This window comes from Candoia aspera, chromosome 1, assembly GCF_035149785.1.
Source record: "Candoia aspera isolate rCanAsp1 chromosome 1, rCanAsp1.hap2, whole genome shotgun sequence".
Taxonomy (NCBI): domain Eukaryota; kingdom Metazoa; phylum Chordata; class Lepidosauria; order Squamata; family Boidae; genus Candoia; species Candoia aspera.
Window position 1 is genome coordinate 35620759 of NC_086153.1, and position 144179 is coordinate 35764937.

Sequence of the window (144179 nt, forward strand, 5' to 3'; positions counted from 1 at the left end):
AGATATCCAAGACATTGCCCAAGTCTCCTAGGATTATGTTCATGAGCACTCTAGACTTGACTGAATATAAGCATCTTTACTCACAAAATGTTCAGCAAATATGCCCCAGTGTGCTGCAGGAGTCTTTCCTTCTGTCCTTCATTAACAGGGAATGGGTCATCTTAAACAGAACACCATTTTGTCAATGAAATAAGCAGACAAGTAATAGCACTTTGCCACTCTGAACCTGGGTTGACACCTGTACTCAATCATATTCACTCCTTGTCTTACACCACGGCCACTTTAGGCATCACTTCTGCTACTTCATCTCCCTGCATTCTTAGGTAAATTCAGAGGTCTCATAAGATCAGCACACAGTGAAAGATCACTTGGTGCCCTTGTCATCTCTGAAAGAGTATGGAGGACTTTCTGCCAAACTGCTTGGAAAATCCCTGTCTGTTGAAAACCAACCAGACCCATTAGGCATCTCAGGCAGACCCTCCTAATTGGCCCCATCACTTAGAGAAGTCACAGGTCACAATGAGCCACATGTTGACCAGAAAGTAATCTGGGTGGAAAGTAACTGATGACAGTGTCTTCCACTTTCAGATCAAATGTAATCTGCTGCAAGGTAAAGATTAGATCCAAAGTGCAACTGCCTGTATGTGGAGGGTCTGATACTGTATGGACAGGCCCAAGGTTGTCAAAGAGTCCATAAATTTGTGAGCCCTCCTGGTCCACACCCAGCACATGGAAGATGCCCGGCACCAGTAGCTGGAAAGCATTAACCACCAGCCTGAAGATGAAATCCCTAATCCAAAAAAAAACAAAAACAAAAAAACAAACCCTAGTAAAGTCCCCAGAAAGAACTAAAGACTTTGCCTGCCCTGGATGGCTGTCCCATGTGGGTGCCATCCTTAAAAAAACAGACAATTCACAGCCTTCTCAGCAAAGCTTAAAACATATAGATGCTCAACTTTTCAGATATATTAATCAAAAACTATTTAGAGATTTAAAAGAGAACAAACACCTTGAATTTGGTTCAGAAATGAAGAGGCAACAAGTGAAGATCTTTTGTACTGGATTATGAACTCACCTGGCTGTCGCAGTTAAAACTCTGTCACCTGATTTTGCATGGCCTTATCTTCAGCAGCCTCCAGGCAGATGGTTTCACATTTCTAGCAACCCATAATATAGTCTATATGGCTTCAACTTAATGGACATTTTTTCTGTACCCAGGAGACATACTTTCTATTTTTATAGGGCTTGAACAATGATTTAACATGGCTCAGAATAACTAATTATGTACTATATTAGTCATATATTTTAGATTTGTTGGCTGCTATCCACATTTTACCATTTATATCTATTTTTATCTTCTTTTCAACTTGCATTTGTATTATCTTTTTCCTTTATTTTTAAAAAAGATAATATTAAACAATAAAAATAAACACAGAATCAGCAGTACTTTGTGAAATGTAAGGATCAAAAATTATTTTTATTAGATTTATATCCTGCCTTTCCTCCAAGAGCTTAAGGTGATGTACCTAGAGAATAAGTTGGGCTGAGTGTGTGTGACAAGTCACCCAGGGACTTTCCATGGCTGAGGGTGGACTTAAACCTGAGTCTTCTCAGTCCTCCCCCAATACCTTACCCACCACGCTACAGCAGGTGACCATTTTGTCTCAAAAGGCCTTCAGTGGCCTTTACTTTTGAAGAGCAAAATCTATACCATTTCACCCCTTAGCATCCCCCATCCCAATCTTTAAAAAGTTATAAAGTTGCCTTTCCTACTCCAGAAGGTTTCATAGGCAGCTTGTGGTCCATGAACTTCTGACTCGTGGCTTCATGAGATCTGTGGCCCAGCCACTGTGGCAACTAATTCAGGGCCAAAACGAGGTATGGCTTACAATGATATATAAATAAGTGATTTATCCCATTGTAATAATCCAGTTGGGAGATTAACTAAACTCTGATCACTGTGACAGTACCACCCTGTTCAGTAATGCCCCCAGAAACCAATTGAAGCAGATAAAAGATCATTCACACCAATAAGGCTATGTCTGTTTCTAGCTACAAAACTAGACATAAAAGTGCATCCCAGCTGAAAATCTACTTTTTCTAGGACATACGAACCTGTGCAAGTAAGAAGATTGTCTCACTGCATAAATATGCATAAGAAAGGATTAAGCAAATACGTGCTACAACATGAGAAGGGCTAACAATATTACTGCTTTGTGACTGATTTTAAAATAATTTAAATTATGGGGTTGTTTTATGATAGTTCTAGCTAGCCTGTTTTTTATCATTCTAGATGAGTTCAGAAAGGCAAACAATAATCGTAGAAATCAACAAAGTAGCATTAGACAGGGCCCCAACAAGACCTTTTGAGGTGTATACTAAAATATTTCCACTTTTACATGTGATTTCATGAATTCTTCTGTTCCCTTGCAGCTCTTTTGTAGCATTAAAAGCTGTACTAAAATGTCTGATTTCAGTTCCAAACCAAAGCTTCCCATGCTCAGTTCCTATGTCAAAATGAACAGGAAATGAAATTAAACAGTTACCTGGCAATAAGTAAAAGAGCTCCCAAATTCCAGATGCAGATAATGTATGGCTTAATGTAGGGTAAAAGATATTTGATATATAAGGATAGGTAAAAATAGAGAAAGGGCCAATTTAGAAGTTGCTGCAATGTGTGGTTTTGCCCTTTAAAACCACAGTGCAGATGTGATTCATTGTACAAAAAACCTGCAATTTCCTTTCCAAATGTAAATCAGTGTACTGTGTATCTAAAATTGCATACAGCTTTCTCTCCATACACGAGCTTTTCATTTATCTTTCTCTACCAGATGTTTTCTTTTTACCCAGCCCCCTTTAACAGCTGGCTTGCTATCTTAAAGGCTGAGCATGAGATAAAAAAGGATTTCAGGAATCAGCAACATAATATGAAAATAGCCAAGGTCAAATCGGCCAGTAATTTTAAAATAAATATTCTCTTAGTTTGTATTTCAATCTAAATAAAACTTGTGAATTTTCTAGACAATTTGGGGTGATATAAGAGTAATTCCTCCTTTACAAGCATCAGCTTAACAGTTTTTGAAAAGAAGCAATCTTTTCTCAAATGCATAAAATTCTACTGTGTTTCCATTAGCCAAGACATTTAATCATATTTGTTCCAGACACTGTAATACAGATATATTCTTAAAAAAACATAAAACATGAGATATAAATTTATCCAAGACGGAGTTTCTCAAAATTACATCTACTGTGAAATTGCAGACTACAACCACCCCTCAAAAAAAAACTGCTAAAGGGAATATTTAACTTAGCAGTGTATTTATTCTACATTCATAATGCACATTGACATAGTTAATACAGTGGAGTAACCTCTGATGGTAGAACAGCTATCTTTTATAGTCAGTAGAATTAATATAGTTGTGAACATTTTTGTGAATTCCTGGTGAAGTACTCCCATGCTGAGGTCTGAGGGAACACTTTTTTTACCCCCCCCCAAAAAAAAAGCAAATGGAAATATCAGTATATTTAGATGGCAATTTCAAAAGTCCATAGAACAATCAACCAAGGATTAATTCAGCCTCTAATAGGGCCAGATAAGATGTTTAGAAATAGGGTACTCTGCTGGAATATGAAAACGAGTATCCCTATGAAAGAATTAGTGTGAACCTCAAGATTCAAGCCACTATTCTCAAGAGGACATGAATAGGATAGGGAAAATAAGACAAACCGCAATGTAAAAATGTAGGTAGAGATGCAAACAGATAGCCAAATCTCTGCACTGTACCTCCTAGTATGTAGGCTTATTTATGGGTACATCAAATTCTATACCAGTCCTTCTGTACACAGCTTTACTAATTCAATAACTTACTATAACTTATCTTGTATACCAGCTTTTACGTTATAACCTTTTAAGTGTTTTTCTTCTTTGCATCTTATTCCAGCTAGTGAAGGTGATTTCTTAGTCATCACTTTTCGGTGAAAAATAAGTAACATCAACAAAAATAAGTGAAAAGACCATCACAATTTTACATTAAATCCTTCTTTGGCCCTCTTTCTGTACTTCATTTCAAAAGACAACTATTGTACATTTTCAGTTGTTCATTACAGTTAATAGGAATTTGTATTAGTTCCATTGGACTGAATGTTTCAGGGTAAGCATTTTGAGGCTACCTCTCTTAGGCAATCCTCTAAACTCATGAAGACGACATGTTACGATAATTGTACAGCTGGACAATGCCGAAAAAGTCTTGACGTGCCTGCTTTTGTTGGTTATTTCTTATAGACAAGAATGGATGAGCAGAGACAGATGACCATTCTATAGACAAGAATGGATGGAAAATGAAACTACTGCATTGATGCCCAATCTGTTCATCTAATATACACCTAAACATACGCAATTGAAGAAGTTTGGAGATGGAAATTAAAAGTAATCCAAAGGGTATGATAAAAAGTTATGGTTAAGTCCTATGCATGCTATCCATACAATATTCATTCTCCAGCCTGTGTTCCTGACCACACCAAGTTCAGTTTGGATTTTGCTGGCTAACAAAGCCAGTATGGTCTCAATTCTACGCACAACACCAAAGCATAAATTGCATTACAGCCACATCCAGGCAATAGGTGATTTGCCAACCGAAATCCAGTTCTAGCAACGGTGTTTCCTCCGCAGCAGCATAATCCTAAAAACAGCTAGCCAACCAATACTATCGGCTCTTGTTCTTCTTGGAATTTCCCTAAATCAGGGAGAAAACACAAATGATAATAAAAAATGACAGAATGCTGCCATATACCTGCATGGACTCTTTGTACATCCAGATGGCAGCAGCTATGCATGGTTTCTTTTAAAGTTTTAAAACAATTTATTATACATTTTAAAAATATATATATTCTAACTCTATCAAGAGACCAGCATTAGGGAAAAAATCCACCATTTCTAAAAGCCACAGGTGTTTAGTCTTAGTTACAAGCCAGATTTTGGAACTGGGGAATGTAGCAAGGAAGAACCAGATTCCATATGTGGCCAAAATTGCTGAGAAGGCAACTGATACGTCAGCTACAGCGATTTATATTGCCAATATGCTAGTGTATCCTCCAGCTGGTCAAATGCTGATTTCTTTTTTAAAAATCTAATTTTAAGAAATGGTTTCAATGTTGTGTCAAAAATTGTTTTACAAATAATAAACAAATAATATCCTAAAAGGTGGATTTTTTCTCTAATGAACCCAGCAACCAACAAGCATTTGCTCACAGGACATTCCTATAACAGGGCTTCTTGGAAGAAAAGGAACCCTTTCATTAGCGGGAAATAAAATAATGGTTTGGGAGCTGAATTAATTAATTTCTTCAAGAATTTCACAGTATTGATTTCTAGCAAATCAGTGCTTGTTGGTTGCTGGGTTCATTTGTGCATTTTGCAAAAAAGGCATTGCTCTGTTCTGGCACAAGACTGCAGATTCATTACTATTTAAGAATACCTCTCCCCAATTAGGTCTACCTGTGCAAGCAGGAGAGGCATGCTCCAGGTCCCATCTAGTAGGGAATATCATCTGGCAGGGCCCAGGAAGAGAGCCTCAGAGATTAGATTAGATTAGATTAGATTGGCCCAACCCTGCTGGCCTTTTGTAAAGACATGGTTTTGTCACTTGGCTTGGGGATCCAGATGTGTATCACGAGCAGAAGGAATAACCTTGCGAACCGCAGGAAAAGCCACCACCAAGACAATGGCCAGATAAAAGAAATCTGAGTCTGGGGCAGAAATATAATTTCAGAAAGTGTCTCAGACAGTTCTCATGAAGATAAAGGGAGGGAGGAGGGAAGTGTATTCAGACTTGCAAGATTCTGTTACTGTAACCTTAATAAAAGTATTATTAGCATTCATAACTTTAGTTTCCTAGTCTGGTCTACCTTGAAGGGCTGACAATATGTGGCAGAGCCTGTGCAATGGTTCTGTTGATTTGTTGATGATGGTTGTTTTGTTTTTTACTTTGGCTGCTGATTATGTATATGTTGTTTTTATAGTTATGAGTTTTATGATGTTTTTAACAATAGCCACCCAGAATCATGAATATGAGATGGGTGGCGATATAAATTGAATACATACATACATACTGTACATACATACATACTTGTTTTGAGCTCTTGAAAATGACAGCCTGTGCATAAATGAAACCCATACCAGGCCCTCCTTACTCGCTTCCTGCCCCTGCAGTTTCTAGCTTTTTCATGGGGATATTATTGCTGCCCTCTGAATAGCACTCTCTCAGGAAATATCGCTGCTTACTTGTGCAATGTTTGGTAGATATTTCATATTTACTTATATACCATGGAGCAACTGCTGGTTATAGAGTAAACTGTTCCTTCCTAACATGGCCATTTACTACATAGAGAAGACAACAGGCCACCTGAGGAGGTGCTACTTCTTAAAAGATGTAGCTTCTATACCAAAACTGTACTTTGACAGGCAGAGGAAGATGAACTTGAACTTATTTTTACATCATAAAACCAATACTGAATCAAACCATGCAACACTGCTTCTTCCACCATCATCATATATCATACTTAGTTTGAGTTCATATGGATCTTGATGAAAGACCCAAACTGGTATATGCTATGAAATTGTCAGGAAGCAATCTGTGATGAAGAGCTTTAAATAAAAGTAGTTAGTAATCAGTCATTTTAAAATAGTACGGCAAAATTTTATTCATACCTAAGGGGTAAAATACAATAAACTTTTCCACTAACAGAACTGCATGCACATTTTCTCATTCATGTCTCATCATATGAACTCACAATATTGCACGCCAGATCAGACAATTGATTCATTCCAGCCCTGCAAAACCTGCATCAATTTTTAACAGTTCAAGGTTTTAGATAGAGAACTTCATTATCAGAATTCCTTCTAAATGGAGAGGTCAAGGAATGAGCCTAAAATCTATCTGCCTCCATGCTATGACTCACGATCGCAAAGCTCAATAAAGCCTCTTTGTCCACTCATTCAAAATAGCCCCCTGTCTCTATTTCTCCTATTTCAGTGCTTTGTACTTGCTACTAAGTATAAGTCGATTTCTTCACTTATGCTTCTCAAAGCACGTATCTTTAAGCTTTTCTTCATCTCATCTTGATTTAGTGGCTTGTTTTGTGCCATCCATTTTGTTACCCTTTATTCGAAAAACTGATCACATCTAGACACCTAATACAGAATACATGCCTTCTGAAAGAAACTTTAATATATTTTCTATCTGCTAGGCAGGACTGTGGACAGAATTAAACATTAACTGCAGACAATCCTTACTGCCAAGTCAAAACTCTCATGATTATTTTGCTTAATTCACAGACCAAGAGTCTATACTGTACTCGGCTGAGACATTTCCACAGATTATTGTTAAACATCCAGCAATGCCCAGAACAATAGCAACACTCCAATAGATTGGAGAAACCAACTGCCACCCATGGCATTGAGATTACTTACCTTGCTAGCCAGTTTTAATGTATCTATCTCTTCCCGTTGTTTGGTTAAGGTTTCATTCATACTGCAAAGGTGGTCACTCATCATGCTTAACTGATCTTCATAGCTTCTCTTGGTTGTTGTCAATTCATCCTGAAAGGCCAGAGAAGGAGAGCCTTCAGGTTCTGTCCAGCATTACAAAGCAAAGACATATTGCTGCAATCAGTGTCCCATAAAACAGGACAGAAGTGCAGAGAACAAGAACAGCTTCAGGTTCCAAGGCTTATTGTGACTTTGCATTTCCTTTAAGAAATTGATCCATTCCTGTTTTAAAAAATTACTCTTGGGACTTTTTTGGTATTAAGTGCAAATGTCATTGAAGACCTATCACTTTACAACTGGAACTCAAAGAAACAATTTTACCTCAAAAAACACAGAACACAATAGGCTTGGAAAAGAGACTCTTAACATCATCAAGCCAGTGAGGTTTACATTGCAACCCCCAAGTGATGAGAAATTCAGTGTGACCAAGCAGATGAAAACTAGCCAAGAAAACTGGATGGTCCATTGGAGTTGGGCAGCTATAATAAATTCAAATAATCATCATTATAAAACTTCCCCCAATTGGGCAATTCTAATTAAATTAACATAATTAAACATAATTAAAACTGCAGAACAAATTCAAAGAAATGGATTACACTTCAAAACCCACCACCCCTCAAAGTTTAAAGACCCTTGCCTGTAACTTGCTGATGTTAAGTCTTGTTAGTTGCATTTTTTCCAGTGATGATTCTTTAGCTTTCTCTGCTAGAGTGAGTCGTTTTGCAAGTGCTCGGCACTAGGGAAAAAAAAGTTATTTTCCAACAACTGTCACTACAGCATATACATATGCTCCAGAAATGATGACTGCTTGATCTCCTGATAATGCCCAATGCCTGTTTCAAACATTATTATACTTCCCCTGCTTGTTCCCTCTAAAATTGCACTCCCTTATTTGGAAGGCAGTTAGGATCTGTGATCTTTTCCTCTGACTTCACCGCTCAAGAAACTGATACTGTTATTGTTCTTTCGTGTGTGTGTGTGTGTGTGTGTGTGTGTGTGTGTGTGTGTGTGACTCTTCAACACAACTGGTCTAAGAATTCATAGCTATGGTATTTCCCATTTCTTCATCTTTTTCTTTCTTTGAGGTTACTGCCTGAAGCCCCTCTCCATGTCTCTATTCTCATTCTGTATCAGATGCTGGTCCCCTCTCATTTGTCATGTTGGATATAGATGCCTTTGAGGATTTCCTCTTATTCTTTAATTATGTTAATGTTCATGCTGATAGTCCATCCGATCCTATCGTCTCCTGTCACTTTTCCTTAACCTTCCTCAGTCTCTAGCTTTGGACACCGCCCAATACTCCTCTGCCCCCAGCCAGGTGCACCACTTTAAACTCTCTTTTGTCTCTTCATATTTTATTATTCAATAAGGAAAGTTTTGATCTATATCTTAATCTTGTTTTTAGCAAAACCTGTGGAATTCTTTCTGTCATAAATTTGCTCAATATCTCCTTGTGTTATACATCCTTTTCCTTCTGTAACGTCCAGCCTATCACACAACCAATTTTCTTCAAAATAGCCTTTTTTCTGTTTGCACCTGCAGTCTGTCCTCATTATCAATGAACTGCTTTTTCTCAATGAACTTTTTTGGGTCAGTCTTCACTCATTTCCTCAAACAGCTGAACACCTCTGCAACAGAACAAGGAGTTGTGCAACTTCATGATAAATTCATTCTCTGCTCTTTTCCTGCACCATCAATCTGAGTACACAATGCCAATTCATCCCACTCTACCCAAAAAATGACAACTGTCTTTGATACCTGCTTCCCACTCTGCTGAAGAATTTGCCTTTATCTTTAAAGCCAAAAGTGAATCCATCTGCTCCAACCTTCCTCTTCACTCCGTCTTTTCTTTCTCCAGCTCCTTTATACTGTTTTGCTTTCTCTCTTTAGATATGAACTGCCACTATTATCTTCATCAAACCACTTCAAATACCTATTTGATCTCGTTACTTTCTATCACCTATACCTTCAGTATCATCCTCTACCCCCATCAGCCCTTTCTGTTCAGCATTCAGGCACAGCACTCTTTCACCTATTCTCAAAAAAACTGTATCACATCACTTCTTCCTTTACAAACAGTCTTCCTTTATAAACATTCAGCCTTTTCTCACTGCCCCTTGTATTTTATTTATTTATTTATTTAAAAGATTTGTATGGCCACCCATCTTAGAACACAGCTCTGGACGGCTCACCACAACATTAAACATACAAAACCATAAAAACCTTAGGACAAAAACTAAAAACCCGGTTCCTCAGTCATCCTCCTAGGATGCCCTTCAGGAAAAAGTTTTACCCAGGCTTGGATTATCTCTCACCTTGACTACTGCTATTTTCTCTCTGATCCTGTACTGTTTTACGTTCATCTCATTCACATGCATATAGCACTTCAGTGATAATTATTCACCTATCTCATAACTCTGACAATGCAACTCCCCTCCTTTAACCTTATCACTGGTTTCCTAACTATTTCCAAATCTGTACAAGCTTCCTGTCTTCACCTTGCAAGTGCTCCATAGTCTTCCCACTCAACTCTTTATAGCCCAATACGTTCCTTCATATCATCCTACTGCTCCATTTTTCAAGCATCCAAAACACCTCCCTTTACTTTCCCTTGTTGCTCCTTAGAGTTGGAATTTCCTTCCCCAAATGCCGATGTAGCCACCTCCCTTCTTTCCTTTATGTCCTGAAAATCCAACCCTGCTAGGTGATCTTTTATTTGTCCTCCTTGTCCTAATATTTCATTACAGCTAAACCAAACTACAGCACATGTAACTGAAATAATCATATCTTATTCTCCAGCTTACCAGAAATAAATAGGAGGGAATTAGCCAATGAAAAGGCCTCTATAATAAAAGAGAACCTTTATTGTAACACTAATTAAAGTCTGATTTTCAGAGTAAGCCACTTATTGCTCACTCACCTCTGCATGGAAATGTACGGACTTGCTATCAGCTAGCTGCAACTGAGATGTAAGCTCTATTATTCTTGCCATATAGTGGTTCTTTATCAAGTCTTCCCTGGTATCAGCTTCTGGAACCTTCAAAGCAAGTATGTGAAAAAAATGTAAATGTTTATCAAAGTATGAAGAACATCAAAATCAAGCATGGCTTCCACTGCATTGGATGCCTGGGAAAGCCATAATTCAAACAAAGAATCTGCAGAGTTGAAAAGGGGCAACCAAAATTACCAAGAGATGGCAACATCTCATTTATGAGGGAAGATTTTCTAAGCTAAAAAAAGGGCAGAGTTGAGTAAGAAGAGCTCTCATTGAGATTTATAAAATGATATACAGTACAGTATGAAGAAAGTAGAACTTGGAATAGGCCGACTGAGGAAAGAAAAACAAAGCATATCTTTATATTGCACATAGTTAAACTATGGAATGCACTTCCTCGTATCTTTAAACTTAGATAACAGCAGCAGCTACCAGAAATGATGGCAGAAATAGTTTTAGTAAAACTAGAGCGCAAACACAACTGTTGTTCAACTACATGGAACTGTTTTCATAATCATAATGGCACAAGTAACTTGCATTATTTGATATATTCAATATCATAGAATCATAGGGTTGGAAGGGACCTTGGAGGTCTTCTAGTCCAACCCCCTGCCCAAGGCAGGAGTCCTCATACCATCTCAGACAAATGGTTGTCCCAACTTTTCTTGAAAACCTCCAGCAACTGAGCACTCACAACTCTGGGAGGCAAGCTGTTCCACTGCTTAGTTCTCACTATCAGGAAACTCATCCTTGTTTCCAGGTTGGATCTCCCTCTGACCAGCTTCCACCCATTGCTTCTTGTCCTACCCTCAGGTGCTTTGGAGAATAAATCAACGCCCTCTTCCCTGTGGCAGCCCTTCAAGTATTAGAAAACTTCTATCATGTCTCCCCTCAGTCTTCTTTTTGTAAAGCTAAACGTACCTAGTTCCTTTAGCTGTTCTTCATAGGATGTAGCCTTCAGACCCCTTATCATCTTTACTGCTCTTCTCTGCACTCTTTCTATGGCCTCAGCAACTTTTTTGTATTGTGGTGACCAAAACTGGACACAGTATTCCAAACATAGCCTCACCACTGCAGTATAGAGCGGTACTATCACTTCCCATGATCTTGATACTGTCCCTCTCTTGATGCAGCCCAGGACTGCATTGGCTTTTTTGGCAGCTGCAGCACACTGCTGACTCATACTTAAGTGGTGGTCTACCAGGACTCCTAGATCCCATTCACAGGCACTACTGTTGAGCCAGGTACTGCCTATCTTCTACCTGTGTATCTGGTTTTTCCTGCCTAAGTGCAGGATCTTACAATATAATACGACATAATATCAAAGCTGTACCTCTTCATTTCCAGTGGTGACTGTTAGCATTCCAACCTTTAAAAGAAATCAGGACAAGATTAATTCAAAGTAGTAATTTATGCTTTCATTCTAAATTCATGTACTCTATCATTTTAGTAAAATCTTAACTAGAATGTATTCCAAATGTTAAAAACATAACTATGCTTAATTTTCATCGGTCTCAAAGGCATTGGACATATGCTCAGTTCCTCCTACTGGAATCAACAAGACTCAAAGAGGCTTTGAACATTAAAACCTGAGGTGCATTGAATTGTGTTTTCCTCAATATTGTATGTCAAAAACATATTAAATCTGAATTGCAAATGGGTTATCACCTAATAAATCCTAAAAAAAGAATTAAACTCTGAAGCACTAATCGACATAATGCATCAGGTTACCAAGTATATGATATATACAATTAAATTATCTCCCATGATTTAGAACAGGAATATTAAGTTGTGATCCTTCATAAAATTTGCTTGAGATAAAGAAGGACTGGCAGAAAAGAAATCTGAACTGCTGATAAAAGCAACATATTTATATCAGAAAAATACTGGCACATGTTGTCATGCCACCCACTGTGCTCTTTACATTAGTTATTGTCCCTTGGTGCTCTTCCTCCTCTTCTGGTCTTCAGCATTCTTCTTCAGATTGTGCACCCAAACTCTCTTCAGGAGTACAAATATGCCCAATCCAACTCAGGTTTACCAGCCCCACACTACTCTTTATTGAAAACAACCATCTTCAACAACCATTGCTCTCTACTCCATTTTGGTTGCCAAACACTTTCCAGTACCATTCCAGTTCTCCCCCTAGAGTTTTGTTTGATCCTTTTTAAGATGTCTTTCTCAATCCCAGCACAATCCAGTATCTTCTATCTCCTATGAGAGAAGTTTTCCTATGGAAATTTAAAGCTTCTTGTTACTAGCAAAGCTAGCACATACTGCCCCCAAAACATTTAGGTTAGAGCATGGAAGTCTGGGTATGTGACAAGCCCCATGACAAGGGGAAATATTGACTAAAATGAGTGTAAGTGTGGACATCAGCAGTGACAGCAGTGGCAAAGGGGAGGAAAGGAAAGTTCTGGAAAGATCAGGAGGTGGTTAAGCCAATGGGATAAGCTGTGTTGAAAACCTGTTCCTTACTGTTGACACTACTGCAGTAAGGAAATCGTGCACAGGCCAGGACACAGGCAGCAGCAGTTGCTGAAGGGAGAGAAGATGCTGAGAAGATCAGGGAGCAGATAGATCAGCACACAGTCCATAGGGAGGGGATTGTGAGATAGAGCAGTGCACACCAACCTTGCCCTACTTGCCCCCTAAAATCACTTGTGTCTGCCGAACTGTAGGTATTCCAGATTAGTTTGGCAAAACTTCCAGTTCATGATGATTTGTTCCAGGTTGAAGGCAAAACATTTTCTGCTTTGTGTGCTCATAAATGATAAGCTAACCACATCCAGATATTTGTCCATGCTGCATGCTTTGTATCTGTCCTTCCCTTTAGCATGGAAATTTTACTTTAACCTAAATTTTCCTCATAAAGCAAAATTAGAAATTTCTGGCTTAATGCTTAACAAACCAGAGTCACAGGCTGAGTCAGATTGTTAACTAATGCTAGATCTAGGTACAATGGCTCAAACTTGATAGAATATTATGGCTTATCAAAGGTAAACGTCTCTGTACCGAAGGCACTGTGGTATAGGAAAGAAGCAGGAGGGTGAGGTGAGAAGAAATAAATGGCTTCATAAACCATAGTCAACAAGACTGTGGACAAATATTCTAATACAAAAATTTTGCTTTAGACTTATAGTACGTTAAGTCTAGCTATCCATCTTAGTATGGAATACATCTTTGTTCTAGCAATATGCCCACTCTAAATTCTCAATCTTATTGGCTGTTTTCACAGTAATTCACAGTAACCAATAAGTTAACTATGGTTTGTCCTGATTTTCCCACCTCTCTGGGTTTGTACAACACACTAAACTAACTGCATGGGCTGGGTTTATAGGATATGTCAGGATAAAATGTGGTTGGCTACTTAAACCACAACTTAAGCATTTGACAGGGGGAGAAATTCCTAAAGTTACAAATATAGTTTAAATATTATATTCAAGCCACTTGAAAAATTTACTTAGAAATCATGTTTACTAGAATATTTGTAAATATTTTAGGATATAATAGCTTAATAATACATATTATTAGATTAGATCGAAAACAATTTATAATTTCAAATTGCCTGAAGAACTGTGCCCATAAACACATGCTCCCTAGAGAAGCCACTTTAAAAAGTTAACTACAGTGAAAACTAATCTAGTATCTATATTTGTTAGATAAAAACTGTGGTTAAATTTAACTGTGGTTTAATGAAATGACCTGTTTTAATAGAACTGCATTTCAGATTAGCATTATATCCTAAACCTCAACTGAAATTAAGCTGTGATTAACTAACTCTGAAATGAAAACTTCCAATCATCTCAATGCCATAGAGATGTGAGAGAAGGCTGCAGGCTAGTCCGGAGGAAGATTAAGCAAATGCTTCTCATGCTAGAGCACAGGTCCTTGTGGCATCCAAATGCAACTACTGTGCTTTCCTAGAAGTGCTAATTATAGAAATGCATTGTTTCATGACAAGCATCCATGAGAAAAAAACACAGTGGTTTGGTAACTTTTCACATCTACATACTTACCAAACTTGTACTTTGAACTGGCTCTCTCAAAGCTTTCTCTGTGCCATCATCCTTCTCTTGTTCCACTGCATTTAGCACAAAGGAATTTTCCATGGTTGCTTCAATCAGCTGGCTGCCAACAGAATTTTTGGCCTTTTCAGATACTTTTTTATTCTCTTTCTCCAGCCTAATTTTGGCTAGCTGGGCCTCCAGCATCCAATGCTCTTTTTCCTGCTCTAATTTTGCAATTTTTTCCAAACTCTGCTGGACCTGGGGAATAAGGAAAGTTATCACCATGAAGCAAACTGATGCATATTAAAGCTGCAGTGGACTGGTTTAAAAGACAATGCAAGAGGAGGCTGGAGCAACAGAAGACACCAACATATCGCTTCAATATGCCGTCATGTGGTCTGCACGTGTCCAAGCTAAGTTTGCTCTGAGAAGTATCTAGCAATCATAACATCAAGAATGAAGAGCAAGGCTTTGATTCTAGTACTGTATGTCTGCTCTTTAAAGGGAAGGGAATAGAACACATTTGAGAAAAATCACAGGCAGTCACTGTCAAGGCAGCTACTTTTTTTATAAAACTATAATGTTTCCTTAATTTTAAAATGTAAGCATATGATGATAACAAGATGCACAGCTGTCCACACAAGCCAGAGATTCAACTGCAGAATGAAGAAACAGATGCTTGAGACAGCAGATCAGATAACATTTTATAGACCACAACAAAAAAGACTGTATTTGTTTTAAAAACCTGTCAAAAGTATAGTTAATTAAGATACAAGTACATTACTGTGATTTTTTCCCCCAACTATAACAAGTTTGGTTAAATGGATTGTTCGCTCTACATAATGTTCTGCAGCTAGGAAGAAGAGAATATGAAGTTATTCTCCAAAAGCCCCAACAGGAAGTACATATATTCCTACTTGTTTACTAACTACTTTTTAATTGAGCCTTCTGATTACTGCAACTTGAGTTAGAGAGACTGGAAAACTAGAGCAGGATCTCATAATCAATGTTAGTTCTTTTATCTGCTGTCTGCCAGTGAACTGAGTGTTACCTTGAAGCCAAATTTAAGAGTTGGGCAATACGTTATGTGATTGGTAACCAATAGTCCTAACATGCCCATTCATACTACAGGCTGATTTCACTTACCCAAATACCCCAAAGAAAGTATAAAATGAACCAAATACAAACTGTAATAAAATCTGTACATTTCCATAAAAGTATTCCATTGGCTGAGCTCTGGGCAGAGGAGGATGATCAGTCTATATTCGCACTTAATTTTCCATCTTTTTCTCCTCTCTCTCTCTCATGTTTTACACAGATACAGTAATGTACGACAGCAGATAAGCAAAGAATTGATCTAAGTATTATGAAATAAGACTACTGGCTTTTGGAGAGAAAACTACTTTTGGGAAGGTAAGTTTGTCAAGCAACCTGCTTGCTCTAGTTCCATGTCTTGCATTTGGACTGAACTTATACTCTAGGAAAGCTTTAAAACCAAGTATCATTCTCCCTTAATTGCGGATGCCCACATTTAGATATGTATTAGCACATATGATAAATGAAGATGTCTCCCAGGTGCAACTCCCAAATACATGCTGCATTTTGAAGAGGCTGAATCGTGCGTACCTGCTGTGCGAGGCCTTCTCTGCTCTCTGTGGAACTCAAAAGAACCCTGCGATTGGCCAAAGCCTCTTCGTAAGGCACTGAATCAGGACAGGGCTGGAGCCAAAAGATACATGCTTTTAGTGAGCCCGGCTAGGCAGGAGTATCTTACGTTTTCCACTGCCCTCCCCCTTGCTAGCAAAAAGCCTTGCCAGATGCTTCTCAGTCCTTTAAGGCAGAGGTCTGTGCCATTATTCTTAGCATCCTAGAGTGCGACTTGGCAAAAATGGCAAAGGAAGGCCTTGCGTGTCCTCTTTATAAGCCCCACCTCAACACAGTAAATTAAAACATGGGTGGCATTCTGTCTGAGAAGCTTTCAGCTGAAAAATGTGGTTTGAAACTGCAGAGGTATAAAGACAGCAAAGACTGCAGGAAATCCTGGGAATGGAGGAGAGATTATGGCTGTATGGGAAAAAATGCAATAAATAACACCTGGCCAGAGTAACAAAAGTCACAGATGAAAAGGGAAATCTATTTTTTTTCCAGCTCCTTGCTACTGACAAACACAAATTAGAGAGTTTTGCCAGTTTTCTCCATCCAGCTAAAAGCAAAATACAGAAACAATGCTCTTTTAATTAGCATTTAACTGATTCATAGCAAGTCAGCTGTTATGTCCCTTATAGCACTTTATGAGCCAAAAAATGCATGAGAATTCAAGTAGAACCTACCCATTTTATCTACTCCATAAATGTAGCTAATTCAACAGATTGAGATAGATGATTAAAGATTTGAATTCTTCCTAATACTTATACTTTTTGCATGTGTGAAATTTTCTTCCCATCAATCTCTACTGTGATATGTTATTTCTGTTTCCCTTTTCCCTTTTATCATGACCTTTACATTGTAAATCATGGGGTGGGCTGGTCTTATTATTATTTTAAATGATCCTATTTAAGCAGCTCTGAGAATATTTTTGGCTGAAAAGAACAAGACAGAAATACTATGAACAAAGACATAATTAAAAAAACTTTTTAAAGAAATAAAAAATGGAAGGTCTGTTTCAGTATCCAACATCTGAAACATTATATTCTAATAACAAACATGAATTTGCCAATTACACATTTAAGCATAATCCTGAAGTTACACTTCTTGTATAGGTGCTCATCTGTCACCATTGGGAGATCAATTGTCTTTTCAGTTTTTTGCACACCCTGCTGTGCATTTGTAAAAGGTTGGGGGATACTCCAGAACTTGAGAACATGCAAGCAGGGATTATATGTGGAAGGAAGGTGAACAAGTTCACACTGTGCAGGAGAAATCTGTTCAAGTAACGAATACAAACAAACACAGCCATTATTCTGGCTATCTGCAAACAGGAGGAAGCTTCTGAGATTTCCTCATTATTCTGCAGCCATTTATACCAACTCCACTTAATTTTAAGGAGGGCTCCATAGATCTAGGCAGAAATTAGTAGACAACAGAAATTTGTGGTTAGCGCCAACTCTGCATACTACCTAAAGGGGGAGGGAAAGAGATTCTGCCATGGTATTACACTGAGCTTCAAAAAAAAATTAGGACCTCTGGGGCTTACTGTGCCTATTAACTGGGAAGAGTGACATGTCCCTGTAGCAACAAGCCATAAAAATGTCCAGAATATAGCACAACACCTTGTTGCTTTCTGCACCTCCCTGAGGTTTGGCACAAGGTTCAGAGAAATCTTGTCAGAGTAAAAGACAAAAATATTGTTAAGATTGCTGGCTATAGCAGTTAAAAATGGACATAAATGTTTGGTATAAGAAGAGAAGTTCATAGCCTTACTGCTAACATAGACAGATCCATTACTGAGAAGCCTCTCCTCCTCCTGCTGAAAATTAAATGTGCAAGGCTTCTGCCAAGTGCCTCATTAAGGCTCCACAGTTCTAGTTAATCTAAATCCGTAAATAATTCCAGTCTTAAATCCCTCAGCCCAAATGGACGTCCCAAACACATTTTTCCCCAAACAGCCATAATCTCTATTGTTAGGTTTACTACTACTTGGAATTCCTTTCAGCCTCCCCCATAGTCTTTCACAGGCTAACAGCAGGAAGCCCATTACAGCTCTCGGGCTCATCCGTCAATTTTCAGCCTCTGCAACCTCTGCAGCAGCTTCAGACTGAGCTAATATACAACAAAATGGTTCCATCTCTAACAAAGAACCTCTTCATGAGAGGAAAATATTCCAGTCTCACATGAAAGGACTTTTTGAGCCTACCCGAGGAATCCAAGTTGCTGTTAGTATAACTCTTGTATCTGAACAAGCACAAACCTTCTTCAAAAGCTTTATGTAGGCAGCTGCTTTCTTCTTATACTGAAGCATGCACTCGGCTGCGCGGGGGTTGATAAATGCCATTCCTCCCTTAGGCCCATAACTCAGTGATAGAATGAAACTATCTAAATTGTTGCTGAAGAACGAAGCAATCTAGACATACAAAAACAGAGACATGATATACTGGTCTGCTTTTGATACAAAATTCAGCCACAGTTTAGCATAGGAGAAATAAATGACCATATGATAGGTTGCCTATTCAAAAATCTCCTTGAACATAAGAGCATACTGACACAAAAGGCAGGACTGGGCTGTCACCTTCCACCATTTTTGTTTTCTAAATTCCATAGGGCCTTGAATTTTCTGGGAAATAAATATGATGTTAGGGGTTGACATTTCGCAACATCAGCATCCCATTTAATTAAAAGAATTAAAATAGTAATAATAAAACTTGGGGCTGAATGGCACCAAAGAAGATGTCTGAAGACTCACTAGTGTTCACAAGCACCACATTGCCTATCTCCAGTTTAGCATTACCAGAACGAGTTGCAGTGAGCGTCAAAATTTCACACTTCCCTTATTGGTAACACAATGATTTGGAGTTCTAATTTAGCCAAGTTTTGGTTTGTGGGAACTTCAAATTATATCTTATGTTTGTTTGGTTAGTATGCTTAATGATCAAAAATGGAAGCAGATTCTGCTGATTTTCTCGTAACTCTGCAAGGGAGGGAGGACAGACTTCACAAAAGTAAATGCCCCATGCTAATTAACACTAAATTATATATTAGCACTATGACCAAATAAAGCCACTAGGACTAAAAAAAAATGCAAACAATATGCTAGAGGTCGGGAAGGTTTCATCAAGTCTTCTACAGACTCTCTTAGGGATTTACAACCGTGTGCAATTACCAAACACAACTGGAGGATCAGATTTCCTTTGGGAGGTTTAAACAGTAAAATTCATTATGAAATTTAAAGATTAAATTCAACTTCTAACTTTTATATGCAGTTATTTGGTAACTGCTTAGAAAACAAAAGGAATTTGTGCAATATTTATTCAGATTCAAGTTCTTCATTCAGCATAGCTTTCTAGCCATTTTCTTACACACAAACACACACCCCACTGCAAAAGGAAAATATCCTATTTTCTTGGATCAGGATTCCATGCTTCTCTCTCCCTCTTTTTCCTCACCTTAGTTTCTTACAACTAGAAAATCACCGATCTCCACTTTCCCTCCCAATTTTTCAGCCACATGTGACATAGCACGCAAGTAAAGTAAATGTGCAGAAACCCCAGTCTAGATGTATTGAACTTATATTCTACCTGGCTCTCTTTGAAAGGATTTACCATATGAATAGTATTTTTAAAAAAATAACTCCAAGATGACTGATAAGCCACTTTTCAAAAACTTTTAGGTGAGGGGGGAGTGCCTTCGAGTCAGTGTTGGACAAGTCCCTGAAGTTTTCTTGCAATATTTCAGAAGTGATTTGCCATTGCCTTCATCCTCGGGTTGAGAGAGAGTGCCTGGCCCAAGGTCACCCAGCTGTTTTTGTGCCTAAGGTGGGACTAGAACTCGTGGTCTCCCAGTTTCTAGACTGATGCTTTAACCACTACACCAAACTGGCTTTCCAGATAGGCCACTGCTTGGTTTAAAAAGAGACTTTACCTTGCCTGTTCCATTAGTTAATGCCACCAGAGAGGATAAGATACAGTCATTGGTGGTGATGAGCTTCTGAGTGGCTATGGGGAGCTCATGTTCCAAGGTAGCTTTTTGACTAAAATGCTTGGAAATATCTAAAATCAAAAGGAATTAACATGTATCAGTTATGCACATAAGTCACAGCACCTTTACCTATCAGATATATATCTCACCTCAAGACAGTTCACACGGAATTTGTCTTCATTGTATTCCCACAAAAATCCGCTCACCACTCATGGTTGAAGGTGAACTGGAAATCTTCATCTTCTTAATCTTAACTGTTACACCACATCAGCTCTCTTTTCCTTTGAACTTCTCATTCCAATCCAGTTTGAAAATCTATTTCTCCTTGCTATTTTTAACTTCTACATTTTTTTCTCCAGAAAAGTATTTCTCCTGGAAGATACATCTTATTTCCTCCTCACCATTATGGAGACCAACAGCACACATATACGGCTGCTCAGTAATCAATTCTGTTTTTTTAAACAGGATTTATTGCCAGACAAAATTTGCAATGGATTATAACCTAATTGCTTCCCTCCACATTCACATTTCCTCAAATCAGAGTGAGCTACACAGCAAGTTCAGCTAGCCTCACCTTTCATAACCTCATGAAATCCATTAAGAGCTGAAGCAATGCATGTGAACACAGAGCTGAAGTTCGTTCGAAGCAGACGATCCGCTTTTGTGCCTAGATCGTATAAACAGCAGCCAATTGAAACTCAGTGACAGATGCAGTATTAAAGAAAAAAACATGAAATGGGAAGAGAAACACAGAATAGTACTGGGTAAACAAATCAAACATCATCTTTGAAATAATCCACAGACCTAATTTGGTTAAACAGTGTGATCAATGAGCCCAGAAAGCAGCCACATCCAGTTACAGGTTTTTCTGCTTTTTTATTACATTTGTACCAATTCAGATTTCTTCTATCAAACAGAGTTATGATGGTATGGAAAAACAGTCTGAAATATACTCCACGGCATTATATTATAATATATTCCAATTAAATACATTTTTTATTTTCTAATAATTTGTCCAGCTCGTAATAAAATCACTACCATTCAGATTAACAGTTTAATCGAAGTTAAAAACACCCATATGAGTGAGAACCCAAATTACCAAAGTTTTAGATCAATCCTACTTTAAACAATTCAAATAATTTCATGGGATTAATTTCAATTAATTTCCTTCATTTATTCATGAGTTAGTACAATGAAAGATACAAATGTTTTATAGGCCAGCTTCTTTGGGGCAATTAGGAGTGGCAATGACATGTAAACAATTCAGTATCTGCCTTCTTCCTTGAAGAAGCCACATTTCATACATCACACTGAATCCTGAATGGTTCTTGCCCAAAGCCCACACTTACTGGGTAAGGCTAGAAGACTAATGTACGTATGCAGCTTCTCAAAGATCGCTGTCAGCTTCTTCATATCATTTTGCAGCTCCACATTACTGGCTCTTAATGCAGCTGTGCAAAGAGAAGATTCACACTCTTCTTCCAAACTAGGAACATATGAATTTGTGTTTTTGAGAGTGAGTATTATGGTGGTGTTTCAATACTTTTTTAAAAAAAGTATGAGAAAAATAAGAACATAAGAAGAGCCTGCTGGATCAGGCCGTAAAACCAAACTAGTCCTTCATTCTGCCTGACACAGTGACAACTGCATAGATTTGGGTAGCTCAAAGCCTGGAAGAGTAACAAGCCCCTTCCACTGTCACTTTCCAACATAAGCAAGCTCCTCAAGATTCAGGAGACAGTAAACAATCATCAAAAATTAGTAGTCATTGAGAGCTCAGTCCTCCATGAACCTTTTCAGCCTTCATTGAAAACTACCCAAATTGACTGCCATTACCACAACAGCAAGCAGCAACTTCCACAATTTAATTATGTGTGATGTGAAAAAGTATTCCACGCTATCAGTTCTGAATCTCCCTATACTTCGTTTCAATGAATGTCCTAAAAATGCCACCTTATCTAAGCCATGAATGATTTTATATATTTCTATCTGGTCTTCCATTTCCCTTCTTCATTCTAACTAAAGAGCCTGAGTTGCTACAGTCTTTCTTTGTAGCGGAGCTGCTCCATCCTCTAATCATTTTGGTGCCTCATTTGTACAGTTTTTAAGCTCTGTAATATCCTTTTCAAGGTGAGGTGGCAGCAGCTGTACACAATACAACAAGGACAGTTTCACCACAGATTGTAAAAGGAAAGTAATGGAAGCAGAACCGCTAAAAGAAATTGTTTCTTAATAATTCCAAGCATGGAATTTGCTTTTTTTAAAATAGCAACTGCCCAATGGATGGACATCAAGGTGTCCCTCATGATCACCTGATTAATGGGATCTGAACTGGCAGTGACTAATATACAGGTGAAGTTTCGAATTGTTTTTTGCCAACTGCATTAACCATTTTGAAGCTCCTCCACCCAGTTTGAAGAGATCTTTTTGGAGTTCTTCATATAATTCCAGATCACTAAAAAGTACTGATTCTAACACCAATCTCTGAGACACCCTACTAGACACATCCTTGCCACTGCAGGAATTGCCCATTCATTCCTCCTCTGTTTTCTGCTTTTTAATCACTTGTCAATCTATGAAAGAACTTACCCTCTTATCCCATGGCAGTTGTGTTGGCTCAGAAACCTTTAGTGACTTTGTCAAAGGCTTTTTGAGAGGCCAAGTTCACACATTCTATTCGGCTACCCTTGCCTAATTACATATTGATGCCCTCATATAAGCTCCTCACAGTCTTTCTGGAAAACAGTGCACAGAATGTTTGCTAAAGTTTCTTTGGGTACTAACAAACATTCATTAAAACTAATAGTCATCTGGTATTACTAAACCCAACTGGGTGCCTCTCTCCTATTACTTCTGCCCGTCCCATCAGATCCGGCAAGAGAGACATGCTACAGATCCCGTCAGTCAGGGAATTACACTTGGCAGGCCCGATGAGGTGAGCCTTCCCTGCCATGGCTCCCGCCTTATGGAACATTCTCCCCCAACCTCTGAAGTGAGGTCATCTCCATCCCTACTTATTTTCCAGAAATCCCTCAAGACCTGGCTATGTAATCTGGCCTGGGGATCTCAGGGGATCAGTGAAATCTTTAGGCGGCTCCCTTGCTGATCTAATCCCTTGTGTGTTTTATGCTTTTTTAAACTTTTTGACTGCATTTGACATGTTTATTGTTTTTATATTTTTTGCTGTTCACCACCCAGACTCGCTCCTTGTGAGATGGGCGGCCACATAAATTTGATAAATAAACAAACAAACAAATAAAATGCATGATGGAATTACAACTCATTAATGACCCAAATCACTGATGTCAATATATCTGAAATGCACCAGTCCAAAGAAAGCTAGAATGCATTAAGGTTTGATGGCTCCCAACTGCTCACTACTGCAGCCTTCACCAACCTGACAGTCTACAGATGGAACTATGACTTCCAATAGTGCATCTGGAGAAAAGAAGTTTTGCTACTGTATTTCTTTAAAAAATCCAATTTGCTATTATAAATCAGCTTTGATGGGGCATGTTCTGACACATTAGGATTTGGTGGGTGTGAGAAGGGAATCATTCAGGCATCACATTTCCTGCTTAATCTTCCCTATAACAATTCACATCACTGTATATAGGGGAAGAGCAGAACCAAGTCTGCTTGTCTTCCTCTTGCCCTTCTCATCCTGAAATGGTGGAAGAAAGATCTGAAAGGGAGCTTGCTTTCTATGTATCTGCTTTATCTGCCTAGATCTAAATTGCTTGGGAAAAAACACCGGTAGTACCTTTTCAACTGATAAGGAAGAATCTTCCTGAGAAAGCAGACATAAGATGTTAAGTAGTCAGAAAAAGTTTTTAATTCCATCGTTGTTTCCTTTGAAGAAAAAAAGAAAAGAAACAAAGTTTCAGATATTTAGTACCAAGATACTTTAGATATCAAGGGGGCAGGATTTACCCCTCTCAGCCTGGTTTGATACAGAATGTTTTGAGGCCAAGAGTAAACTGATCAGGGAGTTTAAGTTATATAAAGAGAACCCAGCTGAGCATTCCATCCAAGATCTTATGCTCCTGAAAAAACAGTACAAACATCTTTTACAAAACAAGAAAAGAGAATTCACTAGGGCTTCCTGGCAGCAACTGATAACAGCACCTCAAGCCAGAAATTCCACTCTATTCTGGCACCTGATAGCTCTCCATCCAACTGACAGGCCCCTTTTACTTCCTCACCTTATATCTGCATCTGTGTAAGAGGACCACTTTAGAGCATTATATTCACAAGAACAGGCTCCTAAATTTGACTTAGATCTTAATGCTAACCTGCTCCCCAACTGGGCTTCAGTCACAAGTGCTGAAATAAAGATGTTCATAAATTAGCTAAAGCCTGGTAAAGCTCCAGGCGATGACTTTATTATGCCCAAAATACTATGCAATAATTTGGAATGGTGGATGCCTGTTCTTGCTTCCCTGTTTACTTACATCGATCGCACTGCACAAATTCCAGAGGACTGGGGCCTAGCCATTATCATGTCCATCTACAAAAAGGGTTCCCGAGACATGGCTGCTAATTACAGGCCTATTAGCCTGTTAAGTGTAATGAGTAAGCTCTATGCCAGACACTTATACAACAAATTAGTTGATTGATTTAGAGCATATATTGGCAGACGAGCAAGTGGGCTTCAGGTCCGGACATTCTATCCATGGACATGCCCTTATACTTCAACATCTGGCCAAAAAATATACATCTGAAACAGGCTCAACACTATATACCACATTCATTGATTTTAGGTCTGCATTTGATCTAGTCCACAGAGCAAGGCTTTGGACTAAGCTCTTGCACACCACCACTGATAGATGGTTACTGTTGCTTATGCATAATCTCTATAAGAACTCTAGAACTGAAGTTGGATGCAGTATGCAAGGCCATTACACTAATGAGATTCCAACTCATAGAGGAGTGAGGCAGGGATGTATTTTAGCTCCTCTGCTGTTTAATCTATATATAAATCCACTTGTGGCCAAAATAAATCAGTTAGAACATCACTCTCCAAAACTAGCAAATAGACATATTGCAACTTTGATGTATGCAGACAACATACTACTTCTGTCACAAATGTTAATCAGACTTAAACGAGCCCTGAATGCTCTGGCCAGTTACTGCTCTGAGGAAGCGCTTGAAATTAACTATAGCAAAACTAAGATTGTGATCTTTGCAAAGAGACCTAAACTGCATGCCTGGAGGATAAATGGCCAGAATGTTGAACAAGTAAAATCCTTTAAATACTTGCACATGGTTTTCCATAGCTACACTAAACACACATCAAAACTATGCCATACAAAATGCTCAAAAAACAGTGGCCACAATTCAATCCTTTCATTTTACCAGAGGAGCACAGCATCTTTCAGCAGCACTGAAGTGATATTCAGCTCAGGCTCAGGTGCAACTACTCTGGTGCCCAGCTAGGACCTTACCCTTCCTTTACTCCTCTGAAAAGGGTTCAATCCAAATTCCTAAGGGCTATATTCCAGGTAGCCCCCTGCATTCCAAACGTAGTATTGAGGAGGGAGGCAAGGCTGTCTAAAGTCGAATCAGGTGCATGGACTTGTATTACAGCACATTGGCTGAAATTACTGTTCTTTCCCACAGGTCTGAGTTCTTTCCTTATTGAACACAATTACAAATCAGTATGGTCCAGGACTATTTCACAAAAACTGCAACATCTTGGCTTCTCCAGGGAGGTGTTCCTAATAACAGGATATGAGCATGCACTCAATGCATTTAAACAACATATCAAAGATCTGGAAGTCCAACAGGACATGTCTGCTCTACCCAAAAATGTTTTCCTGAGCAGTCAAGCCCATTTTTATAAACTGGCGAGATATTTACATTATATAACTGTCTCCAAATTCTGAAGGGCATTAACTCTAGCATGTTGCAGTGCTCTTCCCACAGCAGTTTCAGAGGGCCGAGACAAAAAGTTCCATATGAGCTGAGATTGGGCCCCTGTGGACAAGGGGCTATTGAAACTACAGCTCATGTCCTGCTATACTGTACATTCTATAAGGATTCACAGACCCATTTTATAACTCCCTATTTGATAAAATACCTGGGAAATTCTGATCTTTTTTATGTACATTTGTTGCTATCTGATCAGTATGATTCAGTTTCTTTGAACATGGCTAAATTTTATTATACTGTCTGTAAAATGAGGCAGACTTTGATTGCTCACTGATGATCGCGCCATTAATATTATCATTTTTTGTTTTGTTTTATTTTAATGCATTTTTATCCATATTTGTATGAATTCATACTTTATTCGTAATTCTGGTCTGTGACTGCAATAAAATAATGATATTGATATTGATACTTTAAACAGGGGGTGTGACAATAGGATAACAATATTACCAGCACTGTGATGGTATCCTCTGTGATGCTCTCAAACAAATGCAGCATTCCTTCCTCCAGTGGGCGAATGTAGGATGCATTTTCATGAAGGTACTGTGAAAACTGAATGCAGAGACCTATCAGTGGTTTTAGCTGGCACTATTGCAACATCATAGTTATATTTACCTTCAAGGGTCATAATCCTTCCCTGAGAGAAATTTTGCATTTTATTTTATATTGCCACTTGGAATAGGGAGAAAGGAGGAGAAAACAAACTTTTAAAGATATGAATATGAACCGCTTATCTGCTCAGCAGAAGCAATTTAAAAAATAAAGCTATGTTAATACAAAGGAGATGTTTTAGAAAAGATCTATGCTAAACATAAAATAATTACAATCCTTGAAATACTTCAGAGACCAATTGTTGCCAAATGTTTTAATGGTTCACATATTCGCCTGAGTGATTAAGTTGGTCAAACTATTGAAGTACAGTGTTTAGTTCCTCATCAATTACACAGCTTCAATGATTCCTAACTACAAATAGCAAACTCCTTCTACACACCTCCTCCTGATTCAGAAAAAAAAAATGCTTTGCAGTTTGATCACTGTTTCATCAACTCCAACATTCTGTTTCTAGCAGAAGCCACCTTAATAGCCCAAGGGAGTCCAGGAGGCATTTCTCTTTCCCTCTTTATAAACTTTTATCAGGCTCCCTCTTCAATAACATTTTTCTAAGCTAGGCAAGCTCCACACGTTTCAGTGTCCCCTTGTTAGGAAAGTGTCCCATCATCTTGAATATTAATAAATTCTCTTTTCTGGACCTCTACTCACTTTCTGAGTAGTCACACCCCTAAGTGAGCATCTTCTAGCATTCCATCAACAACAGCATCCTCAGTTATCACCCCCAAATTGACTTTTGTAGGGCAAATACTTCCCACAATTATATTTATTTTTAACCCACAGTGATGCCAACACAGCAGTCCAAGGACATTTTACAATTAAATTTAAAACAGAACAAGACAATAAGGGAGGACACCTATATAAAACTAGGAGGAAAAACTCAGGAAATAAAATGCAAAGGTAAGAATCCTAGATTACTTAAGATGATTCTGCCCCCAAAATAATATTATTGCAGGTTCTCAAGGAAGCCACTTTGAGGAGAAAATCTCAAAAGCCAGGGGGAGGGGGTGTTATCACCACCAAAAAAAAAAAGTCTCTCTTCAATTGCCATACTCAAAAGAGTGGGGAGGCACTCAGGGAAAAGGCTCCAATTATGATTTCAGTGAATAGATAGCTTGATATATATATATAACAACTTACAGTTCAGACTCACTGAACAAGAAGCTACCTTACATTAAGTCAGGTTACTGATCCATTCAGCCAAGCACAGTATATAGCAGCTGGCAACAGCTTTCTGAGATCTTAAGCAGTGATTTTCCCACCATGTGCTGCTTTTCATTTGAAGATGCAATGTACTGAACCTGGAATCTCCAAACTAGAAATAAAGTTACCCTGACAAGAGAATAGAACAGTGTATCTCACCCAGTTCTGCACACGCAAGTTTTCACAAATGCAAAAGTGATTTTAACAGCTCTCCTGTACTTGTCAAGCTATAGAAAGGTAACAAGCAGCATGTTATTACCAGTTCATTATACACAATGATATAAAGTTCCCCCAATAATCTTACCTTCTGATTTAATGGTGAAATGGTATCTGTGGCAGAATCAATGGGGAAAATCTGGATTCTCTGCTCAGTGTAGGTGTGGAAATTAAGGAGGGCTGTCACTAAATCCTGGACAAAGGCCAGAGCTTGTCCAGCAAGACCACGAAGTTTCAGCTGCAAAAGTATAAAGAACCAAGATGCTACCTTACAAGAGCCTTTTGCCAATACTGCTCCCAAATGAAGAAACAGAAATGCCCAGATGATATGAAAAGACCAGATATACAAAAGCTTAGTAGCAAATTTTAGCAATATTCAAATTAGACACGGAGTTAAATATAAAGGTATCGTCCCTTCTGAAGGTACTTTCCATGTTAGAGTGGATTGTGTTCCATAAGGTTTCACTGCAAGGGAAGGGAGTTGCTCCCAAATGAGGTGGAGCTGCAGCTGAGACAAGAGCTCTGCAGTTGATTTGGGACTGCTATCCTACAATGCTACACCCAAAACAATGCGAATTTCAATGTCCAGAAGAGATACTGGAAAGAATTTTAGCGAGATACAGGGTGTATGTCCAATGAAATACAGCACCCAGCTAACCCTGACTGAGCTTGAAAAGATAAGTAGTGTGGACCTGATTAATACCTTGTTAAGAGATTATAAGAAAATCCCAGGGATGTAGTGTGGACTGGAAACGGTAATGCAAACAACTTCCATACTGTTGCAGAGAAAACTACATGGATGTATCAGTGTGGTCACCAGAAATTAAGTTCAACTCAAGACAGTTTCTATCTTTTTATGAAGACAGATCAATCCCAGAAACTGCAGTTAAGAGATGGGGAACAAATTCTGAGATTAAGTGTTCCTGCCCTGCAGTTGTCCTGCTCCCCAAAACCAATTCCCTTATTTCTCATTTAAAAGCAATTAAGCAGAATTTCAGGACTCTTTTCTTTAAAAGCATGTTTCCAATGTGCTAGATATTACACAGAATCTGAAATCATTTAAACATAGTTAATGGGAAGCCAGCATCACATATGCAGGGATCCACAAATGCCAAAGAAATACACATTTCTTAACTTAAGCAACCTTAAACGTATTACTCACCTGCCTGTGTCTATTATGTAATGGCACATTCAGAGCATTATACTGGCTATATCCTACAAAATAATGGATTTCCAATGTTAGATCATCTTTTTAAAAAATTTTGTTAGTAAATAAGTCATCCAAGAATGGGCTGTATCTTTACAACCAGCACCGGTAACCACATGGTTAAAATAGTACAGATTAAAAAGAAAATAAAAAGGCAGAAATACAATGACAGAAAGGCTCTTTAAATATTACCATTTAGCACTCATATATTTGGAATGTATAACGTATTTTATACATGTAATCTTTATTAAAGTGAAGTAGAAACGTCTTAATTTGCAGACAAGTTTTTAACTACTCCACTACTTTATGTTACAGACATAGATTTCTAGCTGGGAATGTAAATCAGATTCCTACATTAATGCAAAGCATTAATTCAACTTTCCCAAACTGGGAGTCCTCCAGATGTATTGGTTTACAACTTCCCTCATTCTCAACTAGGAAAGGCCCTGTTCATATGGAATGCAAATATCTCATATGTGCAAAGGATGGTAAAGCTATGGTAAGATTTGAAGCCACACTGTTGAAGGGATACCTGGAAGCTCCCCTAAATGGAAACTTTCTGTTAGACCCCGTACTACTGTAAATTAATCATTTGACATATTTCTGCAATCATAACAGGCACTTCCCGACCTTGTTCCACATAATTTCTTTGCCAAGGTAATTATAATAAAATTAAATATAGGACTAAGTTGTACAATACATCATGAAGGGGAGATAGAAACTCAATAGAAGGCCAGAATTTTAGTGCAATCTCCATGTTTCCTACAAAGTGTAATTCCAGGTTGAGCAAAACCATGTTAATTTAATTAAAATCAGAATAGGAAAAAAATCTCAGCTTTTCAGTTTTCTATGGTTTTCTCCTTTATCAAACTGCATATGCAATCAGTTCAATACCTACTTGTATCATTGAAAGGTACTTTTTCACTTATAATCTGTAAAGACTCATCCAATCTGCTACTCAAGTCAGTATGAAGATGCTGTAGCTGCTGCTGGCTAGCAGACAAAAATAAAACAACATCAACATTTTATTTTTGTTCATTTTCTTAAAAAGCTGAAAAACAAAACAAAAAAGTAGAGCGCCAATATTACAATTAATCAAGAAAACAAAACAAAAAAGTATAGCGCCAATATTACAATTAATCAAGAAAACAAAACAAAAATAAAACTATTTATTAATATTGTACTAATTAGTATTAGTATTATATTATTAGTATTAGCAATGCAACAATACTTCTGCATTAACTATGAACATTCGTATCTCCCCAGCAGCTAGAATATTCAGGTACATTATGGCAGCACTTTTCAATCATTTGTTTATATTATTGTAAAACCAATGATTAAGACCTTAAATCAGAGTGACTTTTGAACCAGTGTAACTGTTGGTTTTGTTTTGTTTTTAGATGTATAAATATTACATCCTGACCTTCATTACATTACAATAACAAAAGGAGATTCAATAGTAACTTGAGTATCCACTTTCATACCTGAACGCAAAAAACAGGATTTTAACTAACACTAGCTCATCTGCCAGCTTATTTTTACATACTCTGATTTGGCAGGTTTTTGGTGTGCTTCATGATGTCAATATATGCACCCACCCACCCCAAAAATCTTACATGCCTCTCATAGGACTAAAAGGCAATAACAGTCCCTGTTGTGCATACATAAAGTTTAAAAAATAGCATTCATATATGATTAGGTATGCATTTAAGTTTCATGCTGGGTATGCCTCAGCTCTTTACATTGGTGTCTGATGATCAAGATGACAATAAACAGTACTCATTTAACTAAATAACTTTCTCTGGATAGACTTCAATGCTATTTAATCTTCAATATCAAAAGTATACCACTCTTCTGTTCGAACTCTGCAGTCCTTGGCTTCTCTCTCTAGGCTTTGAGATTTGATCTAAAAGAAAAGGGAGAAGGAAGATCAGAGCTGGCAGTAAGTATTTGCACAATCAATTCTATTCCAAGATCACAAAGCAGCATCAGACAGCATTATCTACTAAAAAAAATCTAAACTATCAAAGCAATAACATGATCGTTAAAAATTAAATCACCAAGCAATAAAAGATCTCTTAAAATAATCATCCAATGCTCAATGTGAAAGTAAGGTTTTGAAAAGGCTGACAAAGACTATGATCTGATTATCATACAAATCATACAGATATCTGGTTTAATATGCCCAGACAGGAATTAATCTTAGCACTTAATGAAGTATTGACTCCTCCCCTTATGTAGTAAGAAAGCTTAATATTTCTTGTGCCCAAATCTGCTAACATGCTGCTACTGTTTAAAGTAGACTTTATATTATGCTTTGTTCAGAATTAGTCCATCCTGCTTGCCTGGTTTGGACATAAGAGAAAAATTTATACTATAAATAATGTATTTTCCATCTATCAAGGAGATTTTACTTCTCACAAAGGGTAGAGACAGATTTGATTTTAACAGCTGGATGTTATAGCTCCAAAAATGGGGATCATCTAAAATTTTAGGAGAGTCTCTGGTATGCCCTGACCAATGTGGATATGCCTCGAAACTATCACTTCATTTAAAAATGCAATCTGCTACGAAGATGGCTCAAAATATCAGGCATAATATTTCCTCCCACACATATTTTTAATCAGTTTTAACTATCTTGCCTGCTGAAGAGTTTTTGAGAACTTGACTGCCTGCAGCTTCAGTTGGTTTAATACATGGATTATGTTTTCTGATTATCATATTTGCTATTGCTTTTTAGGAAACTTGTAATGATTGCCTATTCAAAATCACTATCAGACTCACACAAGGCTTTCATGGATATCTGATTTAATCATGAATAGTATGCAGGATCACAAGCAAAGCTGAGAATAGTGAAAGTGTGGGATTTCTCCCAGAAAAAACCCAAGCAGTGTCCAGTCCCTCCCCCCAGAGTCAGTACAATTCCATTCCCTGCAGGAACGGTTTCTGCCGGTCTTCGGGAAATGTCCTTGACCAGTCAAGATAACCCAAACATGCAATCTTCACTCCTCACATCACAGCCTGGTACAAGGGAACAGGAGCAGCCCCCTGCTGTACAGCAACCCGTGTCAGCACCAGCATGGGATGGGAACAGGTTACGACGTTTTCCAGGAACATTGGAACAGGGACCATGACAAAACTAGAGTTAACTGAAAACTTTATAGAATTAGACAAATGAAGAAGCAAAACAGGAGCAAATCTTGCAAGGAGGCAAGATTCATTCAGGTCCCATCTTACGTTTAAAACATAAAATTGTCAATTTGCCCCTGCTTGAATCAAATAAGCCTCAAAAGGGCAGACATCCACAATAGAGAATGTAGAGCTTTAAACTTACTTCTAACTTGGCTTTATCATTTTGCAGCTTTTCTATTGTATCCATGTACTTCCTAGTAAGGCCATCCACCACAGCTTGATGCTGTGCAGCCTCCATCTCCAAAACTTCAAGTCTGCTTCTCAGCTCAGCTTCTAAGCGTTTATGTTGCTCGTCTGCCTCAAAGAACTAAATGAGAAGGGCAGAAAAGTTATCACAGATAGTACACAACTCCATCAAAAACTGCTAATATAGATAAACTGTAAAGTAATAAATGTTGGAAATGCCATGATACAGAAGGAACAGTTTAGTATATATGGTACACATGTAAAAAAAAACACTCAAAACTATTAGAAAGAAATACATGGCACTATTCAGAGAATTTTAGAAATCAAATCTGAAATGAAACCACAGTTCTTCTTACTAGGCATAATTCCAAAACATATTAACAAAAGTACCACAATTTACTAAGATACATGTTCATAGCCAGAAGGATAAATTTACCACAACATTGGAAAAGAGATACGTTACAGGAGATAGTAGACTAGGAACTTGAACTTGGAGAATATGCAGCCATGTCAAAATTAACAGCAGAAGATTAACCTAATTTAAGCAAGAATGGCTTCCATACATTCTATATATTACAGGGAAAGGTAAATACAAGGACATAGAGTTTGGTTTTTAAGGGGAAAAGAACAGACTAAAGAATTGAAATCAGAAACACACAAAAATGTTAAATGTCTATAAATACTGTTCCATCATCAGAATACAACAAAGGGGAACTTAGAAATTAGTATTTATCAATTATGTTTTAGTAGTTTTTTTTCTTTTGTGTATTTTTAAATACAAATAATGGAGATTTTAGCAGTCAGTTCAGAGATTCAAATCTTCTCTCCCATTATTAAAATAATTAAATATACTTTGTTTATTATGGTTAATTTCTCATCAACTATATACTGTACTAAGTACTAACTGTACCAGCTTGGTAATTCCTATGTCCACCTACTGATATTGTATTTCTGTATCAACTATTTTCTCTTTTTTTCTCCCCTTGCTTGTTTGTTCACTCATTTTTTCTTCCTCTTTTGAAAATGATTTTAAAAAAAATGGTTATCACAGAGAGGGACTGCAAAACTTGGTTCAGCTCTGGAAGCCATATACTGAGTAATCCACATCAAAAGCCTCCAGATTCCTTTTTTCAAAATGGGAGGACAACCAAGATCAGGGATAACTGGAGTAAGGAACAGCAAACTAATATTTTTCCAAAAATTGGGAGTGGGGGGAACCCTTTATCATGCGTTACTATAAAGTTCCAAATAAAGGTTGCTAAATGCATGCATTCAGTAACAGGAAATTATATGCACTTTCCCAGGTCACTTCTCATTTGCAAAGTAAGTTATCTGACTTTCATAGAGCAAACCAGAGTAGGTTCCATGGGTGCTCACACAAAGCAGAGAAATCTTCCCTTCTGACATTATCTATTATGGGAAAAAGTTAAAAATTCTAAAGTCAAGACCAGGTGGTAAGGTCCTTGGAAAGGGGGAGATTAGTTCCTTTTCTTTAGTTTGAAGAATGATGAACATTTCTACACAGTAAATCTGTACTAATCTTAAACTGCAAGAAAAATGTTTGGAAATCTGAGAAAGATCAGTCATGAAAGGAAAACAGAAAGACATACAAAGAATAAGAAAACCTTCCTTAGGAGTTCCTGAGTCCCTCTGTCCTAATAATTCGTTTGTTTGTTTATCTAATTTGTCCCTGCCCATCTCCTCCCATCAGGATCAATAGTTTATCTTTGGATCATAGAGAAGAGGATAGATGACTGGGAGCAGGTGGGTTCTGCTAAATGAATCTGTTCTATGGAGTATCAAGTCCTTTTCATTCAGTTAAAAGGTTAAGATCAGAACGGTTATTACCTGAGAATATGCAAAGTTAGAATATTGTTAAAAACTATTAAAGAGAGCTCAATGCCTCGCTATGCAAAAGACAAGTGGTAATTCACCTATTTAATATTTCTCAGAAGTTATATGTTTCTAAGATGCGCTGTTACTTCTACAGGTAATCCTCAGTTAACTATGGCAACTGGGACCAGAATTTCCATTGCTAAGTGACACGGTCATAAAGTGCGACATCACGTGACTGCACTGCTTAGCAATGGCAATTCTGGCACTTCTGGTTGCCATTGTTAAGCAAATCCTGCAATGATGTTAAGTGCAATGTTATGTAGTTGCCATTTATAACCTCCTGCTGGCTTCCCCATTGACTTTGCCTGTTGGAAGCCAGCAATGAAGATCGCAAATGGCAGTTATGTGCCCACGGGATGCTGTGATGTCATAACTGCAAGGTGGTTGCTGAGCCCCCAGATCATTATCACATGACTGCAAACATCATAATTGCGAGCCAGTTGCCAAGCTCCCAAATCGTGATCACATGACCACAGGGATGCTGTGACAGTCAGAACTTCAAGGACCAGTCATAAGTACCATTTGTTCAGTGCCATTGTAAGTTCAAGTGGTCACTGAACAAGTGGTCATTAAGCGAGGACCACCTACTGGCACAAGCCAACTCATTTCATAGCACAGTTGAATCAACTGGCTATCTTTGCCTAAGATGTCCTTATGACACAGCAACTATATTCAGGTTGTTGTTCTAACTGCCTTACTTTAAGGATGGAGAAACACTAACCCATGAGCTTTATCAAGCCTTCAAGATCATTTGTCCACCCTGTAGGTTAAGGTTAGGGTAATTGAGGTTCCTCTTCTTCCCCAAATCCACACTTCTTTCCAAAAGAATGGCCCAGAAGACACATTTCCTGGGCCTGGAAAAAGTCCTTTCTGGAAGCTTGACAAAATCAACAAGAAGATAAATTTGGAGTTTGGCCCCACATACAATAACATTACTCAGACCAAGTGAGGGTGATTGGGGAGGGATACAACCCTTCCAACCAACCATGTTCCCACTCTTTTCTTACTAATTTGACTTGAGGATCTAAGCATTTGTATGATGCATTAAACCAAGCTACATACCTGAATATGTAACCGCTCATTCTCTTCTATCTTTTTTTGAAGATCTTCACCAAAGACATTTTTCTGTTCTTGACTCAACTGAGATGCAGGCTCACCACTTTTCTAATCAAAACAAAATATGCTTGTTTGCTGAAGGCACTTTTAACTACTACATACCATATTGTTATTCCCATGGAATTTTACAATAAAATAACTAATTAGCTACGAATTCTAATTATGGGGGAATTCTTAACTATTTGTATTACTACATTACAGAATATACTAGAGAACCAGCAGGATTGATTTCAAATCTTACCATTAAGAAACAAATATCTTGATTTCAACTCAACTCACTCTCCACTATAATAAGGCCATCCTACTGAATTTGGAGAGATACATTAATTTATTTATTTATCAAATTTGTCACTGCCCATCTCCTCCCACCGGAGGGACTCTGGGCGGTTTACAACAAAATAATAAATAAATAAATATATAATAAAATTCCAATATAAAAGTGCACTATAAAACAATTTCACATAGCTACTAAATATAAATAAAATCCAGATGGCTGTGGTCTCATTCAGTCCTTGCGTAGGAGGGGCACTTCAATGCACTAGCCAACACCAAGTATGACTATTCTCCTCCCCGCCCTAAGCCCAGTGGCAGAGCCAGGTCTTCAATTCCCTCCGGAAGGCTAGGAGCGATGGGGCTAACCTCACCTCTGGGGGTAGGATGTTCCAAAGGGTAGGTGCTACTGCAGAGAAGGCCCGCCTCCTGGACCCCGCCAGACGGAATTCTCTTACCGACAGGGTCCACAGCATGCCCTCTCTGCATGATCAGGTAGGATGGGCTGATGTAGCAGGGAAGAGGCGGTATATTATTGGTGAAGCATTTTGGAACTGCAGTATAAAGCACTCACTGTTGAAGCCCTTACACTGATCTCTCAACTCTAGTGATTCAAGCCAAGCAAGACCAAGTGGCTGTGTGTTTCTCAGATCTGGAGATTTTCCACCTATAACTCTGGATGGAGTAGCACCAACCCAGTTGGTGTGCAATTTAGGTGTCCTCCTGCTTGAGGAACATGACAGCTGTGGCCAGGAGGGCCTTTGCACAAATTCATCTTGTGTGCCAGTATCTGTTCCTGGCTTGGAAGTCTCTGCTCCCAGTCACTAATGCATTAGTCACTTCCCAGATGGACTTTTACAACATGTTTGACATGCGACTGCCCTTGAAAAGCATTCAGAAGCTACAGCTGGTCCAGAAAGCAGTGGCACATGTAGTTTTGAGCACACCACAGTACACTCACATAATACCATTACTATGTGAGCTGTACTGCTCCCAGTAGGCTTCCCAACCTTCCATAGAGATGCCGGAGGATTCAAATTTGAGGTCTTTCTTTAAAAAGAAAGCATCCATTTACAACTGAACTAGTAACAATAAGCATTTGTATGGTATTTTCCAAGTGTTTCAGCCACTTCATATTGTTTGCTCAAAATGTGAAACATTGGTAGGTTAAATAAATATTATTATTCCATACTGCAGATGAGAGATTGAGGCTGAGAAAAAAACAGTTTGCCTATTGCTGCTGAAGTCAAGACAAAGGCATCATTCCACTCACCCATTTCTAGAATCATAGCTCACTCTCTTAGCCACTAAGCTACAAGTCTCCTCTAAATAAGACTGAATGCCTCAGCAGTTTGTACAAGAACACCTATTATGTCTCAGGGATATGGACCCAGATTTTCTTGGCCCAATTTAAACAATATACTACCTTGCACTAGCTTCCTTCTAGAACAACTGAGTATTCACCATGCTTTTCTTCCCCCCAGGGTCCCTCTCTTCACCATGGCCAGGATTTTCTCACTTCTTCAACTGTGAAACAAAGAAACATTCTGAAGCACAGGGGCAGTTGCCTGGCTTAATTCCTCCTTTTGCTTCTACTTAACTGAGTATATTGCTTATTCTATAAAATGTGCTCACAACATTTTTAATGATTGATATCAAATGCACTATGAACTAATCTGGAAAGCAAGATTGTTTTTAGACATTACAGCAAATAATAAGAAAACACATTATGAGATTCACTGATCAAGCAAGTCTTGTCCTAGATGAGAATCATCCTGGAACCAATCAAAAATGCTTATCAGAGCTGCTTAGAGGAAGAGTGGCATATAATAGCAAATAATATATGTCAGGATCAGTAAAAACAAAAAGGTACTCTACTGTTTGCAATGTATCAAGCTGCAATCTGTAAACACTTACCTGGAAGTAAGCCCACTGGCTATCATAAGCTGAGTAGACTATACTAGCTCAAAAAGGTGATAAATAAGACTAAACTTAATGCCTGCCTATTTTCTTTCAGTCAGCCAGCCATAATTAGATATGAACCACAACGCTACTAACCTCTACTAACCTGTGCGCAAATGTCTGCAGAGGTTAGGAGGCACACACAGAAGACCTCCTACAAAAGTTTATTTCAGGTCGAAGAGAGAAACCACAGAGATGGTGGCAGTAGCTCAATTGTCAGAGGTTTGGGAAGTGCAGTTTCTCAGAAACGCTCACATACTTTTAAGATTTTAAGAGCAACCCTCCAGAATCACATCAGAATCCAGCATCCAAATTCCCAGTGGCTTCCTGCCCTCCTCCTGTAGTTCCTCAGCAACTGGAACTCAGAAGAATCTTGACTGATGCTAGAAGTAAGATACAGCCATCATGACTAGCATCTGTTACTCCCCATGAATCTGACTAACCCACCTTTAAAGCCATTGATGGTGACCTTCACTGCAGTTCGCAGTGAGGTCCGCAAGTTACCCATGTAAAATGTGATGAAGTACTTTCCTTCATTGGGCCTAAATCTTCCACCATTAGCTTCACTAAATGATGCAAATTCCAGCATTATTTTTATTTTATTTTATTTATTTTCTATGGGAAAGACTTATTCCATTCCCTTGTTCCACAAGATTCATATTCATATAATGTGGTATATATAATAACCCCTGTAAGTTGCCTTTTTTGTAAGTTATAAAGCCTCAGACTAAATCTTTCCATGTAGAGAAACAGTTCCAGACCTTTAGCTGTTTTATCTGCCCTTTTACACACGTTGGCCAGCTTGCTACCTACCTTGTTCTTCTTGCCTTTAGATTCACTTAACACAAGTTCATCTTGAAGGAGCTCTACCCTCTTGGCCAATTGCTGATTTCGAAAAGTCAAACTATCCATTTCCTGCTGCAGCTTCCTGAGTGATTGGTCCTTCATTTTCATTTGTTCCTGTATTAAGTATCAGAAGTGTCATCACACTGAGTTCTAGTATGGATAGATTTTTACAAAACATGAAGTCTTACTCCTCAACTCCTTTTCATATCCAATGTCTTTAGAGAATCATGGTGTACTTTATCCAAGATTACTAAAGCCGGTTAAGTGATGTACCCATTTTTATGTAAGTAAAGTAGCAAAAGAACGTTTACTTGATAGATATAAAATATATTTATTTATTGCATTCACAGACTGCCTTTCTTTTTTAAGAGCTCAATGTGACTTATACAAGAGTCTCTCCTTAATGTTGTCCCCACAACAGCAATTCTATGAGGCAGATTGGAATAAAAGAGCATGACTAGCCCGTTTCTCCATAAACTCTGCAGTCAAATAGGGACTTGAATCTGGGACTTCCTGCTCAAACCCAACACTTACACTATGCTACACTGACGCTCTTACTACTGATACTTTGATGAGAGTTTTAAAAAATAGTTTTCAACAGGTCTCATATAACAATTCAAAACAAATTTAAAATCAACAAATGAAAATGATTATTCCATATGGAAATTTAAGAGCAGATCTGGGCACTGCTTCAGCTGCTGTCAATTCTGTGGTAGACTTTCAAAAAATGGAAATGTGATTTTTGTCCCTCCCAATGTAAATGACAGTTATCAGCACTCCCAAGTAGATTAGCTTTCATTATAAGTCCAATTCTGCTGTGAGCTGTTAAGATAACTTACACAAAAGTAGTGACAGATTTCACAAGGATTAAACCAGAACTTTCTGTGATAGTTATTTCTAAGCTGAAAGAATATTTCACACATTACGTACCAGCTAACTCAGAATCACAATAGACTGTAGCCAACCCTATTGAGAAATGTACTTTTTAATCAAGCTTTATTCATTTCAGTATTTTTAAGCTATACCTTTAGGGCTGCTGAGTTTGCTTGTTCATCCATAACACCCTTTTTCAATACCTGATTTTGAGCACGAAGCTGCAAAATAGAGTGAGAAATGATTAACTCAGCTATGAAGCAATAAACAAGCAATGCTGAAGTAAAAGGATTCCAACCAGAGTTTTTGGAATATAAGCCAAAGTTTTTGGCATGTAAGGTGAAGAGCAACAGGGCATGAAAGTGAATGTGGTAGATTACTGCCATGTCTAACATTGCTATGCACATTCTTTTAATATTACTAGATTTATAGCCCACCTTTATTTTTTACAAATCAAGGTGGTCTACATAAAGCTCCCACCTCCTATTTTCCCAACAAAACAACCCTGTGAGGTGGGTTGGGCTGAGAGAGAGAGAGAGAGACTGGCCCAAACTCACTAAGCCAGCTTTCCAGGGAGGACCAGAACTTATGGTCTCCCCAATTTCTGGTCCAGCACCTTAACCACTATACCAAACTGGCTCACAATACAAGAGGCTGAATAAAACTTATAATTTTAAAAAATTGCATGCTAGCATTTACATCAGTATTGTGCCCTCAATAAAATGTTACATTTCTTCATAAATTTAACCCAAGTTAGTTGCTGGCTCTTTTTTACAACACAGTATTAACTCCCCCCACCATGGGTGGAGGAGAAATCTTTCTCTCCTAATCCCTTCATGCTCATGTGGACAGCAGAAGATCCTTTACAAGATCCGAGCCTTTCCTAAACTGAAATAACGGTGGGGTGATGGAGGTGGAGGACACCAAGTTTGGAAAGGCTGCAGCAGATAAGAGGTCCTCAAGCTAGAATCTTTCACACCAGTTGCTACCTGAATTGATTTAAACAGAAAACGGGACATCGGGGATTGCATGCATGCAAACTAATTCTGTAAAGAACTGCGTTTCCCTCCTCCTATTAAACAAGAGGCAGAGGAAACAAAGATATGGCAGCTCAGAATTTCAACCAGGAGAACGGCAGCACAGTCCTTCTTGATATCTAAAAATGATAAGGGAGGGAGCATTATGGGGGCTGATACCGCTCGGGGCGGGACGGCACCGTTCGGGGTCTCGGTACTTAGGGGAGTTGGCACATCCCGGTACCTTGGAATACTCCTGCGCCAGCTTCTGGTACTTCCCCTGCAGCTCGGTCGCTGCCGCCATGACCGCCCCCCGTGAGCGAGAAGCCACTACCCGGAAAATGCCCCCTCGATCGCTCCAGCCACTGTGGGAGACGTACTTCCGGGTGCGGGCGGAGCGAACGTCAGGCGTCACCCCCACCTTGCGTAGCTCGACTGTCCACCATCTTAAGCAGCTCGCAAAGGGCGCGGAAACTCTCCTAGCGCAAGAGGCGACCTGACTCAGGGCGAAGGGGCGGGAACCGAAAGTGGCCCTACCCCGTGTTTTCGCAGAAAAGGAGGACGGATGGCGGGGTGGGGGAATGTGGAAATGGCTTGTGGTTCGTTGCGTTGGTGGTGGAAGAAGTCGCCTTTTGTTTCGGGGAGTTTCGACGCGGTGCCTGGCAGTTCAGCTTAGCGTTTCCGTGGCAGACGCCGGGCTTCCCCAGGCCTAGGCCTACCATGTCTGGGCTGCAGAAATCCGGGTTTTCGTGCCGCTTCTCGAAATGCAACCGGGCGGTGATGTCGCCTAGCCGTACGAACTTCGCCCGGGTGGGATACGCAGAAAGGCCTTGGGTGAGGTTGCGAGCCTCTAGTTAGGAGCCACAGAGAATATTTTTTTAAAGGTGGAGTCAGCTGCATCTGTAAGGAGGATTCCATAAGCCCGGGATAACCATTACGAAAGCGTTAGCTCAAATATATTCTTATTGATGGATCAGTTATTTAAATGATTTTTGTACTGCTTCCCATATAGGTTGACATATGTAGTTTTACCAAAGATTTGACACATCTATGTTTAAAGATAGCTTCTTTGACAAAAATAAGCTTAAATCCATATGACTTAATGAAGAGTGTGGAAGTGGTTTGCTGTAAACTTCTGGGATTATCCTTCTCAGTCTAGTCTGTAACACTGGAATTTCTTGGTGGTCTGCCATCCACCTTCTGGCTCTGCATGTTTTCTCAGGCCAGCTAAATGCTGCCACCATAAATTAGCAAGCATATTAGGAAATATTTTATTAATGTAACCAAAAGCATGGTTATTTTTTAATAAAATGCCTCTTAGTTGAAGTTTTTTTCAGGTCTGCAGTTAGTTTTTCAACCAATACAATTTTTAAATTTACAGTTTAAAAGCCATTGATCCTAAGAATGATGCGGTTTAGTGTTGCATTAATAAACCTGATTGCTAACAATAAAAACTGGATTAATTTCTTGTGTTGCACTGGTCTATAAATTTTGCACTGGTCTATAAATTATGAACAGTAAACCTACATTATGTTTAATTAACAAAGATGGGGAACATTTATTAGAAAATTTTCAAAGTCACCTGTCTTAAATGCAAAAGCCTGGGTGGTGAACAGTCCAAACAAAAACAATGTTTAAAAAACCCATAACCAATTAGAATAACCCAACACAAGGAAAGGAAACTCAGGCACAGTATTGCAGTTCCTTAAAACAAACACATGTATATTGGACTCTCCTGATATTCTGGCTCTAATGCTTGGAGAAAAAACCAGCTTTTAATAGCCTTCCAGAAGTGCAAGAAGGTTGGCACCTTCCAAATCTCAGAGGGGGGGAGGCTGTTCCATAGGGAAAGTGCTGTGACAGAGAAGGCACGGCTCCATCTCCCTGCAAGATGGCGTTATTTGGTAGAGGGAGCTTGGAGCATGCCTGCCCTGGTGGAATAAGCAGAAACCCACAGAGACAGATGCTCCCACAGGTAAACTGGCCTGTGCCATGTAAGGCTTTAAGAGTGATAAGCAGTACCTTGAATTGCACCTGGAAACATACTGGAAGCCAGTGCAGCTCGTGCAGCAGTGGTGTTGCATAGGCAAACTGGAGCACCCAAAATTGTTCATACTGCTGCATTCTGCACCAGTTGAAGCCACTCAGTGTTCTTCGAGGGCAGCCCAACATAGAGCATGTTGCAGTAATCCAACTGGGAAATGACTAAGGCTGGGGTGGCAGTGAATAGAGCCTCCTGGTCCAAGAATTGGCACAACTGGTACACAAGATGAATCTATGCAAAGACATTCTTGGCAGCAGTTGTTACCTGCTCTTCCAGTAGAAGCTGTAACTCCAAAAGGGCCCCAGATGATGCACCAACTCTGGGGAATGCTATCCCATGAAGAGTTAAACCCAAAGCCATTTGGCGTTGCCAGGGTTGAGCTGCAACCAATTGTCCTCCATCCAGACCTTCACAGCCTCCAGGCCCTGGGTAAGAACCTGAGCAGCCAGGGGTGGAAATAAAAAGCTGCATATCATCAACATATTGATGGCATTTTACCCAGTGCCAACGGATGTCCTTCCGCAGAGGTTTCATATAAGACTAGGCCTGCACAATTTGTAGAGGGGAAGGGACCACATTGATAAATTAAATATCATTTCAGGCCACAAAGGAATACCTGGCAACTGTTCAGCCCCTAGCAGAGTGTCAATAGCACTGGAGTTGGCGGTGGTGAGGCCTGGAGATGCTGGAGACGCTTGGCAGCTCACCTTTCAGGGCAATGTCTGCAATACATATACCTGTCCTATCAGGTCCAGAAGGAGGGGCACGTTGGGGGTCCAGTCAGCCACGGAGCTTCATTTGGCAGGACCCAGGAAGAGAGCCTTTTCTCTGCGGCACCCACCCTTTGGAACATCATTCCATGCAAGATGAGATTGGCTCCAACCATGTCAGCCTTCCAGAATTCCCTTGAAACTTGGTTTTGTCATTGAGCCTGGGGATCCCATGGAAGTATGGAGCCTGTTAAATGGTTGCATTGTGTTTATACACTCTCCTGTGTTTTTATTATAGTTTTTAACTTTTTAAATTGCATTTTAATGGTTTTGTTTTTATTTTGAATATTTGTTTTTTTGTTTTTTGTTTTGTTTTTTGACTGTTTATGCCACCCAGAGTCACAACGTGAGATGGGCAGCTATATAAATTTAATACATGAATAGATACCTATTCAAGTTGGCAATCTTTTTGAATGAAGGAATGCACTGGGGACTTTGGGAGGATGTTATGGGCAAAGACTCAAATGGCTGTGTTTTCACAAAATGCCTGCCCAGGTGGGCACTGCGGGACATGAAGCCAAAGCCAGAAACCAAACTAGTGTGTACCCCCTGCCACTCCACCTAGCTCCCCAGGATATTTCCTCCACACCATATTTTCAAGCACAATAAATGTGTATACAATAAATACTCATCTGGAAGTGACCTAACACTCTCCCCTCTGACTTTGTGCCTTCAACAGCATTTTAGGAGGAGAGCTTGGTTAGTCTGTGATAGCCAAAAATCAGGAGTAGTCTGGTAGCACCTTTTCTGACTAACAAATTTTAGGGTTAAGTTTTCTTGAGCTGTAACTCACTTCATCAGATGCCAACTGCAATGCGATTCTGCTTTTCAGAGTTTAAGGGGATTACAGCCTAGGACCTGGAGTGGAAAAGAAAGCACATGACCCTATTAATGGATTTTTTCCTCTTGATAACATTCTCTTGCTATCTTACAATCATTCAGGAAAATGGTCTAACAATATTCCTCATGACAACTATTATAAATTTGCTTAATAAGATACATTTGCCAGGACAATTAACCTAAGATCTTAAAAATACCCAGTCTTAGAAACTCAGAGTAGGAAGTCCTCTCTCAGAATCTTGGAGGCCAAGCAAACTACTCAAGCCTGAATTATTATATATGTCTGAACTAGTCAAACCTTTTTCCAACAGATGAATACATATAGCATGTTGTTAGTGCATTGACAACATTATTTAGATACATTTGGCCAAACTTAAGATACTACAAGGCTTATTATTACCTGATACAATTTACCACTTGTTAGCTTTTATTTCTGTTCTATTAAACTACTGTAGTCAAACACATGACTATCAAGCAGGGAGAGATTATTTTATTCTGAATACACCTTTATGGGATTTGAATTTACATTAGTGATTTTGAATCCTTCAGCACAAAATATCTGTTTCCAGTTTACCAAGAGAGAGCACCCAGGTACAAAATGGTGCATCTGACTTACATAGATTTAATAAATGTATTACAAAATCCCAACACCATAGGCGAAGATTACTGTTTCATGGATTGGGATGTAAGTGTTGTTGTTTATTCGTTTAGTCGCTTCCGACTCTTCGTGACTTCATGGACCAGCCCACGCCAGAGCTTCCTGTCGGTCGTCAACACCCCCAGCTCCCTCAGGGACGAGTCCGTCACCTCTAGAATATCATCCATCCACCTTGCCCTTGGTCGGCCCCTCTTCCTTTTGCCCTCCACTCTCCCGAGCATCAGCATCTTCTCCAGGGTGTCCTGTCTTCTCATTATGTGGCCAAAGTATTTCAGTTTTGCCTTTAATATCATTCCCTCAAGTGAGCAGTCTGGCTTTATTTCCTGGAGGATGGACTGGTTTGATCTTCGTGCAGTCCAAGGCACTCTCAGAATTTTCCTCCAACACCACAGTTCCAAAGCATCGATCTTCCTTCGCTCAGCCTTCCTTATGGTCCAGCTCTCGCAGCCATATGTTACTACGGGGAACACCATTGCTTTAACTATGCGGGCCTTTGTTGTCAGCGTGATGTCTCTGCTCTTAACTATTTTATCGAGATTTGTCATTGCTCTTCTTCCAAGGATTAAGCGTCTTCTGATTTCCTGACTGCAGTCAGCATCTGCAGTAATCTTTGCACCTAGGAATACAAAGTCTTTCACTGCTTCTACATTTTCTCCCTCTATTTGCCAGTTATCAATCAAGCTGGTTGCCATAATCTTGGTTTTTTTGAGGTTTAGCTGCAAACCAGCTTTTGCACTTTCTTCTTTCACCTTCATCATAAGGCTCCTCAGTTCCTCTTCGCTTTCAGCCATCAAAGTGGTATCATCTGCATATCTGAGATTGTTAATGTTTCTTCCAGAGATTTTAACTCCAGCCTTGGATTCCTCAAGGCCAGCTTGTCGCATGATGTGTTCTGCATACAAGTTGAATAGGTAGGGTGAGAGGATACAGCCCTGCCGTACTCCTTTCCCAATCGTAAACCAGTCTGTTGTTCCGTGATCTGTTCTTACTGTTGCTACTTGGTCGTTATACAGATTCTTCAGGAGGCAGACAAGATGACTTGGTATCCCCATACCACTAAGAACTTGCCACAATTTGTTATGGTCCACACAGTCAAAGGCTTTAGAATAGTCAATAAAACAGAAATAGATGTTTTTCTGAAACTCCCTGGCTTTTTCCATTATCCAGCGGATATTGGCAATTTGGTCTCTAGTTCCTCTGCCTTTTCTAAACCCAGCTTGTACATCTGGCAATTCTCGCTCCATGAATTGCTGAAGTCTACCTTGCAGGATCTTGAGCATTACCTTACTGGCATGTGAAATGAGTGCCACTGTTCGATAGTTTGAACATTCTTTAGTGTTTCCCTTTTTTGGTATGGGGATATAAGTTGATTTTTTCCAGTCTGATGGCCATTCTTGTGTTTTCCAAATTTGCTGGCATATAGCATGCATTACCTTGACAGCATCATCTTGCAAGATTTTGAACAGTTCAGCTGGGATGCCGTCATCTCCTGTTGCCTTGTTATTAGCAATGCTTCGTAAGGCCCACTCAACCTCACTCTTCAGGATGTCTGGCTCTAGCTCACTGACCACACCGTCAAAGCTATCCCCGATATTGTTATCCTTCCTATACAGGTCTTCTGTATATTCTTGCCACCTTTTCTTGATCTCTTCTTCTTCTGTTAGGTCCTTGCCATCTTTGTTTTTGATCATACCCATTTTTGCCTGGAATTTACCTCCAATGTTTCTAATTTTCTGGAAGAGGTCTCTTGTCCTTCCTATTCTATTGTCTTCTTCCACTTCCGCGCATTGCTTGTTTAAAAATAATTCCTTATCTCTTCTGGCTAACCTCTGGAATTTTGCATTTAATTGGGCATATCTCCCCCTATCACTGTTGCCTTTTGCTTTCCTTCTTTCTTGGGCTACTTCTAGTGTCTCAGCAGACAGCCATTTTGCCTTCTTGGTTTTCTCTTTCTTTGGGATGTATTTTGTTGCTGCCTCCTGGACAATGCTGCCAACTTCTGTCCAGAGTTCTTCCGGGACCCTATCTACTAAGTCCAGTCCCTTAAATCTATTCTTCACCTCCACTGCATATTCCTTAGGAATATTAGTGAGCTCATATCTAGCTGATCTGTGGGTCTTCCCTAATCTCTTGAGTCTGATCCTAAATTGTGCAAGAAGAAGTTCGTGATCTGAACTACAGTCAGCTCCAGGCCTTGTTTTTACCGACTGTACAGATGTCCGCCACCTTTGGCTGCAAAGGATGTAATCAATCTGATTTCGGTGTTGTCCATCTGGTGAAGTCCATGTATAAAGCCGTCTCTTAGGTTGTTGGAAGAGAGTGTTTGTTATGCAGAGTGAATTGTCTTGGCAAAATTCTATCAGCCTATGTCCTGCTTCATTTTGTTTTCCCAGGCCATACTTACCTGTAATTCGAGGTGTCATTTGACTGCCCACCTTAGCATTCCAGTCTCCTGTGATGAAAATAACATCTCTTTTAGGCGTGTTGTCCAGTAGGTGCTGCAGATCCTCATAGAACTGCTCTACTTCAGCTTCTTCAGCATCTGTGGTTGGGGCGTATATTTGGATCACTGTGATGTTAGATGGCTTGCCCTGAATTCGAATTGAGATCATTCTGTCGTTTTTTGGGTTGTATCCAAGCACTGCTTTAGCCACTTTACTATTAATTATGAAGGCTACTCCATTTCTTCTGTGGTCCTCTTGTCCACAGTAGTAGATCTGGTGGTCATTTGATGTGAAGTGGCCCATTCCAGTCCATTTCAGTTCACTGACGCCCAGAATGTCTATCTTTAATCTTGACATCTCACCAATAACCACATCCAATTTGCCCTGGCTCATAGATCTTACATTCCAGGTTCCAATGGTGTGTTGATCCTTAGAACATCGGATTCGCCGTTCACCACCAGCACCGTCGGCCGCTAGCCGTCCTTTCGGCTTTGAGCTAGCTGCGTCATCACGTCTGGGGCTAGTTGAGCTCATCCTCTGTTCCTCCCCAGTAGCATTTTGACCATCTTCCGACCTGGGGGTCTCACCTTCCGATGGTATACCGACATATCTCTGGTTGTACTGATCCATTTAGTTTTCACGGCAAGAATACTGGGGTGGGTTGCCATTACCTTCCCCAGGGATCGCATTTAGTCTGACCTCTCTGTCACGACCTTCCCGTCTTGGGTGGCCCTTCACGGTTTAGCTCATGGCATCATTGAGGTGCTCAAGCTCCAGCACCACGACAAGGTAATGATCCTTTGCTGAAGGGGATGTAAGTAGATGGGTTTTTTTTGTGAATACCATCTGAGAAGCTGTGACTGTTAGGCTTTCTACCTAACATCTGTTTGTGCAATAATTTCAGTGAATACTCTTTAGAAGCAGCAATTTTAAGTATCACTAGCCTACAATGCATCCATATTTATCTGTGATATATATCGCAACATCTTCCTATGTCTGCTAAACATACAAACTCTGTGCAGTACTATACAGGCTTCCATATTCCTTTTTTATACATGAAATCCTTCTCCCTAATGAATCTGTCCAGTATTGGGATTATTGACTTATCATTAGATTTTTCAGAATCACTGAAGTTGTTGAAAAATCAAAGTTTGATTCGCCACCAAGTATTTATATTTCACCAGACTTTTAGATGCTTTAATTCTATATATTACTGCTTTAAAAAAATCTGTTATTCATGCTATTGTACTATTTTATGTCAGACTGTATTTTTCTGCCTTATAATACCATCTATAAACATTATCTGTATGCTTTCTGATCAGGTTTTTATATTAATTGCCTACTCCATACATAAGATGTAGCAAGTGGTATAGACATATCTTCTATTTGTCACAATCTCATATTCTCCCACTGTTTCTTCCATCTTTTTCCTTATCACAAAAATCCATCTAAAAGGGAAGGATAGTATATTTTTTAACAGTAGATTTCTGTATGGACTAAAGAGTGCTTTGTAAACATTAAAAATGACTATGCTTGCATGTTGACTTAAAAATCAGGAAAATTGCAGCATTATTGATTTGGACTGTGCAGTGCTCTGGATTTGATTGGGAAGTGATACTTCAGAACATGCCAAGAGCAGGAACTGGCACCTGCCTGCAACTCATTTAAGTCATTAGGAGTCAAGTTTGATTTGAATAAAATGTTACCTTTTATACCCTAATAACTCTCAGGAAGCTTCTCAGACATCAGATGTTATGAAGAAGTTGGAGCAAGAAGAAAAGAATAACCTATGCATTCTCACCACATCACATTTTTCATCAGACTGGAATTTTATATTGCATAAAATTTCCTCCCAGTTCATTTTAGTCATGAATTGCTCATAAAAATATGAGCAACTACAAATATTTCTTGTGTTTATTTTAGATAGCACCAACTCCATATGAACTTCTAGAAGTTTACAGATAACATTCATTAACCAAAGAAAATCACAGTATACACCATATTAAGTGGCTGCACCCAATTTAAATGAACGATTCGTTAAAACTAATTAAACCCCTCTATGGAGGAGCTTAGTTTTGACTGCCTTCCTGAACACAATCAAGGAGAGAGGGGACCCTCATATAACCTGGCCCCATGCCATATACGGTTTTAAAGGTCATAACCAGCACCTTGAATTGGACCCAGAACTGTTTTCAGCTGATTTTAAAATGGCATGATTGTTTTTATATTTTTGACAGTTCTTGAAATGTTTGAAAAAGTTCACTAGATATATTTCTTAATGATTTCAAGGCAAAGAGGCAGTAGATACAATAGCACAACTGTGACACAATCCATGGATGCAAGTTGAAAACGTCCAAGAAAAACATTATGAGAAACTGATAGGATATCAAATGAACATTAACCAAGCATAGACCATGATTTGCTGCTGCTATTGGAGGTTAAATTGGGGGGGAAAGCTTAAACATGTATGAATTTCCCAACTTTCTCTTAATTCTGAGTCATGTTTATATATTTTATTTATTTATCTGTCGAATATATACGGCCATCCATCTCACACAAAGTGACTTTGGGTGGGGACAATGAAACCAACAAAAGTTCTACAAAACCAGTTAAAAACAATTTAAACAATTTAAACAATAAGCATAGATGAAACAAGACCACAGCGGGGGGAATATTAGATAAAATGTAGCCAACGTGTGGGCTCCCTATTACTAGGGGATCCCCAAGCTTGCTGAAAAAAGCACAGCAAGGGGTTGGGGCTAAATGCTTCTGCATTTTATTTAAATCTTCCTATTGAAAGCTGGTAAAGATTTGCTGTATCCGGTTGGATGTATAATATAATTTTGCTCTTTAGTTTTAATACACTAGGGGGAGCTTTTCGACTATGTTTGGTTTGTAATTTCTGATTTTCTTGAATAGCAGAGAAATACAGGATTTTTCTTCCTAAAGCTTCACAGAATCTTAAAATATATATTATTTTGTAAATATGACAGAAAGCAAAATAATACATTTAACAGTCATATTTTCATAAAAGTATGATTTGTTTTGTTTTGTTTTTGTTTTGTAACACTGACTTTACTCTGGTAGTTGAAAATAACATCTCTTTTAGGCGTGTTGTCCAGTAGGTGCTGCAGATCCTCATAGAACTGCTCTACTTCAGCTTCTTCAGCATCTGTGGTTGGGGCGTATATTTGGATCACTCTGATGTTAGATGGCTTGCCCTGAATTCGAATTGAGATCATTCTATCGTTTTTTGGATTGTATCCAAGCACTGCTTTAGCCACTTTACTATTAATTACGAAGGCTACTCCATTTCTTCTGTGGTCCTCTTGTCCACAGTAGTAGATCTGGTGGTCATTTGCTGTGAAGTGGCCCATTCCAGTCCATTTCAGTTCACTGATGCCCAAAATGTCTATCTTTAATCTTGCCATCTCACCAATACATCCTTTGCAGCCAAAGGTGGCGGACATCTATGCAGTCGGTAAAAACAAGACCTGGAGCTGACTGTAGTTCAGATCACGAACTTCTTCTTGCACAATTTAGGATCAGACTAAAGAGATTAGGGAAGACCCACAGATCAGCTAGATATGAGCTCACTAATATCCCTAAGGAATATGCAGTGGAGGTGAAGAATAGATTTAAGGGACTGGACTTAGTAGATAGGGTCCTGGAAGAACTATGGACAGAAGTTCACAACATTGTCCAGGAGGCGGCAACAAAATACATCCCAATAAAGAGAAAACCAAGAAGGCAAAATGGCTGTCTGCTGAGACACTAGAAGTAGCCCAAGAAAGAAGGAAAGCAAAAGGCAACAGTGATAGGGGGAGATATGCCCAATTAAATGCAAAATTCCAGAGGTTAGCCAGAAGAGATAAGGAATTATTTTTAAACAAGCAATGTGCGGAAGTGGAAGAAGACAATAGAATAGGAAGGACAAGAGACCTCTTCCAGAAAATTAGAAACATCGGAGGTAAATTCCAGGCAAAAATGGGTATGATCAAAAACAAAGATGGCAAGGACCTAACAGAAGAAGAAGAGATCAAGAAAAGGTGGCAAGAATATACAGAAGACCTGTATAGGAAGGATAACAATATCGGGGATAGCTTTGATGGTGTGGTCAGTGAGCTAGAGCCAGACACTCTGAAGAGTGAGGGTGAATGGGCCTTAAGAAGCATTGCTAATAACAAGGCAGCAGGAGACGACGGCATCCCAGCTGAACTGTTCAAAATCTTGCAAGATGATGCTGTCAAGGTAATGCATGCTATATGCCAGCAAATTTGGAAAACACAAGAATGGCCATCAGACTGGAAAAAATCAACTTATATCCCCATACCAAAAAAGGGAAACACTAAAGAATGTTCAAACTATCGAACAGTGGCACTCATTTCACATGCCAGTAAGGTAATGCTCAAGATCCTGCAAGGTAGACTTCAGCAATTCATGGAGCGAGAATTGCCAGATGTACAAGCTGGGTTTAGAAAAGGCAGAGGAACTAGGGACCAAATTGCCAATATCCGCTGGATAATGGAAAAAGCCAGGGTGTTTCAGAAAAACATCTATTTCTGGTTTATTGACTATTCTAAAGCCTTTGACTGTGTGGACCATAACAAATTGTGGCAAGTTCTTAGTGGTATGGGGATACCAAGTCATCTTGTATGCCTCCTGAAGAATCTGTATAACGACCAAGTAGCAACAGTAAGAACAGACCACGGAACAATAGACTGGTTTAAGATTGGGAAAGGAGTACGGCAGGGCTGTATACTCTCACCCTACCTATTCAACTTGTACGCGGAATACATCATGCGACATGCTGGGCTTGAGGAATCCAAGGCTGGAGTTAAAATCGCTGGAAGAAACATTAACAATCTCAGATACGCAGATGATACCACTTTGATGGCTGAAAGCGAAGAGGAACTCAGGAGCCTTATGATGAAGGTGAAAGAAGAAAGTGCAAAAGCTGGCTTGCAGCTAAACCTCAAAAAAACCAAGATTATGGCAACCAGCTTGATTGATAACTGGCAAATAGAGGGAGAAAATGTAGAAGCAGTGAAAGACTTTGTATTCCTAGGTGCGAAGATTACTGCAGATGCTGACTGCAGTCAGGAAATCAGAAGACGCTTAATCCTTGGGAGAAGAGCAATGACAAATCTCGATAAACTAGTTAAGAGCAGAGACATCACACTGACAACAAAGGTCCGCATAGTTAAAGCAATGGTATTCCCAGTAGTAACATATGGCTGCGAGAGCTGGACCATAAGGAAGGTTGAGAGAAGGAAGATAGATGCTTTTGATCTATGGTGTTGGAGGAAAATTCTGAGAGTGCCTTGGACTGCAAGAAGATCAAACCAGTCCATCCTCCAGGAAATAAAGCCAGACTGCTCACTTGAGGGAATGATATTAAAGGCAAAACTGAAATACTTTGGCCACATCATGAGAAGACAGGACAGCCTGGAGAAGATGCTGATGCTAGGGAGAGTGGAGGGCAAAAGGAAGAGGGACCAACCAAGGGCAAGGTGGATGGATGATATTCTAGAGGTGGCGGACTCGTCCCTGGGGGAGCTGGGGGTGTTGACGACTGACAGGAAGCTCTGGCGTGGGCTGGTCCATGAAGTCACGAAGAGTCGGAAGGGACTAAATGAATAAACAACAACTAGTTTTGTTACAAAAGTTTAAATATATATTAGTCATGTTCCCACAACAAAAAACACCCAATCTCTCACAGTCACTAGACTCCCAGTGTGTGCCTGCAGCACATGATAGCTGATCTATATTGTAGTGATCGTTTTTATGATTTGCTCAGCCATTGCAAAGGAAGCTAGGAAGTTATCACTTCCTGCTTCACTTCCCTTTTCTTTGTCATGCAAGCTACAACAACAACAAAAATCATAACAGCCTACAAACGATTTCAGGAGAAGCCTGAGATCCAGTAGTAGATTGTTCCACAGCATTGGCTCTACCATGGAAGCAGCAGAAATCCATTGATGTTAAATGTATCAAGTGGGATGGGGAGGAACCTGTAAGAGGAGCCTGCTGATGATCTGGAAACAGAGGACAAATTACCAAGGAGACAGTCCTGTAGGCAACTTGGACTCAGGTTGTGTAAGCAGGGCTTTGTATACTGATGCAAACATATTTTTTACAAAAAAGAAAGATTAGCTTTTTCAATTATTAACACACATGCTTTGTTTCAAACACTGCTTACATTCAGTTACAGAATGTTAAGATCTCTTAGCTTGCTTTACCCAAATGTGCAAATAGACCTTGTATTTAAATATTTTCATGTGAAATGGAACTGAACTGGTTGGTTATGTGGGCTGAACCAGTTTTTAAATGTGTAGTGGTCTGGAAAATATTTAATAAACAAATAAATAAAACTCCAAACTAAATACCCAAAAGTAATGGTTTGACTTCTTTCTTGCAGCTGTTTTTTATATGTAAAACACATTTAAAATTGACTCACAGGATCAAACTGAGTACCTACTTTTTCCCCTCAAGCACAAGCTGCTAAGAGGCTGTGGTGGTTCATATGGTGTGGTTTGTCTCAACATCTTTGTGTTCAGATTGCTACTACATAAGTTTTTCCATACTTTGCCATCAACTTTGTCAACATTATGATGCTGTGGAAGCACTAAATGGTGCTAATACTATTTACCACGGTAGGATTCTGTGTAAATTAGGAACTATTTTAATCCTCCTTTGCCTGTTAACATCTCTGATCACCCCAAGCACATCAGTTTGTTGCCTGTACACCCAAAATGGTTGGATGCATGATGGTTTGCATCATAGTCTCTAGACCCTAGCTTGCCTAGAGTATCAGGAGCATGCTTGGAGTAAAATGCTTGGAGCATGCCAGGCTTTGGTTGTACTTGTAGCAGATGTGTCCAAACTGATGGATGCTATCTTTACGATTAGTTGTGAATGCTGCATGTGGCACAGGTACAACTAAAGTCTGCACCTTCTTTGTCTTACTAAAAAAATGTTAATTGAAAGCCTTGATTGACCAAAGTCATGGTGGACAGCAAAGGTTGTTTTCTCCAGCTGGCTGGGCATTCTGGGTATTTCAGTCTCAATATATCTGGAGAGTGCCAGGCTGCTTTAGAAGGCAAAGTGTTTTGTATGCAGATGGCAGGGATAAATGAATTGTCGAGTGGGTCTATGCAGCCATCCCTTCCATTCACCTTTTCATCAGCCCAAATACTAGTATTTCATAGTAGTATTTCTAGTTTTTTTCTTCCTCAAACCATGTATCAAAAATTTAAAAATGTGTATGTATGTGTATAAAAGAAATCAGGAAGTACTCTAGGTGGAATGAATCCTGGTTCATCCAGAGTTAAATCTTTAAAATTAGGTCTTGCTGAAAGAAAGCTGGCTTGGTTTCCTAGCAACCACTGCATGGGATGCTACTGTCATTCACTGGATACTTCCCTGGAGAGTCAACCTTCTGCTCATACAAAACAGGTTATGATTGGGTAGAGATGACATCACGCTACTTGACAAGAGATACGAATTGTTCCAAAGGCATCTCTGAATGCAGTGACTTTCAAACCCATTTCAGAAATCTTTTTGTTTAAAATAGCGATGCTGTCTAGAAGTTTTGGACTACAGCTGCCTCAGGGTTGGAGAAAAGCTTATGGATTCATAAAGCAAAATTCCTGTAAAGGGATCATTCCATCCTTGAGAGCCACTTTAGCTAATCTTGGCAAGAGAGTCCGTAAAAAGAAAGAGAGTGGGTGGGTGTGACACAATTTCTATTATTGATTACTTAAGAGGAGTACAAATAGTGAAATGAACTTTTTCAGACATCCAATTTGTTTCCGAGTTTCAGGACACTTTTGGATGAATACAAAGGCTGCAGTCCTGTACAAATTTATGTGAAAGGAGGCACCATATATGTAGGCAAAACCTGTAAAAGTTACAAGTGCACTTTACTCCTTAAACCAAGCTGTGCCCAGGGGTTCAGAAGCATCTGATTAAGGATTAAAAACACAATTATGCAAAACACAGACACAGACTACACTCCTGCAGAATATACTGTAAATGGTATTTCCTTTCTTTTCCCCAACTTCTAAAACACCTTTTTTCCAACCTAGAGTTTTCCAGATGTGATGAACCTTATTTCTGATAGGAAAATGCTGCTGAATTACGGCAGTTATAATCCAACAAAACTGCAGGGCACTAGATTGGGGAAGGCTGTTCTACAAGTTTCCATGTCAGATTTTTTGTTCAATCTTATTGATACCCACCAACCTATCTATAAACCACCCCTTTTCTCCTAAAATACTTCACGTAAATAAAAAAACAGACATTGACAGCAAGTTGATGTTGAGAATCTAGTTTGTAGGACTTAAGTTTTGACAAAGTGCACCAAGGAAGTCAAGCTGTTGGAATTGACCTTAAAGTCTGAGTGAAGATTACAGTTCTTTACTCTTCTAATTCTGGATCTGACCACGCACAATGGAGAAAGTACTTAGATTTGGATTTCTCTGGAAGTGTGTATGCTGCCCATCACAAATTACTAGCTGGCTTTCCATGTTGCTCAATAGCTGAGCACTCCCCTTCCATGTGGATGTTGCAGCATCGATTACCAGTATTTCCATTTATAAGGATCTCAAAGGAAAGGGACTAGGAAAGCATATGGCTTAAGAACATGAACATTGCCAACTATGTTACTAAAGACCATAGGTGTAGATGACCATCTCTGCCTTTAAACATGTATTGTATTTATATCTCATCTTTCCTTCAGAAATTTGAAGTGCTGGATATAGCACTTCCTCCACCCATCCTCTGCAATTTATCTTAGCAGCAAACCTGCACAATGGTGGTTTAAGCTAAATGTAAATTACTGGCCCAAAATCACTTTGCAAGGTGGATGATTGGGTTGATCTGAACCTGTTTATTGCCCAATTCTAGACCAATATTCTAACCACTGCACACTGCTTCATGTGACTGCATAATCTGAAGCAGCCAGCTGAATTAACAGGTGTAATGGGTGAAATAAAACACTGAAGGCTTCTAGTATTAACCTAACCTTCTAAAATATCATTTTATTTCTCCTTATGACAATCCTGTATTTTTCCACACGAGAAGTAAGAGCAAGAAACTGCACAAGAAAAACTTTTTTTGCTGTAACTCTAGTCTCTGTAATGGAATTTCAGAGAATTGCAGGAAGAACTAAAACAATCCCTTGACTGACAATTGAAACCACTAGGAAGAGAGGTTCTTTCAGCATCTGTCCCCTCAAAACCGTCTTTTACGTCGGTTTTGACGTAAACAGCTTCAAGAGGGAAAACCTTTCCTAAATAAATGAATTCGGAATCATAGCTCTTTATGTCTGCATACAAGTGAACAGCGACCCTTTTTTGAGTAATTGCAAGGGCAGAGCAAATGACAGAGAAAAATGAAGGATCAGGAAACATTCAACGAAGAATTATCTCCCATATGGGTTTCACACTCTAGCTAATAAATATGCAAAACTTGGAAAGTCCACTCCACTCCCCCACCCCAAGTATGTTTTGTGAGTAAGGCCTTTTGTGTGTGCGCGCGCCTTTGAGTCATTGTTGACTCCTGGTGACTACCTAGGCAAGTCCCTGCAGTTTTCTTGACAAAGTTTTTCAGAAGTGGTTTGCCATTGCCTCCTTCCTAGGGTTGAGAGAGAGTGACTGGCCCAAGATCACCCCGCTGGCTTTGTGCCTAATGTGGGACTAGAACTCAGAGTCTCTTGGTTGTTAATCTGGTGCCTTAACCACTGCATCAAACTGGTGTTACACTTCTATGGAGTGTGTAAAATAAAGATTTGCTGTTTTATCAAAATGCAAAGAAATCCATCATTCCAAAGTGTTATAAAACAAAGTTTATTTTGAAATACTTTATCATAATGAATTGCATCTCTTTGGTAAAAATAAACTCCATCAACATTTTAATTAATAGAGGTTAGCATACAAAAACATCTTTAAACCAGGTAAACTACTAAACTGGGCTCAGGGAATTTCAGGTTAGAAAGGGGTTAATCTATTGGCAGAGTTAGTCTCAGATAATCCAAGAAGTGGCAGGAGCAGGTGGTGGGGAGAAACAAGCTAATGTGGATTTTTAAAAGAAAAGAATTTTGCTTACTTTGATCTGAAAGCATTCTTACAATTTCCATTTTTAAATAAATAATAGTTACAGTGAATTGGCAATTGTAAATGGTCTATCACTACAAGATGGTAATGTAATACTTTTAAATTATACACTTTAGGTCGGAAAAAAAATACACTTCTAAAAACAAATCTTTTCTTGGCACTGGCAGTTAAACTGTGGAGAATGTGCTTTTTTCAAATAAATGGCAGGTACAAGATTTTTTAAAAATACTCTATTCCTCTTTTTCAATAAATATTTTGACTACCCCATCATTAGCACTGCAGGGTGTGCTTTGCTTTTACTGTCATATTTGCTTTAGCCAAATAAAGAAGCTGCAAACTGTTCCAATTCAAACTTGGGCTTTTCTAAGAAAGGCTGCCTGCACTTCTCACGGAAGCTGTAATTTAGCTCCAGAATATGAAATGGAGAAAGATTTGCACAATACTGACATCAGCTGCTACCTCAAGAACAGGTGGGTCTCCCGCAGAAAGCCCTCCATGCTATTTTTTAGGAATTTAAGAGGATCAGGAATATTCTACTACCAGCTCTTTTTCCCTGATGCTAAACTGATTTTCTGAAGGGAATTTACCATTTAAAAAAAAAATAAAGACAGGATTACACTGTGCATCTGAAACCAAGTGTGCCCATGTCCACTGACTACAATGTATTTACAGTACCATCACTGGCATGGGACCACAGTGCTGCACACACTTCCTCACAGGTGGTAGCCAACATTATAGAGTACAATAATACAGCCAGGCCTAGAGCAAATGATCCTATACATTAAGAGGACACAGACTGGCTGGCCTAGGGACGCTCTCTGTACAGCAAGTACATGTCACACGTATCAGTTTAAATCATTGCAACTGTCCCTAGCCTTGCCCCCCCCCCCAAGGGATCTAGCTATGCTGACAAAAGAATATTAGGAGTTTGTAGGACCAGCAGATCTGGAGAATACTTGAAGAAAGCTAATTCGCACATCCTGAGATGTGATTTGTTTCTCCCTTTCATTTGGGCATACAATGGTTCTAAATTCTTCTATTCCCTTTCTTCCGAAATGAGCAAAAACATTAGTGTACTTGTAGTCATCCTGGGACAATACTATATGCTCCCAACGTAAGTTCCTCGTTTCTAGAAGCTAATGCGTCAGGAAGGATTCTAGCCTACCAGTTTTCTACGTTGCAAGAATTATTCTTTCATGAAACCAAACTTAAAGCAGAACAACTCAAGTATTGTATGTATGTACTGCACACAGCAAGAGGGTATGGATACACGCTCCATCTGCATCACAGCTACTTCACAATAACACATCTCTAACCTTGCTGATCGTAACCCTATCCCCCTGGCCATTCCCATTTGTGCTGGGCTGATCCTAGAGTGCACAAGTTTCTGAGGGGAGAGAGATGCATCACTGCAATGAAAGCATCCCAATTTACTAGTATATTAGTATCATCTGGACATATTTCAAACGTACTATAGCTAGTTAACCTAATGCAAAGAAAGGGAGGACTTCCCTGTGGAGATGCGGAAACACTTCTCTTTGAATATTAGAACAGTGAATTTAGCATGGATTTTGGCCATAGGAAGACGCATACAAGTAAAGTACAGCAAGTAAAGGCAAAAAATGCAGCTCTTCCTCATATCCACAGGAACTCGGATATGACAGTTCCCTTGTTTGTCCAATTTCCACAATGAATTTCAAGATGAATCAACTCTGACATATTACAGCATCCATGTTGTTCCACCCATTCTAGAAGAAGTGAATCTCTAAATCCCTGCTCAGGACCACTTCAAAATGGGGGGGGGGGATATTATATTTTTGCAACTGAAAAAGCACCATGCATATAGTAAACAAGCATATCAGGAGAAAAAACTTAAACCTCTCTCCAATATGCTGTTTGCTACCTGCAGATATATTACTTCCCATCTATAGGCAGAAATTGTACAATCAAAGGATTTCCCAAAGTCATGCTATGTAACATAGCTAAGATTGCAAGCATCCACAATCATAGCTCTTTAAATCTGAACTTTCTGAAGCATCTGTTCTCACCAAATGCTTTTATTGCTCTGCCTTTGGACTTGAAGACCAACAGGGAAAGTGCTACCAATGCTAATGATCACTATACATTTTCTATCATAAAGGTGACACTAGACTTTTTCTTAATGGGAGGACACTGAAAGATAATTGTACACATGCCAACTTTTGTCTGGAGAAAAGAGAGACTGGAAACAGACTTTTAACAGGTCAAATGTAAGACGACAAAACTGAGCAAATGAGCTCTTAGGGAAAGTAGCCTCAAGTATGAAAATCTGGCCAATTTTTATGAGAACTGAACGCAGCTTTTCTCAACTTTCAAAAGATATGCAAGACCCAAAAAAACACATTTCTTTATAACCATATTACCTGCATTGCTATGGAAACAAATTTCACATCACACAAGTTATTAAACACACATTTTGGACAAATGTTAAATGGGACATCTCTGCACAACATACAGGACTTAAAAGGTGCCTTGGCAATAATATACAGCCTTGCTTATTAATTTGTGAGTGGTGAATTCATATTAAATCCCCATGCTGTAGGTGCTCTGGACCATATACATAGTACAATATTCTTCACTTACCCAAATAGGGTCACATGTTACCATGTAGCAAACCCCATCTCATTGGAAGGATATATGACAAGAAGCATTCATGAGTTCAGATGGGGGCACATATTTAATTCTGCTTTCTTTGAATTTCTATAAAAGTCTTCAACTCCCATGATTTCTACTAAGGTGAGATTTTTGTGAATCAATTCTACCCAATGACACAAACTGATTACTGAGCAACTATATTTCGGTTTCTATTTATTGACTGGCTTCTTTTATTTAATGTAGGTACCTTTTGCAGAAAATACCATACCTCTCAAGCATACAAAGAGCCATAAATAGCCCTGACTTAGCATGTTTGCAGGGCACACAAGGCTTCCAAATGCTATCTTTTACAAAAATAAGACCTAGTAACACTGTGAGTTGGTTTTTTGTAGTGGTAACACAATGGAAGATCCTGTTCAAAGAGGGGCAAATGTTATTTGTAGAGCTTTTGACAGCAAATAACAATAATAATATATTTAAAGCAACTTTTAATCCATGGGCCTTTTTTCCAATTCTGCTTAACTATGCTATGATGGAACTCCCAATATTTATTAATTCATTCATTAAAGGAAAAAAATCAGGGAGATAAAAATTATCACAAAGTATATGTGACTTGGAAGTAGACCTTTATATAGCTCTTCCCTAGCAAAACCTAATCAGCAAGTTATTTCAAAAGTGATTCTGGCAGGCAGACTGTTTTTCACCAATCCATGAGAATTTCTGGATTGAAGAGCAGAAGCAGGCAATATACAGAATGAGCACCATTTGTGTTTAAACCTGACATCAAAGGAAGTTGTCTACAAACAGGTGAGCGTGCAAACATCCATGCATTAGATTTTTGTTTTTGTCTATAAACTAGCAATGTGATTACAAGGTTGAGCCATTTATGTGTTGCTACCGTTTTAACAAAAGATTTGTCCTGAAATACTAAAAACTACATTATTTCTTATAAACTTAAGGCCTACACCAGGAGAATCTCTGCTGATATTATTCTAATAGTACTGTCCTGGGTGTGCTGGGACTGCAAATCACAGAATTCCCATTGTTCATGGTGCCTGGAAATGCTGCGACCTGCAGTTACACTACAGCTGGATGTTGCCAGATTAAGGGAAACTGTAACAGTAGCAGCATTCAACAAAGTAGGGTGGTGCCGTGCTTTGCATTCTAAGGCAAACAAGTGCTTTGGAGCATTTTGGGTGTGAACACTACACCTCTCTGCAACTCCATAAAGCAGTTACTTCTTTCCTGGGATCGAAATACCTGCCAGTTGCTGGGAAATCTCAGGAAATGATAAATGTGATTTAAGGGATTGTAGATAGGTGCTATGTGATTGTCCCCGTAAACTCTGAAGGACCACTTTGCCTTTGAATCCAAAACTCTATGCAAGCCTACAATAAACCTCAAGGGAGCATGGCTCCTTTTAGTTCTGGAGCTCTTATTATCAGTCCAGTCAGGATCACTGGAACCTGGCTAAGGCATTGAACTCCTACGGAACATTTTTAAAAAATTACAGTGGCATAGTTTTTAACAGATATAAAGAGGCAGTATGCAAGAAAAGGCAGTGAAGTTAACTCCCAGACATTTACATCTTTGTCACTAAGAAGCCAAAGTAGCTGTATGTCATCAGTAGAAATGTAATCTACAAAAGCTCACAAGAATGCAAAATGCAGAGATGTAACAGGCAGATTTACTTAATGGACCACCAGTGGCCTCTCTTCCCCTCATTCTCAAAAACATGGGAAAATAAATGTACAGATGAAATGCCATGGTCAAACTGCCTCTCCAAACCAGGCAGGACAAATTATGCTTATGCTTTGACCATTATGCGACATTCAAGACATTCACAGGATACAACAGCCCCAGCCTATAGCATGCAAACACGTCTTCTGCAAGTGACCACTGAAAAGTATTGGAGCTGCATTAATAGACTGCAGCCAGACACAGCTCTGCCATCTTGGAGAGACTCCTGTTTTTTCTGAGTCAGGCTCACTGTTTCCAGTGCTTTGCCTAGCTGTTTATTCCAGCCAGGGATGCTTGCCACATGACTCCAAACTCATCAATACAGCTGACAGGAACAACAAAAAGATGTCTGGACTGTACAGTTTGGCCTTGTACTTGTATTTCAGACTAGCTATCCCACAGGCAAATAACTGCCCCAATTCCAACTGTGTAATAGCATCTGATCACCATAGCAGTGTCAGAAGCCCTATGTTCTCTCTTATGGCACCCAGAATTGAGAAGATGCATAACAGTTTCTGAATAAACACCTGGGAGAGGCAGAAGTCCATGATTTCAGAGAGAGCTGGGTACGCACAAATGAATGGCCTCTGGATGCACATCTAGAATTAGTATTCCCCAATACAGTCCACAGAAACAGGTAATTCTCATATTACATGGTCCATGCATTATAAATATTATATTCCGTGCAACTGTCACACTGCTTCTGGGCTTATCTCAGAATTCAGCCAGAGAGATTATATTATTGCTGAAATAACAGATAACAAAAACAAAACAGAATTCCATCCCATCTCCAAGGACAATGGAGACTGCCAGAAGTGGACAGTACGTAGTTCTAAGCTTCTTTTGTTGTCTCTAGGAATGCTAGGTTAAATCAAAGCAAAACTGAAATATGCAGGATAGGGGGAAGGAGTCTTTCAGAAAGCCGCCACTGAAAGCCCTTGTTCTCACTCAGGTGATACACTCAGCTGGACTATACCGCTGAAGAGCGCAAGAACGATCTCTCATGTTCATCCCATCCTGAATTTCTTTTTAAAAAAAGCTCTACTCATAAAGAATCAGGGAGAAGATTAGGCTACAACTGTTCAACCAACAATGAGTTTTCAATGCACTTATTTCTGTTGCATACTGAATATAATTCCATTATGGTCTGCAGGGTGATGTGCTAGAGTCCCAAAAAACAACTCCTAGCTTATTAAGAACTAGTCAAGTATCAACTACCTCAACCTAAAAAAAAAATCAAGTTCTCTGTGCAATGGTCATTTGCAATTTAGCAGTCACTCGTTTTCACTTAATTTGGGTATCAAGACAGGAAGAAGGGCCTCAGGTTTGCAAACAGATGTACAGTATACATCATTGATCCAATATATAATAATCACAATTAAAACAAACACAAGAGAAAGAACCAGCTCCTTGCCTTGTGTTAAAAACAGGAAGAAAATTCTAGATTAACCATTCAAGATTCCACCCTCAAAAATATGAAGATTCATATGTTGTACTGTATTTCTCTCCCCTGCCCATCAATTTTATAATTGCAAATACCAGTCAACCTGCAACTGATTATCATGGCAGTTTTACACCATTCCTGTTATCACAGACTCTTGGCTTGTAAGTTGAGGAAATCAGGTAACAATGGAAGCTAAAGCTGGAAGGTTATAAAAGACATGTCTTTACCATACATAGCTCTGCATTCTAGATCACAAAACAAATGGGAGACACTTTCCTCTGTGGACCCCATAAGCAGTAAGAAAAGGGGACTATGCCTGCTTAATTATCCAACTTCAGATGGGCCTCTCCACCTTCAGGACCACCAGATTCGTTTGTGCTGAGCACCAACTAGGAATTAGACATGTATATGTGCCATCTGCTTATCATCCCATTCTGAGGGCTAAGAATCATATAAACTGTGTCTATTTTACATAAAAGGCAATATACTTCATCCACTCAATATCTAATCCTCAGAACTAGAGAGACAGAGATCTCTTCCTGAGTGTGATCAGATTCTTTGCATATGGCCTCTTATTCTAAAGTACAATACATAAACACCTGGCAGGCTTGAAAATTGAAGAGGCACTGGGAAATGCCAAGCAATTCCCATCTCCACAATATACACACTATTTTAGAATCCCCTGTGCACAGGTCCAATTTATTCCTCCAGTTATCTGTTAGACTCCACAAGCCACACCCTTAGCACAAAATGACCCAGCCAATGATATCCATGCGAATCAATCATTCCACTGATAATAATGAATATTCTATTTCCCTACAATTATTGAGAGAGGAGAGACTTCCCCATCTGTTTCACACAATTTCAGTTGGCCCTTCAATGCACAAATTAATTGCTTTTGTAATTAAAAATTTCAACAAAATTTTATAAATGGCAAAATTATTATCTGCAAAACTTAAGAACAAACAAAAAGTCCTTTTATGGCTTTGATCTCCCTTGCAAAGGGTAAAAGGAGGAGTATTGCCAGGCTAAAAAATAAAATATGTATTTATATTTATATATAGATATATAGATATTGATCAATTATCTTCACACTGTGTTGCCATTTTTTTTCCTTCTCTTCTGGGTATGGCTCTTTGCAGTACTTATTAGTGAGCCGAGACAAGTGCTGATCCCAGCAAGATGAAGAAGAGACCCAGCAGCCTCTTTGAGTTCATCATCAATTTCTTGGCAGAGCTCCTCCAGGACTTTCTGGTGAGGCTGGGCCTTGTCTGTGATACTGACACATGGCTGTGAGGTGTAACCACTGTCTGCCAGAGAATCATCATCATCTTCGTTGTCATCTGTGTCCACTTCACTCTGAAATCCTTCACTGCCGTCACTCCCCGTCCGGGTGGCCTCTGAGACAAATTTGTATACATCATCAACAGAGGACAGGGAAGACACGCTAGAGAGCGATGCACAACGCTGTGCAGCCACATTGCTGGCACTATAGTTGTGGTCCTCCTTGGGGTCAATGTTAGGGACTGCTGGATCACCGTCTTCCTGGGTGTGGTTATGAAATGTGCTACCATACTTCCTTTTCTTGGAGAGCTTGAGGGGTGGTGGCTTTTCACCTAAGAAAAAGCAAGAATATTCTGAAAACTCAAGGGAGACAGTGAGTCCAGTAAACATGTTTCCACGTTTAAAGCGTCAGGAAGGGATGCAACTAAAACACAGCTCAGGAACAGGAAAGAAATTACTTCCAGTATATTCATCCTTTGTCACATGACCTTTTCCCTTTATTTCTCTGCTGAAATTTTAGATTCACTTCTGGGATATTTTTCATTATGTACATCAACCAAATGCTCTCCAAATGTGTTGGACTTCTACTTCCCCAGACAGCATGTATAATAGTCCTGCTGCCTGAGGATTATGGAAATTGAAGTTCAATTTATGGACAGCATCAGGTAGGGAATGCTATGCTATGTTGTTTGGTTGATCTCCCTCTCTCTCTCATCCCACACAATCCCTCTCTCTCTCTTTTCATCTTTTTCTGGTTTCCAGGGCACTGACTGAATATTTTACTATTCCAACTCCCCCATCCCCTTCTTCAGTGCTCAGTGAATTTTCACAAGTCCTGTACCACTACTGCTGTATTTGAAAATTGAAGCTAGCCATGATATTAATAGTTCTGCTCAGTCTGGAGGGAAATGACTTACTGGACATGCATTAAGAACAGACCCAGTGGATCTAACAAAGGGCTAGGTGAGACCAATATTGTCATGAGTACTGATGACGAGCAGGAGGGGGCCTCGATCCAGGGTGGAAAACGCATGCGTAGTACTGAGGAATTAAGCAGCCATTCAAAGAGACACAGATCAGACCCGCCTTAGCTTTTGGGGTTTATATGTCTGGGTTTTTCCCATGCTTCTTCAGTTTGTTAGGATTCTGTTAATGTAGCAGTAATAAACACTAGAGACCTACTCCTCGTCTCAGCCTGATTTCTGACTGTTAGGACAAATATATTTCTAATGTCCCTCTGAAATCATCAGAGGTAGTGGCCTTCTGCATACCCTGTGGCTCCTAATTCTATAAATTAATAAAGCCATGTGAGGAGGGCTTTCAGTTTCCATAAATCTCCTGCCTATTAATTTCAGTGGATGATCCCGAGTTCTGGGTTATGAAAGAAGAAAAGGAGGGGGAAAGAAAACACTTCTCTCCCTAACACAAAAGAATAGTAACAACAAAGCTGTAACGGGTATAACAAAAGTTGCTATTGACCTTTCTCCAATCACTTTGTTCACATCATGCACAGCTACATAAACTTCCATCCTGTTTCCTTTAAACAACCCTAGGATTATTTTAGCTGCTCTTTTCCAAATGACTTTGGTTGAATTTAAGATCAGGATCAGACCTGGTTAATACATGGATGGGAGACCACCATGAAATTACTAGAGCTATCTGCAAAGTTGAACAAACATCACAAAAGATGTTTTTGGAAAATAACTTCTGTATAGTTGCCAGGAAAACTTCATGGATGTGTCTATGAAGTCACTAGGAGTCAAAGAAAACTTGAGGGAGATTTTACATCTTTTCAAATTTCTGTAGAACCCACAGCAACTCTAAGACTTGGCAACCATATTCCCAGTGAGACTTTCTGCTAAGCAAATCAGATTTCCATTCCTTATTGCACTAGAAAAACAATTATTTAAGGTTTTTTTTTAAATAAAGAATCCAAGTAAGTATCTTTCTATCAAACTGTCAATTGCTTAAACTCAGACATACTTCTAGTTAACATAAATTTAAAAAACAGCAATATTATTTGAAAAGAAGACAGATTTATTGTACTGTACTTACAATCTAAAATGCTTTGTTCAATGGAAGTATTCAGGAGCATCATGGCAGTAGCAGCATCAATATCTGAATCTGAAAAAGAAAATAGGAGAAAGGAGAAAGTACCCCATGTTCCAATTAAGTTTTGTTTGGAAGGGTATGATTCTCACAGAATAGGCTGTCAGACTTTGTTCCCAGCAATCTGGATTGGAGACAGTTATCCAAAGAACAAGTCTCTTGGAGCTTTGATTAGTAATATTTATCAGAAAGTGATTGATAACAAAAGTCCCAGCAAATAATCTGTTTTCAAATGAGAAACTCATATGCAGGCCATTTAGAATGGCAAAGTTTTGGTTTGTTTTCTTGTGCGTTTCACTGCAAAGGGGAGGAGGCTTATCTCATATGCAGGTGAGGCAGTTTCCATCTCCTGATGGATTTTTTTAACTGCTACCTGACTTCTTCTCATTGCAGGATGTTATTCTCACACAGTCGCCCCAAGCAAGAAAAATTAGCTCTACTTCTGGAGCAACCCATGTAGTTCAAATAATACAAGGAAGCCACTATCGAAAGTTCAAACGAAAGCTTCCAATTTTAGTACTCTTAATTTTCCCATCTGTGACTCAGTACAAATGTGGTGACCAAATTATGGTTTGATGACTATGAACAAGTTTTTAGTTCAAATTCTTCCTTCTCCCCACATGTGATCAATCTCCCCACATGTAGTCAGAAAGCAAAGGAGGAAGTCAAAGCCAAAGGGGGGAAATGGGTGCACCTAAGCCCAAGTGCTTATGATTACCAAACCATAATTTGCACACAGCATCTGCAGTAGGTCTTAAACTCAGGCCTCTCTCTCTCACACACACACGCATATACACAAAAGCCCATGCTTTGCTTAGCCGTAGTTTGTTGAGTAAGACAAAAATGATTTGATTCACACACCACGTTGAACCATAAACTATGGTTTACAAACCATACTTGCTGTCAGACTCACAATCAAATGACTGCTGGATCATCTGATTGTGTTCGTCTGCATCGATGAGGCAATGTGTATCAAGCAGGAAGATGGGAGGGGGAATTGCAAAGAGTGTGAATCACTGCTGTTTGGGCTAGGAGGGAGTCAAGGTCGTCCTGCTGGAGACATCTGTGGCTGGCATGGCTGACCATTAGAAACAGTGTGAGAAAGAGACAGGAAGGGGGGAGTGGGGCTTTGGAATGTTTTAAAGAGTGAGTTTAGGCAGGAATCTTTTAATCGTAGCTTTCTTCTGTTCTGTACACTTGTCTTCAATAAACCTGAATTCTGCATATTCCAATTGTGCATGAGTTGGGTCAATATTTGTTATGAGTACGGATGGTGAGCAGGAGGGGGCCCCTATCCAGGGGGGAAAATGCACTCGTAGTTTAGAGGCTTTGAACTGTCATTCAAAGAAACCTGGAAGAGACCCGCCTTGAGTTTGGGGTTTTATCTGTCTGGGTTTTCCCATGGTCCTTCAGTTTGGTAGGATTTTCTGTCTACTATAGCAGTTAAATAAACACTAGAGACATTCTCCTCGTCTCAGCGTGGTCTTTGCTTAAGCCAGAACAATATTGGGACTAAGCATGCCAGTTTTTACACTAGCAGAGTTCGCACAATATTGGAAGACCAATGGTTTAGTGCAACATTTGAATTGAACCAAACCCCCCAAATGACTCCAACCCCCAAAATGGCCACAGTTATCGATACGAAGAGTCTGTTGAGAGTCACAGAGGTGACCTAGACAGAGATGATGGTTGAAAAAACATGTGTTAAGTCTGGGAAATTGAGAAAGACTCCTCCCTAATTTACTCTAGTATAAAATGGAAAGAGAGGAAAACTCAGGCTTTCAAGGGTCTGTTGTTATAGCTTATATAAGAGTCTGTTGTTACAGCTTATATTAATAAAGTAGACAATATGGCAATAAAGTAGACAATATAGCAGTGCAGTCTCTGTGAAGCCTGATACCCAGGTTTGGTCTACAACAATATCAGAAATAAATAATATAGAAGAAAAAACTGTAGAGCTAAGTAACTATATGGTAACTTCAGTGTATAAACCACTATTAATTGAGATCAAGGGTGATGAATTTAACAGATTTAATAAGGATAAAATAAATTTCGTCACTGGAGACTTTAATAGCCGCAGCAGCATCTGGGGGTATCCCAGTGATGATTGGAATGGGGAGGCTGTGATACAGTGGGCAGATTCGAACAACCTGGCTCTCTTACACCACAACAAATTACCAGCTTCATTTAGCAGTGGAAGGTGGCACAGGGGATATAACCCAGACTTGATATTTGTGAGCAATCATATAATCTAACAATGTATTAAAGCAGTCTGCCCACCTATCCCAAATATCCAGCATCGGCCAATTATGTGCCAGGTTACTGCTGTAGTTCAACTTCACAGTATCCCCTTTAGACGTAGGTATAACTTTAAAAAAGCCGACTGGCCTAAATTTCAGAGATTATTGGACAGTGCTGTTACTCAATTAATGCCTAAACCGGGCTCCTATGATAAATTTGTGGAGGCCGTTAAAAAATGCTCTTGGTTATCAATCCCACAGGAATGTAAAACCAACTATATCCAAGGCCTTACAGCTGAGACAAAAGACAAACTGCAGAAGTATCTAGCTCTTTTTGATGTCAATCCTATGGCAGAGGACACAGTGAATGCAGGCCAGCAGCTAATTAATTCCACAGCTAAAGCTAAGAGAGAAAGCTGGATTAATAATAGAGGAACTAGACATGAGAATAAGTAGCTACAAAGCATGGAGACTGTTGAGTCACCTGAATAATGACCCAACTTGCTCTAGAGACTATGCCAACATGACAGCAGACCAAATAGCCAGTCAGCTCCTTAAGAATGGTAATTCAGATCAAATGCCTCCAAAATATAAGATTAAAATCAATGGAAATGAGAAGGATGAAGCAACTAACTTATCATCCCCTTTTACTATGGAAGAGCTGAGAGATGCTGTAAGGAAGTGTAGACCACGGAAAGCTGCCAGCTTGGTTGATATCCTTATTGAGCAGATAAAACATTTTGGGCCGAAAGCAAGACAGTGGCTACTAGAAATGTTTAATGATTGTTTGGAACAACATAAGATTCCTGGTGTCTGGTGAAAGGCTAAGGTCTAAAACCAGGTAAATAAGCCAACAATCCTAAGAACTACCGTCCAATTTCTCTCCTGTGCCATACCTATAAAATATTTGAAAGAATTATACAAAACCACCTCACTGTAGCTGTAGAACCCTTGCTCATACTGCAGAAGGCTGGATTTCGCCCCCCAAAAAAGCTGTACCGCACAAATCCTTAACTCAGGACATCGAAGATGAATTTCAAAAGGGCAGCGTAACAGGAACTGTATTTATAGATCTTACAGCTGCATACGATACCATCAATCTCAGAAGACTAAGGCAGAAAGTATATGATATGATGAAAGATTTTAAACTTACAAACATCATCAGGAACCTGCTTCAGAACCATATGTTTTTCGTGGAGTTCCAGGGAAGACAAAGTAGGTGGAGCAATCAGAGGAATGGCTTACCACAGAGTAGTGTATTGGCCCCAAACCTTTTCAATATTTACACCAATGATCAGCCGCTTCCTGCAGGCACTAACAACTTTATATACGCTGATGATCGAGCAATGGCTGTACAGGTAAAAACATTTGAGGAGGTAGAACAATGTCTAACTGAAGCCCTGGATCGATACTATCATGATAACCAGTTAAGGCCAAACCCAGCAAAAACTCAGGTATGTGCCTTCCATCTTCGCAATAAGCAGGCTGCTTGGAAGCTGCAAATTACATGGAAAGGAGTGTTATTGGAGCATTGCCACAACCCTAAATACTTAGGGGTTACTTTAGACAGGGCCCTAACATATAAACAGCACGGTACTGACACTAAATTGAAGGTCAGTGGAAGAAACAACATTCTCAGGAAACTAATGAGCTCTACTTGGGGTGCACATGCTGGGAAAGTAGAGGTTGCTTTGAATGAAACTAGCAGAAGTATTACTGGATGTTTGAAACCTACTTCTCTAGATAAGATCTACCACCTAGCTGGTATTGCTCCGCCTGCTGTCCATAGAGAAGCAGCAGCATATAGAGAGACACTTAAATCATCAATATCCAAACAACATCCTCTTTATGGCCTACAACCAGCTCCTCAGAGATTGAAATCCAGGAAAAGCTTCCTTTGGTTGACGGAAGATTTCAATTAATTTAAAAGTAGAGTGGACCTATGGAAAGCTACGAAGAACCAACACTGGATGGAACCAGCAGAGGAGCTGGCACTTGGGTTTGGTGAAAGTTGGGAAGTATGGAAATCGCTGAACAGACTGCACACAGGCATAACAAGATCCAGAGATACTCTGAACAAATGGGGCTATCCAGTGGCCTCTGCCCTTTGTGGAGACATGCAGACAACAACACATACTGTATGTACACCTGTCCCCTGTGCCCTGATCAATGCACATTTGAGGACCTCATGACAGTGTGACAGAACACAATTAATGTTGCTAGTTTCTGGGCAAGATCTGTTTAACTTTCATATATTTAAACTTTTATATCTTATATTTTAAACTCTGTGTTTTACAGTATGCCTTATTTTAATTGTGATGCTTCTGACACAAATAAATAAAATAAATAAAGTAGTGCTCCAGTCAGATTTGTGGAATCTGTCTCTGATCTGCCTACCTGGAAAGGCTGATCGATTCAGACTTTTTAACAAAGGACAGGTAAAGAAAGGGCAACAGAAAAAAGGTTTACCTTTGATAGATCGTCCCTGACACTGTTTCCGAACTGAGGTTAAATAGCAAGGAGATGATGAACCACTGGAAGAGAGGAAAAAGAATCCTAAAGTTCAGAGCCTGTGCTACAGAAAACAAAATTAACACAAGCTAATCATATTTTCACCTCTTATGATTTCAATATACATAGTAATTTTAAAAGGATGTAACAAATTCCAGGAACCTTCAAGTGAATCTTCAACTGACCATACCATGCTGACTTCTAAACCAACTATTAGAGATATGTGCCAGTTTTCTATTCAGTCCAAATCATAGTACGTTGAGACATTTTTTATATGTGACCCATCCCTATTTTAATGGTCATGCTTCAATCTTATACCTAAATACTGAAACTGGGACAAAATGATGTCCCACTTGATTTACTAAATCATAAATGAAGTAGTTATTTTTATTGTACTGGAGTAGGGCCATTATTTCCTCAGTAAAGAATTTATCTAGTGTAGAAAAGTTCCCAGATTCTAGTATTTTCAATTTAAAATGCAGCAGGTTATCTAAAATACCTTTGCCTAAAATCACAGAAAGTACCTGCCCACCAGAACAGATTATGCTGAGTGATGCAGATTAAAAAAAATCAGATTTTGTACAAGCTACTAACAGGTCTTCTGTACTCTTATCTTGCCACTGCTTTCTGAAGACCCAGTAGTTCCTCTTGGCCTTTTTCTGCATCTTGTCCCAGAATGAAATGCCTGGATTAGGCTTTATTCCAGGTCACACATTATTGTCTGATGCAAAGCTTGGAACTTTGTTCAGAAGTAAATAAAGTCACTCTCTCTCAGCCCAGCTCACCTCACAGGGTTGTTGTTGGGAAAACAGAAGGAGGAAGGAGTATTAAGTATAAAGGTAGCATAAAAAATCTAAAAAAAAAAGCCTTCGAATACCAAAAGGCAAGTACTAAAAACCTCTTTATACATTTAAAGGGGGGGCATTATTATACTACAAAATGACTTTCCTAAAAGTGATTTGAGTATTAAGTCTGTAATGAGCATCTGTTAAGAAAGGCCTTTCTGGCAAGAATTTCTACTGCATCAAGACTATTTTGGGAAAAGGGTCTGGGAACTGCTTGTCCTTCCTGTAGTGGTGCATTTACTTCAGGGCAGATAATTTCCATACTTTCAGATGTCATGTAATTTCCAAAGGCCTTCTAACCTATAAAGCAGTACTTATGTCTAATCAATGGGAAAACTCTTGGTTTGATATTCTATTCACTTGTATTGCAATAAACTATCACCAGAAACACTGAGGTATTACTAAGAAACCTGGGTCTACATCTTCAAGTTATTACATGTTAATTTATGTTCACATCAGCTCCTGAAGACTAAGAAGGGAGTATACCTGCACTATAGTATAATACTTACTCATTGCTCAAGAGGGAAAAAACCCTCCTCATTATGACTACGTATAAATTTCTCTGTAGAGCAATGAGGAAAAAAGGGAAGTGATGGGTTTGAGGTCTTTTAAAAAAGTTAAAAGCTCCCCAGCTTCAGCTGCATACATGCAACTTAATAGCACTGTTTTTACCTATACCCACAATGTTTCAAGATTCTTCTCCAGCACCTAGAAGTTAGTGGACAATTATCACTGAGACCACATCTTCTGTAGTTAGCCCATTCTAAACGGCCTTTTGAATTACTTCTTTCACTTCCTAGTTGGGCCAAATTTTACACCATTTTATTATTTTTTTATCTGCTGTTTACATATATTTTACCATACTAAGTTCATTACTGTGTTTCAATGTTCTTATTTCAGCCACTTTGAAAAAATTACATGGCAGCAAAAAGTAAGTGCCCTAAATTAATATCTTTAAACATCATTCTAAGTTTAAAGGCTCAAGTACCTATTTTCCAGGCTAGATATGGCACAAAATGATGGATGCAAGACACTGCTATCTAATGTCATAACGAACATGCCTTTTTGGTGTTAGCCAAGTTTGAAAGTAGAAAAAGCTCTAAATAACGTCAAGTGAGATTCCAGAGATTTTATTTCTGTGCCTCCCTGAATATGCAATGCTCCTAAGAACAGAAAACAAAATGCATTCATCATTTTTTTTCAATTATTGCTAGGCATGACTATAAGTTTCAATTTCAGTCTCACACACCTGTGCTTTAAAAAATTCATCTCATCCATAACACTTCATCAGAAAGCATTTCATCATTTTTAGATTTTTTTCTTTAAAAAGCCTTGTTCACTTGTGTCAATTTTTAAACTGTATTTTCTGTTAATTCTTTTTTGTTATTATTGTTGTCATTTTCATATGAAGTATGAGCTTGTCTTCTCCATCAGATAGATAGATAGATAGATAGATAGATAGATAGATAGATAGATAGATAGATAGATAGATAGATAGATAGATAAATCTATCTATCTATCTATCTATCTATCTATCTATCTATCTATCTATCTATCTATCTATCTATCTATCTATCTATCTATCTATCGCATCTGTTTTTAATCCCAGTATCAAAACCCCAGGAAGTACAGTAAGAGGTTGGCTCCTGGGATGAAAATATGAAGCTGCCTTGTTAAGTGCTGGTCTCCTGTATTCTGTGACTGAGGCATGAAGATGGAGGGAAGTGCAATCAATGCATTTGGGGATAGGGAAGGCAGGGTCTTTTGTCTGGACACGGAAGGCCCTTCTGCCTACAAAATATGGGATCTGTCATTGAATATGAGCTCTTCTTCAACTTTCAAAGAGAAAAAAAGGAAAGAGAAAGACAGCTTTCAGTTACAGCCTTATCAAAATCCAAACTATCCAGTCTTATTTTTAGTATCGTTATCTTTGAGAAATCTTTTCCTCCAAGGCTGGATTGCTTGAAAAGGGAACTCCTACCTTAGTGGTGATGCCGGTGGGGTATAAAATGCAAACGCAGAGGGAAATGGTTGTTTCTTCAGAGCCTGCACAAGGTTTGGTTTATATTCTGGGTCCACACACCATAACGAACCTTTTCCATTCACCTAGGAAATAACCAAGCATCAGCACAGATTACAGGCAGTTTCAATAGGACCATCGCAGCCAAAACTGAGTTACACTCCACAGGTGCTGGTATAAAGCACAATATATCACCATTTTTATATTTAAAGACTCTAAGATGAAGGTGAACACAGCAGGAGGCTGTTGCGACACACTTATCTGAATAAGCATGGTCACCAGAACACTGCAGCACCACTTCGGGACTGTATTCTTCAATGGTAGTGGGAGCAGAAGAGCTCATGGGGGAATTGCCATCACTACAGCCCAGGGGGCCCCAAAGGATTAATTGGCCCTGAAAAAAAGGCCTTCCTGGGCCCTGAGAAATGTGATGGAAAAGGAAGGGGCTTGCAACTTCCCTCACATGCACTTTTCTTTTCCTCATGTGAGCACTGGGGTCATCTTTATGGACAAACACAGTTAAAGACCTTTTCAATCTAATGCTTGCCCACTTGGAAAACTTGCACATTTTTTTTGCCATCACTAAACTTAAAAACCAGCCTCCTTTCCTTAAATACGATGGATGTTCTTGTGTGCCAAGCTTCTCCCACCTGTAACCATATTTCCATAAGACTTCAAATTACTAATATTGATTCATCAAAGTGAACATTTCCCCTAAGATATACTTTCTTTCCTTTTTTTTCATAAAAAAGGCCAATTGAGTCCATTTGTGGAAAAATCAAACTTGTTGCTGTGACAACAAAGCTTGAAACCTACTTTTTATTAGAACCACCATTCATAATCTTTACTTAAACTGTGAGAAATACATTTTTATTAATAAAAAGACAATTCTTTTCCTTTTTTCTTAAGCAATCACTTCTTTCTCCCCCTTTGATGTTTATAATTAGTTTTTTTATGAACAAAATGCTAAATATAACTTTTTTTTAAAAAAAGAAGCATTTTGTTTACAAGCTTTGTAATATAGGCTTTGAAATGCAACCTTCCTCAACTTGAAGTCCTCCAAATCTGTTGGATTGCTACAATGCCTATCATCTCCAGATAGCACGTAAGAAAAAGTTGCCCTTCCTCAATTTTTGTCAGCTAGTGAAAGCTTTTGTTAATGTTGATACTTATAGAAGAAATTGCAACATAATGGTGCAGTGTAGCTGCTCAGCATTACAACTCTCTTCCAGGATATTCCATTCCATCCTCTCCAATGTTCATTGTCCCCAAACACTCAACAGATATTCTGTGTTCACCTTCAGTCCTCAATTTAACAGATTAACGGGACAGTTTGCTCTTTCTTGTTTTTCCATGTTTTGCTATTCAGGAAACATAGCAAACACGAGACTTGAAGGTAGGGGAAATGCCACCTGCCTATTTAGAAATGGGCTTCCCTTCCCTAAATGTAGAGAACTGATACACAAGATCTCGAAAAACCCAACATTTTCTTATATGTATTCTGAAAAAGCTATGTTTTAAAAAACAAAAACTATGTAGTAGTTAGCAATAGTGAAACTGACAAAAAATTGAGACAAAACCTAGAATGAACTCCTCCAAAAATGCATTATAAAATTATTGACTAAAATTAGATCTTGGCATATCTTCCTTTCCTCCTACAGACAAGGTACAACTGATTAGGAATGTTAGCTGAAGATTTTGAGCTGTGCTCTTTCCCCCAGTCCCACCTCACCCCAATAATCTAGTTTTGTCTTTGCAGACCGTCCATATCTTGTGTTACTCTTTTAACATCCTGGAAGGGAAGAGAATACCCTGTACCAGGCAAAGATTCAGCAGGCTGATAAATGCTGAATCAGACTTGAATCCTCTTTCTCATACTCAGAGCCAAACCCATTTCCCTCTGCTAGTTTAAATATGTTTATCTTGTTCTAGGCAATTTGGTTGTTCACTGTCTTTCTCAATTGGGTTTACATGCATGTTATATTAATATTTTGCCTCCAAATGCTTGCTTTGAAGTATTAAAACTAACTAGAGGTTGAAAACATCAATAGATAGGATATATAAAGAGTAACTCCTTAATAGCACCCTACTTGTATTTCTAATTGGATTTTATTTGGAGAGGCGTTTTATGACATAAAGGTGTTTAGGACATATTGCAGGCATTCATCCATAACCATCTCTTTCTTGTCAGACAATGAATAAACAGGCACAATTCCAAAATAGCAATGACTTTTCCTATCGGTTCCCAATCTTCCTTCCAAGTGCTCAAGGTGAATTAACTGGGGCTGTCTTTTTTTAATTCTTAACAACGTATCTCAAATGAGGTACATCTGGCCAAGAGATACTGCCAACACCATTTAAGAATTGGTTTTCACTGGGGTATAACCATATAATTGGACTTCATATTTTTAAATATATCCTTATTATCCTCCTTTTACATAGGACTGCCAGTGACAATCTAGGCAAATCAGACCTATTCCTGCTTCAGCTGCAGCTTCAAACATCAAGCATCAAGATGGTTCACCAGACACCTCATTATCTATTTTAAAGCTAAATTTCTGCCTTGAACGGTGGTACATTGGGTAGATTTGAATTGCTTATTCTTTTGAACAATCTTATTCCTCTTGACTTCAGCAAAGGATCGTTACCTTGTCGTGGTGCTGGAGCTTGAGCGCCTCAATGATGCCATGAGCTAAACCGTGAAGGGCCACCCAAGATGGGAAGGTCATGACAGAGAGGTCAGACTAAATGAGATCCCTGGGGAAGGTAATGGCAACCCACCCCAGTATTCTTGCCATGAAAACTAAATGGATCAGTACAACCAGAGATATGTCGGTATACCATCGGAAGATGAGACCCCCAGGTCGGAAGATGGTCAAAATGCTACTGGGGAGGAACAGAGGATGAGTTCAAGCAGCCCCAGATGTGATGACGCAGCTAGCTCAAAGCTGAAAGGACGGCTAGCGGCCGACGGTGCTGGTGGTGAATGGCGAATCCGATGTTCTAAGGATCAACACACCATTGGAACCTGGAATGTAAGATCTATGAGCCAGGGCAAATTGGATGTGGTTATTGGTGAGATGTCAAGATTCAAGATAGACATTTTGGGTGTCAGTGAACTGAAATGGACTGGAATGGGCCACTTCACATCAGATGACCACCAGATCTACTACTGTGGACAAGAGGACCACAGAAGAAATGGAGTATCCTTCATAATTAATAGTAAAGTGGCTAAAGCAGTGCTTGGATACAATCCAAAAAACGATAGAATGATCTCAATTCGAATTCAGGGCAAGCCATCTAACATCAGAGTGATCCAAATATACGCCCCAACCACAGATGCTGAAGAAGCTGAAGTAGAGCAGTTCTATGAGGATCTGCAGCACCTACTGGACAACACGCCTAAAAGAGTTGTTATTTTCATCACGGGAGACTGGAATGCTAAGGTGGGCAGTCAAATGACACCGTGAATTACAGGTAAGCATGGCCTGGGAGAACAAAACGAAGCAGGACATAGGCTGATCGAATTTTGCCAAGACAACTCACTCTGCATAACAAACACTCTCTTCCAACAACCGAAGAGACGGCTTTATACGTGGACTTCACCAGATGGACAACACCGAAATCAGATTGACTACATCCTTTGCAGCCAAAGGTGGCGGACATCTATACAGTCAGTAAAAACAAGACCTGAAGCTGACTGTAGTTCCGATCACGAACTTCTTGCACAATTTAGGATCAGACTAAAGAGATTAGGGAAGACCCACAGATCAGCTAGATATGAGCTCACTAATATTCCTAAGGAATATGCAGTGGAGGTGAAGAATAGATTTAAGGGACTGGACTTAGTAGATAGGGTCCTGGAAGAACTATGGACAGAAGTTCACAACATTGTCCAGGAGGCGGCAACAAAATACATCCCAATAAAGAGAAAACCAAGAAGGCAAAATGGCTGTCTGCTGAGACACTAGAAGTAGCCCAAGAAAGAAGGAAAGCAAAAGGCAACAGTGATAGGGGGAGATATGCCCAATTAAATGCAAAATTCCAGAGGTTAGCCAGAAGAGATAAGGAATTATTTTTAAACAAGCAATGCGCAGAAGTGGAAGAAGACAATAGAATAGGAAGGACAAGAGACCTCTTCCAGAAAATTAGAAACATTGGAGGTAAATTCCAGGCAAAAATGGGTATGATCAAAAACAAAGATGGCAAGGACCTAACAGAAGAAGAAGAGATCAAGAAAAGGTGGCAAGAATATACAGAAGACCTGTATAGGAAGGATAACAATATCAGGGATAGCTTTGACGGTGTGGTCAGTGAGCTAGAGCCAGACACTCTGAAGAGTGAGGGTGAATGGGCCTTAAGAAGCATTGCTAATAACAAGGCAGCAGGAGACGACGGCATCCCAGCTGAACTGTTCAAAATCTTGCAAGATGATGCTGTCAAGGTAATGCATGCTATATGCCAGCAAATTTGGAAAACACAAGAATGGCCATCAGACTGGAACAAATCAACTTATAGGGAAACACTAAAGAATGTTCAAACTATCGAACAGTGGCACTCATTTCACATGCCAGTAAGGTAATGCTCAAGATCCTGCAAGGTAGACTTCAGCAATTCATGGAGCGAGAATTGCCAGATGTACAAGCTGGGTTTAGAAAAGGCAGAGGAACTAGGGACCAAATTGCCAATATCCGCTGGATAATGGAAAAAGCCAGGGAGTTTCAGAAAAACATCTATTTCTGGTTTATTGACTATTCTAAAGCCTTTGACTGTGTGGACCATAACAAATTGTGGCAAGTTCTTAGTGGTATGGGGATACCAAGTCATCTTGTATGCCTCCTGAAGAATCTGTATAACGACCAAGTAGCAACAGTAAGAACAGACCACGGAACAACAGACTGGTTTAAGATTGGGAAAGGAGTACGGCAGGGCTGTATACTCTCACCCTACCTATTCAACTTGTACGCGGAACACATCATGCGACATGCAGGGCTTGAGGAATCCAAGGCTAGAGTTAAAATCGCTGGAAGAAACATTAACAATCTCAGATACGCAGATGATACCACTTTGATGGCTGAAAGCGAAGAGGAACTCAGGAGCCTTATGATGAAGGTGAAAGAAGAAAGTGCAAAAGCTGGCTTGCAGCTAAACCTGAAAAAAACCAAGATTATGGCAACCAGCTTGATTGATAACTGGCAAATAGAGGGAGAAAATGTAGAAGCAGTGAAAGACTTTGTATTTCTAGGTGCGAAGATTACTGCATATGCTGACTGCAGTCAGGAAATCAGAAGACGCTTAATCCTTGGGAGAAGAGCAATGACAAATCTCAGTAAAATAGTTAAGAGCAGAGACATCACACCAACAACAAAGGTCCTCATAGTTAAAGCAATGGTATTCCCAGTAGTAACATATGGCTGTGAGAGCTGGACCATAAGGAAGGCTGAGAGAAGGAAGATCGATGCTTTGGAACTGTGGTGCTGGAGGAAAATTCTGAGAGTGCCTTGGACTGCAAGAAGATCAAACCAATCCATACTCCAGGAAATAAAGCCAGACTGCTCACTTTAATATCACTGATATTAAAGGCAAAACTGAAATACTTTGGCCACATCATGAGAAGACAGGACAGCCTGGAGAAGATGCTGATGCTAGGGAGAGTGGAGGGCAAAAGGAAGAGGGACCGACCAAGGGCAAGGTGGATGGATGATATTCTAGAGGTGACGGACTCGTCCCTGGGGGAGCTGGGGCTGTTGACAACGGACAGGAAGCTCTGGCGTGGGCTGGTCCATGAAGTCACGAAGAGTCGGAAGTGACTAAACGAATAAACAACAAATTCCTCTTGAAAAAGAAAATAAGTTATTTTTCAAATAAAATTTGCACACAGAAAGTCCAAGGTTCAACTATTTCTGAGATGTGAAAGGTGAAAGATCCCCTGTGCAAGCACCGAGTCGTGTCTGACCCTTTGGGGGGATGCTGCTTTCACGAAGTTTTCTTGGCAGACTATAGCAGGGTGGTTTGCCATTGCCTTCTCCAGTCGTCCCCTTCCCCAGCAAGCTGGGTACTCATTTTACCGACCTCGGAAGGATGGAAGGCTGAGTCGACCTGAGCTAGCTGCCCAAGAATCCAGCTTCCGCTGGGATCGAACTCAGGTCATGTGGAGAGTTTCGGTTGCAATACTGCCACCTACCACTCTGCACCACACGAGGCTCATATTTCTGAGATAGTCCTTCAAATATCTTGAGTAGCAGGTTGAGAAAAATCCCTGCCTAAGCCCCCAGAAACCTGCCATACTACTCACCACGTAAGGCAACTTTCATCTCCTGAATATATTATAGCTGCACCAACTCACTCACCACACTGAAAGAATTTTCTCAAAAGTTGTTTATTTAAAACATTTATATAGCTGCCCATCTTGAACCAAACTTGGGGCAGCTCACAACCCGGAAAAAAAAATCTATCTACAATAAAATAAAAACGTTAAAACAAAAAGACCTGGCACCGCAGCTAAACTTTCCCATGCAGGCCCCAAGTTCATTCCACCAATCTCACCCTATCCCAGTGCTTGGGGGAAAAGCCAGGTCTTAAGTGTTTTTCAGAAGGGGGGGGGCTGCTGAACCTCAGAGGGAAGGGCATTCCATACGGCAGGGGCTGCCAAGGAAAGGCATGTTTCCTAAATCCTGTAAGATGGCAACATTCAACAGAAGGGACTAGGAGTATGCCCACCCTATCCAATCTGGTAGGATAGGGAGAGGCAGTCATGCAAATAACCTGGTCCCATGCCATATATGGCTTTAAAGATAATAATCAGCACCTTCAATTGCACCCAGAAGGAAACTTGGAGCCAGGGCAACTCATGCAACTAGAGTATAATGTGGGTGAACCTAGGGGCACCCATCACTATGCAGCACAACATTCTGTACCTACTGTAATTCCAGGTGGTCTTTAAGGGCAGCCCCATGTAGAGTGTGTTGCAGTAATCCAAAAGTTAGCTATTGTTTTTCTGCTCAAGAAAAAAGTATTTTTCTCCAACTTGATTCTATCCAGATAAGTTGGAACAGCTCATAGAATTCCCCATCAGCATGACCATGTGTGGTTTATGTTCATGTGTCCAATTGCTTTAGCAGAAATTTTCAAAGCATATAGTGCTTTTGGAATATTGCAAGTCTTTTCGGGATGGGAAGAATTCTTTTAGAGGAAGGTCTGTGCTAATTTCTATGCCAGTTCCTATGGACAACCACCCGGCCTACAATCATACATACCCCCAGGCCATTTTTCCAACCTGTTGAAATTCTGTAGAAAAACAAAGAAATTTGATGCACAACATCTCAACAACTTGGAGAAGGCTGTGATAGTACTTAATTAGAGTTTCCCCAAGGGATGTGTATTTGTTCAACAAATCTCATTTACCTAAGCATTATGTGTCCTACCCTCTTTGTTGAAAATACACATTTTGTACAAAGAACACATATTTCTATGTTATTAAGTTTTTTTTAAATGATCTGAACCCTTTTAACATTTGGATCAATATTACAAAAATACACATTTCACCAATACAGTGAAAGGTTTGACATCTGTGGTATATTTTGGAGATCAACCATTGCAAAGGCATCTTTCCTAACATCATATATACAGTAGGTACATCATTCTCATAATGAAGACTGCAATTTTAATTCTTTTAAGTTCAACAAACTTGCTTTTAAAACTTTAATATTAGTCTGCAAGATTCATTATAACCAGGCTTCTCTAATCTAGCAACCTCCAGATATGTAAGGACTGAGAGTCCCAGAATTCCTTGCCAGTAATATTTCCAACCTATTTAAGAGAAAGCTGGGAATCGCTGGACCAGACAATTTAAATAATCTGGATTCAAACTTCTACCAGGTAGTCCTTGACTTAAAATCATTTGTTCAGCAACCATTCAAAGTTACCATGGCACTGGATGAATGGTGGTTACAACTGGTTCTTGGAGTTCCGGTCTTCCCAGCACCCCCTTGGTCATGTGATCACGATCTGGGCGCTTGGCAACTGGCTTGCACTTACGAGCAGTTGCAGTGCCCCACAATCACATGATCATTATTTGTGAACTTCCCTGCTGGCTTCCCCAGAAAATCTATGGGAAAGCTGGCAAGGAAGGTTGCAAGTTGCTAAGTGTCCCCCACCCGCACCTTCCTCCAGCCCCTCTGCAGTCATGCTGTGCCAGCCATTTGTGCACCCCTGAGCCTCCCTTGCACTCTCACACACCCTGCACATCCTCCCGAAGCCTTGCCACACCTCCCTCGCACCTTCGTGCATCCCCACACACCTCCCCAAGTCTTGCCATGCCTCTCTTGCACCCTCACACACCCCATCGCACCCTCACTGTCATGTTCATCGTTCCAATGGTTTGCATACATCGCAACGTTTCGCATGTCATGTTTCTGATCCGTGTCTATCATCTGCGGGGTTGGGAATTCCAGCCCTGCCAGGGTGTTATCTCTGTGCTGCCCTGAAGGAATGTGTGTTTGGGTTATGACATGTATTCAAGGTTACTTTCCCAGGCAGATGTGTGACGCTTGCCAATGCTGGGAGGGGGTGGTTGCGATGTTGGGGTGGGGGGTGGGATCGGCTTGGAGGCGAGGGTTTTTAGTTTGTATTTGGCGCGCTTTTGCTTATTCTCAGCTTTCTTCGTATTTGCATACTATCCTTTCAATAAATCAGTTTTATTCACTAATCCCTGGTGAGACTGACTTCGTTGGGATAAGGCAATCATTACACTCACACACCTGGCAGCAGCCACTTAACCTGCCTGCTGGCCTGGGACTTGCAACTTTCTGCAGGCTCCCCCACTGACTTGGTTGTGGAAAGCTGGCAGGAAGTTGCCTCACCTAACAACTGTGGGATTCAGTTAACAACAGCAACCAGGACTGCAGGTATTGCCGTCACTAAGCGATACAGTCATGCTTTACGACTACATCGCTTAGCGATGGAAATTTAGGTTCCAATTGCTGGCATAAGTCAAGGACTATCTGTTCTCTTCTTGAAAATTTATATTTGTTTGCCTCAGTGAATTATGGCATAAAATATTCTGAGAGTTTACTGGCTGAGTGTTCTGGACACTGTAACCCAAGCATATAGGAAGGGCATCAATACAGAGAAAGCTTCACAATTATTATTATTATTATTATTATTACTCAAATTTAGCCACCGCCCATCTCCCCCAGAAGAGGGACTCTGGGCGGTTTACAATAAAATCCCACATAAACATTAAAATCACATAAAACAATTATGATAAAACACAATCAATCAATCAATCAATCAATCAATCAATCTTTACTATACCAAGAACAGCAAAGCAACTTTTTAAAAAGTGAGCATTCTATCAGAATTCTGTTTTGCCAGATGATGCAGACAACAACTGGCAATTTTATGTACATTTTTTATATTATGAAACAATTTTTATGTTTCTTGTAGAGTCATACTCCATAGGGGAAACAGTCCATTTGATTCAGGATGGCTTTTCCATCACCTGTTCCTCGTCATTTAAATAGTAGTTCTGATGGTATATAAATGAAAGTACATAAATGTGTGTTACTTTGAGCTCCTCCATGAAAACTGGCCTCTATGTAAGCTACAGCACTAACGCAGGTGGAAAGCCTTACCATCACCATCATACCAGAGAGCGACACTTGCAATGTAACAAAGCAACGTTCAGCAAATTTGACTTGTGTATCTTGTTTCCATTGCATAAGCAGTTCCTCTTTAATTGCTACAAAACCAGTTCTGCAGAACAGCTGAAAAAGCCAGCTAGGTGCCCTCAGATACTCTTGAGTTGATGTTACATCAAAACATACAAACACATGTGCACTTAGATGCACCCTCGAACTTGAGCTTAAAAAGACAGAGAAAGGAGATGACATCTCCCACCTCTAGCCAGGAGCACAGCACCAGATCAGCACAGCTTCTGCCTTGCGCTACCAGTCACTCACAAGCCAGCCAAGCAAGAGGAAATGCTACCATGGCAACACAAACCAGGCTGCTTGAAGAGCTGGCACTTTACACACCAAGCTCTCCTGATCACAAACAGCACAACTTTCAAATAACCCATTTCTTCCACTTTAAGCAAGAGAACTGATGCAACATACAATTTCCAGCTTTTCTAGAACAACCAAAGTCCTCCTAACATGCAAACTCTGCAAGGTACATCCCAAAGCTGGCAAAACTTAAGTCACCTGGACAGGTACCAAAGGAAAAACAAGAGTGAACAAATGCAATGGCATTCACTCTGACAGGGTGGTTTATGTACATATGAATAAATTCTTTACGTTTATTTCCATTCTGCTTTCAGGCACTCAGCTGAATGCACAAAAAGCACAAACCAGGCAAAGAACAAATCTGCACATATAGCCCATTGTTTTCCCTCCCCATCCTCTACACATTCAGCTGCAAGTCCAAAGCAGAGTTGTACTCATGTTTGCTAGAATGCAAATACGACTGACTTGTCCTTTTATTACAGTCCAAGATTGTGCAGAGTTATATTCGTGTTCAAGCCACGTATGGACCCCTTTTAAACCTTACAGATGAACTCAGTGGAAAACTGGGAGAATGAGGATAGCCTGATCTCTGTTCAGTCTGAAACCTTGCATGGTTTCCATTGAACGTCTGTAGAGGGAATAGGGAATGGCCTTGAAGGACAGGAGGAAGAGCTGCTATCAAAGCAAAGGCAAGATAAGACGGGCTTGAGCCCCGCCAAAAAACTAACATGAGAAAAGGTGTCAGACAAGCCCTTCCCTAGTTCACATGAAGATAAAGTGAGGGAGCGGGAAATGCATTCAGACTTGTAAGACTGTTACTATAGCTGTTATAATAAAAGAAGTCCCAACCCATACAGCCTTGGTTTCTTAGTCTGGTCTACCTTGTTAGGCTGACAATGTCTGTACAGAGCTCCAGTACTTCATTTTTTCAACCAACTTTGTGGGATCCCATCGCCACCCTAATTTGCAATCTCTTTGCATGTTCCCATCTCCTAAATGCATGCATTTTTGTACATGCTTTTTCTAATATATCAATCTGTGCAATTTTCCCTTTGTAAATTCATTATTATACACTATCACCATCAATATGCAAATATTCATGCACATTCCCCACAAATAACTGTTCTGGGGTTCACTGCTCATAAATAACATCACAATGTGTGTTGCACAATTAATTGTCAGTTTAATACATTTTGCTTTGTGCATTGGTTTAGAAAGTGCAAATTTTGTAAATTTGCATTAAAATGAGAACTGAACTGATTTCTCACCCATCCCTAGTTTTAGTCAGATGTAATTTATGAGTCATTAAGCCAAATGTTAAGCAATAGCAAAAGAAGAATGGCCACCCACTTCTCTGGTTACTGCTTAATTCTTGTGGCACAGCCAATGATGCCCCCCAGCATACATTTCAGAGCTCCCTATTTACCAAAGATAATCTACATTTCTTATTACCTATCACAGTTTATGTAAAATACACCGAGCTGGTTATAAGAACAAATCTAACACATTAGGCAACACCTTGATTAGGTCAACTTAAAGGTCTCAAAAGCAGACAAGCTTTCAGCAGCTTTTTATTTCATCATTTTCTTCATAACAACTAAAGTGTAAAAAAAACAGGTTATAAGAAAATAAAAAAGGGAACAAAAATACAATATCTACATCGTTAGAGTTTAGCTCAAAAGCATACAACATGAGATCCCAAGCTATATGGAACTCCTGAATTCCTTGGATATAGTCTCAAGAGAACTTGAGAAGTTATTACTAAATTGTCATTTTCAATACACTAGGGAAAACACTACATACATAGTGTATATGACTAGACATTAATCATATTAACTCTATTTAAATTTAATTAAACTTAAATGAAACCTACAGGAAATCAATTTTACTTTTTAACCTGGCCTCACTCACTATTTTTTGGAATGCGCTCCCTGGCACATCACTTAATGAAGTACTCTTGGAGATGCAAACATTTATATTACACTCCACCTGGTGTTGTGATACTTGGCTTATATCCAGCCCTATCATTTGCATTGCTGGAATTAAGAAGCAAGCAAAACAATGACTGTTTTCCCACTCCCTGAAAAATACAAAATCTTCTTGTAAGTTATTCTTCCAGTATGACCTTTTAAGCATTCATTGCCAGACCTTAAGGCTAGCTATCAATTCCCAGGTATAGTTCCCTCCCCTTCTCCATACTTTAAGTTGTACCTGGAAGGCTTCACAGAATGGCCTGCCACACCCTGCTTACAGACAAATTCAGTCACAAAGTTGGACTCAGCTATTTTTTTCCAGCTTATAATGACTGTAAGAAGGCTAAGCCTTCTTCCCAACACTGACATTGCAAATGGGGAAGGATGGGTGCAATTCTTCAGCCCCAAAGATGAGTAAACACCTGAAATTCCTTTTAATTTGCCCTTGCTTTGTACAAGTGAAGCACCTTGATTCTGAGCTCCTCATGGAAGTCAAATATATACACTGGGTTGACAACTCACGTTGTCATAATGTGGTTGGTTTGAGCTTGGTGGGTTGTGTGTAGCAAGAAAGCTGTTTGGTAAATGTGTTCTGTAAATGGAATGCTGTAATTGTTGCCACTACCCAACTCAAACAACAATACTGAGCAGCAGCATGCAAAAAAACAGGTATACAGAAAAGGGCATGAAATAATCCAGAGGAAATTCAACAAGCAAGGAGTTCAGAAGGTGGGGAAGGTATAACAAACAGCTAAGTCATCTAAAGAAGACCACAGTTTGGCTACTGCATAGGCCAAGTCCTCCTTTTTAATATAGATTTGTATTTATATATGTGACCATTTGATTCCAGAGAAGTTTATCATCAGTGGATACTACTAAAAATAGATCAATATTATGTTATAAAATATAAATTTAATATACATACAAAAGTGTTTTTTCTGCTCTAAAACCTAGAAACTGTAGACTATAGGATAGCCAACTTAATGACTAACATATCTGAGTCATTAAAAATACTACCATAATGCATTGTGCTAGAGTAAGTTTAATATATTATGTGAACCTAGTCACTAAGGGTTTGTAAAAGAAGGTCTACTGCTTAGCCAACTGATTTATGTGGTAAATTATAGTAAAACAAAGTATGGCTTAGCCCACCATGTCAGCCAGGTTTCTTTGGCTTTTCTCTGAACCTACTGGGCATGGAAATCGTCCGTTTGACATAAGACAGAACAAAACACAGCTTCACACAACACATTAAAATCTAAACTTAAGTTTATAAAACATAATGCCTGTAAACATAACTATCCCCAGACAAATATATAATTTAACATAATGAACTGGCTCACACAATATGCTAAGACAATGGGTGAATTCCCAGAACAGTGAACTTTGAATTACCAAACAATAGTTTAGCCCATTGTGTGAACGTATCTAGCATGTTATGTGGACCCAGCCTTTATGTCTTCACTGCCCTTCACTACATCCAAGCTGCAGAGGAGCAGCAGAAGTATTTGGGTCTGTCCTTAATTTTCATGCTAAGAGACAGAACCCCATTCTGTTGAGTACAAAGGAGGGTGTATTCAGCAACGCCATCCCAAATTTGCTGGGTCCTAATGCAGGTAGTCTTCACAACTAATTACTGTTGCCAAAAAAACTACACGGATTCATATACCTTTCCTTTAGGACTCAAGGTGAGATCCATAGTGCTTCCTCCTCCAACCCAAAGACACCCTGTGAATCTCCTTTGCTAAGGCTGGATTTGAACCCGCAGTCCCCCAGTCCCAGTCAACACATTAACTCAATACAAAGGCATTGTTACTCTTTAAATTATAGGCAACATAATAGATTTTCTGCTGTTTTCATCCTTCATACTGATGACCATTTAATATTTCTTCATTCATGATATTACCATCAGGAGGAAAACAGATCATCCAAAAAGATGGTGCGTATTTAAAACTATCCCTTTTAATCTGAGCTGCAGAAAACGTATGTCCATCATAAATAAATCATCACAACAGCCTGTCCAACTATGGCTCTGTCTTTCTACTCTAAACCTTTCATAGTCAAAAACGTTTGTCACAACACACTCAATACTTGCTATGTGACTGGTTTTTATAGGTGGCTACTGTATAGGGTTGGGTCAAGTCTGGATGGGAAAGACAGTCCCATAAATACCGTGCAGAGAGCCAAGTCAAACTTAAAGGGTGGCCACCAATATGTTGAATTGGACCCAGAAGCAAACTGGTAACCAATGCAGCAGCCACAGCATAGATGTTGACACTGCTGAATCTGATACCTTATCACAAACAAGATAGAAACTATATACTGTGTGTGTGTGCGCGCACGTGCATGCATGCATGTATGTATGTATATATGCAGAAGATCTGCCAACTGCAGAACACAGACATCAAGTTCTCTCTCTAAATATAAGATCCAGGGTTTAAATGTTAAGTCTTTTCTTTACACTTTTTTCAATGTGGAAATCTGGCCACTCTGAGACTGGGAGGCACTTGATCAATGCTTATACAGCAGTTCTGTCTAGCCTGAGAACCACTAGTCCCTGCCATACCAGCTTCAGCTCTTACAGATTGGGAAAAATTTCTACCACAAATCCTGGAAAGCTACTAACATTTAGCATTAACAATACTGAGCTGGGTGGACCAATGGTCTGACTGGGGAAAAGGCAGCTTCATAGGCATGGAAGTGGGGAAGGAACTGATAGTGATGCTGAGGATGAAACCTGTAAGCATAATCTCATTTCCAGATGTTCAATTCATGCAAATGGCATTTAACACAGCTTTTCTGGATAGAAATATTTATCATTTGAGCTCCACCAGGAACTCAAGGGAACATATATAGCATTCCCTCCTTCAATTTTTCCCCCCAAAACAACAATCATGTTATGACGTAGACTGAACTGAGAGATCAGCATTGCTCCAAAGTCACTGTTATACCACTTAGATTAGTGGGTTTTTTAATTGGGGCAGCATAAAAACCATTTGTAAATAAATAGTCACCCACTGAGCTTCCATAGCTTAGAATGGACCAACACACTAACTACTGTATCACATGGGTTAAATGCGATGATTAAAAGATGTCAGATTTTCAAAACAGGATGTAAGAGCCTTATGTTTACGAAGAGCAAGGTTTCCCCAGCTAGGCCCCTCTCAGATGCACTGACACTATAATGATCAGGCTTTCTAACCAGCATAATAATTTGAAGTCCCAAGATATCACTTGTTGAGATGGGCAGCTATAGAAATTAATTAAATGAATGAATGAAAAATAAATATCTGGAGAGCACCTGGTTGAGTACGGCTAGTATAAGGTAACAGAGACACTGAACATTCCATGTTGGTTTACTTATGTTCTACTAAACATTTGAATCAAAGGTTCCAATAAGCAAAATAAGTTTACAGTAATTAAAAACAGACACATATAAACAACTTCTCTAATCTCACCTTGCCATGGCTCCTCTCCACCTTTCGGAAACACTTGTTCAGAGAAAGATTATGCCGGACCGAGTTCTTCCAGCCAGTGGGAGCCGTAGCAAAGTATGGGAAGCGTTCCAGAATCCAGCTGTAAATTTCTTTCACTGGCAAGCTTTTATTAGGAGAATGTTCAATTGCCATGTATATAAGGAGGCTGAAAGAATAGGGGGGCTTAGAGGTGGCAGATTTCTTCTTCGGATTGGAATAACAGGAGGATGGATATGTTGGCACATTATCCCCCTCAATATCATACAGAGGACTAACAACTGGAAGACCTTCACTTCCGAGGCTGAAGTTTGTTAGGAGGTTACTGTTTTCATGCAGCCAGTTCAAGTTGGTGAGCTCGTCGTCCGCTACTTCACTATCCACAGCTGTGGCCTTTGGTCGAGCAGCATCACCCGCCTCTGGTAAGCTTCCCATTCTTTGGATATGCCTAAGACCTGCAGCTTTCTCTACTCCTGGTGTTTCAGCTTTCTTATCTGGAGTCATTCCTGTTACTGGACCCATTTAATCTTGTAGGCCTAGACATAAAAAGAAAACCCTAAGCATTAAAAGACAGACTGTTAAGTTGCCCTAAACTTCATCTAGTTCAGTATTATCCAACTTTTCTGCTTTAACAGATCTATATTTAGATTTTTAACAAAACACCTGACATAAATGTGATCCAGGTACTCGTTTACTGACTGCATTGTTTAGCAATTGTTTGCAGTTATGACAGTGATGAAGAAGTAACTTTATGACTACTCCTCGCATTTATGACCTTCACAGGTCTGTAAAGCAAAGGAAATTTGAAGTAAGATCCTAAGCACAGTCACTGTTTCACTTAGCAACTGCTTTGCTTAATGGCTGAGTTCCAATCCCAACTGTGGTAGCTAAACAAGGACTACCTGTGGTCTTATTAGTGACGAAGTAGTGGTTTATTTAGTTTTGAAAATGCAGGAGATAGTCAGGACTCTTGGATTTAAAAAAAAATTATTTCATAGCAAAAATTCCCCATATCTTCACAATAGTGTGGGGCTGCTGCTTCTTTACAGTACTTCTGGGAAGACCACATAACCAGATACTGGTTGGTCATGTGGCCATTCTAGAAAATACTGCAAAAGAGGAGCCTCTACAAAGTCCTCCACTCCTTAGTGCTCATGGGATGTTGTTGCTACAGAAAGAAGAAAATCAAGAGCTCATAGCACCCTGAAAACCTCAAAGCAAAAAGTTCCAACTGCCAAAATGTAGTTATTCTAGTAATTATGATTATTATAACATTTACTATTCTAGCAGCTCGAACATTTAAAGCAGACAAGCTAATTACTTCAGCGACTAGTATGAACTTGTAAGGTAGATCAGGATTATTAAAACATTATAACATCCATAATCTACTCCAAAATCCACACTGAGGCAACACCTAAATAGTTAACTTAATTTTTACAAAATAGTTGCAGACTTTTACGTTTCCAGGAACTTAATCTTAGGCAAGATAGTAAAAAATTGGGGTGGGGGGGGGGAAGGGGTGTGGGACAAAAAAAGATGGCAACTTTGAAACATGTTCACAGCATGTTCATAAGACCACAGGTAGGTTGTGATTAATGCGAGTTCATATAATGTGACATTCAATTTAGTGCAAATTAGCCAAAATTCAGGCAATGCAAGGCTAGCACGTGCACATTTGAGGCTAGCGCGTGTGCAGTTGCCGTTGGGGTTTTACACACAATTGTTGTTTGTACAAAATGGAGGAAAGGGAGGTTCCTTTGGAGCAAAGGTCAGAAATGAAGAGGCTGATTTTGAAGAACTACAGCAGAAAACAAGAGATGGCAGGTATGCTTTGGATATGGGTTTAACCTCCAGTTTGTTCTTTGTTTGACTGTTGTATTTATTTTAAATATTTACAAGATCTATAATCCATTCGAAAGCAATAAAAAACGAAAAAACCACATAAAAAAAATAACTGAAGGGTGGTTTAGGTAACAATCTCACTACCACTTCCAGCATTACATGACAAAGATGTTTTTGTCAGTGTAGGCTTACCTTTAGGAATGATGTTTAGAATTTTGTTTTTATTTTGCTTTCTATAACTACTCTGTGACTTTGTTAAAAATAAATGTAAGTTGTAAGTATATTCTTTTAAACTTTTACTGTTATGTTTTATTTATTTATTTAATTAATTTCTATCCGCCTTTATTATTTTTATAAATAACTCAAGGCAGGGAACATGCCAATGACACTTTCCTCCTCCTATTTTCCCCACAACAACAACCCTGCGAGGTGGGTTGGGCTGAGACTGGCCCAAGGTCACTCAGCTGGCTTTCGTGCCTAAGGCAGGACTTAGTTATTAATGTTTATTAATGTTCCATTGATAAACATAAAAAATTATGTTTAAAATTTTTTCATTGTCTATTTCCATCAAGATGGGACCAATTACCCTATTTTCCATAGAAATATCATTCTGAATAGTGCAAATTCAAATTATGTGACCATTTTGTGGGATTCGTTATCAGCACTAATTGAGACCTACCTGAATATAGATTACTTATATTAAACTCCATAATTTATTTGCAGTGCCCGCTTAGTTAGCCTTTTGCAGCTTCAGATAAAGAGAAACTACGCCCATCTTTCCAGTTATTCCATCTGTTAATAATTCCTACAACAATTACAAACTATTGATCTAATAATACTAAAACTGGAGGAACCTCTTAAGTATCTTGCCTTTGGACTTAGCTGACTCAAGCTTTGCAATTTCTCAAAAGGTGGGGGTGGTAATGATGGTGTCATGAGAAAAGCTTATTATACACTCCTCTGATTTTTGAGAGAAATCAGAAATACAGGGAATGTAAGATAAGATGGCCTATCATTTTCATCTCAGTGCTAATGTTCAGCATTCACTGGCAACATGCTTCCATTTAGGACACTAAAGGGTGAAGACGGATCCACATCATCTGTAATACAACAGGGAAGCATTCAAAGAACTATTGACTGGCTTGATGGAAATGTACCATCACAATACATTCTGAGGAAAAAAATATTTAATTTTTCAGTAGTGTGGGATATGAAGTATAAAAATTTTCGCCATGGACGTTAAATGGCTTACGCATGATAATGCCAATGCACTAACTGCACATGATATCGCTAATACTCACCTGCACGGTGGCTTAGCAATACTGTATATCTGCTTCTATTTCAAAATAAAGAACTCCAAGATAATGCATATGATCTTAAAGCACATTAATCCTCCAAGAAGCAGTAATAAAAATCAGTAGGTCTATCAATTAAGTAAAAAAATGCTGCATAACTGAGAGGGTTGCTAGTCACAAATGACATTTACACAGTTCCACTGCTTTCAGTGTCCACTGCTTTGATATCCGCAGTTTAGACATGCTTTGCTGTGAAAATGTGCCTTGCCAACAGTGAAAGGAAATACCCTTTATAGCCAATATACACCAAACTGTGGAGTCCTTAGTGCTCTCTGAATTTGGTTTTTGCTTGCAGACATTTCATTACCCAACAAAGTAACATCATCAGTGCTAGTCAAGCTCAATATTGTTTGGACCCAGCCAAAGATGCCTCCGTTTGCCTGCATGGAATTATTTTCTGTACATAAGGACACATTTCCCAATGGGAAGATAAACTCTACAATACACAGGTTTTCTCTAAATTAAAACATGCCTTTACCACAAAAAGGTGTTAAACTTGTAGTTTACAACAGAGCAGTAACACCAAGGTTGGTGGTTTGCCTGCAACCATCTTGATTAAATTCTGCATCAAAGACATCTGGTAAGCTGTAAAGCAGCGGAATTTATATTCTTTCTCTACATAAAAGAATTACTGTCTTCATTTCACAGTGGGAACCCAGAGCACATCAATGTGAATCAAACAGAGTTATGACACCTAATCAAGTGAAGGTTTCTATAGCAATGGCACTGTGATTTCTTCAAACCTAACTGGCAGCTGATTTGTGGCAAAATACACCATACTTTACATATCTGAACATCCACAGAAGAAAAAGCATTCTGGGAGGTTGCTGCTTTTCCCACCCTGTCTCTCTCCAGGAACTAAGCTGATACAGTAGATGGCTAATTTTCCCTCAACCCACAATAATGAAGGGATTTTAATTCTAGTTACCTAGTAGTGCTTCTCGCCATCCGCAATTCCATTCTTTTCCACACAGAGCTGATAAAGCTATCTAGCTTCAAACAGCTTGGAAGGAATAATCTTAGCAAAAGTCTTCCCCATCTTCACAACTTCTACTTATTGTCTCAAATACCTAAAAATTGCCATGCAACATAAATCCAGCTGTTGTTGTTCTTATTATTATTTGGTACGTAATTTTGCAAAGTACTGATTTCACATATATTTCAGAAACGTTTCTACCTACACAACAGATTTCTGATCAAGTATTTCATTTCAATTCTCTAAACAGTTTTTGGGCACTCCTGGCCCTGAGGTTTCTTTGTTAGTCATGATGTCTGTACTAGGCAAGTAACAGCAGACCATTGTCTGAATAGATTGGCAACCCTATTCAGCACTAACTTCTGAGCCAAATATGCGTATTCCCTGCAAAAAGTGGGCTCCCAGAACCTGTTCAAAAATGGTCAATTTTAGCTTTTAATATGACACACAAATTATACAGTAAATAAATATAAAATAAATATAGTGTAGTACATATAAAACTAATTAAAATAAAAATCAGGTTTTGTCCTGTCCTTGCTCACTTACTTGGTCTGTCCCCCCCACCACTTTTTTTTGGGAATACTGTAAGACTCCCAGCCCAACACACAAAAGTTTAAAGCTTCTGCCAAATCAAGATGGTACTTCTCCGCTCTATGCTATGATTTCCAAACCAGCTTCAAAGTATAGTCCACGTTAGTCCTAACAGCAGTTTATCCATGATGCCAAATTAGAAAATACGCAAATTGAACAAGGAGAAACAGATTACTGGGGAGAGGTTAGAGCAGAGACCCTGTGAGCTATGATCGATCTATCTTTCTATCTATCTATCTATCTATCTATCTATCTATCTATCAAATTTATATGGCCACTCATCTCATAAGAAGTGACTCTGGGTGACATACAACAATCAAATAAAAAAACAAATATATAAAAATCATATTAAAAATCCTTATTAAAAATTGAATATTATTAAAAGATTAAAATATACAAACCACAAGCCATGGAGAGAGTGAATATGTCAACCACAATAGTGGAGCCATCTTAGAATGTTACAGGTTCCCCAGGAGCCCCAAGCCTGGTGACATAACCAGGTCTTGAGGGACTTCTGGAACATTAACAGGGATGGAGCTAACTGGGGGAAAAAAATATTCCATTAGGCGGGTGCCACGGCAGAGAAGGCCCTCCTCCTGGGACCCACCAAATGTAAGTCCCTAGATGATGCCCACAACATATCTTCTCTGCCAGATCTAATGGGACAGGCTGATGTAATCGGGGAGAGGTGGTCCCTCAGATAACCTGGTTCTATGCCATGAAGGGCTTTAAAGGTTAAAACCAGCACCTTGGATTGGATGCCAGTGCAGCTCACACTATAGCTTAGAGAACAAAGAAAGACATTTTAAATCAGGTATGAATATCTGTCCAACTTTGTCCAGTTTTACCCAACCACGGGTCTTCCAAACATATTTGACAACATATCCCATAATTCCCAGCTAGTATGGTCACACTGGGTAGAATGAGAAGAGCTGTGGTCCAACTGGGAGGGCATTGGGTAGGGAAGGGCAAGGCTTTCCCGTTAAAACAAATGTACTTAAATTGGAAACACTTTTCAGTGCACCCAGGGAGCTGGGCATTTCTATCCTCCAGCTTGCTTGTAAAGTATAGTCACTGTAATTTATTTTTCTTGAAAAGCCAATTACAGCTTTGGAACTGCCCAGCTGAACTAGCACCATGCCCATTTATCAAATTTCTAATTATTATTATTAAACAAACATTTCTATGTATGTTTAAAAAATTCCAAATTTCAAAGCTATGCCCAAGAAAACGTATTTTGCTTTATGTTATGTCTTGGGCAGGAATTTTTCTTTCCAGCAGGAGGACCCTCCCACCTCCTTGCCCGTAAGTTTCATATTAGGCAGTCTGGGCATCATGCAGCATGGGAGGGCTGAAGCTAGCAAGCGTGCTGCATTCCGAACAGTGTCGTGTTCAGCTTCCATGACTTCCTGCTTGCTCAGCATTGCACGTTCCAATCAGCCTCTGAACAAATGGACTGTGCCCTCATTACCAACACTTAAACCTTTGGCATGTAATGCCAGAGTGCATTATGTTATGATGCTTTTAGGCGTGTGCGTGCCGAAGAGTGCAAGTGGGGGCAGGGAAGGAGGAGGAGGATTGTTACCAAACCTGTAATTATTAAGTGACATCACATAAAACTTGCTTTTGTGCCAGGCTGAACTGGTTTAACAGAATAAGGGAGGAATTCCATGTTAAAAACAGAGACAGCTGCAACAGCGCCATAAGACAGAGAGGACTTCCACGTGCAGCGTAACCAGAAATCAAAAAGCAATGGTGGAACTTGGCTACTGTTTAGCATTATGTAAACACAGAAAATGGTTGAGTTCACATATCATGTTAGGCTATGATTTACTGAATAAACCGCACATTAATAGAATTATACAATAACCTAAACCATAGTTTAGATTTAGAATGACTGGGTTCATCCAACAAGCTAAGCCAAAATCAAACAAAGCAGGTTTAGCTTGACATGTGAATCCAGTCAGTATCTCTACTTGAGTACTGTATCTGTATTTGACAATCAGTTGTAGGGTTTCAGCTGTGTTTGAGCCTGAAACACAGACTGCTAGCTTGGTCATGGAGACTGAATTTAATCCTGATATTCAGCATCTAGATACCTCATCAGAATATTTTACCTCCCAACTCCCAAGTAGATGCAGCTGATGTTTGAACTTAAAATGCAGAACTGCTTCTTTGAAATCAATGCACCACATTTCATTCTGATACCTTAATGTTCCAGTGGAGCCACTGCATGCGAACAGAGAAAAACCTAAATAAGCAACTTAATCTTCATTTTGCTTAGCCCAAACAGTTATTCATAGGATGCAGGATATGTTCTAGAAAAATGCAAGGTCTCTAGGGCAAAGAATTATATTCATTTCTTCTCTTCCCCTTTGTTCTCAGGGTTTTCCACACATGTGCTAGTATACACCACCCATCTCACTGGAGCTGCTACTGGGAACAGAGGTCAGATTTAAATCCCAAAATGCAACTGCAGATAGCCTATATTTGATTACAATGCTACTTACACCACCATGTATCCAAGACAACAGAAGCATTATGTTCTCCTCAGGGATAAAAACTTACCTCTTGGTCATCAGTTTAGGCAAGCTGGCGTGTCAGTTGGCCAGATGAAAATGTGCATACAACAGTATTGGTCAGCTTCAGAGCGTCAAAATGGTCCAAGCCAATGCTGTTCCTTTGTTGCCTGATGGCAAGACCTGCTGATGGTTAAATCAGTCTAAGATTTTAAGCACACCCAAGATGTGCACTTAGCTTTGCCATTTGCATTATTAATGAGACATGTCAACCGTCACCCTTTCCCCATAAGCATCAGGTGGCTGGTCCATTTTTTAAATGGTTCATATATGCTTATGGGTGTCCATCCTTTGCTGTACTCCCCATTTAGCAGTTAAAAAAGGAGTGTTGCAAAACCATCTATGAAGAATAGGCTTGCAAGCATAAAGCTACTAGTAAAGAACCTAGCTAACTGGGACTTTCCATAGTTGCTTCTCCCTGGTTCTAACTGTACATGCCTGGATATGCTCAACACTGATTTTTCAGAGTTTGCCTTAAAAAGATAAACCTGTATGGAACAGAGGAAGGAGGCTTTTGAAATGGAGTTCTGTTTTCACTCTGAGAGCTTCTCCCCACTTACACCGCACCACAGTACAAACGTGCCCTGGCAACATCTATTCTCTGCAGTGTCCTGATGCCTTCCTTTTATCACCAAACCATGAGTAAGACAGGCTTAAGTTCTCCTTAACTACACCAATGTTAAAAGAATGTTTTACTCCTTCTTCCAACATCATCAAAGGTCATATAACACCAAATTATATGAAACCTACAATGCTTTGTCATGTATTACTTTGGAGGAAAGTCAGGTAACCAGTTTAGTCTAGTGGTTAAAGCAACGAGCTAGAATCCAGGAGACTGTGAGTTCTAGTCCTGCCTCAAGCATGAAAGCGGGATGGGTGACCTTGGGCCAGTCACTCTCTCTCAGCCCAACTCACCTCACAGGGTTGTTGTTGTGGGGAAAATAGGAGGAGGAAGGAGTATTAGGTATGTTCACCGCCTTGAGTTATTTATAAAAATAATAAAGGCGGGATAGAAAATAAATAAATAAACAACATAACATGTGCAAAGGTGAAGGGGCAATCAGCCCTTTTCCCCCTGCCAATTCAAGAATGGGAGGATAACACTCCTACACAACAGTGGGGAGAGGCCCTGAGTGGAAATTCAGAAAAAGCTGTATCAGAATTAAATGCTTTCAATGTCAAAATTAACAACTAGGCTAAAAAGAAGTCCAACAAGGCTAAGAATAAGTTCAACAACTTTTTCAACAAATCATGGATATGCACAATTTGTGAACCCTTTCATTAAGTGATTTTCAGGGGGAAAATAACCACAGAGGGAAGAAGAGTATTTCTAGTTGATTTTAGATGCTCAACAGAAGCAACACCTAACATATTTCTAGTTCCTGAAACACTGACATAAATCATAGGCCAAACTAATTAAATTACCAATTAAAATGTGAAATTAAATATCCTTCAACACATAACTTTCTTTTTTTGTATATATGCAACTGTACATTTTTCTTCATCCCACCAGCTGTAACTTTTCAGAATATCAGGCTCAGATTCTGGCAAAACTTGGAAGAAAAACAAAACAGTGTATTCTATTTATGGACTATTGAGCCTGACTATAAATGTGGCCTTCTGCCAACACATAGCATCATTTGTTTGATAAAATGTATAACCACAGACAGGCAGTAATTTGTGATCATTCTGCTGTGCTGTATATATACACATCTACTGGAATGGGTAGGACAAATGCATGAGCATGTAGAACCAAAAATACACATACAAATTGATTTGCAAGGCCATAGCTCTATTTGGAAAAACTCTGTGAAGTCTGAAATGGCTCCAAGAATGCCTATTGCCCCCCCATCTCAGTAGTGGCTGAGCACAGTGTAGGGATAGTGTTTCTGGTCTGGCATGTATAGCTGTAATTTTGGGATTAGGCTGTAGATGCTCCCACAAAATGGCTGTTTTGTACAATGCGCCCATTTCCCAGTAGGCAGGACAAAGGCAGCCATCCAGATGGTTGGGAGTCAATGGCATACAAATTTGATAAATACATAAATTAACATGACTGCTGGTTTGGAGAATCTTTTCCCAGATGCAGATGAACAAGATTTACAAAATAGATACAATATGTTCAGAATTCCCAGATGTGCAAGAGAACCTATGTCACACAATGCCCACAAGTCATTCAATGGCCTAAACGGTCTCTTCCAACTCTTCGATTTTGTGATGCTAATTATTCTGTTTTTGGTGTCTAAGATTTTATAGACATTTCCCCCACAACAAAAAGTCAGTATGGTGTACTGGTCAGTGTGCCAGACAAATTGGAAAACCATGGCTCAAATCCTCAGCGATGGTCACTATAGCCCTATGGGGCTATAGCTCTGCACATAAAGAGGAAAGTGCTCTCCCCCCTCCTTATAATCCAGGGAAATGCCTGGTGACTTCTGCTCCCGCGGGAGCTCCCTGTGTAATGTCAAACCCTAACAAATGTGAACTCTGTATTGTGTAAGTGGCCTACACTGCAACAATGCTAAATGCAAGGAGGAAAGCAAGAACAGCAACCAGGAGCAACTTGTCCCCATTTTCCGACCTCTTCTCTAACTAGATAGGAACAACTCCAAAAGCCTTATATCTCCATTTAATTTGCCATAAAGGGTGGAAGAAAACCAACGCAACTGTCTGAACGCCCTACAAGCAAGGCCAAATAGCTCTGAAGGGAGGACTACACCATATTTTGTTCCAGATGAAAAAAGAAACAATTACACAGGATAATTAATTTAACTCCATGCAAGCAGGCATGGACTTCGATTCAAGATCTCATGGTACAACATACCATGGAACAAGTTAAGCCTGGCCTACAACCACCTACTACAGCCAACTAGATGCTTGATTTCCTCAGTTCCAGAATGGTATGAAGAAATAGCTTTTGCACATATTCCAAAATAAGCAAGCAGTAAAGATGCTGGTATCGGCCCTCTGAAACTTAAATATCCTTTTCTAGCCCAACCCATGTACACTTCTGATATATAACTTTATTCAGCTTTTCTGCCTGAGGCATGGAAGGGAAACAACATCATTTTGCCTAATAAAATATTATCTCTCTTTTAGGGAAAGATCAAGTTGGCTGTGAAAATGCAAAAGATCCTATTAAGTTATTCAGAGTAGTAATATAAGTAGTTCAGAATAACAGGCTCACATACATCGAACACATCAAGACTATATGAGGAAACTGCCTGCCAGCTTACCTTTGGGTCTAGATGGAGTTGAAATATCAGAAAATGTAACGTACAAAGACAAGGAAAACTCCATTACGAGGTCATGCGGCAGATTGCTCACCTCCCGTTTCCCACACTCCAAATTCTAGTATTTGTTAAGAACACATTGCCTGTGCTGCACAATTGTGCCTTTCCCCAGTTACAACAGGGATTTTTCTTCCCTTTGAAGAATATAGATTTTTCACATTCAAAACAGTCTGGGTGTGCAATCCTATGCATACTTAATTACTTCTCTGAATTAAATGAGGCATACTTGAATGGATACATACAGCCCTGTGTGCAAAAAGCTTTCTGGATGTTATCTACACAATCACTGTTATCTGAGCCATTTGTCCAACTGGTTTTCAAACTTTTTATCTTCAAGGAACTTCTTCCATGTTAGCATTGGTGAAGCAGTAAGACTCAAATAGGGCATGTAAACTCTGATTAGAGAACATGGAGCTATGTGCATGCTGGCCCTACCCCTTACTTCTTGTGTGCCCACCTAAACCTATCAATTTCCAACTTCATTAAAGAACAAGATTTGGAGAGGCAAATGGTTTCACTAGTCTTCATCTGAGTGCAGTAAAATACCTTGATAAAGCATGGTCTGTATCACCTGGAAAGTTTTGTCTAGTGAAAAAGTCAACATGTAATCATTTTTTGGCCTGCATTAACTTTGCACAGCAATATACATGCTCTACTCTAAAGGAAGGGATGCAGAAACTTACAATCTTCTATATGTTGCTGAACCCTAACTCCAGCAGCCCCCTCAGCGTGGCTGTAAGTGAAGGAATGTTGAAAGTTGTGGTTCATCAACATTAGAAGGAACACTGGTCCCAAACCACAAGAATTGGGGGGGGGGAGTGAGTGATGAGCAGTCATGACACAAATTATAGCAGAAGTTGGGATACAAGTATCTAAGGATAGAGTATGCATCATACAGACACTGCACATGTGCCATAATTTGGTGTAAGCTCAGTTTGATGTAAGCTCAGTTGATGTCCCCAACCCTTCCTTTAAAGATTGCCATTAATACTGCTAATCATTATTATAACCAAGGCAGTCTGACTGTACAACGAGAGGGAAAAAAAACAGTTATATTTGCTGGTAGAGACCATGGCAAACTTTACAGAGGAAAGCCTCACTCATGAAGTAAGATAATGCAAGCCAGCTGAAGAGAACATTGTCTAATAATCTATAATGAAAGAAAGAACTTGTGAATTGCACACTCTTTTTTCCTTCTGGTGGGCTGCACTGGAAGTTGAGAAGGCCTCAAAAGCTTAGTAAGTAACCAAAACTCTTGCAAAAATTTAGTAACTGAATTCAAAATTTTTATTTATTCCATATTCAAGGCAGCTTTCAATAATAATAGTGATTAACATAACAAAATGCAGTTTAAATGAAAGCCAAAATTAAAACCTATCACTAAGAGTTAACAGTTAATAATCAAAAGCTTGGTGAAGGAGGTTTTTTCCATCTTCCTAAATAGTGGTAGAGTTGGCACCAAGCACACTGCTTTAGAAGTCCACTCCAGATTTCAGTACTGGAAAGTTATTTTCCCCAGCTTCTCACTCCCAGATTAGATATTTAAACTATAAAGAAAATTGTGGTGTAGACTAGTTTAGCCTTCTCCAGTCTGGTGCCCTCTATGTCTCTGCAAATATAATGCTATAATTCTCAGCCACGACTGCTTTTAGAGATGTACTGTATTTCAATACATCCAGAGATTTAAAATAATGGTTTACTACAGTAATTAATGAATAGAGGTGGCACATTAAGGATATGTCACTAACTACTCTCAACTATGTTTTCTCATTCAAACTAACTGGTCTTTGCAAAAATGCTGCAAATTTCCTACAAGGGTTCCTCATCACTTTCTCATTTATATGAGGCTTTCTGGCTCACATCATCCTTAAAGTAGCTTCTGATACCAAAAAAACACAGTAAAAACTAAACACAACCACAAGTAAATGGTAAGATGCTTAAATAAATTGTGCTAAACAAATTAAATGGATAATATACTTTAATATAACATATTTTAAAAGAGCAGATATACATGCATGCAACATATCTGCAAAATAAAACCTTTGTGGAAGAGGAAAGAATACAAGCATCTTCTAGACAACAATGCAACAACCTCCTATTTGCAGAAATGGCTTCAGATGACTTAGAGTAGATGTTTTCTCCATTCATATTCAGGGCTATTAGAAAAGAACAATAGTAGATCATTGTCTCACTAAGTTCTCTGTTTCATACATACAGAGATGAGGTTAAAGAGTGTTTAAAACAGAGGATGTATTTTATAAATGTTTAAAATATGTTCCCATTGTGCAGTTAACAGATTTCAAGGGAAGACTGTTATTCTTTCTACCCGTTTGCACAATCAAAACGAAATGGATGCAAGTTTCTGTTTCCTGCACTTCCATTCAGTTTTATCAATAAAGAGTTTGCATTTTTTTTAGCAGCCGGAAGCAAAGAAAAGCGGCACAGAGGGAGGAGGGGTTGATGCAATATTGCAGAGGTTGCATAGAGGGGGTTCCTCTTCTTAAGCTCCCCTGGAGGAGGAGGAGCTCTGCCCTGTGTGCCTGGCTTTGTGTTGAGCTGCTTACACAGAGACACACGCTCCCACAGACGCCCGTGTGACCCCATGGCCGCCTCTCCCTGCGCAAGGCTTTGCCGGCCACGTGGCTGTCACAACCTCAACCAAAATGGGGGAAGCTAAAACTGGCGGAACTAAACAAATCGCAGCCGATGACAAGGGGGGCGGGGGGCGGAATCCTACTTTAAACTGGAGGGAAAAGAGAAGATGATTATTTCATTCTCGTGTAACTTCCAAGACCTAAGTTTTCTGCAATCTGCACGAGAGCTCTTATGCCTTACAACTTCACACGGAAGAAAACTGACAGAGCTTTTCCTTCCTTCCTGATCGTTTTAAGCGCGTAACATTTCAGCAGTCGCTCAACCGTTTCTCTTTCCCCTCTTTATCATGACCGTCCGTAGAGGGAAGGAACAGCCACATGGCAGCGGTCTCCCACGAGAGCCACGTAAAGTCCTGGAGGAGAAGAAAGGAGGTATTTGCGACAGCCGAGCAGCCCGAAGGAGTCCCACCAAGAGTCTTAAGGCCAATCCCTGGTCGCGAAAGGTCACAAAAAACAACCGAGCCTTTCCCCACCTCCACGGAAACCCAGCCCCCGCCTGCCTACTCTCGAAGCCTTAAAACTCTCCCCTCTTACGGCGCCGGAACGCCTCCGGAGTACAACTCGCAGCAGGTCCTATCAAGACAGACATTACCAATTAACAGGGGGAGACTGGAAGATATTCCCGTTTGGGCTCTCGTTCTTCGATCGACAGGCACAGTCGCCCCCAATAGTTCCCCTACCTCCAGAAACAAGCCTTTCTAGCCTCCTCACAGCCCCTTCTCGTTTAATTTCACTTCTCCCCGCGTCCCATACGAACGGTCGGGCCGACCGACTGCTCCCCACGCGAGGGGTAACTGCCAATCAATCGAAAGTCGATCTTCACCCACCCCTGGCCTCTGCAAAACTGGACCCAAGAAGCCCTACTTCGCCGCCTGTGGAAAGCTCCCCGCTTTCTTTAGGTCGCTCCTTTGAAATTCCTACCCTTCCTCTCCTCCCCCCACTCCCCAGCAAGAAGGCATAAAGCTTCGGCTTGGCCATGCAAATGTTCTTCCCTCAGCAGAGCAAACAGAGCCCTGGAGGTACAAACTCCAATTTACACAGATCTTCGACTCCTCTGACAGACGCTCGACCCGATCACCTTTTCCCCGATTTCCAGCGCGGCTCGATTCCACCCATTCCCCGAATTAAATCTTCAACCAGAGCGCGCGGAGACACGCAAGCACGCCGGCGGCGCAATTTAAGCCTCTGCGTTACCCAGCTCACATTGTGCAATCGAGGGAAGAAAAGCCCGAAGACAGCGTCTCCCCCGACACACATCTTAGCCCCACGTCTGGAAATATTACCAGAAGAAAAAAGGAAAGGAGGGAAAGGGAAAACTGAGAGAAAGGCTAGCTACAACTTAGCATTTAAAGATTTGGAGTGAAAAAAAAATTGGAAGAAGGAACAGAAAATCCCAGATTAGGAAGAAAATGAAGGAAATGATATTTGATTCCCGCCCATTTTCCCCAGAAATAGTTAATAAAGGAAATATTCCAACTCACTGTATTCATGAAGCAGGCGCATGGGGGGAGAGAGGATGGGGGCACAATATGGCAGCAGTAGCAGCAATATGGGAAATGTGTCACCGAACAGCAGCGCCGCCGCCTCTGGCTTTCCCTGCCCTGCGAAGCAGCAACAGCAGCGGCGGCGCCACCTCCTCCCTCTGTCTCCCCATAGCAACAAGGCGTCCGAGCCAGTAACTCCTCCTCCTCTTCTCTTATGCTAACCTTCCTTGCTCACGACCAACTTTCGCCTCCCTTTATTGTAAATGGGCCGACCCCCTTCCTCGCTTCTCCTTGGACGGAAGAGCCGAATCCATTCGAAAGGAAAAGGGTGGGCGTGTATTTTTTGTCAGGGTGGGGAGCGTTTTTCATTAGTTAACATTAATGCCTGTAAGCATGCACACACATCCTGTGGTCCTCTGGAGAAAAAAAAAAAGGCATGGCGTTGCTCTAGTTCCTCCACATTTTGACCTTGAATCAGTTCATTCAGGGAAAGTCCATAAAGTTTGTCTATTACAAAAATGGAATTGATCTATTATTGGAATCGGCCATATTACTGATAGAAGGGGGTGAAAGAACTTGGTTAACAGCAAAAACATGGGCAGGGGCTGACTGTGGAACAGATCACAAATTGTCACGTGCAAATTCCAAGTTAAAGTGGAAGAAGAAAGCCAACCAATTTCTATGGTGTGATCTTGACCAAATATTCACCATTTGCAAGGATGGCATCAAGAATCCCTTTGAAGTCCTGAACCTCATTGATCGGGAACCAGAGGAACTATGGCATAAACTTAAAGAAGTTGTTAAGGATAGATGTGAAAAGAGACTGTCAAAGGTGAAGAAAAAGAAGAAAGCAAACTGGACGTCAGAACAAACAATCGACATTTCTAAGGGACGAGAACAGATAGTAACTGATTCAAGGAAGATCAAACAAGGATGAAACGAGTATAGTGAAATTCTGTATACTGGAGAAGTTAACATCCAAGATATCCTAGAAGATACGCCCTACTTACATGAATGTCGAGTACTAGAAGATGAAGTTAGATCAGCCCTCAAGTCGTTACTGAGTCAGAAGGCTACAGGAATTGATGGAATCTACATATCTACAAAAATTTGGCAAGCAACAAAACAAGTATCTGTAAAAATTTTAACAACCTATGCCGCCTGGAGAACGACAAAATGGCCAACTGGTTGGAAAAGGTCAGTCTATATACCAATACCAAAGAAAGGACACTTAACAGTGTGCAAACTATCATGCAATATCCTTAATTTCACATGCTAGTAAAATAATACTTAGGATCGTCCAATGCATATTACCGCCTACAAGGAAAGGGAGATGCCAGATGTTCAAGACAGCTTTAGAAAAAGCTGAGGAACATGAGACATTTTGGCTGATACACACTGGATAATTGAGAAAGCCAAAGAGTACCATAAAGAAGTCAGTATGTGTTTAATTGATTATAGAAGGCCTTCAGTTGTTTTGATCACACCAAGCTGTGGAATATGCTGAGGAAAATGGGAATCCCAGAACATTTCATTGTCCTCACGAGAGGCCTATACACAGGTCAGGAAACCACAGTATGGATAGAATATGGTGAAACTGACTGCCTGCAGATTGCAAAGGACTGATACAAGGTGTATATGCTCCCCTTATTTATTCAACCTATATGCAAAAGATATATTTTGAGAGGAGCTAGATTGGAAGAAGATTAGTGTGGTTTTAAAATGGGAGGAAGAAACATAAATAATTTGTGTTATGCTGATGACACTGCTCTGACAATGCAAATGATCTGCAAGCTCTAGTAATGAAAGTCAAGGGCCACAGTCAAAAATTGAGACTAACATTAAGAACAAATTAATGATAACAGGTACAGCAACCAGCCTTAGAACTGACAATGGTGGTGAATATTTTTTGTCTTTTAGGATTGACTATCAACAGTAATGGAACCAGCAATTAAGAAATACATTGTGGACTAGCATTTGGTAGGATAGTAATGAAGGCCTTCGGAAAAATATTTGGATGTCATGATGGGTCTATACCTACAAAGATCAAAATCATGCAGGCTATGGTTTTCCTTGTGACACTCTATGGAAGTGAAATTTGGACATTGAGGAAGCAGGATAGAAAGAATCTTGATTTTTTTTTAACTTTAGTGTTGGAAAAGACTCCTGAGAATACCACAGATAGCCAAAAACCCCCAAAGAAATTGATTATCAACCCAGAGTTCTCAACAAATCAACCCAGAGTTCTCATTTGAGGCACAAATGATCAGGCTCAGATTATCATATTTTGGACACATGCGAAGACCTAATTCTCTGGAGAAGGCTCTAAGATGGAAAAGGTGGCAGGGAAGAAGAGGATGACCAGCAGCAAAATGGATGGACTCAGTTACAGCAGCAATGTGTGTACTGTAGGAAGATCTGAAGGACCAGGCTGGGGAGAGATCATCCTGGACAAAATCCATCTGTGTAGTCACTAAGAGTGATACTGACTTGATGGAAAATAATCAGTGTATGAAAATGGACCAGCGAGCTAGGTAATGCAAAATAGCAACAAAATACTCAGCACTGGATTGAAGTGGGAATGTTGATGAGGGTGCTGTACTTTATTGGGCAATCCGAAGATGCTTTGCAGCAGAGAGTGGTATTTATTTTTTCAAGTTATATTCACCTTTCTATTCAGAAAGCATATAAGGGAACTTTACTGCAAGTTGAAGTCTTGTTTGGCTCAACCTTGACTCCTGATGATTTCATGGACATGGCCCTGTTGCTTTTCTTGGCAATAGCATGGAAGTGGTTTTCTGTTGCTGCCTTCTGGGAGTATTTCTAGCTTCACAGTGCAGCCAATAGGTCTGGAATTTCCTTATAGTCTCCCATCCAAGTAATAAACAAGGACAATCCTGCTAACCTTTTCATGTTCATTCATGTTTGCATAGGTGTAACCACCTTCTTTGTGTAAATATGCCATACGCTGAGGCAGATATGTAAACAATACTGCAGCATTGGGGGGAAAATGTTTTTATAAAATGCTGTGTAATTCAACTTAATTTTACAAAAATTAAGTATATTGTCCTATTGTCCTAATTCTGTGTGCCTATGGATTGCTATTATTCTTGTGATCTTTGTTCAGGATGCATTAAGTAGAGTTGCTGAGAATGAAGCCTTCCCTTTAGGATTGGATAACTGTAAAGGTTTTTTTTTCTTTTTAATCCATCTATTGGTTCCTTCCTTCCGCCCACATCACCAAATGAGCTAATCCTATCTTATAACCTGTGTGACATGTATTAATCACATACAGACTGACACTGAATACAGTAGGATAATTAAAGTTAGACTTCCCTCTAGATGTATTGGATTTCAGTTCCCATAATACCCAGTCGTTATGGGCAATTAAGGGAGATGAAACCTCACACATTTGGATGGTATTATATTGTGGATGGCAAACTTAAAAGTATTAATGAATATAGAGTATGTCAAGTGATCTTGAATCTGCTACTCATGTAAGGGCCTTTGATTTCAAGTAAGACTTACTCTCATCCTGTAAGTGTATTTATGACAGCAGTCAATCAGTTTATGGCATTCTGATTGGGGGTGTTGGTACTACCTGTAATTCAACACACCTGAAAGACACAATATTGAGGAAGGCTACTGTAAAAGCTAAAAAAATGTATCGTGGCATAAACCTTCAAGAACTTAGGGTACACTAGATACACATTTGTAGCAGACATCTGAAATTATAAGTTTAAACACTCAGTGGGAACAGAGATCAGGAAAACTCAAGCTGATGGACACATTGTTGGAGAGATATTTGATTAAAATGAAAAACTGGAAGCATCAAGTAATGTCCTTTTGTTTATGACAAAAATACATCATGGTATTTTTGCTGTGATCCCTGTGTTCATCCTTCCCCATGTACTAGTACATCACCTTTGTAAACGGAAAAATTCTAACATAAAATGCTATTCACATTATTTTCCTTGTGGTCAAAATAAGGATTTTCATTTGAGGCCCAGCTGACAATTTTCCATGCAAATTTTATAGTTACAAGCAAGAGCCAGATCAAGTGCCAGAGAAGGTATGCTCACGGGAGAGGAAACAGTGAAGCACAACTGGAATCTGAGCTACCATTTTGGCCAAAGAGACTACAGTAGTCTCAGTTCAGATTTATAAAGGATCTTGCCATTTTCACAGTAGCAAAAGTAGCTCCAGATTCCCAGCAATTTATTTTCCAAATGCACACATAACATAAAATTCCAGGTAAACAGAGTAACTTGATCTTAAATGCGAGTTTTAAAAAATTATGAAAAATAAGCCTGTGTTCTCTGACTACAGTAACAAATGTCCACAATGTAAGTATTGTTTCTATTTTATTTTCTGAACTTTTAAATAAAGTAAATGTTTTTTAAATGCATGGGGAAACTAGAGGAAATTTCTTTTTTCGTAATTTATGTGAGAAGAGTGGGTTTCTTCCTTATAAAGACTGAATGCACAGCTATTTGCTCTATATTATACTGTATCTTATATTCTTATACTTTCAGCTTTACAAGCTGATCTGGCCAAGAGCTTTGGTATTTGTTCAGCTCAATATACTGCACTGTTTGTTTACACTCTCAGGTTCCACTGCATGATACAAGATTTCAGAAGTGTCTTTCTACATTTAAAGACTGTGGCAATAAAATGACAAGAAAAAAGTGGCACAATCGGTATATTTACAGAATTTGAGAGTACCGTTCTATTATACACAGAATATAAGGTACAGTATTTGGTTGGTTGCCCAATCAGGTTGTGCTTAAACTTCATTTTAGTCTTTATGGGATATCACAAAGGTCCAATATTACAGGTATATTAAATCCACAAATGATGGGAAAAGAAAGAAGAAATTTCAGTGTGGAAACCTATCGTTGTTTAAGACAAAATCGAAACTTGATATTAACTATATGATTGGAATTTGTTTTCTAGCTTTAAAAATGTAAATAGCACTGTGGATTGGGACACTTGCACGTTATATTTCTATTGACATTGCTGTTTCCAAGATACCAAGAACATGATTCTACTAATAATGTTCCAAAATCATACTTATGTGAAAAAAATCATATAAATTGATATAAACTGAATAATAATAATAATGTTCCCTCTATTTATTTATTTACAAGTATTAATATACCACCAAAGCTCCACTGTTGACAATATGATTAAAACTAAATTAAACAGATAAATCAACACAATACACTGTATCAGAATAGTCACATACCAGCAAGTGAACCATCCTAGTCATAAAAATCACAAAACCCAATGACAATCAACCTCAAACGTCAAATAACACTGTCTTAACAGCCTTGCAAAAAAATCAGTAATGAGGATGCCATGCCCACCTTGGAGGCAAAGAATGCTGAAAGGATGAGGTTCATTCAAGAGGAGAAAGTCCTTTAGGTCTATGCCCCTTGATTTCTTTGAAGGACTGGACCCTGAACATCCCTTCTCTATATGCTCATGCAGGCTGGGCAGGTTCTACCTGGAGTGAACAGTCCCTAAATTATCCTGGAGTGAAGCCATTAAGCACTTTGAATGGGACTCTAAAAAGTATACAGAAAAATAGATGTCATGTTGCAGCAGTGGCTCTCATCCTGGCCACATCTTTTACCAACTGAAGTTTCTGGGTCATTTTCAAAGGCGGTTGCTTAAAGCCTATGTTACATCAGAGGTAGTCCTTGTTTAGCGACTGCCTCATACAGCAACCATTTGATGGTGCAATTACAATGGTGATTAAAAAGTAACTTTGTGACCAATCCTTGCATTTACAACCTTCGCAGGTCCATAAAGCAAAGGAAAGCTGAAGCACAGTCATGGTTTCACTTAATGACCATTTTGCTTAATGACCAAGTTGCCGGTCCAGTTGTGGTTGCTAAATGAGGATTTCCTGTAATCAAATCAGATGGTGATGAGAGCAGGAGTTACTGTTACCAGGGCTTCACAGTCCAGGTAGGATTATAAACTGGCACTCACTCTCAGCTGCACAAAGGTCTTCCTAGCCATTGATTCTATTTGGTGTTCCAGAAGACCCATGAGTCTAAGAAGACCTCCAAGTTTCAGACTTGCTACTTCATGTGGAAGGTGACCCGATCTACAACTAACCTTGGAACTGTCTCTGAGTTTCTTTCCAGATAGGCAGTAATTCCATCTTGCCTGGAGTTAGTTGGAGCTAGTTTCTGCCCTTCCAGACCTTCACAGCCTCTAGACACTGAGTCAAGACTTCCAAGGCATCTCTGGCTCAGCCTAGGAAGTTATACATCAACTGGATATCTTCAGGACTGCCTGCTTCCAGTGGTTGTTGCCTGCCCATTAAGATCAGGAAGAAAAGACTTTCTCCAAGCCCCTTCACATAGGGAATATCATCAATAGGGTTCATGACTTTCTCAGTAGCTGCTCCACCATCTCTGGAACAGCATTCCCCCAAAGATTACACAACATTCTTTAGTTTTCAAAAGGATATAAAGACCTGATTTTTTTCAGCATGACTTTGGGACTTGACACATTATCTTGTTCCTCCTTGCTAAGAAATGTCTAGATGTGTATTGTGTTATCAGTCTCTGGGATATTTGGGATTATAAATTTTTATGTTCCAATAAAAGAGAATATATGTAGCTCAGAGCTGAACTGTGGAGCCTTTGGTGCTCTCTGAGCTTGGTTGTCTGCTTACAGATGTTTCATTACCCAACTAAGTAATATCATCAGTGCTAGTGAGTGTGGGGTGTTGTTTTCTCCTTGGTAATTCCTTTATTAGGGTATTGTTTTATGCTTGTTTGTTTGTCTGGTGTTAATCCCTGCTTATCTGGGTGTTGGCTGCTGGGGGGGTTATATTCTGGTCTTTTTGTTTCCTCTTACTTTTTGTTGTCTCTTTTGAATGATGTGTAAATATGGTTTATTTCTATGTGTCTATTGATGGCTGATTTGTCTGAATGCCAAGCTTCCAGGAATTCCCTAGCATTTTTGAATTTGGCTTGGTCTAGGATGCTCACAGTTTCCCAGGTGAAATTGTGGTTGAGTCTGTCCATGTGTTGTGAGATTAAGGAGTTTCCATTGTGTCTTCTGACTGCTAGTTGGTGTTCATGAATGCGCTCTGCTAGTCTTCTGCCTGTCTGTCCTACATAGTGGCTGTTACAGTCCTCACACTGTATGTTGTAGATGACTCCTTTCTTTTCTTCTTGGGCTACTGGGTCTTTTGCTTTACTTAAGATGTTTTGGAGGGCTTTAGTTGGTTTGTGTGCTATGGTGATGCCATGCGGTTGCAATAGTCTGTTGGTTGTTTCTGAGATGTTTTTGATGTATGGTAGTTTTCATTGCTTGTGTTGGTTGTGCTGTAGTGGATTGAGTGGTCAGATACTTTTTGATAAAGTCATGTGGGTATCCATTTTGATGGAAGATTTTGTATAGGTGGTCTGTTTCCTTTTTCTGGTGTTCTGGGTTGCTGCAGTGCATTTGTGCTCATCTGAATAATGTTCTTACACAGCTCCTCTTGTGGGAGGTTGGGTTCTAACTTTGCTAATGGAGCACTTGATTAGTGTGGGTTGTTTTTCGATACACTTGCATTTCTAATTTGCTGTCATTTCCTCTGCTGATGAGGATATTGTCTGCAAGCAAACAACCATGCTCAGAGAGCACCAAGGACTCCATATTTTTATGTATTTGTTTTTATACCATTGTTGTACACCATTCAGAGTCTATAATGACTGGAGCAGCCTGTTGTTGTTGTTTATTCGTTCAGTCGTTTCCAACTCTTCGTGACTTCATGGATCAGCCCACGCCAGAGCTTCCTGTCAGTCATCAACACCCCCAGCTCCCCCAGGGACGAGTCCATCACCTCTAGAATGTTATCCATCCATCTTGCCCTTGGTCAGCCCCTCTTCCTTTTGCCTTCCACTCTCCCTAGCATCAGCATCTTCTCCAGGGTGTCCTGTCTTCTCATTATGTGGCCAAAGTATTTCAGTTGGAGCAGCCTATAAACCCCCAAATAAATCAGTATACTGATACCTCACTGCAGACTAACAAATGGCCTCTCCAGTAGCTTCATTAAAATGTTAAAAAGCTACAGGGAGAGAGTTAAAATCCAAGGCACCCACATTCAAGTAACCATGGGTGTGACTGCTCCTTCCTTACTACTACAGGCAGGAAATGCCTCCATGGTAGGAGAGAAAGATCTTCAAAGGATACCTCCTTTTCCCAACTTGCAAGTGGTCCAGCAAGAAACCACAGTTGATGCTATCAAAGGCCATGGAGACATCTAAAAGGATCATTCACTAGGTTCTGCCAAAGGTAATTTATCAGAGCAACCAATGTTGTTTGTGTCTATGACACTCTATGTTGCATCACATCTTAAACTATGATCCAAACTGGAAGTTGGATTATGATGCCAGCCTTTGGTTAACTATTATCACTGGGGGAGATCCAGGTGGTGGTAACCTATAGTAAGGGTAAGGATTCTTTTCGTAGGTGGTGGGGAAAGGGCTACTTCCATTTCACAGGATTTTCTGGATTTTCATCTCTTTTTTTTTGAGGTGAAGCGAGATTTTTATGTTATTATTTCATTGTTTTAAATATATTTTAGGATATACATAATTGGTTTCATGTGTTTCCTGTCTCAAAATGATGGGAAATTTCACTACTATACAGTTAAATATAGCAATAGCACTGCTGAATTTAAGCAGTTCAGAGAGGTCCATGGGGCCCTAAAATGCACACTGAAGGCCATATTTGCACACCCTATCCCATGTCATAAATATAAGCTAGCACATTTATATATACCTAGTTCTTCAAAAGTTGTCAGCACATCCAGGTGCCCTCTCTTAATTTCTTAGGTCAGCAATAACTTTAGCAATAGGATTTTTTCTTTCTTTCAAAGTAATTACCTGTGAATTGGGAGAGTAGACTGCTGATGAAATTAGAGGAAACTGTTGAGAACAGAGGAATGGGCAGGAAGTGATGGAGTTTTTAAAGGTTAATAAAAGAACTCCAAGCAGCAAACAGCAATCTTGCAGAGTAGAAGCGTGAACCAAAAAAGGAACTTGCACATTAAGCTTAATTGTGTTCAGAAATAAATTCAGTCTTCACACTGTAGTTAGATGAAATAAAATAGAGATAGCTTATTTTTATTCAGTAGATCTGGATACAGATAGGTTCATAGTAGAAAGCATTTAATCATCACTGTTTCTTGGTAGCAGAGGATGGTTGGGGGAGGGCTGCATCCCTGCAGCAGCTCCTGCTTGCATGTCTGCCCACGAGGTAATGGAGACTGTTAATCCCCAAGCCCAAGAAGAAGGTCATGTGACATTCCACAAGCACAATAGAGATGTGATTTGCTAGAGCGACCCCCTTATGCTTATGAGACAATGCTGAGTTGATCCCTGATAATTCCAACAAGAAGTACAAATGGCTGCACATGTAGCTGCTGGAAGACCTAGTTGTCTTTGACTTACTTTACGTTTTCCATAATGCATTACTGTACTGTATTCTGGGGAAAAAATTAAATGGCCATGTGGTTTTACCAAGTAAGCCTGTGGCCATAGCCTGTACCAGTTTGGGAGGGACTTCCAAAGGACATCTTGCTGAGGGTTATCTCCAACCTGGAGCTGGTCCTGATCAGGCAATCTAATTTCTCTGAAATAAATCTTGTCCACTGTACATTCCCTAAAATAAGCACCAGCAGCAAACAAGAAAAGTGTCATGGAGTATCAGCAATATTAAAACTCTGGGTTTTTAATTTGTTTAAAACCCAAGGCCTATTCACTTGGCATCAGAATTACATGATGACTAAAATATGGTACTAGTCTCATAAAGTGTATGCAAAGTTAAGCTTACCTAAGGAATAAAAATACTGATACCTGCTTTTCAGTGCATTTGTCTCATGCCTCAGGCAGGGCAGTTCTGCTTCAAGCAAGATACACTGAATGAAACCACTCTTGCAGTTCCTGAAGTAATAATTGGGCACTGGAATTCCTTAGGAAGAAAGGAGATGATGTACTATGATTATTCAAAACCATAGTACTGTATTGTGGCATTGAATTTCTAAATGTTCTCATCATATTCATGCCAATCTATCTTGCTCTCTAATTTATTTGTATTATATTTTAATATATTAGCAGATTTGTATTTTAGGAAAAAAAGTATTTGTTAACAAAGCTCTGAGGGGATGAATGTATTCAGTAGTGTCCTTCCTTGTTCTGAAATCCACTTTGATAAAGTTGCTAACTGACATGTTTTGTCAGACAGATTTGACTAGAAAAATATATGCATGCTCAGAAGCTCATCACTTACATTTTCTTATCCTTCCCCAGCAACACTTGGAAGAAAAAACTTTGAAGACCTGCATGTGTTCACAGGCATGGGAGTTGAGAGCCCATAGGATGGTTTAATTTACTGGATTGATTTTACCTCAGTGGTCATTATAGATTTTATATATTATTTGTTATTTTAAGGTGTTTTTATCTGTTGTTAGCTGCCCAGAATTGCTATGGTGGGATGGGTGGCCATATAAATTGAATAAACTGAATAAAATAAACAAACTAGCAAACAAACAAAGAGAGCTGGCCAGAAGTCTGTACCAACTGAGTGTGCCTTCATAGATTTCCAGAATGCAGCAGGAAGGGTTCTACATCAAATCTTCAGGGGTTCCTCGCATAACTGGAAAAGGTTCCCATGAAACTCGTTTCTATAGCAACTGCTGCTAGAACCTGCACAGGCCATGACTTCTTTCCAATAAGGCCAAGAGAGTTGGATTTTGTTGAACCCAAACATGACAGCTGAGACAACCTGCTATGTAATCTCTCTTTGGCAGGATTACTCAGATAGGTTTTGTTTTGAAGAAGGTATACAGATTCTTCAGGTTTAATTGTCAATAAATCAGCACGACCTCCACGCTTTTAAAAACAATGATCTCTTCAACCAGAGAATGGAGTGCAATTGTTAGTGTGTGCAAACTGCCTATGGTAAGATAACAGCTATGACACATGCTGTTTGCTCCATTAAAGGCTTTGCTAGATAATGAAGGACTTCATTAAAAGCATGTCCTATTTGTTTTCTGGTTTATGTTTGTCTTGTACTGTGGTGGGCTTGCATGTGCATGCACCTATGTGTGATCATAAAAGAACTTGTTTTTAAACAATCACGTTTTAATTTAATAACTTGAGAAATTATTTGACTGCCTTTCAAAATAATCTTTTAGTAAAAAAGGTATACCATTTCAAAGCTTATAGGTGTGTAAATACTGTAACTTTCTGCCAGAAGAAAAATGCATGTACAGTTACTATTTTAAAATAGAATTGTGGTGTGGTGAGATTATGTAAAAAGTTCTAGGACAGCCAAATATTAACAGATAATAAGCCAAGGATGAGAGCTTTCTCTCTTTCTTTCTCTCACATTTCACCATTTTAAGATGCAAAACATCCTCCTAGTCCTCATGTGTTTGAAAAGAGGTGTGTAATCAACAGTAAGGCACTTTCTGGAATTCAAATTACAGAGTTTTGCATTGACTTGTTCAAGTCATGAGTTGTAAACCAGGGATGGGAAAAATTTTGATGGCAAGAATACACTTAATGTTTTAGGAGGAGCTAAGGGCTGCAGTGTTGGTTGGTCACATCATACAGGTGGGCAAGGCTGAAGTTTGATGGAAATATTGGAGGCAGTTGTTTAATTGTGATATGTCTATTTTAGGACTTGCCAAACAGTTTCCATTAGTTTTCACCTCAGTGGTGGGAAACTGTACTTTCTTACTTTGCTTGTAATGTTGCACATTCCCAAAGGCTTTAGGCACTAACAATGTCAACATATAAAATAATGCCAAATACATATAAAAATGAAAAGATCAAGAGAGATAAAGCACAAAAACTGCAAATGCCCTGCACTTGCGAATCCCATCTTCAATCACAACACACCCTCTTCCTGTGCAGGATAGGTCTTGACAATTTTCCAAAACCCAAGATGGATGAAGCTGATCAAAAGTCTGCCAGGAGGGAGTTCCAAAGTGTGGGAGCAGGTACTGAAAACACCTGCTCTGGAGTCCTGTCAGGTGACATTTTTTTAAGGACAGGACCTAGAGGGAGCTGACCCCATTTGATCTGGTTCAGAGGAAGTTCTAGGATAGGATAGGATAGGATAGGATAGGATAGGATAGGATAGGACAGGACAGGACAGGACAGGACAGAACAGAACAGAACAGGAATACTTTATTGGCCAGGTATGATTAGACATACAAGGAATTTGACTTCAGTGGAAGAGCTCTCAATATATTGATATAACATCAAAAAATAAACAATAGTAAAGTAATAATGTTATTTACTAAAACTATACAATCAAGAAAGAAAAAAATTGAAGGAAATAACACTACAGCTATTAACTAACACACACTCATATTTAAAGGGAGAATTAAGGGACAGTATACTGCATCTGTTGTCTAACATATGTTCACATTTAACAGAGCATTACCGGTCACATCTTAGCAGTCATGTCTTACCATACATTGTCAATCATTATATCATGCTACATTAATTAGGAGTTCAACAGAGCAATGGCAAGAGGAAAAAAACTGTTTCAATGTCTAGACGTTTTGACATACAGTACTCTGTAGTGCCGTCCTGATGGTAGAAGTTGAAACAGTTTATGTCCAGGATGCAAAGGGTCTGCAGATATCTTCTCCGCCCTCCTTTTGACCCTTGCAATATACAGGTCTTCTATAGAAGGCAGGCGGATTGCAATAATTCTTTCTGCAAACTTAACTATCCGTTGAAGTCTGTATTTGTCCTGCTTGGTTGCGGAACCAAACCAGACAGTTATAGAAGAACAGATAACAGATTCAATAATTCCTCTGTAGAACTGTACCAAAAGCTCCTGAGATAGATTAAACTTCCTGAGTTGACGCAGGAAGAACATCCTTTGTTGTGCCTTTTTGATGATAGTTCTGATGTTAAGTGTCCGTTTCAGACCTTGAGAAATTATGGAGCCCAAAAACTTAAAGGACTCTACCGCTAATACTGGGCTATCAAATATAGTAAGAAGAGGAGAGTTAGAAGGATTCTTTCTAAAATCCACAACCATCTCTACAGTTTTGAGCGTATTCAGTTTCAAGTTGTTACAACTACACCACAGGGCTAGTTGTTGTACCTCCCGTCTATATGCTGACTCATTCCCATTCCGAATGAGACCAACAAGGGTCACAAAAAGAGGGTTTGAGGGCTGCAAGGTTCTCTGGGGCTGCAGGTTGGCTACCCTTGTTATAAACTGATCTATGATTAAAGTACGTATAGGTCCTAGGACTATATTTACGATATTTCATACCCCACCTTTAGATCCCAAAGGACCTCCAGGATGGCTTGCAAAAACATCCTGAGAGCAATATAGATTGGGTTAAAATGATAGTGAAAACATGCAAAACAAAACAACAGCTTAAAAAAAGCATGTACAAAGGAAAAAAAAAGCTTCACTTATCATACAAAAATGCTTCTATATCTAGTGGCTTGAATCAAGGTAAAACTATTCTGTATCTTTGAATAACAGAATTCAAAATCCACATGAATTATTCAGAGAAGATTGTATTGTGGATTTTTTTTTAAAAGGTATGATATATCACTCTCTCAATAAATAGGAATTCATCAATAAACAATCATTGTTATCATTCTAATTTCAATATGATAAATTCCCTCTAAGGCTGATTAAAAACAAAGAGAGTGAATCATCCATGCATATTGATTTCTGAATTATAATTAATTTTCAAGTGATCAGTAATAAGACTTTGTGCCATTAGGCTCACAGTATTACAAAAACTCAAAAGAAAATTGATCTTCTGTAATTCAAACCCAGCTGGGTATCACTGAGTACCTACAATAGCCTTCTGTAACTGGTTGCCTTCTACATGTGTTGAGGCTACAGTTCCTAAACTGTGAGCCAAGCTAGATGGAAACTCTGGGGTTGTTAACCAACACACTGGATGGGCATTGGTATGAGAAAGCTGATCTAAAAATTACAATAACAGATTTTGGGACAAAGGTCATATATGCTTTTTTCTCACTCTTCTGTCTACAATGTCTGGATTTTTTTTAAAAAAAATACTATTATTTCAATTTCAAAGCTGCCCAACTCCATAGCGACTCTGGGCAGCTTACAAATAAACTTTAAAAGAAAACAAAATATATCAAGAAAAAAAGAAGACCCACATCCAAAAGGCCAAGCAGCAACCAACCAACCAAAGGGGCTTGACTCCCATCCTAGTCCAAGCCTGAGAGAACCACCAGATCTTAAGCAGTTTGTGGGAAGTCAGAAGGGTGGGAACCATATGACTCTAGCTGATGTAACTTTCACATACTCATGTAGTCAACTGACTGTAACTGAAATTGCCAGCTTGCACAAGAAATAATTTTATATGCTTTATGGAACAGTTCTTTGAAGGAGCTCCCACTTCTGTATTTAATGGTGCTAATATTACTGGGCAGTTAACCCCCTGGACAGTCTTCTGCTAGGTTGCTAGCTTTCTGTAGATGTTCCTCATTTGGCTGAACTGCCCACTTGAAAACAGAAGCAGAACAGTTGTCAGAAGTGTTTGTAGGGAATCAACATAAGGTATGGTTGTGGGAATTTGCTTTGGTTGAATCTGCTTCAGTGAGAGAAAGAGGGAGAGGGAAGACTCCAACACTTCTGGTTGTGAGATTTTAGGCTGCTCTTCCAGCATGTCATGCATTCTCCTAGACTTTGATCAACGATATGCAAAAAGGACATGTATTCCTGTCTAGTCTTTTTACTAATGTAAAGGGCTAGCAAAATGTAGGCACAGCTCATCTTTATATAATCTCCCTTTATCTGTGTTGTATAAACACAAACTATTCAGCGTTCACAGCTGCTCTCTGCAACATAGTAGCTGGTGTGAATAGAATTAATACTCTCTTTCTTCACTGAACATGTCTGTGCTAATCCGTGCTGGTCTGATTCCCTGCATTTTGCCCAGCAAAATGAATTGAGATGAAGCAATCATGAAACAAGTATGAAGAGTAACAGCAGCACTAGTTTGTTTGTTTACATTTTCTCCTCCCTCATGAAGTAAAGGCTGAAGACAGATATATTGTGGTCATAGCAGGTTCTTTGTCCACATCAACAGGAGGTATAAGTGTGTGTCTGAGCAAATCAAACATTGGATTACAAATATGTTTTGTTCTTCTAAATTGTCAGGGAGATTTTGAGAAGATTGTGTATGTAGTAAAGAAGGTTACTCATCCAGAGTGGTGCTGCATATGTGATATGTGCTAACCAATAAGGATTTGTATGAGCTGCAATGTGTTCAAGTCAGTTTATACTGGAAACCTTTATCAGAGCTCACCCCAGGACTGGAAAAACTTTTGCTTAGCTAGAAAAGGGCTTAAACAGCTTTTAGCACTCTTAAAAGTGTTACCCTAGTTAGGTAGTAGTCTCTAGCTGAACATGAAAGCTAAGCAGATCAGGCCTAGTTCGTATTTGGATGGGAGACCCACTGGGTAATGCTAGGGTTGAAGGGTAGACTAGAAAGTAAAAACAAAATCCACCAAAGAGGGCAAAGACAATCTGCTTTCACACTGATGCTAGGCAAACTGCATAGATATCTCCATGAAGTCAGTCATGTTCAACCCAAAGGAGACTTTATTTTTAATATATCTTCACCAAAACAAATTCCAACTGAGCATGGAAATCATTACAAATCAGGTTATGGCTACGGGCATGTAACTCAGAGTAAATTCAGAGCTGTGTAAATATGCCAGTTGTAGCTCTGACATTGGAGCAACTTGGTCTTGATGTATTTGACTTACACAAACATGCAACCTGTATATGTTTCTGTGCCATTAGGCAAAAAAGTATAGGCAGGAGTTATTCTGAAGGTATATTCAGGCAAGCACTGTTTGATTGGCAATGGGGAACATCTAGTTATTTCAGATAATTAAGGTAGCTGGTAACAATCCATTAGCACATCAGACCGTTTGAAGACAGTGGAAGACAAAACACTAGGGGGTTACTGCAGGTGCTGTGAGTCACGAAGCAAAGATCTCTAATAACTCATCACTGCTTCTGGAGAGTGGAGTTATGTAACTCCCAGGAGTTCTGAGTTTAAATTCTTAGCTTTATTATGCTGTAACCTATCCATTAATTTTTTTGCATTGTCTGTTACTGAAATTCAAGTAAGGAACTGGCATATTCCGTACACACTTTCATGAATTGTCACTACTTCGCAGTCCATTTCCTCTTTCATGAAAAGTTCAATCAGAAATCACATTGTTTGCAGTAGAAAGTTCCAGTCCTCAACGTTTCCTTATAAGAGATGGGGTAACAAATAGTGGGAAAATGACCTTTCACAAGTGCTCCAGGTCAGATAGATACTACAGATCTAGATAAAAAGTCAGAACTGATATAAGCCAGCTTCCTGGGTCTCTATACAGTGTGATGCCACTGGGCTCAGTGTTCTCCCAGCACCTACAAGCTACAGCAATCAGATCTCTGAATGTAGTAGCATCACAATACTCATTATCAAGAACTTGGGGCAGAAGGTATGGACCTGTAGGTCTTAGTCACAGATAGGGGTGTCAGTGAATGTGCAACTCCATATTCCTATGCTCTTGTACTGTAAGAGCTGCCAGAGTTAGAACCAGACAGCTTTGGGATTTGTGTGCTACCAAAAACTACAACTTTGAAATTCTTCCTGGTAGGTAACCACCCTCAGCAAGGCACCAAAAAGAAGTCTGAGGCCATTCAAATGAGGAATAGGGGATGTCTGCTGGCTTTAGGCAATAAAACCTCTGTCTTAAGTCAGCCTTACCTGTGGTGAGTTTCTCTCTCCCATCTTATTTACTGTGATTGAACGAATAATTCAGTCAGGCAGCCTGTTTAGCTATCTCTGTGCTAGGTGTGTATGTAATTCTGAAAAAAGTTTCTGTTTGCTGTGCTTACATGCTGCAAAAGGTGTAAAGTTTAAGTTTATTTATTTATTTTTCAAATTTCTCTCACAGCCCATCTCTCCCAAAAAGGGGACTCTATCATAGGTTTCAGCTTTATACAAGTTTTTACTTAGAGGAAAGCATAGGTCATAATTTTTACTAAAATAATATTTTTGAATTTTGTTCTACAAAAACAAACAACTTTGAGTATATGGATTAGGAGTGGAGGCTAAATAGGGAGCACATTATAGTTACCTAGTTCGATCTTGGATCCATCATAGCTTTGATTCAGCTTGCTCCTGGAAAATAGATGTTACTTTAGATGAGGAAAAAAGTGGGAGCAGGTTGAAGTAAGGAAAAAAAATGATCATTGAATTCATTATACCTCATTAGAGATAGAATTTTTAAGAGATGAGACCAAGGTGCTTTAAAAATATTGCAGACTTGAGATTCTGAGAATGTATTTGTGGCCAGATGTGACATAGGTAAAAAATAGAAAGGAATACCTATTTTGGGCATACTTCAGTGCAAAACTTAGAATGTTATTGCAGTTGAGTAGCATTTTGTTCTTTCAAAACATTAAATTCTTAAAGAGTATAAGCTCACCTTCTGACATCCAGAAATGAGAAGCAGAAGACTACTTTACAGAATCCAAAAATTACCTTTTACTGTAATTAATTGTAATCAGTTGGAAAATAAATCTTCCCACCCATTACATTTTGTTGTGTGTGCATCATTTTTGTCTCTGATCACAAAGGAACAGCAAATATTGAGCACAATATTTTACTAGCAATCTTATGAGGTGCAATTGTGGTTTGATGCAGTTATATAAGAATGATTATTCTTCGAGTCCATTATTTTTAAGGAAAACAAATTACCTACTAACTCTATAATATGAGTGACTGCAATGGTGCAGATAATGTTTCTTCTTCTATTTGGGGCAGGACCATTTTGATCAATTTTGTGTTCTATTGCCTTCAGAATACAGTAGTACAGATACTTCATTGCTGAGCTGGTGATGCCCCCAAAACTCAAATTCCAGTATCTGTAAAGCAGAGCAGAATGTCTGGCCTATGAGTTCAATGTTTCTTGCAAGGTGTCCAAATTTAGCCAGCAGAGGTTCCTTCTTTAGACTCTTTCCTTGAAATTTCACCCTATATAAAAGTATACAGTATAATAGGTAAGCAGCTTCATATGGTTTAGACAACAAGTCCCAGAGTTAGCTGTTAAAACTAAGTGGAGCTCCCAGTAGCTGATCACACTAGCACTGACTTCTATTCCATCACCACTGTAAATACCTAAAACTGGCAATTCAATAAAACTAGCACCCTGTTTCACTTGCTTAGTCGCAGCTGCTAACTACTTGGTTATGCCTGGCTGTGCACACCCGTCAACAACACCAAGAACAACACAGACAATAGCCTGTTTATGGTAATTAGCCATCTGGCAGACTGGCAAGTGGTACAGGGAATAATGGCAACTATAAGGCCAAGAACTCAGGATTGGCAAATGAAAAGCAGCACCATTTATAAGTATAAACCTAAGCTAGATAGTTCCAAATTTGGAAGCCACTGACACAGCTATAAAAATTATAAGGCAGCTGTCCTGTATGTGGTTATTTAAACTCACTGGAACTGTTCCTAACTGAATAGGCATAGAGGAATTTGCATCAAAACAGAACAAGACTAGTATTTTGGTTGTTCCAAAAATTATCCTGGAAAATGACGAATTATCTTTGTAAACATCTCAAGATTCTCTCTCTCTTTCCATAGATACTTTATATAACCAGAATTGTCTAAGAATTCCAAAACAAACAAACAAAAATTCAGAAGAACTTCAAAACCAATAACCTGGGGAAAAAATAACCTGATTCCTTTCAAATGATTAGGAAAACAAATCCCATAATTCCAATCTTCACCTATGCTGATCAGCTGCTGGGAGCCTTTATCTTAAACACCTGGGATGGCACTGGGTTGCCACTCCGTGCAGTAAGGTACCAAAAAAAATATATCAATTCCATTAGTGAGCTAAAACATCCAGACTTCCCTGAAGTCTACTAAACAGTGTGTGGTGAGTTAAATCAAAAGAGGATCTAGATACAGTTCTTCCAGGGTTGATTTCCTAAAGATTTAAAATGCCATTATATAAGAATGAAAAATATTGGGTGGCTAACAACTCAAAGCAACCATTCAGTATGGCATTACCAGAATAATATAAAACTAGAGTAATTCAATATTCTTTCAATTGGAGTCAAGAACTTCAAAATGCTTTCCATAAAATAAGCTTTTACTGGCAAGTCTGAAATCATTGAGTTAAGTGCCATTCAGCTGAGTGCATTGATTTTTTTCCCCCTCCTCCCCTCCCCTTTCCTTGCCTTGCTTTTAATGGCTTCCATTTACAATTTATTGAAAGAACCGAAGAGTACAGTAAAGACATTATCTGGCAGAGGAAAAACTAAAGCAGGGGTCTCTATGGGTTCAGAGAGGAAAACTGCATACACTTCCGGGAAACACTCAGCAACAAAATATATCTTGTCAAAAAGTTCCAGATACTGAGCATCTTCCCAAACATATCTGTCTCTTGCTTTTCTAATGTATCCATTTTGCAAGGCCAAGCAAGGAAAAGTAGTTTTAAAGGGTACAGCATTTATGCAAACAGTTGCCCTAATTTTGGACAGCAATTGCTTACAGTATCAGAGCTTTGGCTGTGTAGTAATAATCAATGTAGGCAAACTAGGTCTACTGGATCTGGGCTGCAAAATTCCCAGATGACCACAACATGGCAACAAAGAGATGGAAAAATAAATTAATTATTGAGATCTATTAGTTGTCCATATTTGTAGAACCCATATCTGATAGCTCTAGAGCAAATTTTCCTCAGGTTCCAGCAGGACTGGCAAATTAAGTTATTTTCCTGCAAATCAAAATATCTCTTCCCCAGTGCTCCCAAACTAGTTCTGAAATCCACATCTCTTTGCATTCCCATTTACAGAACAATGAGACCCACAAAACTCTTTGGGACATGCAGTTTCCAAGGTGTCTGACATCCATATCAGAGACCCCAGGCAACTATATTTCCCGGGGGCTTTGGTACCTCTGGTGTTGCTATGACAGCATTCATAATGCCAGTATGGGAGGCTAGATTTGCAGGACTTGTTGAATCACAAACTAGCCAACCACAGCTTAGCATGTTATATGTACCTACGGTAGTCAATGTGATTAGTTTATAGTTCATTGTGTGTTCACTGGGTATTCAAAAGATGGGATTAACTGAGTAAATAAGATTAAGCTAAAACACAGATACACATATAGCGTGAACCCAACCTTTCAGAGAGTCTACCAGTGAAAAAATCCCTTTTCTCATTCAGTCTGGTCAAGAACATTTGGGAAGAGCAGAACTTGCTTTGTAGTACAGCTAAATATTACTTGCTGGACAAATTTATATTTCAACTCAGGTCAATATTAATAGTAAGCTAACATTCCACCCAAATTCCTTGTTCCTGAAGAGGAAGAAGCATCAATGAGTGCTGGTACTAGTTGATGGCTCTGCTGAGAGGGACTGAAGCAGCTTTCTGTCAGCTGGATAGTTTGTCAGGAGAAGTGTGCTACCTATTTGGGGCACACATCTGGGACGTGGCAGAAAGACTTCTGAGACTCTTTAAGTCTGCTGACAAATATCCCTTTCTTTGATCATGTAGGAACACAACCAGACATAACCTTGAAGACACTGCAAGGGACAATAAAGTACTAGGCAGGAGACTGAAGGAGCTGGAGGCACAGCGGTATTTTCTTTTGTCAAAGGACATAGCCCAAGAAGAAAGAAGAATACTATAAATGAACATATGGCTATACAGAAAGTACCTATGGGACCAGTTTTGATTCTTTGTTCATAGGGTATTTTTGAGATTAGAGATTTTAGCAAGAGATGAGATGTTCCTTATGAGATCGGAGAATATTTTGATCCTGAGTGCCAAATAATAAAACAAAGTTTGTCCATAATTAGAAGTGTATCTTGGGTCTTACTGGATTAATGGAGAGGGGGTGTTATTTCTTAGAGATGATAGGAACTGACCGGCTTGATGAGACCCAATTGTATGGAAGCCAGAAAACATTCTGCTTGGCAAATCTCTTGGGGTGAAATTCATTTCTTGAACTCAGACCAGCTCCTGTGTTGTGACAGAGGCCACCAAGTGACCGACTGATTGATTGAGTGAGTGCCATCAAATCAGTGTCAACTTTTAGCAACCACATAGATTTTTTCTATGATGATCTGTGCCTAACCTGGTCTTTCAGGTGTTCCAATGGTGTATTGATCACCACTGTAAGTTAGTCCATGCACCTTGCTGCTGGTTGTCCGCTTCTCTTTCCTTCTACCTTTCCCAGCATTAAAGCCTTCTCCAGAGAGCTTGGTCTTCGTATAATGTGTCCCAAGGATAATTTGATCCTGGTCATTTATGCCTTGAGTGAGGACTCTGTGTTGATTTGTTCAATAATCCATTTGTTTGTTTTCTTGGCTATTCATGGTATTTTCAGGAGTCTTCTCCAACACCAAAGTTCAAAAGCATCAATGCATTCTTTTTTTAAAAAAACATTTTATTGAAGTTGCAGCATAAAGATAAAATACGAAAAGATAGAAAAAGATTGAATCAAGACTAAAAGAAAAAAGATAAACTAAAAAAAGTGGAGAAATAAATAGAAGGAAATACAAAAGGAGTGACTTCAGACCTTTTCCAGCACAGATACAAATGCATGATACATTAACCTCTTACTCTAATTTTAACTATAGTAAACATTATTTCTATATCTATACCAACCTAATCATCAAATCCCAAAATCAAAAATTCATTTTTTTCAGTTACAAGCAAAAAGTCCAAAAGCAGTTTCTATGTAGAAACGAAGGTAGACAAATTATTTTCTCTAATCAGTGCAGTCAGTTTTGCCATCTCTGCCAGTTCCATTAATTTTATCATACATTCTTCCACTGTGGGAATTTGTGAATCCTTCCACCTTTGTGCATACAAAAATCTTGCCGCTATTATCATATATAAAAACGAAGTCCCAAATCTTGTTTCAAGTTATCTATCTATTGGACCTAGAAGAAAAACTTCCAGTTTCAGTTGTACATTCATCTTAAGAATCTTTTGAATTATAATACATATCTGCTCCCAATATTTCAGCGATACATCATCTTATAGAAATCCTCTTTCAAATTATAATTCAATATAAATTTCAAACCTTTTTTCCACATATTCTCCCACTAATCAAGCATGATACTACACACAAAGTTCTTTGCCCATTTAATCATACAATCTTTAACATATTCATCCTCCAAATTCATTTGCAATAATAGTTTATACATCTTAGTAATAACATGATCATCATTAGTACATAAATCCACTTCAAACTTGAGTTTTTTCATTAACAAAATTATAAATCTTATCCAGGTTAAATCATTCTGTCAGTTGTGCGAAGGTAAACCAATGATAAGCATAACCGTCCATTTATTTTTTATTTATTTTTATTTTATGTTATATCCCACCTTCATTATTTTTACAAATAACTCAAGGAGGGAACATACCTAACATTCCTTCCTCCTCCTATTTTCCCCACAACAACAACCCTGTGAGGTGAGTTGGGCTGAGAGAGTGACTGGCCCAAAGTCACCCAGCTGGCTTTCATGCCTAAGGCAGGACTAGAACTCTCAGTCTCCTGATTTCTAGCCTGGAGCCTTAAGCGCTAAACCAAACTGGCTCTCCATTTCCATTTCCAATTCTTCTCTTGTTTTTAACTTAGATTCTCCTTCCATAAAAGTTAGTAACTTAACATATGTCAGTCATGAAGGTTTCATACTCATCTCTCTTCTAAAAAAAGCTTCCTGAGGTGACAACCATAAGAGTACATTAGGAGACAATCTTGTTTTGTATTTACTCCAAACTGTCAAAATGGCATGTCTAATGAAATGATTTTTAAAATCCATATTAACTTTCACTTTCTAATTCCACAAATAGCTGTGCCACCCAAATCTTAAATCATGTCCCTCCAACTCCAATAATTTCTTGTTTCTCAAAGTCACCCATTCCTTCATCCGAAGCCAACAACAGGCACATCAATGCTCCTTCTATCCTGCTTCTTCAGCATCCACCTTTCACTTCCATAGAGAATTCCCCTTTTTTTTTAAAAAAAGAGGAGTAGGTAAAACTACTCAGGTAACTACAGGCGAGACAATTTGATGTCAATACTAGGCAAAACTATGGGACAATTCAGTTTATCAGCATCAGATGGGGAGGAACCGTCTCCAACTCAATCCTACCAAGACCAAGTGGCTGTGGGTATTTGGGCCACCCAGATCTGAGGATATTCCATCTTGGAACTTGGATGGGGTAGCACTTACCCCTTCAAGGTTGATACACAATCTGGGGGAGGCCTTTGCACTAATCCATCAGGCACACCAGTTGCACCCTTTCCTAGATTGGAGGGCCCTTCAGACAGTCACTCGTGCCCTAGTCACCTAGCAGCTTGACTACTGCAATGTGTTCTACATGGGGGCTGCCCTTGAAGACCACCTGGAAGCTTCAGCTGGTCTAGAATGTGGTGGTATGGGAAGTAAATAGGCATGCCCATGTAACATCATTGCTTTGTGAGTTGCACTAGTTGCCGGATTGTGACTCAAGGTGCTGGTTGTTACCTCTAAAGCCTTACAGGGCATAAGGCCTGGCTACCTGAGGGACTGCCTGTCTCCCATAACATCTACCCAACTGATTCAATCCTGCAGGGTTGGCACACTCTGCGTTCCTTTGATTAAACAATGCCATCTATTGGGACCCCAGAAGCATACCTTCTCTCATGCACCTCCCCTCTGCAACAAGGTTCCCCTTGAGATCCAAATGGCCCCCACTCTGCTGTTGTTTAGAAGAGCTGGGAAGACCTGGCTCTTCACCCAGATCTTTGGTGAGGTAGAGTGAGATCCCTCATTTCATTGTGCTTGCCATCTTTTATCTTTATCTTTATTTTTTATTGATTTTATTGTAATTTCTTTGTTTGATTGTTTTGAGCCTCCCAGAGTCATTGAGAGTCAGGCAGCATACAAGTTTAAAAAAATATTGTTGTTGTTGTTGTTGTTGTTATTTAGAAAAGAATGCATTGCTTAGCAGGAGCCAGCAGGGTTTGTCAAGAATAAATCATGCTAAACCAACCTATTCTCCTCTTTTGATAGAGTGGTCAGTTTAGTTGATCATGGGATTGTGGCAGATATAGTGTGCTTTGACTACAATAAAGCATTCAACAAAGTCTTTCATGACAGTCTAGTACAGAAGATGACACAATATAGGCTGAATTATGTTACTATTAGATGGATGCAGAGCAATGATACCCACTGACTCTGTCAGTGGCTCTGTGTCATGCTGGAGAGAAGTTTTGAGTGGTGATATGCAAGTTTCTATTTCAGGCCCTATCCATGTATCATATTCATATATGATTTAAATTAGAGGTTAGGAAATATGATTGCCAAATTTGCAGACAAGACAGAAAGGAGGACAGGACAGCAGATATCTTAGAGGACAGTATAAAGAGTCAGAAGGATTCTGACAAGCTGGAACAATGGGCAGAAATCAGCAAGATGACTTTCAGCAGGAATAAATGCCAAGTTCTATATCAGAATAGGAAAAATTAAAGTAATGAATATAGTAAGGATAGACCTACCAGGCACCAACACATATTAAAAGGATCTGGTATTTGTCCCAAGCTGAATGTGAACCAACACCTTGATGCAGCTGCAAAGAAAAAGGAAGAAGGAAAAAGAAAAAAGAAAATGCAAATGCGATCATAAGTTTCATCAGCCTAAGTACCTCAAACTCAAGAGAAGTCATTGTTCCTCTTTATTCTGCATTCACCTGACCACACCTAGAAAACTCTATTCAGTTGGAGGTGTTGGGTGTGATTAGCCTACAAAAGAGAAGATTGCAAAGAGACAGGATAGCTGTCTTCCAGTATCTGGAGGACTGTTATTTAAAAGAATGGGCAGAATCATTCAGAAGTTTCCCAGAAGGCACAGCAAGAAATTTTGGGTTTATTTATTTTATTTATTTATTTATCATATTTTTATCACCACCCATCTCCCCCACATGGAGAGGAGAAATAAAAATTGCAGGGTAGTTGATTTCAGATAGATAGCATGAAAAATTTTGCAATGGTTAAGAAGTGTCCAACAATGGAACAGACTGCCTCAGGAGGGCTGGACTCTTGTTCACTGAAGGTGTTTAAACAAAAGCTGGATGATCATCTATTGGAGATGCTTTCCTGGGCAGGCAGTTGGTGCAGATGATCTCCAAAGTTCGTTCCAACCCTTACATTCTATTATTCTAATCCATACTATATGTGACATGTGAACCCAGCCATCTCATCCTATGAGTACCATCTCTTCATACCTCAGCCAAAAACCTTTGTTCATCAAACTCAACCACCTTCACTTATGACATTGGTTGTTAATTTTTTATCTCTTCTGTTTTCTCTCCTGGTTATAATCTTCCTGCTTTTGAAATTTAGATTGTCAGCTTCTTAGGGACATGATCTTTCATACAATGCCTTGTTATATTGCTCTGTAAATAGCTATACATTCTAACCTTAGTACTATTCCCTTTCAGCAATACACAAGAAAAAATTCTTATGGATTGTGTTTCCTCCCAAGATGCCATTATCACCTCCACAGCCAACTTCTACACAGGTACTAGGTTCACTCCAGTCTGTCACAAACAACTTGGGAAAGGATGGTCTGTCCTAACCTTCGTCTAACAGAGTCAGCCAGTTCCATTCCTCCCCCACTCCCACTCCAGCTCATATTAAGGAGCAAGGTCGAAGATACAGGATATCATTGCCTCTCACTGTTCTACCACTGGGCTTTTAAAGTAACCAGCACTTCACTAAGCTATATTGCTATATTTTCTACATGGGGGAATCTTTTACCAGCAAGGATTAGAGCAAATTAATTTGCTGGTTGTTTTCTCCAGGACTTCTCTTTTGGTTTCATTTACATCAGCAACCATAATTTATGAACAGGGCGGTGGTAAAAGACCTGAATCAGCTTAATGTGCTATAAGTAGGACATTGTCATGGCAACAAGATGCTGAAGGTTTGCTACTATTTATGTACGGTTGGGGTTATTTTTTTTTCTGCTGAACCTTGACATAAATAGATTTTAAAATACCTTGTTAGGAACATGGTTCCCCTCAGCCCATCCCTCAGTACATCTTTAGATATATATGTGCGTGTACATGCACAAGTGCTTAAATAAGCTTGACAGTTTGCAAACATTGCCACAAAAAATATCTAACTAGTTGCTATTTAAACCAACAGCACAGAAACCAAAGGTTTTGATCTCGGATTTATCCCTATATATTTATTTATTTCTAGCCATATGTCCTCCTGACTATTTGCTGAAAGGGAACACAAAGCAGGAAAATCAGCAATGTTTACAACAATCCTTAAAACATCAATGCACATTGATTGGTTTGTTTTAAAATGCAGTTAACTATAAAAGCTACATGCGCAGGATCTATTAACTTCTAATCCATGGGTAGGCTACCTGGAATCCACAGACTACATGAGATCTTACCACTGCTTTAAAGACCCCAGAACCTTCCCCAAGATCCCATTGCTGAAATTTAGCGACAAGCTACCAATTTTCACTGACACGTGTGTTTGGGGGTTTTTTGGGGGGGGGGTTGTTGCATTTTTTCCAGTGAAAATAAGTATGAAAAAAGTGTTTAATTAGTCTTCTAATACCCTGGTTTTAAATACCAATTTTTTATCGAAATCCCAGAAGCTCCTCCAAAGGAGCCATTTTATTGGTCCTGCCTTCTCTTGTGACATTGCCATGTCTCACTAGACCACTTCATGGATCCTTAACGTTTGCCATTTTTCAAATATGTACCTGGGTAGAAGTGAAATGCCCATCTCCGTTCTAATCAGATATTTTAATTACATTTTTACAGTACAAAGCTATATCCTACCACATCCCTTTTCTACCTCACACTTGCGCATGTAGGATCATGAGGCCAGGGAATATGAAGCAATCTCCCAGACTGAATTAAATTCTGCATGTGAATTAAATTATACTAAAACACAAATTTCCATTTATTGTTAATTTTTATTTAAAAGCCACAAGATACAAGGGAACTGCCAAAAGGCAGAAACCCCATAAGGAGGCAGGAAGATCCTCTCAGCAGCACACCCCTAATATATCAGTGGAACACGATACCTGCAAATATCCCTGGGACGCAGTTGATGGTTGTTCAGGGAGGATCATATTTATGCTACACTGCTTGAACTCATGATCCCAGTCTATCAACAATGGTGAGTTACACCAGCCAGATCCCTGGTGGAAAAAAGAAAAAAAAACCCTCCTTCCCAATGATTTACGGTTTACTATATACACACAATCCATCAGATCTTCTGTTATTGCACTTCTGAACATCGTTCACCACTGTCCAGCCTTTAGCCATACTTGGAGACCCATGTGTTAGGCAACCATAGTTCTAATGAATGTTCAGAAGGCTGTCCTTAGATCGACTCCTTCATACTAGGTGACCTTTTGCATGCAAAACATGTTCTGAGCCACATCCTCTCTCTAGCTTGCTTGAACTACATCACTTTAGTGCTCTTCCTTTTGTCCCTTTGTCCTCCCAACAAAAATCCAGTGTCTTCTACACAGGAAAATAGTTTATCCTATTTGCAGTTAAACGTTGTATTAGTAAAAACTAGGCACTCCAACCATTGCTACTGTTGGACAAGTACTCCGAGTCTTGCCTTGCAGGATAATAGTCCAGATATCTGAAACAGAACAAACAGCCCTTCAACTGGATTCACATACATTATGTTAATCTCTGGATTCCCAAAGTGATGCCCATGATTGCTTGGCTACAATGTTTTTGGAATCCACTTGAAATTGCACTAACCAAATTTTTAAAAATATTTTTTTAATACTAGTAATCATACTACATTACATTCGACTCATGACAACTCTATGCACAGTTGTCCTGCACTGTGTTTGGTCTTATCATTGCTAGAGTGGTATCCATGGCTGTGGTTATTGTATCAATCCATTATATTCCTTTGCCATATCATAATTCAAAATCATCTCTTTTCTTCCTATCTTATTTCTTCACCATCCAACTTTCACATCCATAGGATGTTATTGAAAATACCATAGCCTGAAGTACCAAGTTGGAACTTCACATCTTTGCAATTAAAAATCTTGTATGGATCCTTCATGGCAATTTTTCCAAAAGTGATTATCATTTGGTTTATTGACTGCTTGTAGTTTCGCTACTGATTATTGATCTGAGCAACTTGAAGTCAACTATTTCTATTTTTTCCTGTCATGAGTGAAATTATTGATGTTACTAGTTGTTAAAATCTTTTCTTCTTCACATTAAGGTGCAGGCCCCTTTGGAGACATGTGCAAACTTTATGTTGATCAAGAATCAACAGTCCAGATAGAATAAGGAGAGGCAGAATGGTTTAAAGTTTACTCTTGATGATCAAAGATCACCTTCAGTTTCATCCAGTGATGTGGTATCATCAGCATAATGAAGGTTTTTGACAAGTCTTCCACCAATTTTCGTACCTTGGTTTTCTTCATTCTGTCTTCTCTGATTATTTGTTCTGCATATACCTTGAACAGGTATGGGGGAAATACACAGCCTTGTTTTATGCCTTTGCTGACTTTAAACCATTCTGCCTCTCCTTATTCTATCTGGACTGTTGATTCTTGATCAACATAAAGTTTGCACATGAGAATTATAAGGTATTCCATATACCAATTCTTAATGTGGCCCAGCGGTTTGCATGATTTACGCACTCAAAAGCTCAGCCAAGTCAATGAAACAGAAACGAATATATATTTTTGGCATTCTTTTGTTTTTCAACAGTTCATTTCACAATCTGTGATGATATCTCTTATTCCTTGTCCTTTCCTAAATCCTGCAACTGCCTCTCTTGGTCCTCTGATTTTTTTGCTTCTCTATGTTTCTGAGCAACTTTTAGAGTTTCTTCCATCATCCATTTTGGCCATTTTTGCAAGCATATCTCAAAAGCAAAACTGCTAATTTCAGGCATAATTTAGACTTCCAACAATGCTACTGCCCCTACTCTGATTCCAGAAACATTCTTATACAATTAAATATTAAATTGTGCAATCAGTAGGTATGCTTAACTGCCCTGAAAGGAAAACAATAACAGCTAAACTAAGACAGTAGAGAGCATTCTGGAAATATAGAGAGGCCAGTGGAGACCAACCTTATCAATTTACTTTTTACTAAATGTGTGATTTGCAATTGACCATGCCTATGATAACTATTTTGGAAAAGTGCCCATAATGTGCTTTCAGATGTTCAAATGTTCCTATTGGTCCAAACTATTTGAAGACCCTTGCACAAAGCCGTAATATAATTTGCTTCTCTTGGACTTACAGTGTGTACTAATACACAATGTGTTAGTAATTGTGATTTGTAAATCATGGTTTGACAGAAACATTTTGGCTTATTCAACCAAGTATGGTTAAAACAAATAATACTTTAGCATAAGTGAACCCAGTAGCTGTTTCATTAGAAAGTTCCAGAGAAGAAGCGTAAGAACTGGCACAGCACTTCAGAAGTTTTCCAAGGTTTCAAAGAGAGATCTTTCCCAGCTAGTCTCCCAGAGATTGAACTTGAGTTCAGTGGCAGATGAGGACAAGCTACTCTTTCAGTGAAGAGCTGTGGGATGCTTGAAATACCAGGGCAAACCACAATGAAATCTTTTTCACTGCACCATCATTGAGAGATATCAGGAGCTATGAGAACTGAGTACTGAGTACTGTTACAGGGTTTTTTTTTCAGTGAAGTATCTTGGAATTCTAGGGTGTCTTGCCATTTAAGCTAGGTAACTACTGAAGGAAAGAATGTAAGGAAACCTCCTTCCAGCTTAACCAGACTGAACAAAACATCTTCAGCCTTCTGGTGGTTTGAATTCTTGGTTCTGAATTCTGAATTGCTTCTCAGTCTGTCTCCTAGTTTGTCCTTTGAGAGGCACTTGCTCTGAACTTCTGATTAGCAACCTGTTCCACAGACCCTGGCTCCTGGTTAACTCTAGGCTGCTGTCCATGGCCCAGCTCTGAAAAGAAACTGGTGACTTGTGCTTCAACACTAGCACTAAAGGTTGCCATTGCAGCTATTAACACAGCTAATATTAAGTAGTCTCAAGAGCACAATCTCTTCTGTGAAGCTTCTTGTGCATCTACTGTTCTGAGCAGTCAAAAACAGATTCTAAATCTGTCAGTTAAGAACAGACTCTAAAATGTCTGAATTGGCTGTCCACTCAGTGGCTTAACCATCAGGATGATTAATCAGTAACAGCTAGTCTGAAAGAATCTATATTTAACTGATTGATCTGACCATTAGCCTAAAAGTAGTCACTGCTTTCTGACATCAGCCTGAAGTCAAATGGAATCATCTTAAAATCGAAGGTTGCCATCTACTGGCCATATTGACAAAAATCACGGCAAGAAGAAATGAAGTATTGTATCAATTTTAGAGAACGGGGTCATCAATTTTCCATTGTAAGCTAACATTTTTCTTTAACTCAATCACATTTAAAAGAATTGGAAATAATTTTTCATCCAATGGTGGCCTATGAACAAAGCATCTTGAGGAATCCTCCAGTTATAGGTTGTTATATTCTATGTTATATATTTGGTCTACATTTTTATTTATAATAAAAAGTAATGCCTAATATACCTCCACCTGTACAAATATCTTTTGGGGCAGCAATATTAAATATGGATATTCAAAATGTTGTACTTCTGCTTAAGATAATAAATATAATTTTATATAGACCCCAATTATGCATTTTTTAAAAAAATTGCTCTTCTGCAGTTTTTTTTAATTATGCAGTTTTGATTTGATTATCAGTGTTGTTCTTTTATTATTTGCTAGACTTATATCCCACTTCAAGACCTTAAGGTGGCATATGTAACACTCCCATTTTCACTCTCTGGTCTTCACTCTAACAGCCTTCCAGGGGCTAGTAAAAAACTGGCTTTTCTGGAAGGCCTTTGAGACTGTAGAGCAGACCTGTGTGTGCCTGTATGTATGTATGTATGTATGTATGTATGTATGTATGTATATATATATAAGTATCTATAATGATGAGAAATAATTTCCTTATTTTTTATTACAGCACTTTTTGTTTTTCTAACTGAAATGTTTTTAAAGGTACTTCGTATTGTTATTGCTATTTTAATATCTGAAAACCACCTAGAATCAATAAGGATAGAGGTAGTAGAAAACTGCATAAAAAACAAACCAACCTCCTAGTTTTCCCCACAACAATAACCCTGTGAGGTAGGTTGTGCTGAGAGAGAATGGCTGGCACCAAAATCACCCAGTAAACTTGCATGGCTGAGCATGGAGGACCATAACTTTTCTAAATTAATGTCTCACTCTGTCAGGACTTCATCACCTTTGCCCATAAATGTCAGGGTCACAATTATGGTCTTAGCAATGAGCTGGTTGGGAATGATGGGTGCTGTAGCCCAAGTCATTTGAAGAAACGGTGGCTGTCTTATTCCAGCCTTGAACTTTTTTTTAACGGAAGGCGAAAGGTGTACTTGCTATAGTCAGTTTAAGCTGACAATAAGATCTAACTCTCCTTTCACTGTCACAGGAAAAGGGTTGGAATTTCTCGGGGTGAGTAATAAGGTGGGAAGATGCCTGCATATAGATGCTCCACCCTCAAATAGTCCTAAGAAATAATTTCATTATTTTTAATGGAATGATATAGGATTGTATTATAGTTTGATAATAGTAAAAATACTCACAATAATCACCATAATAAAAAATAATCAGATTGCATCTCAAAAAGGACTAAGCTATTCTAAGAATTTGTATAAGATATAAGCTTAGTAAGCAAACAAACAAGCACCTTCCATTTTATACAGCACCTTGAAGCTAGGAGAGAGAGAGCTCCGTTTCATTTGCTGTTCTATGTTATTTTCTCTCCAATAGGTGGCAGTAGCGACTTCTCATGTTTTACTTCCTCGTCAGTGCCAAAAATGTCTTAAGCCAGTTAAAGTGCTCTGTTGATACAGTTTTGATTTCAGTACAGTAGGTACCTCACAAATCATCCTGTCAGCGCAGGAAATACTCTGCTTTGTAAAAGTTATGGAGCCCCTGATGTAAAGCTGTATTTTAAACTTTCTTACAGTTTGCTGGTACTGTATTGCACATGACATCTTGCCCGCACAGCACAAGTACTCTAAAAGTCCTGTAGCACTTCAGGTGGCAGATCCTAAGTATATTATTGTGCCCAAAAACTTAAAACATGCTTAAGTGAAAAACAAAATTGGTCCTTGAGAGAGTGAGGAAAGCCCTTGAGAAAAGTTGCTTGACGTGAAATACAGAATTGTTTTTAACTCTTATTTTATCCAATTTTGCTTTTAAAAACAAAACAGTAAAATCAATATAAACTATTTATTTAGGCCAAATTGCTGAATTTTAAGAATGGGGAAATTAAAATATTTTATGTCATACTGAATACAAAGTCCTTTTCAAAACACTGATAAAAATGAGTAATACTTTACAGGGCAGTAACCAAGGAAGCTATTTCTCAAGTTAGCTGCTCATTCTTTACTATAAAATTCCCTTCTCACCCCTATGGATGGTATGTGTCTTCCTCAACCCCGGGTCTTCCACCAGAGGCCTGGGAATTTGAGGGCTCTGCGCATATCTTAGCTGTTCCTAACACTGCACTCTTCTGGACAGAGAGCTCTGATGTTGTTCCTGGGATCTCTTGGAGCCACTCTCCCAGCTTGGGAGTCACAGCCCCAAGTGCCCCTACCACCACTGGGACCACTCTGGCCTTCACTTTCCACATCCTGTCTAGTTCCTCCTTCAGGCCCTGGAACTTCTCCAGCTTCTCATACCCCTTCTTCCTGATGTTGCTGTCACTTGGTACCACTACATCTATCACTACCACTGTCTTCTGGTCCTTGTATGTATGTATGTATGTGTGTGTGTGTGTGTGTGTGTGTATGTGTGTGTGTGTGTGTGTGTGTATATATATATATATATATAGAGAGAGAGAGAGAGAGAGAGAGAGAGAAGCATTCCATCATAGTAGCAGCATTGCAATTGATGGAATGCATATATATATATATATATATATATTCATTCATTCATTCATTCATTCATTCTAAGTTTATGGGATTGTACTAAGACTTTTCAGAATGTATTACATACTCTAGCACTGAGCAACTTTATGTAATACAGACTTCCCCAGCCGGGTGCACCATTTTAGGTAGAAACATGGTTAATAATTACAGGGATTGCAATCCAACACTTCTAGAAGGCTCTAGGTTGGAAAAGCATGAATAATTTTTAAGATTCACTTCTTACCAAAGTCTTTCTTTTGAATTGCAACACAGTAATAAATAGTTTGAATTATGGCTATTTGGACATTATAGATGAAAACTGTATGTTTTGCCAACATTATTCATCCCCTTTTGGATTTTCTGAATTTTTACATATCTTTGCCACTGATTGTCATCAAAGCTTCATGTGGGTCTTACTGATATATGAAGAAAATCTGAGAAAACAGTACCAACGTTTGATGCTTGTTTCATTTATTTCATAAAGTAATCTAACATTCAATGTGCCAGTTTGGAAAAGGAATTACACACATACAGACACACAGTTCATCAAGTCAATTAAAATGGTAATAGACAAGCTGTGTGAGTACTTTATTCAGCACATAAGGGCTGGTCCTGGCTAGCTCAGCCCAGTATATACAATATCTCACCAACTTTGGCACCTCTCAGTACAATGAAGTTCTCACCACACAGATTCTAGAGGTATCTTCTGCCACTTCAGAAGAAATTTCTGAAGAATTCTGTAAAAAACTATCATTCGGGAAAAGATTACCTAACTATTTTTAAAGCTCTGGATATTCACTGATCCACTTCAGAGATACAGTCTTGAAATGCTGAAAATCTGGGACAATAATGAATCTGCCCACAAATGCCTGTGCATTCAAAATCACTTCAGCAGCATAGCATAAAATCATCCAGAAAGTCACAAAGAATACAACAATAACAGCATCCAGGGAACTGCAGATCTCCCTTGCCTTAGCTAAAGTCGATGTTCATGAGTCTACCATGAGAAAAGCAATGATAAAAACGGGATTTATGGGACAGTAGGAAAGTGGCTCACTAAGACAAACATTGATGATCACCTTCTCAAAACACATACCCTGGATGACCTTCCATAAGTCTGTGGAAAGATGTATCAAACATGGTCTTTTTTTGGCTACATTGTGTTGTTATGTCTGTTGGAAACCAAACACTGCATTCCACAGTAAGAACCTCATATCAGCTATCAAGGATGAAGGTGGTACTGCCATGGGTTGGCAGATGCCCTCCTGCTTCAGGACCAGGATGACTTGTCATCACTGAAGGAAATATGAATTCTACTTTAGAGAATACTACAAGGGAATGTTAGGCCATAAGCTGAAGTGCAGGTGGGTCACGCAGCGAGGCAGTGACGTCAAACATACAGTATAAGCAAGTATGTAAGAGAAGAACAAATTCAGTGTTTTGGGATGGCCAAGTTAGTCCAGACCTAAACCTCACAGAAATATTGTGGCAGGATCTGAAATGAGCAGTTTATACTGGAAAGCCCTTAAATGCTGCTGAACGAAACAGTTTGCCACAGAAGAATGTGCCAAAATTCTTACATAGCAATATGAGACTGATCACCAATTACAGGAAGTGTTTTGTTGCAGTTACTGTAACTAAAGGTAGCTAAGGTAACTGAATCTAAGGGACTACAGTATTACTTTTTCACACTGGAACATTGCATGCTAGATGACTCCATTTGTTTTCTTTTGTTTACTCCCCCCCCCATGTTTTTGTTTATGAAATAAATAAAAAGAGCACTAAACGTTGGTGTTATTTATCCACCTAAACTCCCTTTATATATTTATAGGACTCCCCATGAAGCTCTGATGACATCTGATGGCAAAGTTATACAAAAATCCTAGAAGGGACAAACACTTTTTCATATCACTGAACAGAACGATCATGAAGTGTCTGTACAGATAACTGTGAGCAGTTTTAGAATATAAATGAACTTCACAGTGACTTGGGCACATGGTTCCTATTCATAAACAGCAATCACAGTCCTTAGAATAAGCTCTGGGATCTAACCGGGGATAAGAAGTTTCCAGATAAACAAACGCTTCTCCATGTAGTCCTCTTACTATATAGATATGCATGCAGAAAAAGAAATGAAAACATGTACAAACAGACATACACGGTTTCCTTACCCCCCACCCCACTAGCTATCCTGCCTTTCACCAAATGTTGTTTTACGCACAGAATCTGTCTTGAAGGAGGCTAAAATTCAGCTGTTTCGAAGTGAAGATACTGCTGTGGGGGAATGGATGAAGGGAACATCTATCTCATCACACAATGGAGACAGGCAGACTGTTTATATGAATTCTCCCCATCCCTACAGTTATTAAAACAACATGTGAGAAGCAGTGCAGGATTCTTACACCCAGCACCATCCTTGAAGGAAATGCTGCCATTCATTTCAGATTCAGAAGAGCAGGAAGGAGTCTCCATCCTTAGAACTCGTCACACGCAGTCATACTCTGATTGAAGCCATTCTGTATTGCATACAGGAGCTCAATGTGTGTACATCCGCAGGGAATATTTCTTATATTTTTATAAAAATGGATTGGCAATGGAACTAGCACCCACAAGCCTATTTTTTTTAACCTGGTAGGGTGGAGTGGTCCTGCCATCTCTAAAAAATATTCAGCTACATATTGGCAGTGACATATGACATGGCAGAGTAAGTTCTTATTTCAGATCCTCTCAGCTAGAAATTCACTGCGTTGCATCAGGGAAGATCCTATTTTATCAGAAAAAGTGTGTAGCCTGATTTCTTCAGAGGGCCATCCTTACCCTTTTAGCCATGAAGACGTGATTAGAAAGACTATATGGGTGCAGGAAAAAAATATTTAATTTTAAATTAAGATAAATAGATTAAATACTACTAACATGATTACTCCCCACTTTGTAAATAATTCTTCCGTCACATTACCAACTGTAGTTCAGCAATAACTTTTATAGCAGTGATACCTAATGTTTGGAGGAGTCACAGACATTGACAATAGATAATACATTGTCGGAAGGACCTGCTTCTCTGGCAAGTTTAATCCTTTTTGTAACCCTAAGGAAGGGTTCTCTCTCTTTGCCTTTTCTATCCAGGTACCTTTTCCCTTTGCCCCATCTCTATCCAATGTTTCCTATTTCTCTTTCCTTTCCTTTCTTTCTCTTCCCAGTACAGTTACCCTTACCCTTACCCTCCATCTTGATTTATTTCCTATCTTTTTGCTATTTCTGATGTAAGGATCAAGGCGAATGTGTGTATATGTGTGAGATATATAGATGTTTCATGTGTGAGAGAGGATTCAGCAACTTCCTGTTGAGATTTAGGCTTGCAAGAACTAATCCTGTCTGCAGGACTCCTGGCTGAATGCCTCCCACTTGCAACGTCTTGTAATGAGCTCCTCTTGTAATGAGCTCCTTTATTTCTATTTTATCACATTTTAAACTCACCATTCAACTTCAACTACGGAGCCTCCCTTGCTTATTTATATTTGACTTATACCACTTATCTCTTGATATGGGGAAAAGGAGGAAGAGACAAAGGACTCCCTTGGCAACACAACCCTCTTCTAAACCGCTGAAACAACAGAAGGTGGACTTTTGCTCTCACTACAAGTATTAATATCACACAGAAGCAAGTGGAAACAACTAAAGCAAAAATTATTACAGTGGCCCAAGCTCACGAGCAACCCTTAGAAATTTCCAACCTTGGCTCTTTAGAAGATGGGGATATGGATGGGACCCATTTGGATCATAAAGAGGGTTTGTCTAGATCAAGGATATTAACGCATATGACCTGACGGTATGCAGACCAGTGTAAGATAAATCCCCTGAAAATTATTTTGTGGAATATAGCCAGGTGGTATCGTAACAAAGGCCTTAACCATTTAGATCATTTGTTAGATACGGATATCCTTTTGCTTCAGGAAACTTGGACAGCTGATGATCTTGTATTCAACGGCTATTATTCGTACAAGTTGGAGGCAACCGCTGGCAGAGGGCCAGGGCGGATGAAAGGTGGACTGGGAATTCTTATTTCTACCACTCTGAGAGTAGGCCATAAATCCATTCAGCCACTTAATCAAATAACTATGGCTATACTCTTAGATCTGGGAAATATTTCCTTATTAATTGTTAATGTGTATTTCCCGCCAATACAAAGAAGAGCCGAAATAGAGGCAATGTGGTCAGATCTAGAGCAGTACGTGGATAACCTCCTTTTGGAATATCCTATTGCCTTGGTACTACTCGGGGGGGGGGGGGATTTTAGCGCCAGGCTGGGTCCTGATGACCAAACACTGTTCTCCAAATTTCAGCAGTACCCGCCAACCCATGCTCCTAATTTACCTGATGCCACCCTCGTACGCCTCTTCAAAGATAAAAGATCTAACTATGCTGGGATTTGTCTGGCCAAGTTTGCAAACAAGTTTAATCTATACATACTAAATGGCTCCATGAAAAGTGATCACCCAGGAGAATATACATTTATGGCTGGAACTAGGAAAAGTACTATTGATTATATGCTAGTCTCTATTAATTCATTACATTCAGTGGAGTCCTTTAAGGTGCTTCCGCATCTAGAAAATGACCATCTTCCTTTATGTCTACATTTGAAGATACCTACTAGTCAGCTGCGGCCGGAGACGTATTTTACCCGTCATTGTACCAGCAGGACAAGTAAGTTGTCGTGCCAGATGGACCTCACAACTTGATCAAAGGGTGAGAAGACATTGGCAGAGGATGATTTACAAACAATTCGATCATCGTTTATGTCTCCCAATACCTCACAAGACCCATTGATTTTGTATAAAAATTTAATACAAAAATTACAACCGGTATTGACTTGCATTACTAACCCTGACAGCAAAAGGGTTGTGACTCTCTCTAAGACATGGTTCGACAAAGAATGTGTTGAAGCTAAGAAAGCCCTCACTGCAGCTTATCACTTATATAAATCTGAGACAGAGTCTATTAACAACACAAATACAAAATCTCTTGAACACCTCCTTGCTAGCAAAAAACAGTATAAGAGACTGGTGGCTGATAAGAAGAAGCAGGATATGAAAACCACACGGAAATGTCTTATTGAAGCTGCCAAACTGAAGAACATCTCTCTTTTTTGGCAACTATTATCCAATCAGACTGTCAGATCATCTACTATTCTAGATTCTCACATTTCACCAGAGGTGTGGGAATACCATTTCCAGAAAATGTATGAGGATCCTAACAATGCGATGTTGACACAAATGAATGAAGGTCTAACCGAGTGGCCCCCAGTCTCGGTGGCTGAAATCAAATTTCTTATTGGACAACTTAGAAAAGGGAAGGCTCCGGGAATGGATTTTATTTCAGCGGAAGTATTAAAGAATAATGTTGAATGGTGGTCCTCAATTTTAGCATCACTTTTTACCTATATTGATAATTCGGGGAGAATCCCAGAGGATTGGGGCCTGGCTATTATAGTCCCGATTTTTAAAAAAGGGAAGATAAATGATCCTGCCAATTACCAACCTATTAGTCTACTGGATATAATTAGTAAGCTATATGCTAGACATTTGCAAGGAAAACTCAAAGACTGGCTGGACCAGAGAAATCTTATAGCGGATGAACAGGCTGGCTTTAGAGAGGGCAGAGGAACTATTGAACAATGCTTGATTCTTCAACACTTGATTGAAAAATATTGTTCCAACAAGATAACATCATTGTATGCTGCTTACATAGACTTAAAGGCAGCTTTTGATTCTATATCTAGGCGTAAGCTGTGGGAGAAGTTGGAAGCCACCTCAATAGATAGCAGGCTTCTCTACCTAATACATGCCCTACACTCAGATACGGCCTTGAAGGTCAGGTGCAATAGATCTGGGTCACTGTCCAAGCCGATTAAAGTACAAAAGGGGGTGAAACAGGGTTGCATTTTGGCTCCCCTACTTTTTAACTTTTACATTAATGATATGGTAAGATGCCTAAGTCACCCAGACTTTCATCCTCCTAAATTAGGGGACCCAAGTATTGCCCTGCTGCTGTATGCAGATGATGCGGTCATACTCTCTAGGACTCCTATAGGTCTCAAGAGAGCTTTGACATCCTTGGCCCAATATTGTATTAATAATCAGTTAGAAATAAATTATCAGAAAACAAAGATAATGACCTTCACTAAAAGGCCGAAACTTCGCTCCTGGCATATAAATGGGCACAGAATAGAGCAAGTGACAAGCTTCAAATACCTAGGGGTAGTTGTGCATGCCACTGGTTCTAGGAAACCTCACTTTGAGTATGCAGATGATTCCGGACAAAAATCAGCCAATGCCATTCTAAAGTTTTTCCGAAGCAAAGGTGGGCACTATATTCCAGCAGCTCTTAAGCTCTTCCAGGTGAAGTCATTAGCCCAGCTCCTTTACGGGTCCTGCAT

The 144179-nt window shown here is 39.3% G+C and overlaps 2 protein-coding genes across 4 annotated transcripts; both read right to left on the minus strand.

The window, feature by feature from the left end:
• Positions 1–3123: 3123 nt before the first annotated feature.
• Positions 3124–41101, minus strand: PPP1R21 (protein phosphatase 1 regulatory subunit 21). Of its 3 annotated transcripts, none has more exons than XM_063301708.1 (22): positions 40950–41101; positions 39842–39910; positions 38784–38930; positions 35685–35786; positions 32683–32847; positions 31196–31254; positions 30247–30341; positions 29304–29356; positions 28230–28379; positions 26564–26665; positions 23946–24034; positions 21532–21668; positions 20757–20849; positions 20126–20253; positions 18459–18611; positions 16178–16270; positions 14561–14809; positions 11875–11910; positions 10467–10583; positions 8184–8282; positions 7469–7597; positions 3124–4733 (listed from the first exon to the last, which is right to left on the minus strand). In XM_063301708.1, exons 1-22 carry the CDS (start codon positions 41007–41009, stop codon positions 4704–4706), a joined length of 2355 nt encoding a protein of 784 aa, XP_063157778.1. In that variant the 5' UTR covers positions 41010–41101; the 3' UTR covers positions 3124–4703. The 3 variants fall into 3 exon arrangements, with proteins under 3 accessions (XP_063157778.1, XP_063157795.1, XP_063157786.1); XM_063301725.1 differs by lacking the exon at positions 40950–41101 and adding an exon at positions 37473–37535 and having other exon boundaries at positions 38784–38966; positions 39842–39912; XM_063301716.1 differs by lacking the exon at positions 40950–41101 and having other exon boundaries at positions 38784–38966; positions 39842–39912.
• A 16195-nt stretch (positions 41102–57296) lies between these two features.
• On the minus strand, positions 57297–104755 carry FOXN2 (forkhead box N2). Its single transcript, XM_063301737.1, has 6 exons — positions 104631–104755; positions 89845–90395; positions 74368–74492; positions 71500–71564; positions 66737–66805; positions 57297–65013 (listed from the first exon to the last, which is right to left on the minus strand). The coding sequence occupies exons 2-6, from the start codon at positions 90379–90381 to the stop codon at positions 64487–64489; spliced, it is 1323 nt and encodes a 440-aa protein (XP_063157807.1). The 5' UTR covers positions 90382–90395; positions 104631–104755; the 3' UTR covers positions 57297–64486.
• Positions 104756–144179: the final 39424 nt, after the last annotated feature.

What these genes read in the sequence shown, in the direction of transcription:
- FOXN2 (XM_063301737.1), bottom strand. Translation starts at nt 90,381, where the DNA reads ATGGGTCCAGTAACAGGAATGACTCCAGATAAGAAAGCTGAAACACCA. An exon ending in TGGAGAGGAGCCATGGCAAG is followed by an intron (nt 74,493 to 89,844) that starts GTGAGATTAGAG and finishes GTTATTTCCTAG; the next exon opens with GTGAATGGAAAAGGTTCGTT. An exon ending in TCAGGGACGATCTATCAAAG is followed by an intron (nt 66,806 to 71,499) that starts GTAAACCTTTTT and finishes TTTCTTTTTCAG; the next exon opens with ATTCAGATATTGATGCTGCT.
- PPP1R21 (XM_063301708.1), bottom strand. Translation starts at nt 41,009, where the DNA reads ATGGCGGCAGCGACCGAGCTGCAGGGGAAGTACCAGAAGCTGGCGCAG. An exon ending in CTTCCTTATCAGTTGAAAAG is followed by an intron (nt 21,669 to 23,945) that starts GTACTACCGGTG and finishes ATATGTTCCTAG; the next exon opens with TTTGGAAGAAGAGTGTGAAT. An exon ending in CAGTTCAAAGTACAAGTTTG is followed by an intron (nt 11,911 to 14,560) that starts GTAAGTATGTAG and finishes TTTCTTTTAAAG; the next exon opens with GTTGGAATGCTAACAGTCAC.